Source organism: Pseudopodoces humilis, chromosome 18 (genome assembly GCF_049639895.1).
Source record: "Pseudopodoces humilis isolate 2021_Gansu_Grassland_sample_001 chromosome 18, ASM4963989v1, whole genome shotgun sequence".
NCBI classification, from domain to species: Eukaryota; Metazoa; Chordata; class Aves; order Passeriformes; family Paridae; genus Pseudopodoces; species Pseudopodoces humilis.
In genome coordinates, this window is record NC_142217.1 from 11,989,715 (window position 1) to 12,133,893 (window position 144,179).

The 144,179-nt window shown below is 43.6% G+C and overlaps 2 protein-coding genes and 1 long non-coding RNA gene across 5 annotated transcripts; 2 read left to right on the forward strand and 1 right to left on the reverse strand.

Moving 5' to 3' along the window:
- Positions 1 to 4,169: 4,169 nt before the first annotated feature.
- LOC148182934 (uncharacterized) lies at positions 4,170 to 6,104 on the reverse strand. Its single transcript, XR_015774062.1, has 2 exons — positions 6,029 to 6,104; positions 4,170 to 4,437 (listed from the first exon to the last, which is right to left on the reverse strand). It is a non-coding gene; the product is annotated as an uncharacterized LOC148182934 (long non-coding RNA).
- A 45,737-nt stretch (positions 6,105 to 51,841) lies between these two features.
- Positions 51,842 to 109,549, forward strand: FAM20C (FAM20C golgi associated secretory pathway kinase). 3 transcript variants are annotated; one of them, XM_088064121.1, is made up of 11 exons: positions 51,842 to 52,604; positions 52,899 to 53,629; positions 55,361 to 55,536; positions 64,066 to 64,144; positions 96,261 to 96,353; positions 98,070 to 98,185; positions 105,029 to 105,209; positions 105,743 to 105,852; positions 107,359 to 107,440; positions 107,539 to 107,598; positions 108,383 to 109,549. In XM_088064121.1, the coding sequence occupies exons 2-11, from the start codon at positions 53,115 to 53,117 to the stop codon at positions 108,633 to 108,635; spliced, it is 1,665 nt and encodes a 554-aa protein (XP_087920247.1). In that variant the 5' UTR covers positions 51,842 to 52,604; positions 52,899 to 53,114; the 3' UTR covers positions 108,636 to 109,549. The 3 variants fall into 3 exon arrangements, with proteins under 3 accessions (XP_087920247.1, XP_087920248.1, XP_014107915.2); XM_088064122.1 differs by having other exon boundaries at positions 51,842 to 52,033; positions 52,273 to 53,629; XM_014252440.2 differs by having other exon boundaries at positions 51,842 to 53,629.
- Positions 109,550 to 136,446: 26,897 nt separating this feature from the next.
- FOXL3 (forkhead box L3) lies at positions 136,447 to 138,577 on the forward strand. Its single transcript, XM_005523182.2, has 3 exons — positions 136,447 to 136,553; positions 137,265 to 137,433; positions 137,785 to 138,577. Exons 1-3 carry the CDS (start codon positions 136,447 to 136,449, stop codon positions 138,265 to 138,267), a joined length of 759 nt encoding a protein of 252 aa, XP_005523239.1. The 3' UTR covers positions 138,268 to 138,577.
- The last annotated feature ends 5,602 nt before the right edge of the window (positions 138,578 to 144,179 follow it).

The following is a 144,179-nucleotide window of genomic DNA, read 5'->3' on the forward strand; positions in this document are numbered from 1 at the left end:
AAAAGGGTATTTTGAGTATTTTGAGGATTTTTTTTTGTTGCAAAATATTACATCTGTGCCTGCAGCAGTTCACTTTGGAAGCCCTCAGAAGCCCCGAGTGTTCACTAGCAGCACAAGCCAAATGCTCAGCAAGGGAATTGACAGTGTGACTCTGATCCCACCTCTTCAGCTAAATTGGCTTAGAGGGGGAAAATGTGAAAAAAGATGCAGATAGCATAAAAAAGATGCAGATAGCAACTTCACACCCTTCCTGCCCACCCAACTGAATATGTGCCCCTGTCCCTGTTTCAACTCTTCTCCAGTTAATGGCTGCTTTTTAATGAATGCTGACTGTTAGGATGGGAAGCACTGTCAGCATGGAATAAAGGGCATGATTAAGAGCACAGATTTTCTTCCAAACTATCTGCAAAAAACACTGGAGCATCATTACAAACCTCCAGGGGCTTTGGGCAATTCAATCTCCACCACCATATCCAGGCTGTTTTGCTACAGCTGCCCAAAGGATGACAGTGGCAGCAAGATGCGATGGCAAATTCTGCCCTGTGGGCACTCAGGGTGGGGTTCTTTGCCTCCACCTTTCCCCACCTGAGATGATGGAGAGTTTTGCTGCTGTGGATTTCATGCAGTCAAGAGCGCAAGAGAAAGGTGGAATGTGTCCTGCTTTGAAGGAGGAGGCAAAGTTTAGGCCTGGGCACATTCAGGAATTTTGGTTAGGTATTTCAAAGTGCCAAATAGTCCATGAAACAAGTCTGCTGTGAAGCAGAGCAGTTCTGTGGCCTTGCAGAGACATCTATGCCTGATGTAACTCATACCTGCACTTTCCAACAGACCTGTGGATTGGTATTGTGTATGTTTAAATGTTTTGCTTGTTCTCCTTCCCTCCAAGAGAATAATTATGGCCTTACCCTCTCTCATTCATTAAATCAAGCCTTGAGTGGAGAGCATTCCCCACTGGATACACTCACTCTTGTGCTGAGGCCTTGTCAGCTCAGTTACAGCCTAAAGCAAAAATTTTCTGGCTGGCCTTATGAGCTTTTCTGTACAAAGGGATTATAATGGAAATTGCAATTTTTCCACTACTCTGAGAACCTGCCTGCCCTGTGATGGGACTCTCAGTACCCACCAGCCTCTCACACATGTCCTGGGGCAGTGTGAAGTGACCACTGCCCTGTGTGACAGCCAGGCCTCATCACTCAGTACAACTGTGTGCTGTGTTGCTCCACTGATTTGTTTTTATAGAAGAATAATTAATTCACAGTGACTGACATTGTTTTATTTCCAGCCCATCACTGACATCTTGTCTGAGTTACATCATATCCCTCAAATTGCCTACCTTTTTTGTCTGCTAGTGCTCTTTATTCCCTCTTCTTTAGTATGATACTCATTATAATCTACTCTCTTATACTAAGGCCAAGACTCCTGCTGTGATTCCAGGTAATGTATTCTTTTACTGAGTGATTCATTGGGGAGGAGAGAGGAAAGAGAGAAGGAAAAGACTTGAGATGAAAAATATCCAAGTTTCATGATTTCTGAGTCTCTGAAACAGTTCCAAAGTTCCTTGGTGTTCTGGAGGCCTTTCCCTGCACGATGAAAGCACTGAGCTTTTGTATTGTTTGCTTTATTTTGCAATATTTTATAATTCTCATATATTCTGAATTGTGTTGATTTGTGACTAGTTTTTCATCATTACCCCAGGAGGAAATTTCTTGGGAAACACAAGCAAGAAACGCCCTGAAGTGAGACACTGCAAATGAGCAGCTGCCATCAGACGATGGATTCTGTAATTTACCCTGTTCTTGCAGAATACTGCAGCATCTGATCACCTCCTGAAATGATAAAGGGAAAACAAAAACATCCTTCTCCTCCTCCTTCCCCTTCCCATTTACCTCCTGCAGGCTACTACACAGTGAGGAAGAGCCACAGTCTTCTCCAGCCAGGGAAGTAGGTTCTGTGATTAAAGAGGTAACCATGAATGCAAAACATGTCAGCTCAATTCCATCCTTCAACATATATTTTCTGGGGAAAAAACCTGCCCAGTACAGAGCATCTAAAGTCCCTTGATTAGTAGTGAAACCAGTAGAAGTTCTATATTTAAATCTTGTTAGGGAACTAGTCTCCAGTCTCTATCTCAGATGCAGTCTGCAATGAGGATATTAGCATCTCCCCAGCCCACAGGCAGTAATTGATCCACGTAGATATAGAAACACTCAGATCCTGAGGCCATGGGAGCTGTTGAAATATCTAAGAATGATGACTCCATCTCCTCACTCTGCAGTTATTCTTGATTTACAGAAATATAAATGAGACCAATTTCTCACCATTCATGTTTGAGAGCACCTCCACAAAAAACAGCTATTTCGTTGAGCACTGAAATTCAGGGACCTAATTTCCTGAGGATTTGCATCTGTATGCTGGGAGTCCCTCTGGATCCTCTAATAAGAACTGAATTCATGATGCAGCCATTCTCTTAACTGGGCACTAATAGGATTTCTCTTCCTTGCCCAGACGCCTGCACTCATGAAATGTGTTGAGCTTATTCTCCCTACCTGTCTGTCTAAGCAGCCACCAAGGCTCATTTCCACTAAGAAACTGCCTTCACTAATTTAAAACATTCATATCCTCAGCTGCTCTAGCAGAAAGGGTATAAAGCCTAATACAATTAGTTTCAAGCCAGCTTTACTTACATTGGAAAAAAAAAATTACACTGCTTTCAGTTCTGATCTCCCAAAGGGCTTTCATCATTTCAAATTCTGTTTGTATATCCCTGGAACTACACTGACATCAAGTCAGCATAAGTTAAGTGAGAATCAGTTAATGGAAATTTAATCTATATCATTTAAATTTTGTTTATCAAAATCTTGGCTTCACTCCAGCATGAGGGGTAGATGCTGAATATTCTCCTTACAGCTGGTAGAACTACTCCCCACGTACTCATGTGACTAAAAGCAAATCTGCAAATGCATCCATATCTAGGGAAAGTGGGCAAAAGCCTGATGTCAACACCGTGGTTGAATGCACAGAGCAAAATTTCCACCTTGGCTTTTCTCTGGAACAAGAAAGAAGGATTCCACCAGCTCAGAGGGCTTTCATGAGCCACATGTTCCATTAAGGAAAATGAAACCAGCAAAAGCTAATGTTCATGGAATTGGTTTGACTGGGTTTATAAAGGCTTTTAATAAAGAAGCACCGACTTCCAAGCCCACATACAAGCCCACCCCTGACCAAGTGTCTGGTGCACTCTGCATTTTTTACCCGTTCTTTTGCTTCAAAAGCAAATGGGCCTTTTTTGGAGTATATAAGGAGTAATGTCTTTTGGACAGCTTTCACATTAGGTGTCATTTTATGAAGCTGAGTTTCTTATTCTTGGCTACTCACACTGAAGCTGCAGTTCTTATGAGCACATTTTAATGCAGCAATTTATATTCAGAACAAAGAACCTATGGTTATCCCATCATCAGAAATCCTTATGAGCTTGATTTTTTGCTGTTTCCATCATGTGGGATTTTGGCTTCCACAGAAAAATAAAAGTTTTCCTTTCTTTTATTTTCTCTCTTTTTTTTTTTTTTCCTTTTCTTTCCTCACACAATTTATTTTTGCAACAACAAATCTTTATATTTTGTGGTCTGTTTTTTTTTTTTAAAACCAACAAGCATTAGTAGTGTATTATAAATTGGAATGGAACGTGCCTTTTCCCACAAATGAGTTGACCTGCTGGCCAGATGTGAACTTTGGCACACTGAGTGCTGGATCTTTCATGTAAAGATCGACAGATCAGACACTTTGGGTCTGATCCCTGTTATCCAGTAGGGAAAAAAATCTTGCAGTATCAAAAAGTACCAGATAAGGGTACTTATCCTTACCCCTTTAGTTTTTTTCAAAGCATTGAGAAAACCCTTTAAACTCTAAATGATTCATGTGAAAGCACTGAAATGCCTCTTAAAGATGCTCAAGTAGGGGCATTTTATCTAGTGTGAGGTAGCCAAAAAAGAATAATCTGATTCTTCTCACCAATACTCAGAGATCTGCTACTTACCCACAAGGAAATGGACACGTCAGTGTTGTTCCATTTGCAAGAATATATTTGTGTTTTTCAAGGCAACACGAGCCTGTAACTCCCAAGGCAAGTTTTTTTCCAATTAAAACTGCAAAAAGGCACCATCTCCCCCGCCTTCAGAAACTGTATTTTATTGAGAAAAAGCATCTTGATGGAAAATTCCAGCTGAGCTCTCCTGAGCTGATAGGAGCAGAAAGAGCAGCGTGAATTCCGTCACGGTGGGTGAAAACATCCCTGGAGGGCAGAACCTCTCTGCAGCATCTCCTGCACAGAGCTGCAGAAAGCCCTGGGGACTGCACACCAGCACACAGCTCCATGTGTGTCATCTCTCTGCAGAATCAAGGCTCCACCTGGTATTTCTGAGTTTTCATCTACATCAGCATCTGTGAAAGAACGTGATCAAAGTATTTTGCTCCATTTAGACCCATAACCTCAACGGAGGAAAGAGGAGCAGGGAGAATTTATGCCAAGACAGAAGGGAAGTGGTTTGACAACTGTCTCTGCCCATCAACTTAAATTTGTTTGTCTTTTTGTTGCCTTCTATACTATAATTCCTTTGCACAGCAAACTCCTTGGGCAACACCTTCGGACTGTAAGCATTTGGATGTAGTGAGCACTCTGAATTTTTACAGGGTGTTCCACCTCTTTCCTGGATTCTTGCCGTGGCTTTGCAAGTTTAAAGAGATGGGAATGGACCTGGGAGTCAATCCAGATGCATATTTGGCATCAGATAATGCTGGAGAGACTTCACCCTGAGCCTATACTCTTCAGTGATTCTGCTCAGGAAAGAGAGTATTTGCTGTATCTGTGGGGAGAAAATGCATCTACAGAAAGCTCTAGGGCAGAGAAAGATTCCTGAACCCCACCCATAACCCCTTTTAAGAGAAATAGCACCCCAGCTCTTAAAAAAACACAACCCAAACTACTCCAAGGTATTTAAGATCCTCAAGTCTTCTTTCCAAAGTAAGTTTGCTTTGGCTGCTTTGAAATCCCAGGGCTTGCTTTCCTCGCTGTGTCTCACTCTGTTAATCCTTTAGTCTCTTAAACTGAGACAGAGTTTGCAAGAAGCTTCTTGAATGATGCCACCTAGAAAAATCCTTGAAAAAGTCTTGAAGCAGTTGATTGGGAATTTATCCTGATAGCAGAACTAGACACAGCATTCATCCCAAGCATGTGACACTGCAGGAGAGAGCAATGGATGTTGAGTATTTGTATTTATGAGGAGATGAAAGTGGAGAAAAGCCGGGCTTTTGGCCTCACTTTACTTTTCTTCACTTCAAATGTCTGCCCAGGCTTTGCTCTCCCTCTGCATATTGTATTAGCCTGGACTTACAGAGCTCTGTTTTCAGAATTAACCTACAGAGGAATTACTGGAAGGCCCTGGTGTGCTGTGTATCACATAAACCCTCACAGGGCTGCCATGGCAATAGGCTGGACACCAGCATTCATTTTGAAATGCTCTGGGGAATGGACTGGTACTTTCAGAGAGACTAAATAAGTTGTCCCAAACAAAGTTACTTAGAGCTCAATATAATTACATTTTTCCCTGCAGAGGTGGCAGCAAGAGTCTAAACTGTATTCTGGGCTTCACATTCAGTAATATCCACTTTTCTGCAAAAAATAAAGTCAACTTTATGGTTTATCCTCATTTAGGATTACAAAATATGTTCAGGGTCCTGTGCAAGATGATTAATGTCTTCAGCTGGCAAATGGGAGCTGGAGATGCTCAGGTTCTCACTTTGGTTAAATGGATTTCTGCCTGGACACGTCCTCTGGGCTGTAATATCCATTCCTGGGGGACACCAGTGGCTGAGGCTGCTGCACAATTAAGGAAAAGCTCCTGAAAAGAGCCAGACTGCACCAGAACAGCTCAGGAGTACTTGTTTCCAGCAATGCTCATCAAAAGATGCTCAGTAAAAAGCTAAAAATGAGGATCTGCACAGACCCACCCTTCTCAGATACACATTTACTGACCTCCAGAGCTCTGTTTCTGCTTCGTGAAGGTGATGCTGTTCCCCCAAATTTCCAGTCGTGGGACAACAGCATCTCCCTGCAGACAAAAGATAATACTAATGTGTTATTATTTTGTAATTTGTTAGAGTTTTCTCTCTAGCCTGCACTGCCATTTGGATCTTGTCCCACACACTCTGAAACCTGTCCCTAGCACCAGCAGCACAAATAGCATTTCCAGCCTTGCAAGAGAAAGGGAATGAGGGACAAAAACATCCCTCCATTTTACTTTTGCATGCTGGGCCTTACTGTAGATTTATTAATGTCTGGGCACAATCATTAGCATTCTTTAAGAAGTCTAACTCTCCAGCCAAAACTAAAATTAATTTGATAAATTCTCCTTGACTCTCAGTTATTAGGTGAGTGCAGAAAATGTTCATAAACATGAAGGACCTTGACATTGCATTCTGAAAATTGCCCTCATAATAAATTAAAGATTACTAATATAATATCTCATTGCACATTTTGCCCTGCTCCTTCTACCAAAGAAGGCTTTTGTATATATTTCAAGCTCCCTCACTTTGTCACAGTTGCAAGAACTTTTATGTGACTGAGCTGTGTATTTTGAAACCTTATCTTTGCCAAATAGTTCTGACAGCAAATGTGAAATAACAACGTGAGAAGAACTGCTCAGAATCACTTCAAGGCTTCACAGTGTGCTACAGTTTGGTTCAGATGTTCACAAAGATATTCTAATTAAAAATCCCAGTGGATTTGCTTTCTAAGGAAACTACCATTTACATGATAATGTTTTATGTCTCAGCAAGAAACTGCAAATAGGCACTGAAAAGAGAAAGAAAAAATGCCAGTGCTGCAAGGACATTTATATATGAAAACTGGGTCAGAAATCATTTACAAAGATTACAACTATTATAAATACTGTGTTTTCAGCTGGAAAATTTGGTTTATCAAACTGCTTTTTAATTTTGATGATCTGATTGGAAATCTGACATTGTGACCTGAGAATGACATCCCTCAGTCCTTCCATTTCCATGCAAATGAGAAGAGAATTGAGCACCACGAGAGTGATGTGAGTTTGTCTTAACAAGAAATGGAAGTTGTTGTCTAACATGAGACAGATCTGAGGGGGGAAAAGCAGCATCTTGTGGGCACAGGTAGGAGATCTTGTCACTAATGTCATCCTGAGAGGTATTTTCCTAAATTTAAAACATGAGAACCAAATTGTAGCCATGTGCATTTTACTAGATTATGCCAAAAACCCTATAAGTGGTATTTTTTGTTTGTTTGTCTCTCTCTCTCTATATTATCCTTGGTGATAGCATCCACATGTCTCAATTGTAAGATAATTTTGCATACATGATTTTGTCTTTCTATAAATATTTACGTTCTCTCATTGTGTTGTTTCTTTTGTTTAAGTAACACGGTCTCTGTCTCACTGTTGATCACACTTTCACTGCTTGTAAATCTCTACATTTTCACACATCAGGTGAAAGTGATAAAATGTCTCTTTTGCTGGTGTGGAGCACATTAATTCTTTTTTTTTTTTTTCAGATTTTAACAGCTAATAGATATCCATTTTTCTTTAGAGGAAATAAAGATGTTACTTTCTCTGACAGTGCTGAGGCTCAGTGCCACCCTTGATTACCACAAACCACCTGAGATCCGCTGACTTAGGTGGAGATACACCATCCTAACAACAGAAGACCTGCTCTCTAACATGCTGTAAAAATCAAGATTTCCTAGAAAAGCAGTACAAAGAACTTAAAAACTAAAAAGGGAAAAAGTGTTCTTTCACTGCCTTTTTTATTGCACAGACCTTGCATCCCAAATAATCACAATGACCCACAGTCTTCATGTGGCTTACTTAGCAGCTGACAAAGACACTCCAGGAAAAAGGCTTAAACTTTCAACTGGGACATCTATCATAGAGTTTTATTACATTTTCAATGTTTTTTCCACATTGAGGGCTCATACTAAAATGCTTTTCGTTTTAGCACAACCAGTCTAATGCAAAATTGAAAAACGTATAATAATCTGGTGATGAATTGTATGATTAATTGTTCTGTAATCGTGATCACAGGGCTTTCATCTCAGGTAACAGCAATTAGGATTTTCATTCTTCTGCACCAATTTGTGATACCAGAACAAATTCACTGCAGCAGCACTGGAGAGACCACATCCTCTCTATCATCACCAAGCTAGCCTTCAAATCAGTAATCAAATTCATGCTTTACTGAAATAAGACACTGCCTCAGTTCATGCAGAGGAGCCCCAACAAGACTGGGCTGGGTCTTCTGCCTGCACAGCCAAAGGTCTGGAGAGCACAGGTTGCCCCAGTCCTGTGTATCAGACTACTAATGCAGGAAAACAAGAAGGGAGGAGAGTGAAGAAAAGCATGGGAAAGGACAGGGGAGAAAATAAAAAATTGAACCAGACTATAACTGCTTCGTAAACATATTTTTTTCTCACCCTGGGAAAACCCTGCTTTTCTGGATGTATTCTACATCATAATGGCACATGGAACAAATTAACTTGCAGTCATGACCTACATTAGGATCAGGAAAAGACTTTTCTAAAACAAAGTTGTGAGTTGATGTTGTCAAAATACGGAGCTGTTGTTTTTCCTTAGGAAGATCCCCTGCAGCAAAAGGCTTCAATGTATTCAACAGCAAGTCTCTTAATAGCTTTCAACCATTTAAGTCCTCAAATCCCTGGGAAGCATGGCTATCCCTCAGTCATTAGCCTCATTTGATCTAAGGACAAGCACAAACAAGAGCAAAACCCAGGAACTGCAGGAGTGGAAACAACATTTCCCAGAAACATTCGGTAGGTGTGAAATGTTTGGAGTCCCCAGCACAACCACATCAAACCAGTGAGATGTATGTGTGCTTGGCACACCCCTACTAGCTTTGAAATTGCTTCAGCCCTTTTGGATCATATCCAAAGTGGGGGAAAGCCAGTAGAGCCTACTCTTCTGCAGAAGAGGAAGAGCAGTGTGTGCTTGTTCAAGCAGCCCGTGCTCATAATGAGAGAAGCACGCAGAATTTTCTGGCAGAAGGGCCAGATTCTGCCTTTGAAACCATATCTTTTGTGACCTAAAGAAGGCAGAAATGGGTTTCAACTGAGATGTTGAATTCCAAGCCCACAAGCAAGCGCAGAATCTTCCCCTTCCCTCTGGCTGGTTTTAGTCTCTGTTTTCAGCAGTCTGGCTCCTGCCTTCGCTCACATTCCCCGTGTCCCAAATTCAGGCTACACCCTCAGTGTGGAAAGGAGCTCCTTGTGAAAGGCTCTGCAGAGCTCTCCCCTGACAGAAAGCTGCAGTGTGCTCTCCCTGTCACTCCACTCTCCCAGGCTCTGGGAGCACAGGCTGACCCACAAGCAACCCTTGCCAACAAACTCAAATATCAAGTTGCAACAGGGAGGCTGCAGTTGACGACGCATGACAAGACTGACAAGGCTGAAGGAGAGCCACAAAATGTCACCAGACATTGTCAACCCCCGTGGGGCCTGGAGCTTTCCTGGGGAAGGCTGCCAAGGAGGCAAGAGAGCACCACGGCAGCAACTCGGTGGCAAGTGGCCTCAGACAGCGTAAGAGACCCAGAGCTGTCGTGTATAAATCTCTGAAGGGTGGTGGAAAACAGCTCATGAAAGCAAGGGAAGCAGCAGGGAGAGAACTCTGGAGGCAAATGTTGGAGCATCACCGAACCATATGCAACCCTACAAAGATAATGGCCCTAAATTACCCCTCGCTAGCCTTGGTTCATTAAGAATTTGATAGAGCTCTACTGGTGGCACTGGAAGCCTGCTCAGGGAGCCAAGCAGACTCTGGATCAGGCCCTAGGACTGGAAAATATATTAGGTCATAAAGTACTGTTACATATTTTATAAGGGAACAGCTATCAATGTCTGCTCCACCCGGAGAATACACAAAAACCAGCTGGAAGCACAAACAGCTGTGCATATCCCAGCCTCTCTTCAGCTGCAGCTTCTTTCAGATGCTCCTAAACTCGTGTTAGAAAGACATTTCCACATCTCCCTGTCTCTAAAAGGACTCTTAAAACACTGAGAAAACAATTATGTTTGGTGACATATGTGAGTAAAGATAATTATAGCATAAATAAGATATGCTTGACATTATTGTCAGTTATTTGAGCTAACCTCTGGGTATGCAAAATGGGGATGATGAGAGATATGTTTGCAGGCAGCTTTAACAAGTGCTTCTGATATCACAACTTTTCAGTCAAGATTTTGGCATTTGTTAGCCAGATTTAAAACGATTCTCTGAATACAGCCCAAATCAGAGCACCCATTGCTTGTGCATAAGATTCAACAGGCAACAGGGATATGTTGTGATTGGATGTACTGCTAATGAGACTACTAATTATTCCTGAGACAGATTTTTAAACCTGCTCTAAATTACCAGATTCTTTGACAAAATTCTTCGCTCTCAGTGACAAATTTGGTTTTGATCACACATTCTGTGCTATAGATCCATTTGCAATTCTACCACAGCATCACTGGCACTTCCAAGAAGGAAGAGAATCTGTAGATGGATGGTTCCATGGTGAATATGGACAATTTAGCATTTAATTTATTTTTTTCTTGGGCCCAAATTGTTCTTCTGGCATGATTTTTCTTCTCCTTTAGCTGTGTAAACTAGAATATAGGTTTCATTGAACTGTCTTCTTGATCACTGAATCTAAATACCCAAAAACTGATGAAAAGATTGGTTTACTTTTCTGGCATTATACCCCTGGCTTCCTGAGAGTAACAGATGGGTATTTAATTGTTATAAGGACTTCTATTTATTTTCCTAGAGATAAATGACAAAAAAAGAATGCTGTACTTCACAGAGTGCCCTTAAAATAAAATGTCTCTGAGTGGAAAGCTTGCCCAGAGTTTTCCATAACACACCAAATTAAATAGAAGCTCTGTTTGAAAGACTCACAGAGTGCCTGAGGCTGTTTTTAGTGCTGCTCACATGGAAACGTCACAGCACAAGTCTCCAGTGCAGCCCACGCGAGGCCGATATTGCTCCCCAGGAACGCAGCCGTGGCCTGTGCTGCTGCAGAAATGGACGTGAGTCTGCATGGATGATTGGGAGATTCCTGGTGGCTGAGCTCTCTGGAGTAATGCTGGCCTCAGTACAGGACAGACTGGAGTGATTCACTGCCTCTGACTGTGGCTGAACTGCAGAAATCTGCACAAGGGACAGGACTTTTGGAGACCGGTGGTTGCTAAAGCTCATATATCTCACATATCTGTCCTGGAATTTAGGTGAAATGCTTCTACCATCTGATTTCATCCACACAATGAGTAGAAGTAAAACAATCTCTCAGTAATGACAGAAGAGCCCAAAGGTGATAACATCTGCCAATTTAACATGAAAGTTGCCATGACTAGAGCAATTCCTGGGTGACAGTGCTGTGATGACAGTTCCCCCTCCCAAACTTATTAGGAAAGCTGTTGCCTCTGGAGAGGAAGGGCACAGAGAATAGCAGTGACGTGAAGTGTCTGAGCCACAAAGATCCAGCCTGCTGAAATTAGTTTTAATAAATATGCTAACATGGAGGAAATTCCTGAAAAGTGGACGACAGCTCATGTGGTGCCAAGAGTCAAGTGGAGCTCAAGTCTGAGCCAGCTGGCCAGCATCGATGCCAGCCAAGGCAAAGCTGATAAAAACACCGATTAATAAAGATAATTAATTAAAATAATCTAGTATAGAAATATAATTAACGCCAGTAATCATGGCTTTATGGTAAACAGGCCTCATCATATAAATCTGATGTCACTCTCTGATGAGATTACAAATTTGCTTGATGAAGACAACCACAGAGCTGCAACACACGGAGTTTGGTGAGTCACAGGACTCAGCAGAACACAACATGCTGGTTATAAAAACATTATGAAACATCTGTAGAAGAAAGGTTGTTTGTAGCATGACGTGGTTGCAAGGCAACCACAGCCGGTGGTTGCAAAGCCCCAGCAATCTGACATGCAGGACCAACACCAGAAAATAAGGGGTTAATCATGGAGCTCAGAATGCATTATTTACCAGTTCTGGTCACTGAAAACAAGGTATGTTTAATTCAAGCAAATCCAAAGTTTCACAGTTGTCAGTGAGGAATGTAGGTCATGATTCAGGCAGCAAGGAGGACTACATGAAGCAGAGGGTTGGGAGAGGGTTAAGCAACTGAATGTGAGCCCTCATTCTAGAAAAGAGAAAAAAAAAAAAGGCAAATAAGTAAATTTGACCTTTGGATATTCTAAAAGAAGAGAATTGGGGGTGGATTCTTACCTCTGCACACAGCACCAGCAAAACTGTCCTGTTTTAGCACTTGCATTTTTCAAGGCTGCTGAAAACTTGAATAAGGAACAGGTCTAAAGTAATTTAGTAAAATGTCATATACTTTTTATGGAATTCAATCAATCTGGCTAAGCAGCACAACAATGGAAAGGTGATTGCAGTGTGTTTATACACCCAAAAGGAGAAAAAAACAGAGGACCCTTTCATCTAAAGCAGAAAAACATGACAAGAAGCAAGGTCTGAAATGTGAAGACAATTTTAAGGGAGCAATCAAAGCACATTTTAATTGGGAAAGTTATAAATTCCTCATAGAAAATACAGAGGAAATGGTGGATTCTGCACTTTTCAGTCTATGCAAGTCAAAACTAGACACTATTTGCATTTCTGGAAAAAAAACTTAACCAAATACAAGTTTTCAGGCTAAATATAGGGGTAACTGGCCTTCATTAAACAAAATGCCAGAGTAAATGATCTGAAGGTCCTTTCTGGCCTTAAGCCAAATGAATCTGAAGTAACAGAGACTGCCTTTTCTTTAAAAAAATCACATGATGACTTCTGGTTTTCAGCCAGTTGAGAGCATGCTCTAAATTTTTCAGAGTTTTGACTGTTTTTTCCATTCTGCCTTTAGTATTTCAAGCAGAGCAACATAAATATTGATAAAACATTTCCCACCTAAAAGGAGACTGTTCAGTCAATAATTTCCATTGGCATTCATACATTATATGTTTATGACTGGCTTTACAAAGTGCTGGATTCCTCTCAGCATTTCTTAGTGCAAAACGGAACATTCTGTCATTTAAACATGAACACAATTTTGGTTTGTACTCTTTCTCTTACCTACTAGCTATTATTCATACAATATTCTATTAGTATTCTCTTATTCTTTTATTATTATACCTGTTTTATATCACTTATTTGATTATTAGTATTATTCATATATTCTCTTTATCTTTCTAGCACTGCAGTAACAAAGTAAAAAAAAAATTAATATTTTTTGAGTAATCAACAGAGTGAATGAACTTGACATATGAAGTTGATGTTTATTCCTATCTTTGCAGCAGAGTTACATCAGTGCCATCTGCTAAAGTTTTTAATTTCTGTAGCACATGACAGGATCATGTTAAAGTGGAGCAGTTTCTCTCTGCAGTCCTGTGTGTGGTGCACCATTATTTGCACACCTCCATTGCTGCAAGAAACATTGGATTAACAGAAAACCACATGGATTTGTGCAAACTTTGCATCCAAAAATAACAGAAAATATAGAAATTTAATTGACCTAATGGGATGTGACCTTCAGAGCCAGTTTTTCCCAGCATTTCTCATGGTGTGTCCTAATCTTTCCCACTGTTTTCCCACTATGCTGGGAAGTCCCTCCCGTGCTGCTGGACTTCGTGGTGCTGATTCACTTGGTCCAAAGGGCTCAGCATAGCTCACACCCACACAGCAAAAAGCTGAAGAAACAAAGCCCTTTTGTCTCACCAGCAAGATCAAAGGTGGTTATTTTTATTTTTTTATTCTTTTTTTGAGTGATACGGCCAAATATGAGTTGGTTTATCTCACTGGAGAATTCCACTTTGGGAAAACAAAAGATGAAGTGGCACATTCTAATGAAAAGCATACACTGCTGCAACCTACAGGCCACAGCCAGAATGCATCTGCCAAGAAACACCTTCCTTTGGGTGGGAAGATATTTTTCACTCCGTTTTCCCCTCAGTGTTGTACTGACTGCCGTGGAGTTATCTCTAAATTTTACAATATCAATGAAAGGAGAATTAGAACTCTGTTTCCAAAATTGGTTTCTAACAAGTACCAACATGTCTTCCACCCATCTCCAACCCATGCCAGATGTATTCCCTTTATCTTTCTAGCACTACAGTCATGGAGTAAAAAAACTTAATCCTGCTCCACACATTTGTTTAAGGTATATTTGAAGCAAGCACATGGCAGAGTCCCAGTCAGAGCTGCAAACTGCACACCAGCCTCCCTCCAAGTGAAATTAAGGACTCAGGGGGACTCAGTTTGGAGTAAATTTGGGCACCTGCCCTAGATTTTCCCCATCTACCAACTGTGAGATCATAGTTTGTCGAGCAGCTACACCTAATTCCACTCCTTTACTACAGACATGTGAAGAAGCAGTGAAAACACATGGAAATATCTCCTTGTGCACCCATGGGGAGCTCACGGCCCCTTGGTTCTGCTGCTGACAGTCAAAACTCCTTCCACATTCCTGACCAAAGCATGTTGTAATTTTGGGGAAAATCATTCTGGGAGCAAGTTGCAGGCTTTGCCTGGCTGGTGGTGGTCGGACTCAGCATCTGCTCTTCACATCATTTTCCTGCTGTAACCATCAAATCACAAAGTCAAAACCAAGGTGGCTGATTATACTCCACAAATAGTAAATAACCACATCCCCTAAAAAGCTGCACATATAGGACAGGGGAGCTGAGCTTTTCCAGTCTTTCTGTGCTTTTTTGTCACTCAGGCAGCACCTCTGTGCTTCAGAACATCTCCTTTTGTACAGGAACACTTCGTGTGCTGTCAATGATTTGCTTGAATTATACACATTTCCAAATAACTACACGGTCCAGAAACTAATGGTAAGCTCAGAAAGCAGCAGCAGTTTGTAAATCATTCACAGATCAACCAGGGAACAGAGCTGTGAAAGTACTATTCAAACAGCTATAATGTATTTAATAATATTGCAATAAAATTTTGACACTTGGAAATCAATAGGTCTGACAGACTAAGTATAACTCTGTGGTCACAAATAGGAGTTTAACTAACTTCAGAAATATTGTCTAGGCTGGATGAAGACGAAAATTGGTCTTTCCCTTTACTGAGGGAAGAAAACAAGGCTTGCCTGCGTTGTGGTCATGTAGAGATTTCAACTCCCTGCTGCCGTGCCGCTCTCCTGATAAGAAGCTTTTTAATCTCCCTGACCCAGCGAACACCAATTCTGCTGATTCTCCAAAGGAAGTCAAGACATACAACATGCCTTCATCTCCTCTCAGACATGTCTGGGACCCCAAATGAGCAGCGTGACAGGACATGCAGCAGAGCTGCAGCGAGCCATGAGCCAGCCTCCTCCAGCCGCACACCCGAGTCATTGCAAAACTCCCATTTCTTCCACCTGATCCTCTCCCTGACTCATTTTGCAATGGCACACTTCTAAAAAAACAGTTATTTTCCCTCAAGAAGGTACAGAGTCTCTGGGGAGTCTTGGAGTGGTGTTGCCAATTCACATGATTTTTGTCTTGAGTCTTATGGTTTCTGAGTGTTCTCCAGCCTTGGCTGCCAGAAGCGTGCAATGACATGAGAAACTCCGCGAGCTCCTCTCTTAATTCTTATTAACAGTAATTTTCTAGACTTTATGGTTATACCCTAAAGACCCAGAAATCAGAACACAAAACAAAAAAGGGACCAATTTAGCCATTTTAACTGTCATTTTTAAGATTACTCTGTAATTCATGAAAACCTGACTCAATATATTTTTCTATTGAAGTTGGCAGCACTATTTGCTTTTCATCCTTGCTAAACTGCCCTTTAATATTATTCTAATTTAACTGTCTAGATTATTAAAGAAATTGGGAATACCAACTCTTTATCTGGAGGCAGAACAGCAACCTGAGTAATTTTTTCTGGTGAAAAGGCCTTGTTGGCACTGGATAAGAAGCAGTCATGGGGATGGTGGGGAGGAGAAGGGAAGGATAGGTCTTAACTGGAAAGGCAGAGAAGAGAAAGAGGAGTTTTCTTCCCTTAAGGAAATGCCCCTCCACAGAGCCTTCCAGAGGAAGAACAGCTTTTTTTGGCTGAGATGGGCTGGCAAGAAAAAAAGACATCTTCTGCAAAGCCGGTCCCCAAGCACATGGCTCATCTGCTTCTCCTCTGGTTTCCAGTGCAGCCAGAGCCAGTTCTGAGCCAAGGAAATGCTGTTCTTGGGGCAAAGAGCATATTTAACCAGCCTTGAACCCAGAGGAGCAAAATATACACATACATGATGCAATTCTTGCAGTTACCCTGCTCCAAGCTGGACTTCTTTGCCTGTGCAGGTGCCAGGGGCTGTGCACGCAGTGGCTGCCTCCACAATGGCACTGCTCTTCAACACATCCGGCCTTGCGAACGAACAGAGCGCTCCAGTTCTCTCCTCCAGCATTCAGAAAGGGTTTGCTGGAGTCTGCTGCGGCCAAGTGATGCTGCTGACAGTGCCAAAACCTCTCTGCTGCTAACAGAGCAGCCAGGCTCCCATAAAGGGGAGCTTTGTTGGGGACAACTGTTGTGATGGCGAGGAGGCACATGACCATCAGAGCTGCTGTGTTTCAGGGGGTAGGCAGGAGGTTGTGCACAAGTTGTCTTTGCCTCTCTAAGAAGAGCTGCTTTGACAGCAGCCAGACAATGGCTATCATTGCTCCTGGAGGAAGGGCCTCTGCCCAAGAGCACGGTGGCAGGCACTCTGTGGCTGTGTGTGCCCTCACTGAGCTGTGGCGTGGTCACTTGCTGGTGCCCACAACACTCCTCCTGTGATGCTTGGCATCTTTATGAAAGTGTTACCTACTGGAAGCATTTAATTAGCTGATAATTTTAACCATCAAAACAAACAAAACCAAACATAACTGTTTTGCTCTGATGACTTTGGAGAAAACCTCAGAAACATAACCCAGGCATTCCCTGTAGGCACCAGAGGCAAGTGGAAAGGTTGCCAGACTTTGTATTTTGCTTTCAGAGACTGTGGTTGTAAAGTCAATCTCCTACTTTTAGAGAACCTGACATAATTTTTGCATGGGAGGAGGCAGTAACAGCTTCTCTGGGCATTATCTTTGAGAGAAAAATCATTTAGCAGATATTAACTATCTCTGGATAGTAATGGGCCAGTGAAGAAAAATGTGTTTTGCTTAAGTGTTCATTACCACCGCAAGTTTCACTTGCTTTGAAACAACTTGCATATTAAGTAGCAATAATGTAAGCCTCATTAGGGGCTTCCCATATGTCTGGCAGTGAAAGGATACATAGCCCTGGTACTGTGAAAAAATTCAAAGCTGTTCCCAGCCTCTGGCAATCCCACCCTGCCACACTCCTGGGCTGACCTGCAGTCATTCCTCCTCCCATTTATGAACAGCTAGTCACACATCTCCCCATCTGTTAAGAACTGCATTCCTCTCTAAGTGCAAAATAGGTGACTGGTGTGTCCATTACTCGACTGGACTGCTGGTGAAATAATGGGAGATTCAAGGGAGATGAGTAAATGTATCAAAATGCAGCACTAAGGAAGCATTCATCCCACCACAAATGGAGAATTATGCTCAGCTGCACTGAGCTTTGCCCCAGAGAGAGGAGGGAAGAGACCTGAAGCACTGAGCCTGATAATATATATGTTAATATAAATGGGAGAAGGGTTTTGACAAATTGAACATTTAAATATGCAAATATGCGTTTGTATATTTGCAAATGTAAATTTGCACACAAAGATGTAGATTTTGAAGTGTACTGAATATTTTGGAAATGTGGAGATTTGACTCTCTCTGAGGAAAAAGAAAAATTAAATAAGAATCAGGATTTCGTGTATCAATAGCCAGACCCAACCAATAATGGCAGAATTTCACCCAAAACTGTAAGATGTCTTGTATTTTCAATCTATAACACAAAATAACTTTAATTTCTTTGAAGCATGCATTTTTACGAAGTTAAAGGAATAAAGATTCTGACCCTGAAACAGAATCACATTTGTAATAACAAATGACAAAATACGTACAATTCAGTTTATCATTAAGCCTCAGTTAGAAGAGATTAGCTAATCAGGCAGTTTATTTTCCAAACACCTATATGCTGCTATTTGTTTGTTTGCAGTTCTGGCAGACAGGCTTTACAAGGATGCACAACATGATTAAGGATTTATTTACATTTTCTTTAACTATCAGCAGCATTATATTATAAATAACACTTCTAATCATCAACCCAATTCTGTGTTTATAATGCCCATAAATTCAGAGCACTGATTTGGTTTTTTTGACAAAACTTTGGTGCTTTTATGTACAGACCTCTGGAGCCTGATCTAACCCTCATTAAAGAATCAATGTCTCTCACAGACATCTGGGCATTGAACCAGGTCCCATCAGTACTTTTTCAATCACTGGCAATAACACAAGAGCAACAGAGAATTTGCAGCTTCACCTCAAAATATAAAGTCTGTGGTTTTAAAGCCAGTCCTTGGAGAGGCAGAGGTGAATGCACTCGCTTTTACAAAGAGCAGATCTCCTCTTGTGGGTGGCTTTAGAGCAGTAGCTCTGGAATCCATGCACATTTTATCCCCTGTTTGCAGATGGGCAAACAGTGTGTGAAGTTACTTGGTGCACCTGAGCAGATCCCAGAGCCTTGCTCCCTCCTCAGCCCCTGCTCCAACTCCTCCCTGCACAGCCTGGCCCTTGTGGGACATCCCACTGAGCCAGTTCCACCCCAAATACAGCAGCAAACTCCCCACATTCCCCCCTCAGTTAGCAATTTTACCACGGTTACCTTAAACCCACGCCTCTGCAGCCCCAAAGCCAACTTACTGCCAAGGACTGCCACGATATCACCACAGCATTAGGTGAAACTATCAGCATCAAATGCCTCGAGCCTCATCTTAACCCCACACAAATCAAAAAGAACACTGGAGCACAAAAGAGCCATAAGTGAGGGGGGATTAAAGGGTTCAGCATCCCTGGGTACCCCAAATTGCTCCTGCCTTTGTGGGTTGTGCCCAGGCTGTCCTCAGCACCTTGGATGCTGCCTCTGAGAGGGGAGGGAAAAGAATCACAGGCTCAGAACAAAGAAGGTCATTCAGCAGCTGTTTCAATCCTATATTTTAACCACAGCTGCCAAAAACAAAGAGCTGGAAAGACTGAATAGGTCACCCTAGTCAACACTGCGTAGTATTTCCTTGAAGGCTTTTATCCAGTTTATATTTAAATTATTCAAGAAATGGGGATTCTACAATTGACCAGACTTTGCTGGTTGGAACAAAACAAACTGCCAGCCAGCTTACGTTTCCTTCTGCTCATTTTTCATGCCATTCCCACTTGCTGTGCCTCCTTCTACCAACAAACACAATTTTTCCTGTGCTTGACCTGTCCCTGCCATGCTACTCTCAGAATGGGAGGAAGTAAAGGGAAAGGTTGAGTTGTGTAAAATGCAGCTTGAAGCACAATTTTTTCCTCAAGATCTTGGGAATATTTGCTCCTTGTCTGCTGGCACAAAGCACAGGGATATCCTGAGATATTTAAGGCACAAACTGGTGATCTTAACTAACCAGATACCCTGGCCTGCTGGCTGCCTCCAGTGTCACTATTGATATCTGAATTACACTCCTCCCCTGAGCTTTCATTTAAGTATTCAGGGTTCTTTTGAGCATCCCTCTGTGTAAAGCCCTCCCACCCCCTGACATCCTTCCAATCTGTCCAAGGGACCCTTTGTTCTCCCAACCCACTCCAGAGAAACAAGGCCCTTTACAAATTGCAGACCATCCCTTCAATCATATTTCTATAGTAATGCTGGCACATTAGTTCAACTTATCCTTGGTTAATAGTTCAGCTTATATTCAAAAAGCCATTAATGTAAAATCAACACAGCAATTTTGCATGAATTCTCATATCATTAATCCATTTAAAGTGGATACACAGTTCACACTCCAAATTCACTTAATTATTGACTTAATAACATTCAAAGAGACCATGGTCTTGGCTCCACTGGAATGCAATATAGTTTTTATTCCTCTCTCCCTGCTTTTCCTGCAGAAGTTAGTTCTGTAAGGTTTGGGTAATGCTTGGAGGTGCCTCACCTCACCTCACCTTTCTGTGAGAGCTCCTCCTGCAACCACAGATAGTTTCAATCTCATGAGAAAGAGCCTGCTGGCTGGTTTGCTGGGGGAAAGAGGGAAAATGTCCATGATGGGCTGCACAAAATGGGCCCCATTTGCCCAAACCCCTCTCAGGTGGCAGCCCTGGGCATCCCAGCCCAGAGCAGCCTGGGGAAACTCCTTCCAACCTTCTCTATTGGCATGAACTGCATGAAACCCTCAGGTTTCCCTGCTCCAGTGGCAGCCACAAGCCCTGCTGAGGAAGGGAAGAGAATTCCTCCTTCCTCAGTATTTGATATAAGAAACTTTCTAGCTCTGGCATGGGCAGTGAATATATCATGATAATTTCTAAGCATACACGTGAAATTAATATTTTTATCAAAACTGTCTATAAAGAAGCTGTTTTTCCTCCATAATTTGATTCAATACCTTTTTTTCTCACTTCTTCCCCATTCCTCTTTTCTCTCCTTGTCATCATCCATGGCAAATGATGTTGTTTGTGCTTCAGCTGCTGTTGCAGGCCAAAAGCAATCAGCGAGTGGCAGGTCCTGCATTTCACTTTGAAAAACGTCAGGTTAGGACTTGTTTGAATCCTCACATAATTTGTGTCACTGTTGGAGGCCTTTCCCTGAGACTTGTTTTCCTCCAGTGGCTCTGGCAGGATTTTGGAGCATGAGCAAACTTCTGGGGAGGATCAGACAAACATCTGAGAGCTGTGAGGAAAACAAGCTCATGGCAGGCACAGGCCATTGTCCCTTCCAGCCTATCCATGTGGGATTGCAGAGGAAGCTCCCAGCACCGCAGTGTGCTCCAGCTGGAATTCACCTTGCTGTCACACAGGGCAGGAATATCAGTCTCAAGCCATAGGTGAGGAAGTCCATGCTGGACATGCTGTTTGCCAAAAGTCCTTGAAAACTCCTTTGAGCCATCCCTGTGGGTACAGCGACTCATTGGATCACCTTAAAGCCACTTCTGCTTGCCCTGGCCATGTGGGAAGGGCATCCCACAGCACAGACACATCCGCATTGCTCATAGTACATGCACAGCACAATATTGGCAGGAAAATTCCACTATAACAGACTCAAGTAGAGCCTAATTGCATCAGGTTTTGTGCTGGAAATGGTCACTGGAGCCTACAAGGCTACTCTGCTTCTCCCTGCCTTTCACAGAGAAGTGAATACTTGGAAGATCACACCGAAGGAAAGGAGCCAAATTTTACTAATGTATTCTTGCCACAGACATCAGCAAGAGCAGAATCAGATGCACAGTGCAGCAGGTCATAAGCAAACATTTTAATCTGGATAGTGTAGTAAAAAAAGAGCAGAACCTCCCAGCACAGACAATAACCATAGTGTGTGGTTTCTCCTTCTCAACTGAGCCTTAGGGTGTTTCCCACATCTTCACCATACTTAACACTGTTTCCTCTTAATTCAGGCACATGGGAATTCCCAGGTAGCATTTGCTTGGGATTGCCTTTAAAAGACTGCATTGGTACTTGATAAAACTAAGTGCAACTTTGCCCCCATAGTGCTTGCTTGGTTATAGCTCTGAGAATGGATATTGTTTCCTGCTTGAGATCCAAAACATATCTGCACCCATAAAAACAGTCCTTTGTTTAATATCTACTGATCCACTCTATCTATTTCATAAACTAACACTATAGCCCTGCTTTTACTATAAAATGCAATAAAAACATTGAAAGGAATCATGAAACTGCCCCTGAAACTCTGTGAGGTTTCACAAACCCTGGCAGACATCTCCACAATGCCCTTCCTAAATTTGCCACAGATATTCTGAACACTGTGTTTAGCAAACACAGCCCTCAAAAACTCCTCTGAACAAGATCCAGAGCCTGGTTCTGGGCATTGTGCAGATCAGTGCTCTCACTGCAGGCACCAGCATGTTCTTTGGGATCACGGCTGCCCCAGGATTGCTGGGGAGATGAAGTAACCCAGCCCTTGCCTGTCCCTACCTGTGCAGCCAGCAGCCATCACCACTCCTGGCAGTTTGAAGGGTATGACAGGACTGGAGGGAACTCCTAGCACAGCTCTGAAACAGCTGGATTCAGGTTGGAATATCTGCCAGGTGTGACTACAGCAGGGGCTGGCCCCTGCAGCAGCCTCAAGCTCAGCTGAGCCGACTGCCTGTGGCACCTGGGGCACCTGGGAGGGCCACGGGTTCTGGAAGCCCTGTTTTAATGAGAGAAAAAACACCCTAAAGTGCTTGGGTACAGCACATGTGCGGGTCAGGGTGCAGAGGGCACCCACAACCTGCACCTGGCCCATCTGTGGTGTGACAAGGGTCGGTGCTGCTGGCACAGGCAGGTCCTGGCAGGCTGCCCTACCAGCACTGATGGTCCCCCTGTGCTGCTGCTCACCTCAAACACCCAGCCTGGGACGTGTCTGGACTAACAGGGCTGCTGAGCTCTCGCCCTGAGCCAGCACGGGCTCAGCAGCAGGAGTGGAAAAATACCTCTTTTCTGTGTGTACCCATCCATGCTGCCCCCCTGCCCCGCTCCAGGGGACACAGCAGTTAATCCAAACCTCCTTGGATTAACTCCCTGCTCTGGAGATGCACATCATGCTTCCTGTTGGGCGCCTCGCCACCCTCATAAATACAGACTGAAACGATGGTCCTTGTTCCCAGCACAGATCACATCATAATCAAATCTGGAACAACGTGGTTAAACATTATCTCTGGCTTACTAGGCCCAGATATTTGCTGTGGAAAATCACAACTGGAAGGGACGATTAAGGTGAAGCCATCACAGATTTTAACACACACACACACACCTTTCCATGAAGAAACTTCAGAGAAAGAAAGGAACTGAGTCACTGCTGGGGCACGTGCCAGCAATCCTCAGCCAGAGGGATGTACCTGCGGATGTCTCAGCTGGAACCAGCTCCCAGACACAGCTTCCCTCTTCCAAGGAGAACTGAGAAGCTCAAAAACACATTTCAGAGAGAAAGCAGATTTCCAGATGTCTACATTCCCATTGACTTTGTGGGGATGAAGGCTCAGAGCCCAGCTGTGGGCCTGGAGATCATACACAGCTCTAAATCAGGGACTAAACACCAAGAATTGCCTTTACCTGTGGAAGTGATGCAGACACATTCATACACCTGCCAGGAGCATGGCAGGCACTACACAGATCTTACAGCAGGATCTGCTTTCTCTAGCTTGCTGAAACAGGACAAAGAAGAGCAATACTTTGTTTAATTTCCATCCTTGTATGAAAACAACATAATCCTGATTACTGCATATTCTTGTTGAAGGGTAGGATGCATCTATGCTTACATCTTTTTTCAATACAGATGAAAGAAAAATAAGAAAACATGTTCATTCCAATCATCAAGGCAGATTAAGATTTTATTCAGTGTATGTTTTAGACAGATGGGCTTTTCTTAATGCCTGCACTTTCCCTCTCCACAACTTTTGCAGTTAAGACTCCCAGAAAACTAGTGAGTATTTTTCTATCTGTGCTGAGCCCTGCCCACTCCACAGAAGAAAATATCACCCAAAATCCCATGTCCAGCCCTGCTTCCCAGAGCAGAGAATTCACCCTACTTTTTGTAGAATTATGTTTCTTTGATAACTCAGCTCTACCTGAAATCTTTAGATCCTCTCATGATTTTCATATACAGCTCCATGATCTGCAGAGTCCTGATAATTTCTGCATAGATAAGAGGTGCAGAAAGACTGAACTATTTAAATATGACAAAGTCTATGATAATGAAAGGATTTAAGGCCACATTCACCAAATCCTTGATGGTGCTCAGAGCACTGGAATTTTATAGTTAAGAGCATTTTATTGCAGCCCTGGGTCACAACTGGACATCTTGTTTCATGGACAATATGTTCAGATGAATTTCTCTTCCGCATTAGAACAGACCAACATTTCAAAATTCCTGGCAAAAGAAATTTTTTGAGGAAATAGTTGCTTTGCATTTATTAAAACATTTGGTTTCTGCATGAAATATTTCTTATTTTTTGACAGTTTCTATGACAGTAGGAAAAATATAATTTGAAATTCCCCAAGGGGAAATTGAAGTTTCTTGTTTTGTTAATGGAGACATGGACCATACCCATACTGCTGTGATTTCCTTGTCTTTTTTTTTTTTCTTCTTTTCTTGTTTATTTTACAACAACAGCAACAACAAAATGACTAAACAACATGATTTCATGAACAATTTTGGTTCTGGCAGAATTCAGTCCCCAACAAAGACTCGATGAACATCCCCATGAGCAGTTCATTTGTGTTGTCAAAGGTACCAATCAACACCTGCAGCTGAACAAGCAGGTTTTGCTCTGTCTTTTTTGCTGGCAGAAGTGCCTGTAGTGCTCCAGCACTCTTTCTCACGCTTTTTTCCCCCTCCAAACTTTGCTCCATCAACACAACCTTTCTGCAGCAGGGTGTGATGTAAAGTTTGAGTTGGCCAAGCTGCAGCTCACCACAGGACTCCACGAGTTCTGGGATTCTCTGATCCTGAGCAAGGGTTTCAAATGAAAGATATTTGCTGTCATGTGAGGCAGCTATAGTTTAAATTGACTTTTTGGAGATGAGCAGGAACTTTTGCACCTCTTCAGGAAAAAAGGCCCATCTAAATTGTTACATCAGCTGTGCAAGGGGGATTCACAGAACTCATGAACTACCTTGGGGAGGGTGGGGTTTATTTTTTTGCTCTGCATCAAGTACAAATTGCTGTTCATGTGGGGTTTTGCTTTAGGCTGCTACAGATTTTGCTATTGTCTCTTCCTTCCCCCAAAGACATTGAGAATTCCTCTGCCTCATGTTTTATTTACAAGTTTTTGTGGTTTTTCTGCTCTATCAGCTTAAGTGGGTGGGAGAAACTCAGTTTTATGGATTTTTAATAGAAAAGCAGAGAATAGCTCACCTCAAAATCTTACACTAATGGTTTGTGATGTGTCAGGAGCTATCTTACTTTCTGGAAGATAGAATATATATTTCTCTAGTTTGGGTCCTGAACTGAAACAAACTTTCCTCTGAGGAGGCTCAAGTCTGAACACCACACAAAACAAAGGAGCACTGCAGTCCTGGTCCCACTGTAATTTGAGGCTGACAGCTTTTTTTCCACTGTTGGTTTTGCTGTATTTACTGGATCAGAGTAAAGCTCCTCCAGTCTTACTCAGGCATCAAAGATGAGAGGCAGATTTCCACCCTCAGAGGATCAGGATCCAAGGAAACAACAACAATGTGAAAAAATATTGCACATGAAGGACTTAGAAAAAGCAAGAATGTGCAGAACTCTTCCCTTTTTCTGGAGTAAAAGTTGTATATCTGATGATTATTTCCTTTCTTGGTCCAATCCCTTTTATCAGAGACCATGGCTCCACCTTGACACCAGGTGAATCTCCGAGTGATTCTCCCAAGGCCCAGGCATGGAACAGCCCTGCCTGGCCAATACATGGAAAAAAAGCATCTCTGTGCCCCCTCAGGGGCTGGGAGCAAGCAACACTCAGGGCAGAGACATTCACCTCTTGGAGATAACAAGGGGAAGGGGTCTGCATGAAATAGTGTTTGTGCAGGTGAAAACAAAAGCGCCTTGCTCTAGCTGAGAAACCACCCGTATTTTTTCAGCTGCATTCAATACAGTTTTATAATTGCATTTAAATCAGCACCCTTGGAGCAGGGTGGAGCCTAGGTTTGGAAGCCAAGAGTAATTTGGAAACATCTTTCTCTGTGAGCCAAAAACTTCTCTTATTTGATATGGCCAGAAGGATGGGAAAAGCTTTAAAGGGGCCTTGGGATGGTGCTGGCTGTGAAGTGTCCTGCGAGCCAGAGTTCACACAAAGCCACCCCTGCTCAACACCCCCTGCCCCTCTGGGTGTCCCCAGCAGCAGAAGGGTCCCTGTCCCTGTGCCCCAAGCCTGGGACTGGCTTGCATTAGCAAGGATGTGCTGGTACAACTTGACTACACACACCCCTAAGGGAAATCCAGCTCGCACCCATGAAAGAATTCATTTGTCAGTATAGCCTGGGCTGGCTCTGAGCAAACCAGCTCTTACAGAAAAGGGATGGTGTTGCTGTGTAAGCATGTCTCCAAGAAGGCTTTTCTCCAAAAATTAAAACAAAATGATATGTAGAAAAATCATGTTTCTTTGAAGTGAGGATCAGCATTTGGGAAAAAAAACAAACACAAAAAGACTGGTTTTGAAAAAGCAAAGCTCTATAATCCTGATCATTTTTCATTTCATTGAAAGAAATCATGGGTGTATATCCTTATGAAACAGGTTTAAAGAGAGGTCACAAAAGGTGATGGAAATTGGCTATTTAGAATTAGAGACAAAACTCATGGGTTTAAGTATGGTATGATTTTACTCGAGCAACTAAGATGGGTGATAAATATTAAATAAAACATAACATTTTATTATTTATAATGCTTACTGCAAACATAAGGTTTTGAATTAGAAAATTGAGCCAATTTTATAATTACTAGTGATAAAATGCTTTAACCTCTGCATTAGCTGCTACACATACTGTACCTTTGATTCTAGTAATCGATCTTAATTGATTAAATGAAAGCACTTCATCTTTGGATTTTATTACCAGCATATTCTGCCACTTTCTACTACAATCCATTTTGGAAGGTACCTGATGATCCTACTCTTTTCTTCACACTTTCATCCTCTCATTAATTATCTGCTGCCAGCCCAGCTTTCTTGCAGCAAGGGATTCCAGCACACAGACACACCTAAAATGCAGCACATCCAACACAACCAAGAGCAAATAATTTTTTATACTCAAGTCTCTGCCTTGGTCAAGCACTGCCTAACACAGAAGACCCCTTTGGTTCATGTGTTCCTTTCCCTTGAAGGTTCTTTTGGGCATTTTTTAACAAGGACTCAATGAAGAGCTGCTTAATAAAGAGTTTTGTATGTGCACCAACATTCTGTTTAAATCTAGTTAATATTAAGATGTTTTTCCCCTGAAATTTACCCCGGGTTTCAGGGTACAATTCTCCTCTAGAGAACCTGCAGTGTACCTAAATGAAGGTGAGGGTATTGGAGAAAACCCTACAAACCTGGATAACATGAAAATTGTAACTGCATTTTTCAAGCAAGGAATTTATCCACCTAGAAGGGAAATATTCCCTGAGCAAGCAGACAGTGGAACACCTAAATTATATTTTGCATGTCTTTAATCATGAAAGGAGAGGTACTCAAGCACTCACATAATGAGTAGTGTACTACAACCAAGTTACTAGAGGAACACAGGCTTGTATTCGGGTTATTTGTCCCTAGGTGCTTCAGTCAGAGCTCATCATGCAAACTCAGAATGTAATATATAATCTGACCCATATATGCTATTAGAGCATGCACAGAGCACTGGGAAAGCGCAGAGCAAGGGGAAATGTGTGAGCACAATCCCTGGGATCTTTATTCATGAGGGCCAGTGAGGTAGATAATGTGCTGCTGTGGTTTAACCCCCGACAGAAACTCATCCCCAAGCAGCTACACGCTCACTCTCCCCTCGTGGGATGGGGAGAGAAGCAGAAGGGTAAAACCAAAAAACCAAGCTCAGACAGTTAATAGATAAAGCAAATTCCACACCCATGAGAAAAGTAAAACAAGGAATTCATTCCCCACTTGCCATGGGCAGGCAGGTTCAGCCACCCCAGGGAAGCAGAGCTCCATCACATGTAACAGTGACTTGGGAAAGCAAACACCATCATTCTGACTATGTCTTCTCTTCTCTTCTCTTCTTTTCTTTTCTCTTCTTTTCTCTTCTTCTCTTTCCCCAGCTTTAAACATGGAGCATCATCCACATGGCCTGGAATATCCCTTGGGTCAGCTGGGGTCACCTGTCCTGGCCATGTCCCTTCCCAGCCCCATCCTCCTGTGTGGGCTGAGGAGCAGGAAAAAGGCCTTGACTCTGTGTGAGCTCTGCAACAGCTGAAACATCCCTGCCTTACCAACAAATCCAAAACACAGCCTCAGACCAGCTACTGTGATGAATATTAACTCTACCCCAGCCAAACCCAGCGCAGAGGCAGAAACCAGTGGTGCAGATAATTAAGAGAAAATGGAAATAAGTTCTTCACGGGAAAAAAAAATGGACAATTCCTCCTGCTCTGCCACTGCTTTGAAAAGGCAGTGCTCCCAGAAAATAAATAAAAAAAAAACCCCCTGCTTGGTTTTGAGCTCTCCTAACGACTGGGAATGCTGCCACCACAGTGACTAGGTAAGGCTGAGGAATGATAAACCTGTAAAAGGTCTTTTTCACCTCACTATAAGAAGGAAATTCAAATGTGGATGGAAATATTCGTCCACATAAGACACAAGCCTTGCAGCCCACTGCAAGGTCAGCAGTTTTTGCAAATGATTGCCACACATGTTAATATGGCATGAAGGCTGTCCCAGAGCAAACTGAACTTCCCCAGCTCCAAAAGCTCCAGAGGGGAGAATTACAACCTGCAGATGATGCCTTGGTTACAATCCAGTCTCCAACAGAAAATACAGGGAGCCAACAATGGGGCTTTGCTTTTACTAGAACACACTACAAATCCATGCCTATTTTATTTTTTATAAACTGATGCCTGCTAAGCTTTTTCTCCTGGAAAATGGCTCTTCCAAGTTCCTGCTGCACTTAAGTTTTATCTCATATATAGATATTTATCTTATCTACTGCATGAGTCAAGTAAGGGAGGAGGCTTTCTTATCTATCTTAGCCAACAGGGAAGAGCTTAATGAAAAAACCCTATTGTTCTTCAGTAGCAATCTGCTGCCAGCTCCCAGGCAGGCACTGATCCCTGATGGAGATACCCTGATCCCATCACACTGCTACCAACATTCCTTTGGATCAAACCACACATCTCAGTTATTCTACAAGGGCCCAGACAGCATTTCACCATATTTTCCCTCTCTTCTACTGCACTTCTGAGCATGCAGGTGTTACTGAGGACTCCTCAGCTGGAAGCTTGCTTCATAAATGTTAAAGATTAAGTGTGATAAAGTTCACCATGTTCACACACAAAAGGTGGTTTGGATTAAAATACCAGTCTCTGATGGTTGTTTCTCACTAACTCCTTGTGTAGACAGCTGTCATTCCAAAACTTCATCACCAGGGCAGACCTTTATTTGGGACATGCATTTATTCAGAAATTAAGATCTCTGCCGTTTCAGGAGAACTTGGAGACCACTTAATATTTCTAAAGAGTGTAAATTAATGAGTGTAACACCTAAAGGAGAACCAACAAAAGTCTCTTCTGCTGAAGCATCAGGAAGTATTTTGAATTTGCTAAGTTATTCCTACAAGGGAAGGCAAGTAAACTAACCCAGCAGATGCTAGTTTTTATGTTTTTAGAAGTTTCACACAGACATTAATACAGATATAAGATTCTCTTACCCTAAGAACACCAGAGACTTAATTCATCAGGTGTACAAAGGGCCAAAGCCCTGACTGGTTTTGTTTTTCCTTACCAAAATGCAATTAAAATACAAATTCCATCTTCTCCTTCTTCAAATCTGTGAAAAAAGAGATATTTTCTTGCAATAAGTTCCTCAATATTTTGTTACATGAGCAGCAGAACCTAGTAAAAGTGCATAATAAATCTGTCCAAATTCTAGCTGTGTCTAAAAGGTTTATAGAAAGCTCTCTATCCGTTTTTCACACTCCAAAATCTGAATTATAATTAATTTCAAGAATCAACCAACCAACCCCTTACTCTAAAAACGTCAGGCTAAGGAGTGCATTATGTGAGATTACAATTAATCAGAAGTGGAGACACACACAACACACACACACACATCTTCCCACTTAAATTCTTTGGCCAAAAAAATATTACAGCAGCCTTGACAGACACTAAATGATCTTTTCAAATAATCCTCCCTGGTGATGAATGTTGCAGTTCCTCAGCCTTGTGCTAATACAGGCATCATTTGACAACTCCTGCATTAGCTGTAATGACATGCTGATGGCCCTGACACTCCTCGCTCTCTGGGATGCACTTCCCCATCTGGGAAGAACTCCAGGGATGGAAGAGCCCAGCATGCTAAATTATATAAAAAGAATTATCAACGTTCACAAAACATTAATGAAACGTTAAACAGAACTGTTTTGTGGGACAATGTTGTTATTTACTCATTTTCTTGCACAGATTAAAGGAGTTATTTATAGCTGCTGCCTTTGGCCCTGATAGCGCCTTCTAGTCTAATATTGCCCTGCTGAAAGGCAATGGGGCTTTCTCTGCCTGATCCTCTGTAAAATACTGTGTAGCCTGGGCTGCAGTCACAATGTGCTCTAGAAACCCAACTTCACACTGAGAGCAGGGCACTGGTGTCTCTACATCTGTGGCCAGAGCAGGAGGGGCTGTGCAGGCACCCCCTGTCTGGGCAGGCTCCTGCCCATGCCCTGTGTGTGCCCTGCAGAGCTTGGCCACCCTCGTGCTGGGACACAGCTCATCCAGGCCATCAACACCACCCAGAGGTAAAGCAAACCAAAATATCAGCTCTGCCTCCCCTCCTCTGCAGCACCACCTGACCTTCCCTCCTCTCCTGCCCGACAATTCCACCAAGGGAAGGCAGCTCCTGTCCTGCCTCGGCTCCTGAGGTGCTAATGAAAAGGCTGGACAGAACCTGTACAAGGCAATATCCCAAAAATATCATTTTGCTTCACTGTCAGCTGCAAGAGGTGAGGAACAAAAATAACAGCTCCCTAATTTAATGTGGACTTCGAATAAAAGCACTTCCCCTTTCATTTCCCTACCTGTGGAGCTATTTTTGTCCAGTTGTTCACTGGGAGAATTGCTACATGCTGTTATGCCTAAAATATTTTGCTTCTTTAATCACTGCACAGGGTTCCCACCTGCAGTAAGTGGACTGAGCTGACAAGAGAAATTTATTACAGCCACCAGCCAGAGATCAAATTCATCTCTCATCAGTTATTTGGGACACTATTGTTTCCAGCAGTTTCTCCTCTTAATAAAACTGATCACAGCTGAATGTTTGGCTGCTTCTGTAGAAAATGCCAAGACTTGTTATTTCATTATACATGTATTCTTCTTACCTGCATATTCTCTGGAAGGATTTTATATATAAGTGATGAGCATTGTCTGGTTGACAAAGTGTGACTAAAGTACAAGCCAAAGAGCTGGAAGATAAATTCATCCTTGCAGTGCTGCAGCTGATTTTCTATGCAAAAATTAATAGGAAGTGCTTTTCCTTTGCCCCTCTATCAGAGACAGAGCTGGCAGTTTGATGTGTTGGGGGAATAATAATAATAATAATAGTAATAATAATAATGATAATAATGATAATTATAATAATAATAATAATAATACAGAAAAAATCTGGGCAAAGCCACCCCCTAATCCAGCCCTGAAAGGACAACACAACATTTGTACAGCCCTCAGGGAAGGGCTGACAGAGCACAGGATGGCCTTGTCCCTAAGGAAGCTCTTCCATCCACAAAATGCAGCCAGCAAATGGTACAGGCTTAGGGACTACATTGCTTTTTTGTCCCTTGTAGGGCATGGGATATGGTCTCTTCCAAAAAAATAAAAATAAAAAGAATCCCTTTGCAAATCCCAGCCCACCTCTACAACATCTCCAGCGAATGGGAAAGCAGAGCCAGACATTGCAGAGTCAAGGAGCAAAGAGGAGAGACCAAGAGTGATACAAAACCAGCCTGGGAAGGACTGGAAACATGGCAGGATGTTCTGTCAGCTCCAGAGGGGCAGCAAACCTCATCAGGAGCCACAGCTCTGCAGTGACCTGAGCCACATGGGCTGGGGAGGAGCAAACTGCAGGCAAAGGCTCCCCAGCCCTGCAGGGAATATCTGCAGAGAATCCATCTTCTTTGGAAAGCAAGAATAAATAAATTTTGCTACTTGAATTATCTGAATTATCTTTGAGTTCTCCCAGCTCACCTTTGAGGCCTCCTGGGAATTGCCAGGCTGTGTTATTACAGCCAGAGGAGTCTAAAACCAGCACTGGCAAAGCACAACAGAAGACCTCAGCCTTGGATGTCTAATTAGAGCTCAAGGTTCTAGTGGGAACACGGTGCTTACTCTAGAATATGAAAAAATTGTCTTGATTCTAGTAAAAAAATGACAAAAGAGGTAGATGAAAAATTAAAAGGCATAATTGCAAGGGTTAACAAACTCGAGGGAATCATTAGACAAACTGTGAGATCCTCAGTTTTAAAAAAGAGCTGAATCAAAGATAATGGAATTCAACTGTTTCAACCAGTTTTTCTCATTTTCCTCAGCTGAGAAAACAGCATAAACCCATGTCAAACACAAGTGTTAAATGGTAATTTCTACAGCATTTCTCCTTGTGCATTAGGCTTAAATGAGGCTTTATAAGGTAAAGGCTGGTGACTATTTAACCTGCTGTAGTGGAAAAGTATTTAAGGTATTAAACATGATTTAAAATTATTGTTATAACCCATCATTTTCTAATCCCTTAACTCTTCAGGAGGATTTAAAATAAATTATATAAGCTTTAGTAAACAAATAAATATACCATATAAGAAACAAAAACTGAAAAAGATTGCCTGGGAAGGAGACAGACACACTGAAAGTGTGGTTTAAGAGAGTTTTCCAAAGTATCTCAACGAATTAAGAACCTAATTCTTATTTATGGAAACACTTAGGAGCTATGATAAAGGACAGACCTTCTTCAGCAAAATTTTTAACTAAAAATACATGACAGAAGTATTACTTTATGATTTTTATGACAACAAAAATACACAGTGCCAAAAGGCTCCTGGAGCTCCTGATGCTTTCATTTCATTTCTCACCACAAAAGTGAAACGAGAGAACGAAGGGGAGATTATATTGCCAGATTTCTCATTATTAATGGCGAAGGAAATAGCTGCCTTAATGCATTTGATTACATCTTAATAATCACAGTCACCCAGCTCCTTTTTAAACACGCCAGATTCTGTAACAGAAAAATATCTTTACACCGACCACAAACCGTTCAGCCCCGACCACTGACAAGTTGTGACAACTGCAGTGAGCCTGCTGGGAGAGTGTAAATATAACTGGTTTGCACCCCTGTGAGTATCATCTGTCACCAGGGGAGCATTATCAGGGCTCAGGGAGGGCTGGGTGCTGCACAGTTTCCCAGAGGTGCTTTGGGAATCCTAAAAAGAGCAGCGCACCAGCACATGGAAGGAAGGGCTGCTCTGTAAGCATGGTCAGTGCAAGAGCTGCCCTCTGAATTCCTGATGTTTACAGGCCGTCCTCAGGGATGTTCCTGGGGGGACAAAATGCTTAATACTGGTAAGGCAGTGTGAGGAAAAAAATTCTGCACCTAAAGTGTGCCCAAATGCTGAGATAGGGTTATCAAGTGTGCCAAGCTGTTAAGAAAACCTGATCTTTAGCAGAGAAATAAAAATCAATCACTGGAATGTAACTGAAACCTCCCAAGCCTGAAATAGTCTTTCTTGGGTTTGAGCTAAAAAAGTGCAGAAGGCTTTCAGGAATTGCTTGACTTCTTTTTTCCTGTTTCACACCCCCCCACAAGGTCTTGGTCTCTTTCTAAAAAAGCTTGCAGAAATTGCAGTGTGGCTCATAAACTGCACCAGCCTTGGCCTTTTGTCTGGTGCCCAAGAGAACCAAAAGTCAGAACTGAGCCTCTTTTGTGAGGAACAAGTCAGCAGTCACCCAGAAAGAGCAGGAATGCAAATCCACCACCCAGGGAAAACCCTCTCAGTGACAGCTGTCTCTGACCACAGCTTTGTGTTCTCTTTCACTTGCTGTGAAGTAAAAGAAATTAGAAGTTTGATAATTAGATGTTTCTCTAATAAAAAAAAATATAAAAACCAAAACATCTAAATAAAGTCACATGCACCAGCTCATACAGTGGGACTCTGCACTTGGATAGGCTGGTGAGATCCAGCAAGGCAGAGATGCATAAGTTTTTTTACCACCAGACTTTGCTGTTGCCTAAAACCCCAGGAGAACAGTCTCAGCTCCTTTCTTAGTCCCTCACAGGTGGTTGTCCAGAGAGAGATCCTAGAGGGATGGAAATGAGAGAAGTGTGAAAATGGAAAAAAATAAAGCAATCAGGAAGGATCACAGGAGGAACAGTAGCTCAGCACTGCCCTGAGACTGCTGTAAAAGGATGCTGCATATGGGAAGGGAATAATCTATTCTTCATGTGTGTGGTAGGTTAGACAAGAAATAATGAGATAAAATTACAGCTAGAGAAATTAAATTCAGATGTATATTCAGGAAATACTTTCTGAAGGTAAAGGCTGTTATGTCCTGAAACAGATAGCTTAGGGACACAGGGGAATCGAGGATGCTGGTGCTTTAAACAGGCAGATGAACTAATTGAACTCCTCAGGTCTCTTCCAAGCCCATTTTCTTTAATTTAGGGTAAATCAGCTCAAATTTCTCCATACAATATAGCACCTTTATGACTTCTAAGTTTGCAGACATGGTGGATGTGCTTAATTCTGAATTAACAGTGCCTAGGGATTTTTTTTTTAAGAACAGCATATAAACCTCATGGTTATAATCATAGTATTTTATGATATAGTTTTATCACAATTATACACAGACCATAGCTCCATTTAATCCAAGAATGTCATTAGACATCTGGCTACGTGGCCTTCACTCTGTCAAGAACATCAGCCATTTCAAATAATGGTTTTCAACTGCTCCAAAAAAAACCATTCACTGGTTACAATGGATCATGGCTCTGGGTTTAACCACCTCAAACTCTTCAGTGTTGTTCACTGGAATGGCTCAGTTTAGCAGTACTCTGGCTGGACAGTTTCTGATAGAGTGCATTGTAAAAATTCTGTCAGAGAAGCACTTTTTTGGGGGTGATTTATTTAGTGTTGCCACTTATTTTTATCAAAATCACAAGCTAGATAACCAACCTAAAGAGGCAATAAAGGAAACCTTGCAGTTCCCCTGCATGCAAAATCTAAAGAAAGACTGTGGTGGTGGTCAGTAAAAATCTGCTCTTGCCACCCATTGCTCACACTGGCATCAACCCAGCAAAGCACTTAAGTGAGTGCTTAATTTTAAGCATACAGGTAGAGCCATTTAAACTAATGGAATCATTTAAGTGCTTTGCTGGATCAGAGCCAGCCTCCTCAGCATCTTGCAGTGTCAAGTACACAGAGCAAGGGCTTCATCTAATTGCATCAAGCTTTAATTGACAAAAATCAAAGTAATGCAGCATTCAGACTGAGCCCATCTCAGTCAGGCTGCTATTCTAATCACAGTGAGCAGCACAGGGTTTGTTCATGCTGTCCCAGTGCCTCAAGTGTCCTGTTGGATTTGATCCACCATGCCTCATCTCTGGCAGAAGCTCTTTCCCAGCAACTCTTGTCTAAGTTTTCCATCCAGCACGCTCTCATCAGAGCACCCGATTTGTTCACCTGCCCCAGTGATCACACTACATAATTATGTAGTCTTTCATACCAAGTGTGTTCTATCACCTGCTGTTTTCTCCTCCTGACATACACTCTTAGGCTGTGAACTCTTTTAGAAAGTGATTTTACTTGCTTTTTGCAATTTTTCATGCATCTGTGGAAGTACAAAAAAATAAATTAATTGGGTGAAATGTTTTGATGCTGCAGTAACTGAAGAGAGAAGATCACACAATGGACAATCCTAAAACCTCCATAACCTGAATTGTCCCCCTCCTTACATCTATAACTTATTATTCAACTGCCAAGCAAAGGAATACTGTGCCCACAATGACACAATAGTCTCATCTCTATTTAAGCTCTTACTTTGCAATTCTGAAACAGAACATTTGAGGGGGGAAGAAAAAGCGAACCAACAGAACTAATTTAGCGTGGATGTAGAATTAACTTCTCACCACAGTGTGTTCCTTTAAACATAGTTAGGAAAGGGGAAAAAAAATGACACGTCTGGGAATTTGTCAGACTGCTGCACTGAGTTAATGCAATTACTGAAAAGGGGTGATTGAGAGCTGTGAGAGGAGTGTGGGCAGAGTACGGTGACAGTGAACTGGGAGTGCTCTGCATCTGCACAGCCCCACTCACATGAGCGAGGCCTTTGCCTTAACTGCTTTTATCCAAGCATGAAACAAGTGCAGGGCTGAGCCACAAGCCAGAAACAGGAGATACATCAAACAAAATAGCAAGTAGAAAGGATGGGAAAAAGTTTCCAGAAATGTAACACCTTTCGTCGTTATATTTTCACACAGTCACCATTAGGAAATAATCATCTTTAATCTACAGTTTATGAACTGACCTAGGTCTGAAAGGAAAATTTCTCTAGCAAATAGGAAAATAGTAAGAAACACTAGAGAAATATTAAGAGGGAGGTGGGAAGGGTCATGTAGTTGAACTTTGCAATGGCAATATTTCTGTAGTAGCTCTCTGAAGTGTAACTGTGCCTTCAGAAATGCAACCACATTTTCCTGTGCCTTCTGCAGGAAGCAAAATTCTGCAGTTAATTGCTCAGGAAACAGCTTTTCACAACATCTAGAAACAGAATGCCACTGAACAGTGACCAACCTCCCAGCAGCTGAAGGAGGCAAAATCCCCCCCAGTCTGTTTGTCTCATCTCTTTGTGCTCCAGTAAAACCTGTGCTGAAACCATCCCATAGCACAGGCAGGGAGGCAGGAAAAATTCAAACACAGATAGTATTTAACATGTCAACACATTTTAGCTTGCAAACAGGATTCATCATCTTGCAGTCTGAAGAAAAATAAGTATGGCAGAAGTTGTGTTGAGTTTCTAAGCTCCTACTCTCAAGAGGAGGCAGGAGTGTGTAAGTCACGTGCAGCAACCTGAAGGATTCAAAATTTCAAAACCAACTTGAAATGGATCTTTCAGAAGAAAGACTGTCAGCAGCTCTAATTCTTTGACTTCTGTGATGCCCTTTAAGGATCTGAGCCTTTGTACACACTTATAAAACAGGTCAAAATTAGTGAGCCTCAATGCAGACGCTGAGCTGGACATGAATTTGGATACAGCAGCAATTTTGAAACTCCAGATTGCAGGTACACCTTCACATCTCACTGATAACACAAAGTCATCAGCACACTTCTGGATTGGGTTATCCCTGGGGGTGAACCCTGAACGAACACATGAGGTTTCCAATTGCCCTTTGCACCTACCTCACATGTAAGGCTCACTTTCTAAAATTATGAATATGAAGACATAAAAAATCAATTCAAGGGAAAACTAATTTTAAAATGTCAACAAGACCATCTCTTAGCATTTACTCAGATCTCATATCAAGCCCTACAACTCCACAGTGCTGTCTCTACCAGGGTGTTTTCCCTAAAAACCCCACATTTTACCTGAAAAAGAAATCAAACATCTTTTTCTCCTTTTTTTTATTTTTTTATGACTGTCCCACAGAAAAGGACTTTTCATTATTAACTCAAAATTTAGCCTTTAATCATATCTGCTCAGAACAGGGCTGTGATGCAACACACAGCTTTCCTGCACAGCATATGGTATTTGAAAAGTGAGTAGAAGGGAAAAACGAGACAGGAAAAGGTTCAGACTTCTGTAGCCTTGGTTTTGCACTGTGTGGTAATTATACTGAAGAATTCATGACTCACTTTGGTGCACTACTGTGCACTGCTAAATTAGAAGTTTGGCAAGGACAGCAGACAAATGATGAAATATATAATATTGGTTTCTCTAGCATAGCTCATCACTATAGTCTCATGGTGTTTCAAAGGGCTTTTTTTAGCACTCTGGGAAAACAAGGTCTTTTTTAAACAAGAAAAACATATTGAATCAAAAATGTGCTGTACAGAAGTCAGCAGAAATAGATAAAATTCCTCTTTAAAAAATCAGGCTTTCAGGTAGTTTGAGTAATTACTCTCTAAGACTTATTTCTGAGTCTACACAGAGCATCTGACATGGAGACTACTAAAAGCTGTTGTGAATTAAAGCATAAGTGTGATGTGGAGATGAAGCCCTTCCACTATATAACATTCATAAGAAAATGTTTTCGTTACACCAGCTTCCAAATGTGTATTATCAAAATTATTTACATAAAGGCTCCCTGGTCATTTGACAACAACAACGAGGCCAAGCACACTGCAAGATGTACACACTGGGACAGCACTTAAGTTAACTCTTAAAGGCAAATCCCTCTCTCCCAAGGACTGCAGTCAGTCTGGAGTTATGCAGCACGTTGGAATTAATCCAGTTTTGCCAGGTGCAGCCAATCCCCCATGTAATGCTGCACTAGTTATTCTGATTTGTAATGAGAAAGAAGTGGCACCAGTCGTAAAAAGAGGCACCCGCATTAAAAATATTTTGCTGCGTGACCCAGAATTAACATCTCGATTTATCCAGATAAAAACCAAATAAAAATACCCAGCTCCCCACTAGGGTAGGGATGGCACCAACTTCTATTGGGCCTTCCATATCTTGTCACAAATTTACTGCAACGTGCAAGTGGTCGTAAAGAGTTTCACAGCAGCCAGAGGGTTTGACCACGGAGAGAGTTAAGTTGTTAGCAGAAATCCTGTCTGTGAGACTTGCCATTAACTCCAAGACCTCCCTGCACAAACCTGGCAAACTCTCAGAAATATTGGAGGTTAAAGCCTCCATATGCTGAACCACCACTGCTCTATACCATGTATTTTGTTTAAAGGCAAGCACAGAGATCGCAATCAGCTATTTTTAACTCTTTTCAGTGTACAGTACATCTGTTGTGTTTCTGATTTCCATTAAAAATGAGAGTCATTTACTGATCTGGCCGTCATCCAGATTTCTACATGAAACACATGGACTAAGCACAAAATAACACTGTTTTATGTGCATGGGTGCATCTATTGTATTTATTATCTACTACAGTGATCAGAAGTACAGTTAAAAATGCTGTGAGGACTTTGAAGGAACAGACTATTGCACTTATCTTATTTCCTCAAAGTCTCTGGACTCAAAACCGTCAATAACAAGGCCGTGGAACCTTTCTTTATGCTTGCATACTGCTGCTAGGACAAAAAGAAATCCATTGACTTTGCTCACTGGAGAAGAGGATCCTGAGGCTGGGGACACAGCTCGGGGTGTAGCAGATACCTTCAGCACAGCTGCAGAGAACACCCATGGAGAAAAGCCTCCAACAATAACGAGCTACTGAAGGATCTGCCAGCATGGACCTCAGCCAGTAAGTCAAGCAAATTAAAAGCTGCAATCACTTCTCTGACAATTCTCCAGCAAAACTTGTCCCAAGCTTTGCTTCCCTGGTGAAAAACAGAAGATGATCAGCATGCACCAGAGGTCAGTAGGTTCACACTATCTGAGACCAGCAAAGGGAGGAAATTAAAACACTGCGAGGGCATCACTGCCAGCAGCCTGTTACGAGCCCACTCCAAAGCCTGCTGAAGTCAACTGGACTCTCTTTGTGGATGCCACCAGCTTTAGGTCACATCTCATTGCAGGGCTCCACTGCCCTTCTCTCTGCTGATTTCAAAGGCAGCAACGCAGCATTAGAGAAAAGAGAGATGCTTTTAAATAAGCAGAGTTAGGGTTAGACAGGTCACACACCACAGCACTGCTCTTTGGAAACTTTGAGTGGAGAAAATATAAAGGTATTTGTTGAAACCCTGGGAACAGGGACATTCTAGAGATATTCAGTTGAATTTGAAAATTAATTCCAAGGTCACTGTCTGGGCAACCTTTCAGCATTTGTTTTCCATGCTTGCATGCACAGAAAACCTTTTTCTAACCAGCATCCCCATGAAATCAGCAGGCCCAAAACGTGAACAGCCAGATGTTCAGAAAAAGGTGAAATCCACATTGTATATTTGATTTCTGATGCGATTACATAACCTGTTCTGGAGAAGAGGAGCCCATACCCCGAGCTTACACAAGTGACCCAGATGGAGCTTTGCTCGTAGGGCAATTCCTGTTATTATTAGCAGAGGCACATCTGGCTGGCCAGGCCAGCCCCCAGCACTCCCAGGTCCCAGACCATCACCATGAGGGAACTGTCAGCAGCTGGGGGGGCTACAGGGCTCATCTACCTTCTGTGGCAGATCACCATAGAGATGCCACTGGCTTCCCTCACCTCAAGCAGGGCAAGCACTCGCCACGTGCCCACTCGCCCATCTGGCAAGTGGCAAAGTCGCTTCAGATGTGCACATTCCCAAAGTTCTCCTCTCTAAGGACATGATCCTCTCTCACTGTGATTTATTTCCCTGGCCCCTATGTGCTGGCTACATATGGTACTAATTTCACAGCCATTTTCAGATGATGCAATGAGATTAAATGACATGGCCCTAGTCACAAAGGGATGGCAACATTAATGCAGACTCTGGGAAAAGCTCCTTGTTTTTAGCTCTAAATACGGGTGTACCATTTCTTTCATATTGTGTTACTCCTCCATGGCTGCCAGACTTGCCAGACTGACAATAGCATCTTATGTTACAAAACCTGCAGTTTAATTTAACTTCGGTGTCCTTCAGAGGTTAAATTTCCATGGGAAATTACTTCTAGAGAAATATGGCTTGCATATGTTTGTGCCAAAAAGCCATTTCTGCTGCTTTTCTTCACAACTGTGATCCATGCATATTTTATCTTTTGAATCATGACTCAGACTAAATAAAAGTTCAGCTTGGGTTTCAAGAATGCAAATGTGGATATTCAACATCCAGGGTAAGTTTTCCCACTGTTGGCATTAGCCTGCCCAAGCTGAAAGAATGGCACCTCTGGAGGATGCAGCTGGCAGCAGAGTTGCCCCTGGCCTCTGAACGCTGGGGTGTGGAGAGCAAAGAGAAGGGGAAAATGATTTTCTATTAAGAGACTTCAGAAGTGACTGCCACTGCTGTGTCTCTCACCTCTTTAAGGCTCAGTCCTTTTTTCTCTCCTCACTCTCCTTTACTGCAGTTTGCTCCTCAGCCCTTCTTGGCTGCCAGGTGCCATCAAGTGAAGAACAAAATTCCTTCAGATGTCCCTTCCTGTGGGGTACAACCAGGAGCACATTTGCTGACTTCTCCCATTTCCTGCTGCCACGGCAGGAGCAGATGAGCCGCTGCGCCACAGCACAGCCTCGATAAATTCAGGGGTGGAAAAGAGGCTCCAGGGCATAGAAACTGCCAACATTTCCCTCTGGGGTAGGGTTAGATATTCATTTTGCATGGTGGGGATTGGGTAGACGGGGGCCTACAGGGGTGGCTTCAGTGAGAAGCTGCCAGAAGCTTCCTCTGTGCCCAGTGGAGCCAGTGGCAGCCAGCTCCAAGAGGGACCTGCCACTGAGCCCAGCAGCAGCAGGGATACTGGATACCTGCTCAAAAAGGGGAATAACACCACAAAACTTCACTACTGCAGCCAGGAGAGAAGAGGCTGCACAAGAGCAGCAGCCCTGCAGACCCAGATCGGTGAGAGAGGGGTAAGGGATGCTCCAAATGTCAGAGCACAGACTTCCCTGCAGGCTGTGGGGAAGGACCCATTCCCTGTCCCCTGTGCCACTTTGGGGGCAGCAGGTAGAGAAAACACAAGTGAAGTTGAGCCTGGGAAGAAAGGAACCTAAAGAAGGCATTTCTAAGATTTGATTGCATTTCTCATTATCCTCCTCTGATTTGACTGGCAAAAAATTAAACTTGTTTACCCAAGTCAAGACTACTTTGCCTGTAAGAGTAATTGTTGATTAATCTCTCCCTGCCCTTATCTCAACCCTCAAGCCTTTTGTTATATTTTGCCACCCCTAGAGGGGTAGATATAGTAGGATAGAGCAGTTTTGGTGGGTACCTGGTGTCCATCTAGGGTCAATTCACCTCAGACTGTTTGTATTCTAGCACAAATAAAACTGAACTCTGAACTGTTCTGCACTAATGTCAACATCTCCCTCCTGAGGATAAACCGAAATACCACATTAAGTGTGGAGGGGAAGGTTCCTCTACAAGGGAAATGGTTTTGGTCTAGCTGGACCCATGAGATACAACAGCCACTTCACTCCCATTTTGGCAAAGGTTTGCAATACCAAACAGGTGGAAAATAGAGTGATTAAGCTCTGTAACTTTTGTGCTGCCTCTGTAATGAGATCACCCTGGAGTGTGCTTGGGCATCTGCTACACCCCCAGAGCAGCCTCAGCCCTCACCCAGGGCTGCTGTGCCCTGAGCACCAGGGCAGGGGAGCACATGGGCACCTTTTGACCCTCATTTATATGCTGATCTCTGCATTCAGTTCCCAGCTAACAGCCACATGACAAGACTCTGGAAAATGGGATAAAGTAAATTGTGCATGAAGTACCCCGTGGACTGCAGAAGTACTGCATGTTCCTGTGCACCACTCCATAGGCAGCAGATGGGACCAGTCACACATTGTCAGACCTCCATCAAAGACTCCTCCCCACCCTCCACAAGCCTTCACCCGACTGTCAGGAACACCCCCAAGTCCTACCCAAACTCCAGCACTTTCCAGTGCTCTGCCCTTTGCCATCTGCAACCCCCACCCACTCCTGCCAGGGGTACACAGCAAAGCATCCAAGCAGGTCCTGACTACCCACAGCGCTATTTCTGTGAGATCCTAGATGCAGAAGGCACAGCCTACCTGTAATTATTATTAGAAGGAACTTATAATTATCTTTTCAGGGTTGAGAAACAATTAAAAAAGAGAAAATCAAAATTACAAAGGAGGTGTTCGTATTGCACTACGAACACCTATGCAAATGATACTCAAAGCTGCATCTCACCATTTGTTATTCCTTTGTTTCATTCTTTTTCTGTGTCCTTCATTTTCAGTCCTTCTGTATAAGACATTTTGCTCTTTCACTTCATAATTTTGTTCTTTAATTTATTTGTCCTTATTTCCTTTTGTTCTTCCTTTGATCTTTATCCTTTTAACTTTGGAGTTTTTTCAAAAGGTTTTTTTGCAAGCTCCAACAGTTTCAATGTGCTGTCTTTGATGCATTTTTGAATTTGCTGCTACTTTGCTCTTCATGCAATTTTTATTTTTCTTTCTGGCTTATTTATCTGTGGGACAGAAGCAATCAGATGCCAGGAGCCTTATTACATCACTGCACACTGCAACTACTAGATTTAATTTCCACTTTATTACCCCTAGAACTAATTGCCCACCTCAACTTCACTTGTACACTGGAATTCTGAAGTGGGCCCTATGGATAACAAGCAAAGCACATCTGTGGCCTCCAAGGTCTCCAATATCATTGAGTCTTGCAGAACTTAGTGCAGCAAAGTGGTGATCACTAGTGAGTTGGGAAGGAGCTCTGCCCACATTTATGGTGCCATTCACCATGAGCTGAGCAGGACCTCTGCTCCTGGTGATGGAATTACGTGCAAGGGCTTCACCAGCCTCTCACTTCAATCTGTTCAGTCCTTGAATATCAAACTTCTGTTCATTCCAGTGAGCAAACGAGGAGGCCAGGCAAGTTTTTCTTTCTCACCTCAAGCTGAGGGAATCAGATCCAACTGAGAAAGCCTTTTCCTGTCACATCAAGGTGAAGAGCTTTGAACCATGGCACTGCCCCTTCAGGGATCTCAAGCATTAACCCCTTCTCAGAGCTACACCAGTGCTGAATGGAATAAAACCTATGCAAAATGCAAAGAAAAGTCCCATCCCTGTGGCTAACCTGCCAGAAGGGCACAGCCTATATTTGAAAAGAGCTGGAGGAGAGAAGGGGAGCTGCACACCTTTGCACCACGAAATATGAGCACAGCAGAGCTTTGCAGCCACTGTACGACAAAGCCCATGTGCTCTTGGAATGGTTAGCTCCAGTACCAACAGCAGGAACGCCTCCTGAAGGAGGATTCAGAAATATGAGTCAACACATCAGCATTTGTACGTATGGCAGTCATGTCTGAAGGGTTCCAGATGAGATCTGGGCCATCCTAGCCCTGCTCTAGCTGGCTGTGCTAGGGTGCCTTGTAAAATATTTCAGAAAACAGACATTGCATTGGCTTCTACCTCTTCTGCATGTTTTCCTATGAGAAAGGACAGAAATCAGAGCAGACAGCCATGTACAGAGCATTAATCCAAAAGATAATGGGAAGAAACTTTGCAAGGAGAGAATTCAATTCACTTTATAACAAGAAAATGTTCATTTCTCACAGTGACATCCAGAATGCGCAGTGCTGGGTTCCTGCCGGCTCAGCTCTTTGTATAAAGGTTGTGATATTTTGTCAGCAAGGAAAACAAAGGTGCTGAGATGGGCTGGTCAATAATTGACTGAGCCTTGTTACTCACTGCAATCACTATCTTGTCACCACATCTCTGTCTCAAAGTTTCAGTTAAAACTAGTGAATCACCACACTGAAAAAGACTTCTTTTTTGGAAAAAAAAGGAAATTACCATCACTGACAACAACAACAAAGACTTCCTATCTGGCTTTGTCAAAGGTCACTCAGCAGTTAAGTCCATTTACACTGTGACTTCTATCAGCTGTGAAGAACACAGAACAAAGAGAACACCAATATTCACTCCTCTGGCTTCAAAAATTTCCATGGAAACCCTTTTTTTCCCCCCTTCTTTTTAAGTTACCTCAATCTTCATAGAACCAGTAAAGGACAAAGCCTGCACTCAAAACCACTTTCACTTTGCATGTCTGACATTCCTATTTCCAGCCCACCTGAGAGTTATAACCTTGACACATTTCTTGGCAACTGCCTGGAGTTTTATCTTCCAGCAGTGAAGGTAAGTGAGCAACTCCTTTCACCACTGGATTACAGGTTCTGTGTATGGCCATCAGTCCCACCCTCCCTCCAACCTGGGTTTCACCTGAGGACACAGCTCTCCTGCAGTAGGCTCAGCACTAACTCAGAAGACACCCTGTCCCAAAGCACCCCTCTCTGAAGAGACAGAGCAGATAAATCAAATCTTTTCCCTCCAACCTATACGTGGAAAACCGTGTTGGTCTCTCAACTAAATGACAAACCCAAAGGCAATTAGGTCTGATTTACAAGGGAGTCTATGGCAATTATGCCTCCAGCTCAGGCACCTAAATTGTCTCAATTGTTTTTGAGCCCATGCCTTAGAGAAGCCCAAGGGCTGACAAGAAAAAATGGAGACAGAAAAGAAACGTGCCCCCAGCACCCTGACACATTCCCAAACTCATAGATCATCCCTCCTCCATAACAGCACAGCTGCTTTACCACAAGGGCTGCACACCTCCAACCTTCACCAGCAAATGCAAAATAGCCACATCTAACCACTAACATTCACTATTGCAACATATCAAAAAGAACAATCCAGAAAGTGAGACAGTATCAAAAAAAGCCCTTAGGGAAACAAAACCAAATTAGCACAAGAAGAGCAGAAGTCACTGACAACCAAACAGTTCCAGGAAAAGTCCATCCTGCTGATGGGAAGGGAGGGAGAGAGATCCCAAGACATCACCACCTCCCCTGGCAAAATAACAGCAGACTCCCCACATCTTCATCAAGGCCAAGCCAGCCCTAATCCAGGCTAGAATGGGTTAATTCCGAGCTCAGGGCTGTGTAGCAGGAGCTGCACAGGCTGGGATGGAGCAGCTGCCTCAGCAGGGTGACAGCAGTGCCCTGGCAGGAGGGGAGAGCAGAGACCCGAGCCACAGGGCAAGGAGCAATCCATCAGAAAGGAAGCCCCCACCAAGCCAAGAAATAAGAACACTGCCAAGATAAAGGGTTTCACAACTCAGGGACTTACCCCAAGTCCCAGTGTTTCAGACCTTCCTACAAAGAATATTTTCAGGATTCCGAATTTCTCCTGGGGTTAAAGTCAAGAGTATGAATTATTCTCCAAAGAAGCAAGACCTAAAACACCACCACTTCCCTCCTGCTTTTATTAATAGATCTCAAAATGCTCCAGAGTATCCTTCCCACCAGACAAGGAGACAGAACTGAAGCAACTTCTCAGCATCACATTGGCAGAGGAGCATCCAAGCTGGGGAGAATCCTGGTGTCTCCCAAGGGTAGAGTAATTCACAGCCTATTAGGATACACTGCCTAGTATCCTAGGTTCCCATGAGGGTTTCTATTAGTATTTTAATTTCTATTTCAGGCTGTCACATGCTTAAAATGTCTTGTGGTTTGCTCTCACTTTCTCAGGTGTTTTTTTTTTAATAATCTGATTGAAAAATTAGCCATCCAAGAGGAAAAAAGCTCAAGCTGAGATGTCAAAACATCCATACAAATCAAAATTAGAATAAAAAATTAAAAATAATTCCCAGAAGAGATTCTTCAGTATACAATTAGGCTGTTCATAGTTTTGTATGCACTCAGATGGGTCTGTGTGTGACTGCACACCGCAGTAGGCAGAAGCTTTCTCTGTGCATGTGTAGCTACACCTTGTTTTAGTATCAGGATGCATTTTTTTCCTGCCATAAATCAGGTAGCCTCATCAATTTCACTGAAACTGCAACATTATTTTATGTGTAATTTAGCAAGCCATGTTTTCTATGCTTTACAAAGATTCATGCACTTACTCAGAAAGCCCACAAGGAACACAGGCTATTTGATCACAATTATTTTTAGAGGAATTAGTTGCTGTAAGAAGATGAAATTACGATAGCTCAAGCAGTGCATGCTCTTATGTCATGCACATCAAGATAATTTGTTTTGACTTGGTCTCAGGGATAATTTTTAGATAAGAACACAACCTCCTAACAACTAATTTTCTTTATAACATCCTACCACTTAGGAAGGTAATTTCTCAGCCCCTCTGTAATGTAGCTATATGAAAGATCACAACTCCACTTGAATGCCTCCAGCAAATGTGATCCCTCCACAGGCCCAACCCCATCACTACAGCAACAACAAGAATTTTGTTCTTGCATGGCCTGGCAGCTCTTTGTTCCAAACAGTGGAAGAATTAAGCATTGTGGCCCAGATCCTCAGCTGATATAATTAGATGGCATTTCATTGAAACCATGGCTAGCTGATACCAGCTGAGGAGCCAACGCTTGATCTGCAGCAGCAGCAACAGAGGAGTAACAAACAGGCAGGGGAAAAAAACCCTCCTGTTCCACTGCCTTAATAGAATAACCAGCTCAGCCCTTCCAACAGGTTGATGAAGAAATCCCTGGGGGTTTAGATCATCCAGAATATTGCATCCCAAATTAATGTATGGGAACACTCAAAACCAAAAGGCTGGAGTTGGAAGCTTTGGCTTTCTGAATTCAGTTGAGGCTGGTGATGTGTTTCCACACAGATCTCCCCTTTTCCCAGCCCTGATGTTCTGACAGGAGCAGTCCCCCCCTCACAGCACTATTTATCTCCAGCCTGCAGCTCAGTGCTCCTTCAGACAACCTTAGGAAAGCCCCCATGGGAAGGAGCAGGTGACCACACTGCCTTTATGATTTGGGTGTGGAGATTTGGTCAAGATTCCTTCCAAAAAATACCAAATACCTAACAAAACCCTGGGCCAGGAGGCAGCCAAAAGAACACTAATATGCATTATTGAAAACAATACCAGCACACCACTTGAAACTTGTGTTGCTGATTCTTCATACACAGAAAAAGCTGAAAGTGAAATCAAACTTATGGAATCACCTCCTGTTCAGTACCAAGTGTATTCCTCAGCAATAAAAGTGATTTTGGCAGTGTGGGAGGTTAATGTGCAGCACCCATTAGAGGGCCAGCGTGATCTGTGTTTATAAGGCAAAGCACCAGTAAATTAGGTCAGCACATGGATCTTCAGAGGGAGGAAGGAGAGCAGGAAGAGGACCTTGAGCAGCACGGCCACAGGGGCCAGGCAAGGCATGTGATGCCCTCAGGACTCCCAGCATCATAGACAGAGGTTCTCAGAGAGGAAAATCCATTTTTCCATTAGAAATAACAATAAAAATATTACACTGATTCAAAATGTGCAATCAGGCCTGACTTACAGCTTGCCCTGCTGCATTGAGGCTTTACAGCAGAAGGCTGTAAACCGTTATAACAGAAAATAATAGCTGGGTATGTTTACTCACCCAAAACCATGCTTCATTTATTTACCTGAATACACTATCACGTACACTGACCATTGTCACTGCTCAGTGAGGCAGGCAGACAAAAATGGGGAAAATAAACATCTACACAGATTTCAGCAGCAGATAAGCTATTAATTCATGCACAAAACAATGAAGAAATGCCAGGACATACGACAATAACCCCTCCTGAATTCTTGATTGTATTATTAAACAAAAGCAAAGGTAGAACATGCAAAGAAGTGCTGAGTGCCAATTTGTAATACCAAATTAAAAAGCCTGTTAGATCCAAGGCAATCCTGGCTTGCAATTGTGATTGTAGCAATCCAGTGTGAAATTCCAAATAACATTCAAGTACTTCAATAGAAGAGAGGAAAGATTTTAATTAAATGACCAAAAATAAAATAAAGAGTTGATGTAAGGGACTTGATTTCATTTATATTATTGAAATGAGCTGTATGCAACAACCTATTGATGTCATAATATTCCATTAAGAACTTATTATTTTCTTGTTTACATAATGCCAGGAATTATAGAGCTAATGCTGGTCCAACACACAGCACAGCAGAAATAAAAAGTTCTTTGCCACATACCCTATGAAAGCATCAAGTTTAGTTAAGGAGAAATATTTAAATATTCCTTACTAAGAACAAGTTAACTTGGAAAGTTAAATAACAAACTATCTTCTACTTCTAACAACTGCCCAAATCGGGCATGATAACAAAGACACCGTGGCTCTGCACACAAATTTGGTACTTAAAAGCCTGCTTGAACAATAGTCAGCAGTTACCAAAATTTTTGAGATTTTTATCAAGTCATGAAGGCAAACGTTTGGAGCCAGAGGAGGTAACTTGCATGCAAACATTGCACTTGCACTGAAAGGGAAGGGGCCAGGGCCTCACAGTACATGGACAGGGAGGTAGGGCTGAAATCCAGCTGGCTGGACAAAAATCCCCATTTCCTCCCTTACAGCAGCAAAAGGGAACCCTTCCCTAGCAGGGGTGGATCACACAACCCACAGATCCCAGCACAAGCACAAACTCTCTTGCACCAAGCTCCCCCTTGCCCAGGGCCAGCAATGAGGTTGTCTTGGGAAGCTGCACCAGCCTTGGGATACCTCAGACCCCATCCCTGAGCCTGCCTGCCAGCTGCCACCCAATTCCCAGGCTGTCCTGACCTGCAGCTCAGCTCCTGACTTCTTCCAGTGTTTTCACACATCAACAATCTGTGGCTTCCTGACCACAGGCCACCTCAGCCCTCCAACCCAGCAGATCCTTCAGTTCCCATCTCCCTGGCCAGAACACCAGGCTCCCTGCCAGCCCCACGGGGTGGCCAGAAGGAATGCAAATGTGAGATTGGCACTAATTTTGTGCTCCCAAACAGATAATTAGGGAGGTGAGAAGGGCTCCTTCACTCACACCCAAGGCACAGTGACTCCAGGACAAGAGCAGGGCTTTTACTCATGGGAAAGGACCAAGGAAAAGAGGTAGGCTGGTATCCTCCTTGTGTAATGGGCCACAGCCCAGAGGGGCTTGGGAAGAGCCAGCTGAGATCTGGCTTCATTCTCTTGGCTTCACCAATCACCACAGCTTAGAGGCACCGAGGGGCTGTGACACACTGCTGGTGCTGATCATAACCAGCCTTCAGGACAGAGGAAGAAAGACTCAAGAAACAAGGAATTATGCATTTCCTGTAGTCTGAAGCAAAGCTACAAGCACTCTCTGCCAGAGTTCACTAACTGGCCTGTGCATCTTATTTCACAGATGACCAGTCAGTGGCTAAAGGCATTTGTGGATACTGAAGTTGAGAAACAAATGCAGAGACAGCTCTCTTTTATTCACATCTCTGGGGCACTTTGGTCTAGGCAAAACTTGCCCACAAAGGTCAGTTACAGAAGAGAAAATAGTACATCTACCAATCTCACATCCTTAGATAAAACTCAAATATTTCAAAAGCTCAAGGAATAAAAAGCTTGTGGAAGACTGGGAGATTCAGTTTAAAGGCAGACAAAATTTAGATGAAACCATACTTAATAGCCAATATGCACTAAAGGTCACACTGTTGAAAACAAAAACATGTCGTTTCAAGGAATTAGTTACTTTTTCACAATATTGTCATTTTCACCTCTTGAAAGTCATGCGATTAACTGCATCTAGTTGCTTGCATTATATTTCAAAGCCAGTCTCCCTTTCATTATGTAACTCTTACACATGGAGTTTGACACAATGTTCTTTTACTGTAAACTAAATTCAAACAACTTTAAGTTAAAGAACTCACTTAAGTGATTTGCAACTTCCTCCTCAGACCTGTTCAGTTTCACCCCCATCTAACACCACAGACCTCAGCTTTAGTAGGACAAACACTAAGGAGAAAAAAAAACCCTCCATGTAGCTAAAATTTGCAACCTACAAATTCCATTGTGCCTTGCTAAAGGAGATAATGTGTCATATTATCTATCCTCTCTTGACGTGCTACAAACAGCTCCCCCAGAACTCCTTAAAAAACCGCAGCACAGTGTAACATAAATGATATACAGGGAACCATGCACCCCTCACTGGCTTCTGCTGCTCTTCTCCATCAGCTGTCCAGACAGCATTTGTCCAAGCTGAGCTTGGCAAAAAAAAAAGTGGGAATAGACAGAAAGCCTTGCTTCTGGCTCCGCAGCAAAATGTATTTCTGAGACTAAGTACACTGTACTTGAAGGATCCATCTGTACCTCTGAACCCTGGGACTACAAGGTTGCCTTAGGACAGCAAGTTTTGTCTCTCCACAAAGGTACAGAGCAGTCCATAGGATCATGGTCCTGTTAGGCTGTTTTGTTTTGGTTTCGTTGATCAATCTTTTTTTTTTTTTCCTGCTGGAAATTCAGTGATTTCCCTTGTGCAAAACACGGTGACACTGTAAAACTGTATGGATGTGCTTCAGAGGAGTGCAAGGGACAGGGCTCTGCAGAAGTGCCAGTGTTCCAGAAGTGTTCCAGAAGTGTTCCAGGAGTGTTCCAGAAGTGTTCCAGAAGGAACAGTGCTGGATGGAACCTGGTGGGTGGGGGAAGACTTTTTGAGGAAAAGAAATGTGACTCAATGCAGGGAAAAAATGGACCACCCCATTCAGCATTGAGATGATTCTGTGGGAAGGTGGCGGTGGGTCAGAGTAAGCACTTTACCTTTCTCACTCCTCCTACTGCCCAACTCAACAACTGCTGGAGCCCTGCTACGGACCAAAGGATCCAGGGAAACTGCCCAGAGACAGAAATCTGAGTTCCTGCCTGATTCTGCCAGTTCTGAGCACCCCTGCGCGATCACCTGAAGAACCAGGAACAGCTCGTTCCTTCCTCCAGAGTGCCCTCGCTCTCAGCCAGCCGCCAGCAGCGCTCTCCGGGCTGCGCTGGCCCCAAGGCCACCGCTCCCACCAGCCCAGCGGGCCACCCAGCCCCGGAGCCCGCTGCGAGGGGAAGGCAGCAGGACCAGGGCAGCAGCATCCCGGCTCAGCACAGCCCGGGGGATCCCGGATTAACGAGCACGGCTGGTCCCGGGGGAAGCGGAGCCACGGCTCCCCGGGCTGACCTTGCCGGGCCGGGGGCGAGGGCAGCGGGCAAAGCGCCGCTTGCAGCCCGGGCAGCGGCGGAGCAGGATCGCTGATCCAGCCCGGGCACACACCGCGCTGCTGCTTCGCAATGCTGGGAGCGCAGATTCCTCTCTCCTCTGACGCTTCTTTTTTTTTTTTTTTTTCCCCTTTATGTATTTTTTTTTTTTTCCCCAAACCTTTGTGGAACAGACGCCCTCTCCTTGCCCCAGTTGGAGCTGCAGTAGAATGAAAAGGGGGGGTGGGAAGGAGGGAGGAGAGGAGGGAAAAAAAACCTCTTTTGGTTGAGGTTTTCCTGTTACTATCACTGTAGCGTTTATTTAGCCAATCTCCTAACTATGACGTGAGGAAGGCAGGAATCATGGCTCGCTCATAATATTTAACACACCCACTGAAAGCTGGAGCCGCAGAGCTACTAGTCCAACCAGTCTCCAGAATTCAGTGTAGCTGAAAGAGGTTTTCACTCTGCACCTGCCAAAGATCTCTCCCCGCTTTTCCCTTCTCTCCCCCTTCTCTCTTCCTTTCTCTCTCTCTCTTTAAAAGAAAGATCTGTAAGACCCAGCAGAGATCAAAGACCTCTTCGCTAAAAAGAACCTCTACTGATTAATATTAGTTTCTTTCTTCTAATCCTTCCTTCTCCCCCCTCTTTTTTTTTTTTTTTTTCCCCTGTGCCATATTTAACCTTTATGTTGCAGTTGTGCCATCAGACAGTTTTGCAGCCAAAAAAAAACAACCCAAGCCAAAGCACAAGCCCAGCTCGGATACAGCAGCCACCCAGACTCGATCTCAGTTGAACATACTAATCTCTCCCAAGCACTGGACGCGATGGATGAAGAAACTGGAACCGCTCTAAGAAAATGATTTTCCAGCCAATGTTCTTAAAGAGTCTGAGAGAAGAGAGGGAACAAGAGCGAGCGGGGAGCGCTTCTGCTGCATCACTGCTCAAATCCAAGGGAAGGGAGTCAGCGTTTCCAGCACAGCCAAATATTATGGATGATTTTTTTTCTTCTGTCGCCTTTCCACACAGGTTTTCTTAATATTTTTCCTTCCCCCGTTCTCTTCCCCATAATTTTTTTTAAATTTTATTTAATCAGCGCCTGTGTCTGATGCCGGTTTCTCTCCAAGAACCAGTTTTCCCCGTTTGTTGTGATCCCTGTAATAAAAAGAGGGAGAAATCGTGAACAGATGGCTTTCTATATTACCATGCCGCTGGCATTGTTTTCCTGTTGATTTTAAAGGCTCGGTCCGGAGCTCTTTTTCTTTTTATTTTTTTTTTAATATTTTTTCCCCTTTTATTTTTTTTTTCCCTCCCCCTCCCAAGTTCTTGATGATACTGAGACATGAGGACCTATCGGGTTTAGCCTGTTTATTTCTCGGCGCCTATGGAGGTAACTTTATTGACTTGATCGCTCGCTTCCCGACCCGAGAGGAGCACGCCGGAGCCCCGGGGGGGGCCCGGCAGCCCCGCGCCCGCCCGGGCTCCGTCCGCCGCCTCCCCTCCCTCCCCCTCCGCCGCTAATTCATCATCGCCCCGGCCATGAAAATGCTCCTGGTCCGCAAGTTCCGGGTGCTGATCCTGATGGTGTTCCTCGTCGCCTGCACCATGCACATCATGATCGACCTGCTGCCGCGCCTGGAGCGCCGGGGCCCCGAGGGCCGCCCGGGCTGCTCCTGCCCGCCGCCCGCCGCCGCGCCGCCCCGCGCCGCCGCTCCGCGCTGGCCCAGCAAGCACACGCTGCGGATCCTGCAGGACTTCAGCGCCGAGCCGGCCTCCAACCTCTCGTCGCAGTCGCGGGAGGCGGCGGAGCGGGCGGCGGAGCGGGCGGCGGGCGGCGGGGGCGCGGCGGAGCGGGCGGCGGGGGGGGGGCGGCGCCTGGTCGGCCCCGGGGCGCCGCGGCCCCCGCCCCCCGCCGGCAACGCCGCCCCGCTGGCCGCGCTCTTCCAGCACCCGCTGTACCGCGCCGCCCTGCCCCCGCTGGCCGACGGGGACCTCCTCTTCAATGTCAACAGCGACATCAGGTTCAACCCGCGGGCGGCCGAGCAGCTCGAGTGGTGAGTGGCCGCGGGGGGGTGCGGACGTGGCGCGGCCCCCGGGTCGCTGCCCTTCGCTGGGTAGCGCGGCTTTAGGGTGTCGTGGCTGGGTGGAAGTGGGGCACGGGCTTGAGCCGAGCGTTTCGGGGTCACCGGGGAAAAAGAGAAACCGTTCACAGGCTCGCCCGGTCGCGTTCCTTCGGAAAATAAATGCCCTGAAATACGGAATAAACGCAGGAGCACGGGAAGGCTGGAGCCTTGGAGCTTCCCCTTGGAGCTGAGACCGAGGGGTCGGTCTGCCCCATCTCCAGCTGCAGCCGAGGAAGATGCTGCCAGAAGAACGGTGTGAGGAAGAGCGTGAGCTCACAGCGAGCCTTCCTCTCCAGCACCTTCCCTGTCTCCCACCCAGCGGTGAAAGGGCTGAGCAGTGAGGCCGGGCAGTAATACAATAACTTTTCTCAAAAGCAAGGTCTAGTACCATAAAAGCATTCATCCTGGCAGGTTTTTCCGCTTTCAGGATCTGATCTGTGCTACATTTTTTATCCTCAATTAATTCCCAGTGCCCTGCACCTCCGCAGCTCTCCAGCCTTCAAAGCAGTCAGTTGCCTCTGTGAATCGTATGCCCTGTTGGCTCCTAAGAAATGCTGAGAAATTCAATGACTGAAAAATCAAAAGGGTTGTCTAATACAACAGCACCCTCTTCCAAACACACTGACATTGTAATGTTTAAACAGCTGCATTGTACCGTGCAAAAGCTCTGTCAAGCTGCAGAGCAGCCAGCATGATCTAAACCTTTAGAAAGAGAGGATAAATAATTCCAATTTCCGCCCCATGAGTACGTGAATTGTCCAGGCCCCTTCCATCTAATAATCCTAACTGATTGTGAAGGGAAATAATCTGGAAAGTTTTGGGTTCCCTGAAAGGAAGAAGGAAAAAAAAAAATGTCACAAATGCTTAAACATCTGGAGATGTCTGTAAACACAGAGAACTCTGCATCAAAAATATGGGTTAGTCTGTTCAGTAGGTGAAGAGTGAAATCAGCACTGATATCCACAATGCAGCTGCCTATTGTACATATTTTCCTTAGTGGCTGCAGCCAAAGTTCACAGAACTAAAGTGAAATTCAGAAGGCAGTGATCATTTCAATTAATTCTTTGCTGTAATAGGCTCCTACTGCTCAGGAAGGGGCAGGACCAGTTCTTCTTTAGCAACAAGTTCAGAGTGATGCAGTTTCTCTCATTCTCCCTCTTTAAGAAGGAGGAGGGTGTGGGAACATTGGGCACCACAGGTCAGGTTCTGCTGCCTTGGTTTCCTGCCCCACATCCCTGTTAAATAAAGGTTCAGGATGATGCTGTTGTTCGAGTCAGACCTGTAAAAGCTGTGTACAACATAAAGCCACCTAAACACAAGGTAAAACTTGACCTCTGTGTTTCTACCATAGAGGGGCCTCTGCCAACGCTCAGTGATGCCGCTCTGAGTTTTGCTCCTGACTTTCATGGGTGTTAAATCAGGCAGCACGAGGGGAAGTGAGAATCCATCTCCCCATTAGTCCCAGATGGGAGAAGGCTTCTGGTGCAGGGAGGAACCTGGGACCTCTCTCCCTTCTGTAGCTCTTTCCCTTTCCAAGTTGTCAAAGTTTGAAGCCCTGTTTCTTGACGTGTGTTACAAACTGTAACATTATTTCTTTCTCCTCAACTTTGGGTTTTTGTTGTTTTGTTCTTTTTTTTTTTTTTTTTTCTTTTTTGGTGGTAGGCAAAATGAAGATCATCATGAAGAATTTTTGCCAACTGGAGAAACCTCCATAGACTCCTACCCAAACTGGTTAAAATTCCACATTGGCATTAATCGGTATGAGTTGTATTCCAGACATAATCCTGCAATTGAGGCTTTACTACAAGACCTTGTCTCCCAAAAGATAACCAGTGTTGGTATGTTTGGATATATGTTATTTTTTTATCATTATTTGCACTTTGTTCAGGATCTCACTGTTGTTTGAGTATTAATATTTTGCATGGCTTCTCTCCAGCTTTTCTGCAACTTTGCTTTCCGACTTCCCTGCTCATTTTCCCTGCTAAATATAACGAGATATTGCCAGCTCTGTATTACCTGAATAATTGCCAAGTCTGCCAGCAAGGCAAACCCCATTTGTGTCAGAGATCCTTTAGTCACAATCAGGCTGAAAGCGCCCTTTTTGGTTATTTAAAATAAAGACATTGACCAAAAAAAGGGATGGCAGGAAGCAGACAGCATCTTGCACGAGCTAGATTTGTATCACTGGCTGATTATTATTTAAAAGGCTGTGCCTGGCAGCGCCTGCCTTGCCAAGGAAGGAGAGGCTGCCCTGCAGCCCTGCTGCGGTGGCTGCGGGAGCATCCGGCACCGCGGGCCCTGAGGCTGCAGGAGCTGCAGCTTCCCCAGGCATGGCAGGGAGCTCCAGGCAAGCCAGCCTGAGCCAGAGCTCAGCTCTCTTTACTCTGCCTGTAAATCCACACCAGGGATGTGCCCGTGTCAGCCTTTGGCTCTGGTTAAACAAGGTGCCACTGTTCGGGGCTTTTCTCCATCCAGGGATGTTTTCTCCAGGGCAGTGTGTGTCTTCTTGAATTTAGCTGCGTAGCTGCACAGGGAAAGAAATGTCACAAGCTTAGGTGAAAGCCCTGGGATGCTAAACAAGTGTGCACCCCGTGGTTTCCAGAGGTAGGGAGTTGCAGAACAGGCAGTGGTTTCCATCCACCAGGCAGAAAATGGAGTTACTTGTGCTGACCACAAAGTTGCGACGTCCCTTTCAGAGGGATGAAATAGCAGGAGCTCTGTGAAAGTGCTGATGGTGTGTTGGCACTGTGGGATGAGGTCAGCAGGTCTTTAACCCTGCAAGGCAAAAATTCCCCTGGCTTCAGCAGGAAATGGCCTGGGCAAGAATAGCTCAAGCAGCCCTAAGGTTTACATTTTCCATTGTGTGAATCACAGCGGCTGCTGAGCAGGAATAAAGGAGATCCTTGGTCATCAGGAGTGGGCTGATTTAGCTGCTTGGGATGGAGTAGGTGTAAAGTGCAGGGTGCCACAGGAGAGCTTCAGCTCAGTGAATCTTGCCGAGCATTGGCTGTGCTCAGTGCACTGCTCTGCTGGAGCAGCATTTTGTGTAGAGCAGTTTGTGGTACCCAGGTGCTGTCCCACATGTTGGACTCAAGGGTCCAGTGGACTTGCAGCTCAGGAAAGATGACAAACATGGGCTTGTTTATTAACCTGTGATGGGTTTCCTGTTCCCAAAAGTCTGTATCAGGGTGAGTCATTAAGGGGTCATGTTTGCCCATTAAGCCACGTGTTTTCCATTCCCCAGCTCAGAGGTGATGCTGCAGGTAGCAGCAGACTGCCCACACTCCTCTGGTTTGCACTGGAGGGTGATGAGGGCATTGTATGGACACAACCTGGGTGATTTTCTCCCTGATACAGCCCTTGCCTTTCCTGACCTCGCCCCTCAATATCCACCAATTTTTGGAATGTTAGTGGCACATGCAAATGGGGATTGAGCCAGCACTTTGTAATTCGTGCCTTGGGCACATCCACTGAGGAGGGACAGATGCAGTCTGTGCCCATCCCTGTCCCCACAGAGAGCAGCAGTGCCCAGGCAGTGGCCAGGCTGTCCCCAGAGGAGCAGAGGTGATGCCCAATGGAGCCACGTCCTGCCCATCTCTTGAGGTTTGCACTAAGTGCAGTGGCTGTAGCAGTTTGTACTGCATGGCTGCTGAGTGCTGATCTTTACTCACCTCCCCAACACTCCAGAGCTCAGACACGAGGAGAGCAGCAAACTCAGCAGTGCTCGAGCCATGAAGTCTGTCCCTTCTGCAGAGCAGGGGGATGGCTGAGGTGGATTGGGGACATAGAAACCGGTGGGAGAAAAAGGGAGGCAGGAGCAAGAAATAGGAATCTAGCCCTCACTCTTCACTTGATCTTCTGGGCTTGGTGTTCACTTGTGCTTCTGGGCATGTGGCTTCACCTCTCTCTGCTTCAGTTGGCCTAGCATAAAAAAATTACTATCATAAAAAATGGGAGTGAAATCCTGACCCTGGTGACGTAAGTAGAAGTTTTTGCCACTTACTTCCCCGGGGCCATGATTTCACCTAATGTGTCATACAGATGTGTCATGGGGTTTCCATTAATTCTGGTTTTGATAGAGCTTTCAGATCAATGGGGGGAAAGGGCCATGGGACCACAGAGGAAGATTTATGGTTGCTATTAGTGATTCCCTTTGGGATTGTCTCTGTTAATGTTTGAACAAGGCTCTTAAGAGCATGGCAGGGCCTCTTATGCCTCTAACAAAAACACAGAGCCATGGTTTCTAGCAATGAATCAGGATAATTTCCATAAATTAAACCATGAGGTGTATTTGGTGTTGTTGTTGGCCACTATGGGAACTGACAGGGAATGATTCCTACACATAAATCCCAGTCTAAAATCAAGTATATGGAAATGGAAGGGGACTTTTGCCAATATAGAGATGCCAGGGTCTGAATTTTGGTGTTAGCATTCACTGCCTGACCCTGTGGGGATTCAAGAGCTTTGTCAGCTTGCAAAGAAAGAAAGAGCATATTGCTAATGTACTTTTAAAAATCATTTTTTGCACAATGCAACTTCTCTTATTTTAGGTTGCAAATTCTTTGGATGTTTAAAAATACATGCTTTAAAGTAATTCCTGCCAGTTTTCAGCTTTACTGCAGAGCAGCAGAGGGATTCAAAAGCATGTAAGCTGATTAATAAAGAGTAATATATTTGACCAAAGGACATTTATAGGGCTGTTACATTCTTTGCATATTCCTGCTTATCTTCTAATTAGCCTTGTTTCTTTTCCTTATGCTCAAATTCTGCTGGGTTGGTTTTTTGCTCTTTTTTTTATTTTTAAGGCAGCTGAAAAGATGTCAGGTTAAGAGTATAAAATAAATTGGAACCTTGATAATGCCTGGTCTTCAGGCTTCTTTTAGCAAGCAGGACAATTAAATATACACGGTAACGTGCATTAGATGAAATGGGATATGGCTTTATCCAGTTCCTTCCCAGTGCTCAGATTTACTTTGGCTCTAATAGAATTAGATGGTTTGCCTGATACCTACAGTAATTAGATCCAAACTGCAGCAAAGCAGCATTCTTGGCCACACTGTGATTTCTCTGCTCACCCTGCATTTATTTGTGGGTGAGTGGGGACCAGACTGATCCCCCACATCTGCTAGAGCCGCTCACATGACTCTGTAATGTGCAGTGGTATTTTAAAATGAAAACGGTGACAGAAGCAATTCCCAAGAGCAGGGAGCACCAAGGTGACATTTTCTTGATGTTGAAGTTTAAATGGAACAAATCCATGGATGGGAAGGAGCATCCCATCCAGCTCCCACAGTGACACCTAGAGCTGGCCTGGAAAAGGACAGGGTTACCCAGGCTCGGGCTGAGGATGTTTCTGTGCCCTGCATCTCTCTATATATACATATTTCCTATTCATTTTGTTCAGCATAAAGGGATAGCTCTTAATTTGATTTAATTCACTGAAAATTTCCTCTTGCCATAAATAGGAGCCTAGAGAGAATTGTTTTTCCACTGAGCACTGAAGCCTGGTTTTCAGAAGCACATGCACAGGCAATTGCACATTTCCTTTGCCTTTCATAGATGCTTATTGCATGCATAAATAACCACAGTTAGCTATTTTCTTGCATATTTACAAGATGTCTGTGCATAATTGTGGCAGCACTATCAGCAGTTTAACACCAGCTCTGGCATGGTGTGTTGGAGGGGCACTGTGGGCTTGGTCTTGCTGTCCAGGGAGATTCCCTGTAAACAGAATAGATTTTGTAATTCTTCTGAGTAGCTGGGACTTATTTTTTTGATTCTTTAAGTTCTCTGGTTGTAAAGGCTTGGAAACATTACCTGGCTGAGGTAATTTGTGAATCTGTGATGCCTTCAGTTTGTACAGGCAGTGATTAGAAAGCGAGTGTGCGAGGTTACTCACACCGGGAATAAAAGATGCAATTACCTGAGGTGGACTCTGCTTCAAGGCAAGGAAAGAAAAGAGAAAAGGGAAAGACAAGATGTTAAATGCTGAACATAAATTCTGGCTCTAAAGAAAATCATGAAAATTTCATCCAAAGGAAAGGAAGAAGTGCTTTTGAGAACTTGTGAAAAACAATGAAATGTTGCATCTTTGATTTACTGCGCAAGGAAACAATGAATCTGCCAAGAGTCAACAGATTGATTTAATGTACAGCTCCAGATGAAATGAGGGGACTTAAAATGTACAACAAAGCCTTAGAATAATTTCACAGATCTCTTCCCCTGCAGAAATCTTTTACTTTCTTGACTAAGCCAAAAAGTCCTTTAAAAAACCTAGCAGAATTGGCTGAACAAGGACAAACCAAGAGATGATGAGGGCTTGAATTTATTTTTAAATATGTTTTTTACAGCTTTTACAGGGCTGTGTCCCCAGCCTGGGGCAGAGCATTACGTGTTAGAGCCAATCAACATGTTTATGTTAGATTTAAGCTTGATCTATAAATAGGAATCGAAAATGGATCTGAGCATCCTCTGTTTCAGATGTTAACTGCATCCCAGGCTGTGTCTGTATCTCACTTCTCAGGCACTAGCACTGCATAATTAAGTACATTTTAAAATGTTTGTTGGATTATGACCAAAAGAACCAGAAAAAGTTCAGAGATCCTGTTGAGAGTCTCTCTCTCCATCAGAAAACCATATGGTTTAGACAGGCTGGTAGGATCAGGGCTATCATGGAGCAAAACAGAAGAGCTGGAAAGCCAGCCCAGTTGGAATTCCAAATCCCTCTGGGTCAAATCCCTCTGGGCAGCACTGCCAGTACCAGAGGGTCGCCAGGAACCCTGCACAACTTGAAAAGATGAGTGAGAGATGATAGCTGGGACATCTTTTGTGTTGGTTGGGGTCTGTGGCTCAGGGTGGGGATTCAGGACTGGTTTTGGTGAGGTGACAAGGTGGGGAGGTAGCAGACGTGGCAGGTGGCCATGACAGCAGGCTCAGGGATGTGAGTGCAGAGGGGATTTCTGCAGGCTTGATCCAAAGTCTGTCAGAAAAAACAGAAGGAATCCCACCAATTTCACTAATCTTTGGACAAGACTCTAATCCCAAACATTCAAGCAAAAAGATATCTCAGGGAATTTTTTGCAAAGCCTCCTGAAGTTGGGAAGATTTCTGATCACACCCCAGAGCCCTTACACTGGGTTAACAGGAAAGGTTAATGCTGCTTTCCATCTCCTTCTACTTTGGAGGGAAAAGAGGGGCTTTGAATTGCCTGAAGATGAAAAGTAATGATGACATTGGGATTTGTTTTTAGCAGTGTGCCAGTACACCCAGGAGCTGTGTGAGACTTGATTTGAAGCACCTGCTGTGAGCTAGCGGGTTTATAAAGCCTTTACAGAGCTGTTTGTGACCTGTGGTCACAGTATATTAAAATACTTCAAAAAAATAGAAGCTGAATTTAGAGTGTGACTAGTGGTTCCTTTGGAGTCAGCACAGCCTTGTGTTGCAAGGCTTTTGTAAAAGTCCCTGAAGCTGCTGATCACAGATGTGACAGATTGCAATGGGGCAGCACCCTCCAGTTCACTGGATGTGCTGTGCATTCTTCAGGAATGCGCCTGTGGGCTGCAGATGGAGGTGTGAGGATGTCTCCAGATGTTTGTTTGGGACAAACCCCTGGAAGATGACAGGCCACAATGGCCAGAGGGACATGTTTAACTGAGGCTGAGCAGGAAAGGGAGTTCCTGGAGGAGCACAGCTCAGAAAGTGAGAGGGGAGCCAGAGTGCTGATGTGACGCTAAGTTATTACAGGGGAAATGGTCTGACCTAGAGTGGATCATCTCCAGTGAGATCTGCTCTTCCCAAAATTTGGGCACCCTGGACTGCTCCAAGGCTGCTTGCAGGTACAGCAAGGTCTTGTTGAGCTGAAAAGAACAGTCCAAGCTTAGGTGTCTCCATCTCTGTGGGGATTAATGTTGAGCTCTAGCCAGCCTGGATTTGGAGGGTGGCCTTGCATCACCCCCAGCCTGGCCAACACATCTGTGGCACTGGAGGAGGAGACAAAGTGGGAATAGCTGCATGTGAGTCTGGATAATGGGGAAAGCCAAGGTGGAGCTCTGGCATTGGGTTGTTTTCCATGATCCATGTGGGTTCCACCTTGCCCTGCCATGAAGCACAATGGGACACAATTCCCACCAGTGTCCCCCTCTGGCTTTCAGAGTTCCAAAGTTTTCTCCCAGCAGCCGTGGAGAAACAACTTGTGCCAGCAAAACTTGTGTTGGGGTGAGGCTACTGGTGCAACCAATTAAGGCAATACAATAAGATGGATCTAAAAACACAAGGGAGATGCTTTTGTCTTGTTCAGCTCAGTTCCTTCTGACAAGAAACCAGGCTTTTGTGTCTCATGGAAGAATTATTCTGAATTGTTAATCTTCTTCATACATTTCCCTGCTTGGTGATGACATCCTCGCTGTTGAGTTTGGCTGCTAACAAAATCATTATCTGTGTGGCTTCAATTAGCTGAGTAACCAGTCCTTTTAGTATCTGAAACCCTGTGCTTAGAGAAGGGAGTGCTGAAACTTCATTTTTTTTCTTCTTTGCATTGCTGTGATGGCAGGGGGGCTAGATTAGTGGATCTTTAAGGTCCCTTCCAACCCAGACCATTCTGTGATATCATGTTTCTTTGAAATCCCAGGCCTGTGGTGGTGGCTGGGCAGTGAAGGTGGTGGGGACTGCCCTGTGCCTGGCCCTGTGGCCCTGTGGCCCTGTGGCCATGGGGCAAGGGCAGCTCCAGCTGCCCACACTGGCCAGGGCTGCTTCCAGAGTGGTCCCAGGGCACCACAGGTAGGGTTTGGACTGGAAGCTTCTCTACTTCTCATTGTCCTCAGGCTCTGAGCTGGGCATGAAAAAGCCTTGTGCTCCTCCTGCCCCCAGGTGCAGATAAAATGACCTGTCCTGCACAAGGGAGAGAGTTTAATCCAGGAAAGCCCTCTGCTTCTGCTCTACCTGGTCAGTGCAAATTGCTTAATGCCCTTTAATTTCTAATTATTTATTTGTTCCTTTGGGATAAAATGGAAAGACAAGAGAAGGCTGGGATCAGCAAAACAGCAGGGCAGGAGGGATTTTATTCTAGGAGAACTGTAATTACACTGACCAGATTTGCATAGCATTTTGTTGCAAAAATATAGGTTACAAGTGCTGAAAGAGAGATGATGACCTGTCAGTGATAAGGCACAGAGATAATTAAAAAGATGTGTAGCTAATGGCATTGGTTAGAGAAAAAACATGTACAAGCTGTATAGGTGGAACAAGAGCAACTCTCAGGCAGAATTTACAGAGCAAGATAACTTGACATTTTGTAGTTCTCCAGTTGACTTGGCTTTTGTCAGAACTGCAAAGAGAGGGATTGATTATCTGATGATTCCTAGAAAGCATCTTTAAAAGACTGACTCATCCACACAGCCCTGCTGGCCATGGCCTGCCTTCCCAACACAGAGGTGCATTCAGGAGTCAGGCTATAGGTCATTTCATTTAGTAGGATGCTTTTGATTGAGGCAGCAGAAAAGCAGCTGTTTTCTGAAGTATATTTTTTTAAGTAGCCTTGTCATCAAGTAAAATGCATTTTTATGAATTCTTATATGTATATTTTAAAAAATCCTAATTTTAAAACCACTATAACCTGGCTGTTACTGTGACATTGTCCAAGTTTTTCAGAATGGTATGAGTGAGTATCAGTCTTAAATTCGCATTAGCTCCCAGCTGGGAGATGAGCAGAGCCACTGTCCTTGTCACCTTCACTGTCCTCTTCAGCCAGACTGCTCTGCACAGCTCTGCTCTCATGTATGAGCCACCTCGGGATCCCTGGAAGTTAACAGCTGGGCTTGGATACATCTCCATTGTGCACAGAGGAGGTGAATTTACATATCTCTACTGCTCAGAAACAGTTATTAAAATCACAGCAGAGATCAGAGATTGCTACAGTGTCTGCTCATACTTTTAATTAAGGTGCTGTCTGCTGTGCACTGGGCTGTACATCCCAGCTGCAGCTGCCTTTGAAAGCACCCCCATCTCCTTCCCCAGTGTCAGCCCCTGGTTAAAAGGGACTCCAAGAGCAATGAGAGATGGAGAAAACAAGACTCCAGAGGTCTGCTCCTATAGGTGCTGCTTATCTGGGGTGCTTGTGGAGCCCATGGTGGCCAGAAAAAGGCAAAAAAGTGTCAGGAAATACAATCCATGTTAGTCCTGGTCAGCAGCTCAAAGCCCTTCTCTGTACTCTGCTGAATAATCTGTTGTCCAGTTCATCATCCTGCTTGATGCTCTGATACCACAGTGCTGAACTGATGCAGAAAAACAGATATGATTTGGTTTCAAGGAAGCTGAGTGTAAGCACATCTGCATGTCTCATTTTAAAGCTGTTTTGTGTTTTGCCCCCACAGCAATGAAATCAGGAGGCACCCAGCTGAAGCTGATCATGACATTCCAGAACTATGGACAAGCATTGTTTAAACCAATGAAGTAAGTAAAAAAAGTCTGTGATTTAAAGTGGAATTGTGGTGGAGTGGCCATTTTCTAAGCTGTTAAAGGTTTGCTGTAGGATCTCCTGAGGTTAATGTGTCTGGTTCCTGAGCCTTGCTGCTGAGCCTCAACCTTCAGGGTCTGTTGACCTCTTGTCCTGCTAGGGGAGGACATGAGGAGATGCTGAGGAGGCTTCAGAGACATTGCAGTCTTCTCAGGAATGTTATTCACTCTGATCTCTGTGAAATCTCCCATCATAAATACAGGATGTTTTCAACATTTCTATCTCATGTAAACTTACTCCACAGGTCTGAGCTTTATCTAGTGTCAGTGCTCCTCTGGAACATGGCCAGACAAGAGAGATGATTCAACACAGCTTTGGGAAGAGCTAAAGAGTATTTGTCTGATAAATTAGAATTTAATCAGTTGATTTATTGTTGTTTGTATTAAAGAGTTGTATTAGTCATTTGGTTAGGTCTATGCTGAGTCTGTGAAAATGAGTTTATCCGAGAGTGGTACTGCAAGGGAAAGACTCTGGAGAGAAAGGAAATAACTAGGATTATGCAGCCTTGATTTCTGCCTGCCTGGATCCCATTGAGATGAGGGAAGTTATTCAGGTACAAAAAAGGCTCTTGAATCCTGACCTGTATGTTTATGTTGTAAGAAGGAAAATTACTCTGTGCTCATTGTAGAGGGTTTAGCAAAGACACTAGGGGCTGCGAAAAGTTTAATGGAGCTATTCAGTGTCTTTGTCAAGGGTGCCACTGGAATCATAAATTCATTTCCTTATTTCATTCCCACTGTAGGGAAGTTCAGTTCATTTCCTCTAAGATGGTCCATGGAAGACTAAAGTAGCAGGGAATGGTTTGGAATGTGTGTTGGCACTGTGCTAGAGCTGTAGCAGGGAGTGCAGCTCAGGGGGGAAGCTGCTGGCTGGAGACTGACAGATTCCCTCTTTCACTACAGATTTTGCTGTAGATTGACTTCAGACAAGTACAGATTTGACTTGATTTTATTTGACTGCCACAAGGGTCAAAAAATTGATCTGACCTTCCTTCAACCCAAGTTTGAGCAGGGACCCTCCCTATGTGCCTCTATCCTGGGAATCACAAGAAAATCCTATGAGCTTCCAGAGAGCACAAGGCATCTGTGCAAAGGCCAAATGCCTCTGTGTCATTTCCCAAATTGCACACAAATTTCTCCACGTTTCTAGTGGATCACTGGCTGCCTGGGAGTGGTTGGAGGAAGCACAGACAATACTGGCAACTCAGACAGCATCTATTCCAGCACCTGTCCTTCCTCTCCCTGAGGGTTTAATCACCAGTGCATGAGCCTGTCCCCTTTATCTGCAGGTTTGATGCACATAGGCACAACTCCTAATCGTGACTTGTCCCACATGCAAAATCAAGAACCAGGGGGATTCAGGCTGCCTTTGAGCATTTGGCAGAGTCGTGGTTGCACTGTTGGCTTTTCAGTGTGTGATGTGCTCCTTCTGCATTCCCTCAGATGCAGATAATCTCAGCCTTTATCATTGGTATGACATTGTAATTCTGGGAATGCTAATGAGGTCAGATCGAAATACTGTACAATGCACAGCCTCAGCAAGATGATGGATGACAATAGAGGTGTAGCCACGTTCCTGTGTAGGAGCAATTCCTACCACCCGCTGGAACAATAACAGATGATGTCTTAATCATTCCCTTGGCTTGGTTTGAGGGGCAGCAACACCCTCTTTTCTCACTGCTCTTTGTACTGCCTAAACCCGTGGAAGAAGCATTCAGCAGCTGCTTTTCCAGGCAGCACACCTTCCAGGAGCAGCGCTGCTGCTGTTGTGCTGAGTGTGGCTGAACGCATTAGTGCTTTGGAATAAGGCTGTTTGCAAGCATTTGTCTTCACTCTGATAACAGGGAACAGGGAGCCAGATGCTCAGCTAGCATAAATCTTCCTACCTCCTTTGGCATCTGGTCCCACTGGCCTCTTTCTCCACCTTATGGACTGTGGTTGATGAAGTTCTTGGTGAGGTTTGCAGAATAATTTCTTTATACAGAAATAAGCAGCCTAGAATGAAATAAAAATTAAAAAAAAACCAAACAACACACACACACACAAAAAAGCCCCCAGGCCTTAAATCTATGAGACTTATGTTTGTAGGATCTTCTTAAGACCCTTGACAGCCTTCAGACATGGCAATCCTTAAGACATCCTAGACATGGAAGCCCTTAACAGCTGCCATGATGTTTCTTGTGCTTCCCCTTTTCTATAGGGTACCCTTTTTATCCAGGCCTCACAAAGCTGGATCTTCCTTCCCAGGACAGGAGGCTGTAGGTAGCTCAGGGACATTTCTGCTCATCAGGGCTGGCAGGCAATTTTTTTCTAGGTAGTTTAATTTGAGAGCCATAAAATGTCATCCTGGTGGCTACATCTGAGATGAGTTCATTGAAGGAAGTCGTCAGTGGGTAGTCAGGTTGTCTCCACCTGGTGCATCCCATGTATTCCACTTGTTTCTGTGTTATCAGCCCTGGGGCCTTTCAATGCAGCAGGAATTACACTTTTTTTTCCTTATGACTTGATAAGCCTCTTCAGACAAGTAATCTCCTTCATGAAGCCCAGGTAACACTATTAGATAGGTGTAGGATTTCAAGCCTGATCCCAAGGAATATCCCAAGGTAATCCAGAGTTTCCTGTCCTGTCTGAGATCTTGAATACTGAAAGCTGCATGGTGTGAGGTACATGAAGGGTATTATGTAGACATGAGGCCAGTCCCAGGCTCTGCTTGCATTTGATTCTCTGGAATTGCCTGGAAAGCTATTTTTGCCACACATCACTGTACTCAGCGTCTTCCAAACTGAATTAATACCTGTTTGAGTGGGATGGCAGCAGACAGCAGAGGCCATGCCAGCCCTTCCCTGACACAGCTGGGCATCTGCTCATGGGAGGGGAGCTCTCCAGACCTTTGGCAGTGACTTCTACAGGGCAGCCACAGCAAAATGTGCTCCCTGGAAAAGTGCTGAGCACACTGCAGAACTCATCTGACTGACTCTGCCCTTTCCCGGCCTCCCAGTTCCACACTGAATTTATCCAGGGAGCAAGCCAGCTCCAGAAAATCACAGGCAGAATTTGGAAATGGGGAAATTAGAATCAGCCTTTGGCATCTTTTTTTCTCTGTGTTTGACATTAACTGACAGCTCTTCATCTGGTCATTGATTCAGGCTAGTGGATCAAATGAGGGAAGTGTAGCAGTCAGGGAAATGTGATAGCAGTAAATAAAGCCTGATCAGCTGCAATTATTTTATTTATCCATGGCTCTGCATCTTCATTTCTGAAATAATTGCCCATAAAGTATTGCAGAGGAAGCCAAATCTATTTATAAATCCTATGGCCCAGTGTAGATTCCTTTACTAATTCCAAATGCATGATAGAAAAAGCACGTATTTGCTAAACTCCAGGGAAGATTTAATGTATTTGCAATGTATCTTAGAGCTAATGTGTACTTTTATTTAGATCATAACAGTTCAATCATACAAAATTATTACCATATGGGACAGGAAAAAAATAGCAACCTCCCCTCCTCCCATGATTAGTGTAGCTAACTGTACTAGTATTGTACATACAACATAATAAAATTTATTTACGTGATTGCTGATATCTGCAGTTGCAGCTTTCTGTATGACTTATCAGGTAGGGATGTGTAGAGCCATAAATGTCAAAAGAGTTTTGGCTCATTTGTCCAAAAGGAGCATTTCTAGCTTTGTAGTTTTATTTGGTTTCCCTTTGTTTCTGCTGGCTCGTGGAGTTAAATAGCTGGCTCAGCCACAAAACCAACACACTATTTCTTTCCTCCCAAGGCTTTATTCTTGAAGAGGGAAATTCTGCTCCAGCAGAGGCAGCATTAGGATTCCTATTGCACACATTGGTGCCAGGATTTTGAGAGAGGTTTTTACAGTTCCTTATGGAAAAGCCAAATAGGATCAGATAGAAAATTATACCTTGTTATTGGAGTTGTGAGAAAAGTGTCCTGTGGTCTGTGTTTAGAAACTACATCTCTCATTCCCATTTTTATAGGCTGCATTGTACAAATGTGTGCAAGGGGTATTCATTATAAAATCTTTGAGGCTTATTTTTTTCCATTCAAAGAAATACTACTGTATCTAGTGAATTCAGTTTTGAATGAACAGATAAAAGCCAGTTCTGCTCCAGCTTTAGATTTTACTCAATATTTTTAATGTCTTTCTTTTCTTCTGATTTTACAAGTCACAGTACAGGATTAGAAACAGCCACATGACTGTTTCTTCCAGTAGATGAAGACTACTAAGAGTTTAACTTGCAGTTAAAGTCTTTATCAAAGTAGAGCCAATTAGTATCAGGGGGATACCAGGCCAGAAGAGGATTTTGGGGTTGTGGAATCAGTCCCCTTGAATCATGGGCATTCATTAACTGATCAAACACTGCTGACTGTGTTATTTGTAACTTTGGCTCTCACTGTCCCTCCTGAAACTTGCTGCTGTGGAAATAATGCTGCCCATGGGAGCATCTCCATGTTCCTGCAGCCTTCAGAGCCATCCAGTGCCAGCCACAAAACTGGCTGGTAGTCACAGCCTGGGGCAAGCTGCTTTTCTACAGGACAGAAACAAGCACACCCACCTTTCTCTCCTGTTCCTGTAGCTGTCTCATGGCTCAAAGGCGCAGGTGCTGTTAACTTGGCTGAGATCAAGCAGCCAGGGTCATAGGAAAGCCAATACTGGCCCTCAGGGGTGTGGATGTGACACCTGGGGATGTGGTTTAGTGGTCAACACCGTGTGCTGGGTGTTGAGCTGGGAGTTGGGCTTGGCAGTGCTTATTAGTGCTTGGACTCAATGATCTCAGGGGTCTTTCCCAATTTAAATGAATACATGATTCTGTGATTTTAGTTTCAGTTGGCAAAGCACAGCTTTTCACTGGCTTTTAGATGTCACACAGTGGCAAAGGATAGCAGTGTTCTTCAGGTTTCTCTTTGATTTTCTTTTAGGACTGTTCAACAAGTAATGCATCTTTTGATAGGGATATTAAATAGTCCAAACAATCCCTGTAATAAAAACAACCATTAATTGCTTTCATTTCCTATATTCCCTTTCTGAGGTGGTGGCTGTTGTACCTGGGAAGTGCAGCCTCCAGGCTTGATTATCATATCAATTAGGGTGGTGTAATCCTTCTGCACTGGTGGCATTGCTTCCAAGTCAGAGGAGTTGAAATGAACTCCAGAATGGAGGCTGCTGAAAGATTGCTTTCCTTATTACATCGCATCTCACGCTGTTTTGAGGAAATACATTTTGCCAACCTGTTACATGTGAGCTGGCAGGCATCCAGTGTAAACATACTGTTATAAGTCAACATAGCAATTAAATCAAATTGCAATGTTTCCTCTGAGCAGCTAGAGAAGTGAGATGTGCATCCAGTAGCTGCTGTGCTCGGAACCTTCCAGGATTAGCGCTTTGGCACTCTGGAATGTGCTGTGTGAAATCCAACTGAGCAGTCGCTGGTCAAAGTACAACCCAACCACTGAGGTTGGTCCCTCAGTCTGAGCAGTGTTACTGTGCCACTCACTGGTTCTGTGCAGGGTGGGTTACTGGAGACCTAAGGTTGAATAAACTGGTTGGAAAGGTTAAAACTGGCAATCCCAGCATTTGGTTTATGTAGGAGTATTTTAAAGTTGCAAGGAATGCTCTTGTTATATCGCGAAGAAGAAGTGCTTTCATTGCTGCTGGAAGGAATAATCAGTAATCAGATATTCTATGGACCTCATCTATGAGCTTTGAGGCTTTTTAAGGGCATTCAAATCCTTGCCAACCAAATCCCTACTGAAATGTTTACCTGAATGAGACTGATAGGTACATTTGATTGTACTTAAATCAGGAATAAATCTGGAATTAACTGGATGAATTATATCCTTTGATATTTAAAGTGCATGAGATCTGAATGTGGTCCTAAATAAGGACAGTGGGGGATGCTGTGTAGTATTTTAGCTCTTTAACTTTTGGTATATTATGCATGAACTGTTTTTCTCTTTTATAACTAATCCTGTTCATCAGATCAGACTTCTTCAGTATTTCAGTGCAAATTGTGTTTCAGGACTCAGCAGTGCCTCTGGTCCAAATCTCATTTATGCAGATTGGAAAATTTGTGGTGACTTCAAGGGGAGCTGGATCAGGATTGAGGCTGACTGATGGCCTTGGACAGCAGTGAAATCTTGTCTCTGTCCACCACCATGCTCTGTATTTCCCCTTGCCACAGCTCAGCCACTGCTGGTTGGAATATCGATCAATCTCATCCAGCTCAGGAGCAATTTGTTCTCAAATTCTGTAAACATGTATATGGAATGACCCCAGAGTCAATGTCTGCAAGTCCAGGTAGCTCAAAGGTTGTCCATTCAGATTAGGATCTGTGACAGCAGATTTCACTGTGCCAGCAGCCAGGAGGGGAAGATAAACCTCCTTCCCTCTCTGGGCAGCAGCTCCTTTGTGCTGTCCCAAGCTGAGCTGCCCTGGATTATCCCCTCCTGGAGCAGGGCAGGATCTGCTCTAAGCCAGGACTGGACAATGTGAGTCCCACTGGTGGAAGGGACCAGACTTTATTCCAACAAACCAGAGCTGTTTTGCTGGATATCAGCATCTCTGTGGGGTTCAGCTCCATTCCACTTCCCAGCACTGGGAAGCTGCCATCCACCACTGCTGGTGAATCACCCCCAAAATCCCTCTCTCCTGACATTCCCATGGCATCTTCAGCTCCTGACAGAGAAGACTTTGCTCTACATCTCATAGAAATGCCAGCCCCCCAGTCTCTGTCACTGGGGGTTTTTGCACAGCCTTCCACCCTTGCATTTTTCCTCAGCTCATTTATTGGGCTGTTTTTGGCAGATGATAACAGGATGCTCAATATCTATTTTTGTTCTTGTCTTACACCAACACAAATGGGCACAGGTGCTGCCTGTACCTGCCCCTTGTCACTGTTAAAAGGCAGACCTGAGTCTCTGAGTCTGCAGCCACATTTTACAGTACAGAATTGTCTCTGCTTGATTAGCTGTCTTCTAGGTACTTAGAGAATCTTGCTAATTAGTCTTTGGGAACAAAGACATGCTGGTGTTTATTTTTTCTTTAAAAGCCATTTATTGCAGCAGCTAACTTTTTTTTTTTTTTTTAACATTACCACAGTATATTAGGAAAGAACCATCTTCAGCATCTGATTTTAATCAAGCCACTTCTTCACTTTAATTTTCTGCATACCAAGAAGCGCAGTCCTGTGGCTTTGTCTTTTAATCAGAGAGGCACTTTAGCTCCTCAGTTCCTTATTTCACACAGTTCACCATGTATCAATGGTGCAGAGAACTGAAGAGCTGGCATGAAATACATAGCCTGTAATTTACTGCTGAGTAACAGGGCTTGGCACACAGGGGACTGGTGGAGCACTGAGGTAAGATGTCCTAGTAAATCTAAGAAAAAAAAATGTGTCCGCAGTGTTTTCAGTGGGATATGCAGATACTGCTACCCTGAAACATTCCATGGGAATTTGTCTCTGTTTCTCTACAATTTATAATCCTTAAACTAGGCTCCAGGGGCTGAAATTCAGGGGGGAGGAAAATGATTTGTGCAAGACTTGTGGTGTAAACCACAGGCTGAGGCTGTTTTCTCTCTGGAGCAGCACATGCAGCTTTGTCCTGAGGATGAGTTGCACCACACTCATCTCACCCCTTGGGATGAGTTATTTTTGGATGTTTCATGGAGCTAAATTGCTCTTTCTCTGTCCCTGGTCTTTATGTCACACAGAGATAGCTCTGGGGATCACCACCACTTTGGAGGAGGCAGATGGGGATTTGGCCTCTTGTGCCAAGATTTGTTTGAAGTTTGTCGGCTCATTTAAACTCTCAGCATTTCTACAGGTTTTTGAGTTAGGGCTGCTGGCCATCCAAAGTGGCAGGAGATAAGCAGCAGTGAAGTGGATCTGATGAAACAGCAAGTGTAGGACTGAGGAACCGTGCCCAGCTTCTCCAGAGGTCACCAGTTCAGGCAGCACAGTTCTGTGGTCAGTGACAATGCAAAACTGGTGTGGCATTTAGGACAGACCCACAGCCAAAGTATCAGTGCCTTGCAGGTCGAGACAGGAAGGTTTTGGCAAAGCTGAGGAGAGAGGGCACAGCACAAATCCAAATTATGCCCTTGGCATGGTGCTGTGGGTGACTCACTGGTGTAAACCAACAAAAAGGGTGTTTCAAATAGCCATAGTAGCTGTTAATAACACAGATTTAGGGCAGGCTGAACTGAATTGGGTTTTTTTCCCCTGAATTTTTATTTTTTTAAATTTTCTGTGTCTAGTTCAATAGTACTAGTACTTTTCTTCTTAATTTTTAATTTTTCACCCTGCTGTAGTTCTGCATATGGGTAAATAAAAGTGAGAAAGCCTAAAAGACTCATTTGCATGTGAAGAAGTAGCAGAAACACAGAGTAAGTAGCATCTGCAAATGTGTGGGAGACAGAGAGTAGCAGGGGGACAGCAAAACTGTTGTAAATAGAAGCAGCTTAAAGTGCAGGATTATGTGCTATGGATAATAAAACACCCCAAGCCAGCACATAAGCCAGATACTGTTCTCAGCAGCAGCATCCAACTGATCCTGTTAGCACTTCAAGGCCCTTTTGTAAACCTTGCTAATTGGTAGTCCAAATTCTTTGCGCCAGGGTGTTCACCTGGCCAGAGGACACATATGGCTGGCCATGGAGACCTATAATAGCAGAAATATTGCACACAGATCTCAGCTACACACAGGTTGTATATGGATTTGAAACTGCTTTGATTAGCTGGCAGCAGGCAGCAAAAGAAATGGAGGTGTTAAATAAATTTGTAGGTTTAATGGGAAATCTGGCAATAATTGATTTAATTTTCTTTGATTCCCAGTATGACTGACTTGTATTTAGTTTGAGTCTATCTTGTGATACACAAGAAGGGAACTTTGACCCAGCATATTTGTGTTTCCCTGTATTCCGTGGCTGTTTGAATCACCACTCTAAGATAACCCAGTCAAAATTTTCAAACAAACCTCTTTTGCATCTGATTCTTTAGGGGGTTTATTAAGCAGAAAATCTGATTCCCAGGGCATAAGACCCAGAGATTTTTCAGCCTTTCATGTTGCAAACCCAGGGTTTGTGTCAGGGCTCTGAGTGAGCCCCAGCCAAGAGGAGGGAGAGAGCAGTGCTGTAGTTCCAGCGCCAGCTCTGCCTTCTGGGCTGACAGTGGCAGACAACTGGCAGCAAAATCCTGGTTTTCTCCATAGGACTGAAGTAGAAGGATAGGGTGCAGAAAGAAGTATTTGTGCCAGCCCTGGAAAAGGTGGGGACAGCAGCTGTCCCTTCATCTTGACCCAGTGCCATCAGGAGGGCAGAGTCTGCTTTTCCCATTGCCTGCCTAATTTTCCTATTCCCAGAGCCAGCTCCAATATTTTTTTTGCAGCCTCTCAGGTGCAGGAGCTGGGAAACTGGGATTTTAGCCCAAAACATGCCCTTTTATGCTCTGCCTGACCTACTTGTCACTGCCCATGGGGAGCTGCGGGGGTTTCTGCTCCGCTTGTGCTTTGCTTCCAAGAGTCAGGCTTTTGTGCCCAATGGTATCATGGTGCCTTGAAGTTATCTTGGCATGCACTGGGTATTTTGGTAGAGAAGCTGGTTTTTCTGTGCTTCGGTAGCGCTCAGGGCACTGATGCTTTGCCCGAAGCGTGGCAGAGCTTTCCTGCTGTGGCGTGGAGGGGCAGTGCCAGTCCACAGCGAGCCCGTGAGCACAGACAGGCCCTGCTCTGTTAGCAGTCAGAGAGAGGAGATGATTTTGCAGCATATCCAGGCCACCTATTCAAGTCCAGGTTCTTTTGGCACCCGTGAAATTGTCTGACAACTTGTGAGCGGGCAGCGTGCCATGTGAGCAGATGGGCTGGCTGTCCTGGCAGCCAAGAGCCTGGGATGCTCAGCTGGCAGAGGGGAACGGGAGCAGAGCTCCTCGGTGCTCCTGTCCAAATGCCTGTCCCTCCTGAAATTACCCAGGGAAGAGCAGGCCTGGGGGATGTCTGGCATGGGCACAGGGTGTTTCACAGCAGAGATGATACCCCCACATTCTGCCCTGGGCTCCTGCTCCTCCATCACCCAGGGCAAGGCAGTTTCTGAGATGCTTTCAGCCTGAGCTCCACCCTGGGGCCAGCTGGCACCTGCCACCATCCTGTGTCCTCCAGAGACTCACCTTGAAGGCAGCAGCACAGCAATTATTTTTTTAACCACCTCTGCTAGGTGGTTTCCTATGAGAAGTGGATCCTGAGATAAAGGGATTAAAATATCCTCTTTGAGGCTTCAGAAATTGTCACAAGGACTTTCTCCAGGGAAGGCCTTAATGCTCATCACCCTGAGGGGCAGCTTTCCTCACACAGGCTTGCACTGCGTGATGATTGACACATCATTAATTAACTCTTATTAATTAACCCCATAATCTGAAGGGATGAGGAAGGAATTCCTCACAGGGCTGGATCCTGTCATTTCTTTGAACACTGGAGTCCCCTGTTCTGCTGCATTCCCACACCCATCTGGCTTTGGGACTGAAGAAGCTCATAAAGAAGGCAGGACTAATGAACAGCCTTTTACAGGCCCCCATCAACTGCCTTCATTTCCTGGCAGCTACAGTTCAAACAAGTTTTGCAGGAGAGCAACTATTTGTATCTATTACTTGCAGTTTAGAGGAAGAGGAAAATGGAAAAAAAAACAAAAAAACAAAGTTATGTTTGTTGCCTTTCAGGCTTCCCTTGTTCCCTGCTGTGTAGGGTATGATGCTGTGAAAGATAAAGGATCTGTCTCTGATGTGACACAGGTTCCACCTGTCTCATCCCTCCTATTGGAATGGTCATGCTACATAAGCCCAAAATTAGGACAGGAATTCAGTCCTGCCTCTCTCTCCTTGTTTACTCCATCATGATTTCCTCCCTCCCCACGGCTCTCCAGCCCCGTACTGTGCTGAAGGGCTGAGCTGCACGCAGAACAGCAGCACAAGGGGCAGTGCTTCTCCTGCTGACATCAGCTGGGCTTTGCTGGTGTCCTTGGAGACTTTATTTTGCTCTCATCGTCTTGAGCCAGCCCATATCCTGTGCCACTTCTATGTAGTGACCACTAACAATCTCCCATGTCAGGCAGCAGCATGATTATAGCTTTCTTTCACTAATTCTGGCTGCATTTGCTGTTCAAGTAGCAACAATGCAGCGATTCTGTAGTCGAAATGTGGCCTAAGGACAGAAATTTCCCTGTTTGCCCACAAACACAGATTCTTGGGGTGATGCCAGTGCCAGTAAGACATCAGTGGTGCTGATAAGCCAATAGTCATAATCACTGATCAGTGCTTTGCTGATGTTCTGGCAAGGTTCTGGACAATTCTGTGCCCAATATTGTCAACCCTACACTTTTGCTATTATGTGCTGCATCCTTTGGCAGGAGAAAGACCTTCTCAGTGATCAGAATGGTACCTGGGCTGCAGGAGGTGCCCAGCCCCCCATTATTCTTGGCGTGGCTGGCTCCTTTTATTTGGGGTTGTAAATCAGTGCTCATCCCTCCAACACAATTCCAGACCCAGCAGTATTAATCCTGCCATTTTGTGTCTCTGCAATTGGGAACGGCCTCCTGTTGCTGACATCTGAATTACATTCTTAACAACAATTTCCTTTGTTATACAGAATGATGCCAAAGCAAACACTGCTGTTGGAGGCTCACTATCTGGTTTAAATAACACAGACCTTTAAATGGATGAGGACTATGAATAATTTTTATGTAGATCCTGGGTTTGTGTTGTTTACTTGCTTGTTTTTGAAGGAGTTAGTTTTTGTTTTTTTTTAATCTTTTTATTTTAATTTGTTTATGTATTTATGTATTTATTTATTATTTTTATTTTCCCTGGCAGTATAAGCCTGTCACTTTTGCAGTAGGACAGTTTGGAAAAGCTCCCTGATCCCTCTTAGCTAATTGTACTCTTATTATGTTATTGGATTCTCTCGTCCTTCCTTTCTCCTAAAAAATGCATTGAATTGCCTGATATTGCACCAATTCTTTATGGCAATATCTTCTAGATTTAAAAGCTACATGTATTGAAACTATTTTGGTGTTACCAAAGCTATCTAGTGTCTGTGAAATTAAGGAATATATTTTCTGGCGCTCAGCAGTGACTCCAAAGCCCCAAAGAATTGCACTCAACAACCCTGAATTTCAAAGCCTGACATCACTGTGAGCAAGGAATACAAATCCATCAACAGAAGTAGGATTTTAATTGCTTTTGAATGATTCTATAGAAATCTAAAATTGCTTTGTGGGATGAAAAAAAAAAAATCCCCACTTTTGTCTGTGAAGGAGGTTTTAATTCTGGTGAATAAAATAAGTGGTTGCTGGAATAATACAAGATTTTTTCCCCTCTGACTGTGTAGCTGTTCCTACAGCCACTGCCTGCTGGGATTTTATCCCTGAGCAGTGAGACATCAGAGTTCATCAGATATTATATGTGGCAATTGCCAAGCCAGGAGAGGCTGTTTGGTGGCTGGAAGATTTGTGCATTCACTGTTAAAAAATGAGACCACCTGCATTCTTTTGCAATGTGACCTTCTCTAGTTAGTCATATGCTGTGTTTTCTTTGTGATCTGATCTGATTTTAAGGGCAATCAAAAGACCAACAGTTCTTTAAAACCCAGTAATACCTTGACTTTTCTTTTACAGTTTTCCTTTTTTTTTTTCCTCTCTTTTTTTAAATGAAAGGAATGAAAACCTTTGCAGGCATTTCTACATCTGGCTTAGCTTCTAGTTAAATGATCTTCAGGGAGGGCTGGAAAATATTACTTCTCCTGTTTAGAAGAGAAGCAAATGAGTCATATTTTCCAAAATAGTTTTCAAGGAAGGGAATATCAGAAGTTGTTTGTATTTTCCTGTTTAATAGATTTAGTGAATACTTAAAATCTGGTCTGCATCACGAGAGGAGCAACACCAGGGTGTGAGTGGTTCCTTTGCCAAGGCAAATGGCAGAAGCCTGCCCAGCTGGCAGGTGCCAGGGCAGGATCCACATCTGAGCCCCCCAGGGATGGTGCAACCTGAGGGTCCCTTCCCTGTCCCACCCCTTTCATGTGTGGGGGTCAAATGCTGCAGCCTTCCTGGCCTGCAGAGGAAATAAAATGTGGTCTCTTGTCTCATCCCAGCATTTCTGCCTGTGAATCAGCTGGAGGAATCCCCTTCCCCTACCTAAAATATTGAGGATGTCCAAAGATATGCAGGGCAGCCAAACTGGAGAGAACACAGTGGAGGCTGGGAGCCTGTCCCATCTTCTGCCTCTCTACGTGGCTCCTTGGCAGAGAAGCCTTTGCTGAGACCCTGAACAAGCCTCAGCCCAGGCCAGGACACAAAATAGTTGCCATATCCCCCATGTCCACCCAAATCAAATCACCAATGAGCTAAACCTTCTCAAAGGTGTTCAAGGACATCAACAGACATCACTCAAGTGGGGCCATAACAACATCTAATACAGCAATAACATTTCCTTCACCAGGTATGGAAAATATTGCTGAGCTTGTTTCAGGAAAAACAAAACATGACAAGAAAACCCAGTATTTTATATCTTATTTAGCATTACACTTACATAAAGGTGTTTGGTTGCAGCATCTGACATTCCTCCCTGCTATTTTCCTGGAATTCAAAGCATGTTGATGCTGACATGTATTAGAGTACAGAAAACCTTCCTATTGAGGGCCTTTAAATATTTTTAATTCTTTTCAGAAACAAAACCAGCCATTATTGTATTTTTGAAACACAGTCATTTTGTCCTTTCTTGCCTAACCTCATATCCTAAAAATTCTTTTGAAACAATTATTTTTGAATCGTTTTTCCTTTAAATTGACCATAACAAACCAGACAGATCTCTTCAGGATTAATTTTCCACCTAGCTGAAGAAATTAGCTCTTGCTTTCTCCCTCCCACCTTGAAGCCGTGCTAGGATGGTTACCTGGATACCCTGCCTGTAAAGGATGTATGTGCTGAGGCAATTTAAATAGCCTTAGATTTGTCATCTAACTGCAGACATCATTAGCAAAGCATTATTTGGCTGGAACACTGTAGGCTGAACATGGATAACTCCTCTGTGTTGAGGAAAGATTTAATTTAACCACCTGGTGACCAAATATTGTCAGTCCTCAATGCAGAGCTGCAGCAAGGCTGGTGTGAGGAATACAAGTGGTATCTGGGCTGGAAGTTATTTTCCTGTGGTGTATAACTCTTGGGAATTCATTCTGAACCAGGAGGAGGACAGCTGCTTTTAAATTTGTTCGTTCAGAATCTGCTGGTTAGTTTATTTTGGGGCAAGGAAATATTTCTTGTGTCAAGGAGAAGAGGAAGGGAAGAAAATATGAGCCTGGCTTTTCCTTTTTGCTGTGTAACTTTTCTCCTTGTCACAGTCCCCATTTCAATTTATTTCTCTGGTTATCATCTCTGGTTTTAAAATAGCAATCCCATCAGGATCGAAGGATCCTTATAAGCAGGTTTTTAAAAACTTTTAAAAGCTGGTGAAGTTACAGTGATGTTTTCAAATATGTGACAGAGTGTAAAGCAGGAAATAATGGCCTCCTTTGTTAAGACCTACATGTCAAAAGGCAGAAATTGGCATTTCCTTGGAATCTGACTGGGGAGTGTGGTCAGGCTTGTAGTCTGGGCATAACAATAAGGAACATGTGAAAACAAATCTGAGTTTTAGGAAAAGGGTTTTTTTTTAATTTTCAGATCACTTTTTAGTTTAGGATTGAATGTAACATAACCATCTTAAGGCTGTAGCCAAAATCAGATCATTTATTATTGAATCCAGTATGATTTGGACAACTCAGCTGGAGTCTGGTGATCTGTCAGGTTCCACAGACCTGCAGCCTCCCATTGAAGGTAATTCTGCAGCTACAGCTGAATTGCAGAAACACCACTGTTGCAGAGCTGCCAATTACATATCCCTGAACATTCTTCTTGGCAAATCAGCTCCCAAATCATGTTCAGAAATCAGTCTTAAATGAAGCACGGCTGCAAAATATTCTGCTGATCTGTGGTGCAAGTCCTTTTCCTTTAGTCATAATTGATGTTACAAAATATTTTATGGCTTCTGTCATTAGTATTCCCAGTTGGCTCAATCTACAATTTATCTCATGCTGTAAAAATACTAAGAATTTTCTACTGATTAGCAGCAACAGTAGGGCATGTTTCTACATTAATCAACATGGGGTATTTTTGGGTGGGTAAGGAGTCTTTTGTCTTTGAATTATAATGTGTCTAGATTTGTTACAAATCTAGCAAAATGAAGATGCTTTTCAGGTAGTAATTAAATTCTTTCAGTGACATAAAGTCGACTGTGCACAAGGCTTCGGGATAATGAATATATTTATTTCCAGGAAATCTGCAGTATTTTCCTTGCCATTTGTAGGACTCAGCATATAAATAATGCAGGCCATGCTGTGCTGATTTTCAGTTCATCCCAGGAAATTATGCCATTAAAAATGCCACAGTTCTTTCAGGCACACACATACACAGCAGGTAAAGGGAATATTCATGTGATGAACAGTGACAGAAGCAGCATTAGCTAATGCATAACCTTGCAAAGCACCCCTTAGACGATGAAATTGTTTGCAGTAATTATTGTGTGGAATGAGACTGTTGTTTGACTTAACATCGTGGCAGCCAATCTGTGATCCATCAAAGTGGCTCTGAATTTGTAACCCAGGGTTAGGATTTGGAAATGCAAAATAAGGTGAAGGAAAATGAGAGCTCTGGAGCCTCCCCACCACCCCAAACACACACAGTTGATGAGTGCGGTGAAAATGGAACTTCTTTTAAGCAGTTCGAGGAATGTAAGGTCCCCACAAATTCCTCCCAGCCTTGCTTTTGTCTGTGAGCATATGTTGCTTTTTGAAATCTGCAATTCTGGTGTTAAGATCTCCCCTCTAGAAAGCCAGCAGTGGCTCTCGTGGTGCTCAGACAGCAAAGATCACAGGGTGTGTGAAAGCAGCACCGTGTCCCTGCTCTGTAAGGTGAGAGCGCTTTGTGTGTTTAACAAGGAAAATTTACCATCTCCTGTTCGTAGGCATTACTTATGCATAAGCAGAGCTTTAGTACGTGTTGCAAATGGAAATCAAGTACATGATGTGCCTGGAAGGAGTTTATCCGACTATTTATGGGCTGATCACATTTGGAGCTAGAACTGGCTTGGTTATTTTTAGTTGAATAACGTTACAGTAGTAGTCGCGTTTATAAAGGAGCGAGAAGATTCTCCTGCAATTCACAGACTCTTCCCGCTGGATCTCCTTTCAAACCTCAGCGTCCCCACGCTCTGTGCCCCAGAGGAGAGGCTGAAATCCACCTGCCAGGGGCTGCCTGTGTGACTGCAGGTCAAGGAGTCACAGCCCAGACGCAGATTTAAACTCCCACAAAGCAGCTTTGTGGGTCTCTGTGCCTTTCCTCCTTCCCTCCCAGCTCTGTGCAGCGCGCTCAGACGGGCTTTGCCTGCTTGAAGCCACTTGCTCTGCTCTGGAAGTGGACCATGACTGTTCTTTGGCAACCCAGGACAGGTTTTCCCATCCCTCCAAGGTGGTACCTGTGTGGAGTGCATGTGTTTGCCAGGTGGTGTTGGAAAAGATCATTTATCAGAGCTGGAGTTGGGTGGAACTGGCAGAAAGGAGCTTTGTGCAGGAGGGAATTCAGCTGGGCACGAGGCTTGCTGTGAAAAGTTCTGGCTGCATCTCTCAAAAATCTCAAAAATCTCGCTGTCCTTTGGGGAAAAAAAAACCAAAAAAAAAAGCCTCAATCTTATTTCTCATCTTTATTTTCATGATAAAAATCAACAATTTCAAGCTAACGGTCTTTGATACGCCTCAAGAAGAAAATTCCAATCATTTTAAAGATGCAGATGTGATACATAGGTACTTCATTAGCATGAGTCATTGTTCCTTCTTTCTTACAAAGAAAAGGAATTGAAAACCATTAAAAATCATGAAATAATAAGGCAGGAGCATATAATTTAATATGGTCATCTATTAAAAATGCACATTGTGCATAAATAATCAGACATATCAGCAGGGAATCCACAACCATCTAACAACTAAGTTGCTTTGCAATTGCCATCTGACCTGTAGATAAGTGGAAACAATGTCTTCATTAAGCTTACAGAACTGAATATTAATCATGAGCAAAACCAGCGCTGCAAGATGAAGTGGAGGTCTTGCTATGTCCCTGGGAGCTGTGTGCATGTACCTAATGGCAGGATTTAACTATTAAGGTCATATCAAAAATAGATCTGCTATTTGTCCACGGGGCTTACTGGTCTGCTACAAAGGCAATCGGATTTAGGATGTCATTTAAAGACTTACTGCATGTTCTGGGAAGAAAAGGTATAGCTGGAAATATACCCTAAAAGACTTGACTTCACTTGACTTGTCCTCTTATTTCCTCCTCTGGGTGAAAAGGATTAAGAACAACCGAGTGTTTAATTTTTATAGGATTTTATGAAAACAGTGAGGTTTTTTTGTTTGTTTTTATTGTCCCCACTGCTCTGGCTTCTGCCCCTGCCAGAGCTGGGTGGTGGGAGCTGGAGGTGATTCCCTGACATTCCTGGGACACCTCATCCCCTGTTCTCAGACTGCACTGTGGGTGTGTAGGTGAAATCCCTAATTTGGAGAATGGGACAGTGCACCATCGTAGCATCAGTGTATGTGATGCTGGAAATCAAAGAGTAGAGCCAATATTTTTAAAGATGTGACTAAAAAGATCTGTATATGTATGAAAAAATGGGATTTCAAATTTAATCTTCTTTGTAGTTTTGGGTCATTTTCCTCCTTTTCCTGGAGGTGAGCAAGGACCACACGTTATTTTATTTCTTTTGGTTTCCTCTTCCACCTATTTGAACCAGTAAGCTGGTTCAGTCTGGAGGTGCTCTGGCTTTCTGTAACTAATCCTGTAATACTTTCTTGACATTCATATTGATGTTGAGTAGTTCTGTCAATACAATCACTGCCTGTGAGCTGCATGGAAAACAGTGCACAGGGGAAAAAAAAGAAAAAAAAAAAACAGGTTTAATTCTTGCCAATATTTGTGATGAAATGAAGATCTTCACTCAATGTTATTGGAATTTACTCAGGCATTTGGTAATAGCAGCCTACTGGAGATTGCTTAAGGAGGGAACTCAAGGGACCTGTAATAAAACATAAAAAGATGGCTTGTGTATTCTTTGCTATCTGAGATCTCAGGTCCTGAAAGTGCCATACACACAGTGTGCTGTAGACAAAGTTGAAATTCCAATATTAATTTAAGATTCTTCAGCTCCTGCTCTTGCTTAATCCTGCATTATCCACCTTGATATTGGCAGGAGCCACGGAGGATATCATGGATGTATTCAAACTAAACGCTAAAACCAGAGGTTATGTCTCCTGTCCCCCATGCCCAGGCACAGATGGGAGCAGGGTGTTTGCTGTCAAAGGCGGCTCGTTTAGTTGTTTGGTTGAGCCTGCATCGGTTCCACAATCCTCTGGAGTCCTCAAGGAGATTTTCCCATGAATTCACTGCCCTTTAAGTTTGAGTACAGGCAGGTCAGGCCCCAGTTTATGAGCTGGCTCTGTCTTTCCTGATCTCGTTCACCTTGAACTCATGGGGAACCTTCCACTGAGTAGAAGGAAAGTTGGAACAAATGCAGAGGAAAAACAGTAAGTGCTGCAAGAATGGGACAATGAAGTGCAATGATTAAAGCACACAATTGCTTTGCTCTGCCATTTACTTATCCCCACAGTAGGAAAACTGAAATACAAGTGTCCTTGGCTTTGGGAAAAACATCATTCTGTCTTTGAAACCAGACTGCTGTGGGCTGTGCACACACAGCTATCACACTGTACATACAGTAGATAAGTTTCACATTTTGTAGACATTTAAACACAGCTAAAATTTCAAGGAGAGGTAACCAGACATTCACTGTTAGAGAAAAGCAGCTGAACATCATAACTCAGCTCCACAAAAAAAAAAAAAAATAAAAAGTCTGGCAACAATATAATTTCACTAAAACTTTTACTGTACATCTTTTGCATAATTTTCCTCCCCTCTCTTGTCCTCTACTCTTGCCTCTTTTTTTAACATGTTGTTTTTTCTAAGCTCTGCTTTTTCTCTCAGCCTTCTCACACTTTATTGAATTCTCTCCTTATCTTACCAAACATCCTCAACATAGACAGGCTTTAAATTAGCTGAAACGAGTGTCTGAGAGTGGGGCAGGGGAGCACACCTGTTGCACACAGAGCCACAGGAAAGCATTCCCTGCCTGTACACACACAGATCCCTTCCTTTATCTCCACTCCAGCTCTGAGTGGGTGCATTTTTGCAACCCACCAAGCGTGAATATTCCTCTGCACCTCGAGCGTGGGAGTTCACCGAACGATTGCACTTGATGGGAGATGTTTATATTAAACAGTGATCGCCCTGAGCAGCCAAGCCAGCCACAGCCTTCCTTCCCTTGCACTGCCAGGGAGTTCTTCCTAACATCCTTTTGCTCTTTGTCTTTTCATATGGAATATTTTTCAGAGATTTCAATAGGTCTTTTTCTATATTTTTAAAATTATTTTTATTTTATTTAAGAGGTGCAGTTTAGGCCAATACTGAGTCCTTTTGAAATCTTGCATCCACTGTCATTTTAAGTGATTCTCCTCTAAGCCTGCACTTCCATTTTTTCCCTGAGATGCTGTGTCTATAACTGGGATAAAAGGAGCAGAGGGATGATGCTCTGTGGCAGGCAGGGTCTGTGTTTGCAGTTCCCCAGCAGCAGAGCTCACATGGAGGCCAGGACATTAAAATCTTCCTTCTCAGTGAAGGTGCAGAAGAGGGAAAAGATGCTAATATGGCTTGATTTTCCCCTGGGAATAACCCAGTGGGCTGCAGAGCATGAACCCACACTTCATGCACATGGCTGTAAGCTTAAAGGACCCTGATGTGTAATTTCCAGTGTAATTTGTGATTTATGTGGTGCCCTTAATATAAAGTGTGGATTAGCAGGGAATGTTTCCAGCCTGGAAAAGCAGAAGTTTAAAGGAAAAGGAAAGGGTTTTTTTTATAGGTTTGTAAAACAGCATGATTATTCTGTGAAATGGCTACTAAAAAAGCTTCCAACCCAGTACACTCTTCCTCATGCAATAAATGAACAACCAAGGCTGAGGAAGATAGAGTTAACAAACTCAAATTTAGCCAGGAAATGAAACATTTGGGTTAATACTGAGATGATCCAGGGCTGTGTTCTACTTGAGAAGTTAAAGCATCTTCTAACCGAGGCTGAGGAATGTTGAAGTTGTTGAGAGGTTTAGGAACACCCAGGAATATTTGCACTTGTAAGTCACCTTGGCAGCCTCCAGGCAGTAACTCCCTGAGAAATGCTCAAAGTGGTGATATCAGCACATTCCCAAACATGTAACCCTCTGCAGATGGAAATAGTCCAGGTGGGAGATGTGTGAGTGAGGGGAAATCAGCCTCAGAGGTGTACTGATCACCTGCAGGGCTTTGCAGAGGGATGGGGCCAGTGCCAGAGCTCAGCTGGGGAATGGCGAGCAACAACATGCTGCTCCATATTCCTTGTTTAGGCAAAATTCTGGTTGGGAAGAAAACACATGAGAAAATGAGGGGCTACCCATGAACTGCAGAACCAGCTTAGGGCAAAGAATAAGTTGGGCACTCTTCACAGAGATTGTGTTGCTGACAGGAGTGGTAATGAGGCAGGAGTTAAAATAAAATAAATGAGGAAACAGAGAGGTTGCATAGTTTGCTTTAGTAGAGCAATGAAATAACCACACCATATCAAAGCAGTTCCCTTTCCTTTTGTAACTATGAAGCAGTCAGAGGCAGGCTATTATTCCTCCTTTCCAGCTCAGAAAGGCACATCACCCTTTGCCACCAGTTAAGGAACGTTAACAGCAGCAGGAAGGCAAGTTCAGGGGTGTGTGTGCTTTACTGGAGAATGACACCTCCGAGGAGTTAGAAACACGCAGTCCTGAGGAGCAGTTACCTCACAGTAACCACATGCCTGCTGTCCTCAGTGGCATAATTATGGAAGATTTTTAGGATGTGGGATTGAAGCAAGCTTGAAAAGCAAAACTTTTGGTTCTTTGGGTGAAAGTCCCCTCTGATGGGCAGAAGGATGGGACACCAGTGCATCCTCTGGCCCCTCTGTGGGGCATTCTCAGGGAAAATGATGTATGGGGCTGGGGCTGGCACTCAGAAGGTCTGGGGTTTGCAAAGGAGCTTGCACAAGATGCTCTGATCCCCTATTTCTTATTTTGTACTGAAACTTTGATATGCATAGCTGGTAAAGCAGCTCTAAAATAAGAATTTCATGCTCCTTTTTTTAAATATTGGTCCACACACTATGTAGGCTCTGTCCCATTAATGATTTTGGTGGTAGTTATTTGTCTGCAGTCTTGGGCACTTAGTGCAGTTCAGTATCCAGTAGTTCTTGAATGTTAATCTGGAAATACAAAAGTGTTTGAACTTCTGCATGGGCACGTGGGAAGGGAGGAGGGAGCTTGCTCTTAGCGTGGTTTTGGGTCCTTGGGAAAGCACAGCTCTCCTATATAAATGCAGATACATAGGTAAACACAGTGAAATCTCAAAGGATTTTTCACTTTCATAGCCTGTGCATCCTTTTATTTATTCTTCTGAGCCATAGGTTTTATCCCTGTTACATGATCTTAAGAGCTAAGAACTGCAACACTTCATGAGTGAGAGAGAGGGAGACACGGGGTGCAGAAATTCAAACTCTCAACTACTAATTGGAAGAGGGAGCCTGGGCTAAATGTGCTGAACAGGGACTGAAAACCCTGTGGTGCCTTTAGTGGTGTCAATACGAAGTTCAGACAAATTTTGGCCCGGAGAGGAGAACGTTGGGTCTGTACATTGTGCTCATACACGTTGTTTGTACTGCCCTGTGGCCCCTCAGCACATTCCTCTACCTGGCACAGCTCAAAAGGCATTTTGAGAGCACAAGAGCTCTCAAAAGTTGTCTGAGCCTTTCTAGATCTCTTTGTATTTGTGTGGGGCAGGAGACACACTGGAAGGCAGGATTTGAGCCTCGTTTCACTCACCAGGAGTCTTGTTCACAGTAAGGGACTGCAGGCCTCAGGCTCAGCCTGAAAGGCGACATTTGGGGCCTACCAAAGCCTGTGGCCAAACTGACCTGTGCTTTTGGCAGAATGCTTTTTGGAAAATGATTTTTTCCCAAAGAATTTGTTGCCATGGGCGGAAAGAAGAAGAAGAAGAAGAAGGAGAAGGAGAAGGAGAAAGAGCAGTTCTGAGTCTGGCAGTGGGCAGGCTGAATGGCCAGAGATGCTGTGGGGATCTGGTGCTGATCACTGGCTCGCTCTTGCAAAGTGCTGAGCACAAAACAGCTCGGAGGAAGGATTAAATCTGTGCTTGACTGTCAAGGACACACACAGTTCACTGGCTATATGTGTGCCCAAAGTTAAGCATGTGCTTAATGAGGCTCGAGTGCTTTGCTCAGGGCAGAGCTGAATCCTTAATAGCTCCATGTTTTTGCAGTTTTTGCTGAAAAACTGGGCTAATATTTTCCTGCTTCCTGGAAGATTTTGAGGACAAACTTAGTAGTATTCATGGTTCTTGTAACGACAGCAAGGAAATTCATGAATAAAAAGGAAGAAATTATGTATCAATACATCAGACTCAGAGTAATTACTTTTCCAACCTATAAACCTATTGTGAACCCAGGAATTTCAATGGGCACATACATCACGTAGAGTGAGAAGAAAAAAATCCAAAAAGCTGAAAGAAATTTGAGCTCTGCTATGCTTCTAATATGTTTAATGTTATTGTTCCATTAAATCCCTACCCTTAATGACCCCAGACATATTAAATAACATTCTCAGGGCTGAAGAAATGCTTCAGACTTCTAATTTTACACATATTTTTTCCTCCTGTGCTCTCAGACCTCTAGAAGTGTTGTATATTGAAAAACCTCTGTTTAAAATACTCTGCAGCCTTTTTCTTGAAGGGATGCTGCAGGTAGCTGGGCTCACATGGAGCTCTGTTTGCTCTTGATAGTTTTTCAAAAATAGTTTTTGCAGCTGTATCATTTTTCATGTTTGCAGTTTGTGGCGAGCAGACAATGTTACAGTGGAGCCTCAAAGGGATAAATAAAGGGGAAAGATGACAGATATCATGGGCTTGGCATGGCAAAAATGCTCACACCTCTTGCTTAAGAGCACAAAGGAATCTAGACCATGCAGGGACAGAAAATATTCATGGTGATATAATTTCTTAATGAAGATGTCTTTAAAAAGACACAAAATATCACTGCAACACCTCATTAATGACATCTCCTGCTTTTTTAATTGCTGTGAGGTTTTTTTCTCCCTGCTGTGACAACAGCATTGACCATGTTAACATTGGCGCTGGGAACTCTTTTGTTGTGCTGTCAAGTACCTTTTAATCTTTCAATTCGTGTATGTCAAGTCAGGTTTCTATCTCAAGGATGAACCAAACCTTATTTCTGGGTCAAGAATTTTTTTTATCTGCAGAGTAAATTAGTGACAGGAGCTTCCCAGAGCTTGCCTTTCTTTTCATACCGTGACTCATTTGTTTTTCTGTGCAAGCCCTGCTCGTTCTGGATGACAGAAAAACATTTCTACCCAACAAGCACTGCCACTTAGCCATTGTGGCATCAGTGTTCATCTTCTCTCTACATTCCCTCTTCCCATTAGCATCTCAAGGAGGGAGACAAAGATGAGTTTGCAGCCAGAGTCCCACCTTTGCACCCCTGTAATTTCTGGGTGTGTGTGCTGCCTTCTGTGCAATCAGTGCTCCAGTATGAATTGTAACCTTCCTGCTGAGCTCCCTGGGCAGGGAAGGCTTCTCTAAATCAGGGTATCAAGACCTGAGCTTCTGATTTTGGAAATATACACTTGAGCTGGCCATAAAGCAGCTGTGTGTGTCATTGCCTACAGCAGAAGCAGCCCTGGACAGAGCTCCCTGCAGTGGTTGTGAGAATCTTTATTTCCCTTATCCCAGCATCCAGGGGGGCTGCTTTCCAAAATAACTGAGATCAGTCCCATAATGTAGGAAAAACTCATCTTACCTCAAATGTTTCTTAAACTTGTGTGCTTTCTAACACTGTGCCTGCCTTTTAAATGTAAAAATTCCTTAAAGAAAGGCAAAAGATATCACTGTAGCACCTCACTGGTGTTTGCAGGGTGCTGGGGAAATACAGGCAAATGTTACAAAGAGTGATCTTGCTTGTCCGGTCACATCATGTCCAAACCACAGCAGACAGTGTTAGATATTGCTGTATGTGCTGGATTATACAGTAAATTACTCTGTACATCCATCTGGAGCTGGGTAGCGTTGGAGCTCAACTCTCTGGAGCTCACCTGCTCTGTAGCAGCATTTCTTTTGGCTTTCTTTACAGCCACCTCCTAAATAGTAATAACAAGAACAGGAATAAGAACAGGAATAAGAAAATAAGAATAAGAATAAGAATAAGAATAAGAATAAGAATAAGAATAAGAATAAGAATAAGAATAAGAATAAGAATAAGAATCACAACAGCCTGTGAATCTGAGCTCTGATCAGGCTGAGAGCTCAGCACCCAGCACACCCCATCTCCTCAGCCACATTCCCAGGGGACAGGAAGGGTACCAGTGGCTGTCACACCAAAAAGCATAGGTGGGGAACACATCCTGACAAATGTGCTTACACTATTAGATTTTTTTTCCATTTGCCTTTCCTGTGGTGACAGACAGCTACTTACTGGGCAGAGCTAGAAGTAATATTCTGAATTGCTGAAGGAAATTTTCCCAGTTGATCAAACTCTTATGTGTTTTGTGCTGATCAGAGATTCTCTTCATGTCTTATGCATTTGAAAGCACAAAAGAATGAATGAAAAAAAGAGCTATTCTTCTGAGCTGGTAGACAATGAAATGATGATTGGTGAGATTATGCCTTGACTTGACTGTCAGCACAATGTCAGTAAAGGCAACAGTATAGAGAAGGTGCATTTTGAGATATTAATACCGCTAAAAGAAACAGAAAAGTCCCCAAAAAGAGGAAAATGTCTGGATGTATTATTATTTTTATAGTTTAGTGGAGAATAAAAAGAATTCTTCATATTCTTGGATCATATTATTTGCCCTGATTATTCATCCCTTCATATCATATCTGCTTGTGTAGGCAGGAATGGTAACTCAATGTTTTGCTCAGGTGAAAAATCTGCTGTTATATACATATATATATATATATTTATATATGTAGACATCTAGTGCATGGGATGGCAGGAAGCTTCCACTGGTGCTGCTCTAAGCAAGGGACTGACTTTTCACAACCTTTTCACAAATGCCCTGAGCTGTGTAGAGGAATTAGAGGTTGCTTCTTTGTCTTCTAGCAACAATGCTGGTTTTAATGGCAAAGCCTAAAATAGGCTTTCTTGTCTCTGGGTTGGTTGGATGTTTAATGAGTTAAAAATAAATTAATTGTGCTTAGTAAAGAAGGGGCTTCTGAGCTGAGGAATCTGTGGTCTCAAGGCATTAAGGCTTCGTTACCAGGTCGTGGCTTGGGGATGCTCTTTTCAGGAATGGAAGCCAGTTGTTGTAGTGTGTTTGTCACATGTGGCCCCCCTCAGAAAGGCACTCACATCAACTGCAGCAGGTGTCTCTGGGATGGTTCTACCCTGATCATGGAAGGAGAAGAAAGAGCAAGGCTGGAAATAAGCAGGGGAGGAAGGCCAGCATGAGAGGGCTGTAGCTGTGGGATCACAAAAGTACATTTTGAGGATCAACGTTAGAGCAACGTCTGTCAAGAATGGTTTAGTTCTAGCTGATCTCACCCTGGGGCCAGGGAATGGGCTAGGTGACCTCCCGAGCCTCCTTTTGCTTTTCCACTGGAAACAGAAAGAAAACCCACCTCAATATGTTGTTTCCCTGGGGATTTTCTCTCTGTCTTCCCCCCACTGTCCTTCTGTGCCAGGTAACAAGATATTTATATATACAAATGTGCTTTCAGAAGCTTACTGTCATTCTCTGCATAGGAAGTTTATGATTTATATTAAGCTAACTGGTCCTTGAGCATGTGCTGTTGTCAAGCTCTCTCCGTCTGCTCAGGAGAAAAGCACTCCAGGGCTGGCACGCAAGAGCATGATCTGGGTATTTATCCTTTTGGCAGTTTGCTAATTATTCCTATTGCTATCACATCCCTGAGCGAATTTCTGTCTCTCTGCCACAGTAAATACTCTCTCATTTTTTCGAGCTGCAGAGCTGCTACTTAAACTGGAGGAGCCTGAATATCCTGCAGGGGCCCATATTGTCATTTGGTTGATAGTGGTGGAACGGGCCAAACATCCTTTCTGTACCACTCAAACTGCATGTCTTTGCATTCCTGCGTTGGCCACTCATTTTCTGGCCCATATTCTGCTCTTGTAAACAGCTCCTATTGTCCCTGGGAGTGCTCTTTGTAGCACAATGCTTTGATAAAGCCAGAGCCATCAGCTGCCAAGGCTCCATAAGGAGTCAGAAACAGGCACCAGATATCTCTGCTACTGTAGATGTAGCTGCATTAGCAGTATCATTTCTCATCCTAAGGACTTACTAAGCCATTAAAATGTATTATAAAATTAAATGGCGTTTTTTTCCACCTGTTCTAAGTGGTGCCAAGTGCATTGAAAACCCTCCCAGATGATGCAACTCTGCGTGCAAAATCTCAGTACCCTCCTAAGGACTGCAGCTGCCTCAGAGAGACCTTTTTTTTCCCATGGGCTGCCTCCTTCACTTAGAATAATAAGCTTTAGATGATCTCAGGGCACTCTAGATCCTCCTGCTGCACAATCCAATTTGGCATAAATGTATGGAGGGGAGGGAGGGAGGGAGAAAATCTTGCAAGCAGACACCGGACTTTCAGTCTGAGTTTTCCATTAGTACAAAGAAGTTCATCAGTGGGGGCTTGGGAGATTTCATGCTTGTCTGTGTTGGAAGAAAGGCTCTCTGGAATCGATGGAGCATCTGTGCTTCAGTGGTGTGCTGGATCAAGGGGCTGCCTATGGAGCTTCCAAATGCAAAAAATTCCCAAGTCCATTCCAGGCCATAAAATCATTGAAACAGCAGCAAACTGCTGAGTGGCCACCTTTTGGTCTCGCATTAACTATCCTTTTAGTCCTGTATTAGCTATATTTTATCATTTAGCTAACACTGTGTATGAACTGTTGAGCCTGCAACTGGGCTTCAGGACAGGTATTTAAGTGCTCCACAGGAAAAGAAAGCTGCTTTCCAAAGGAGAAAAATAGCAACCTCTAGCTGTGGGTAGACCCCGTTAATCTCCTGTTATCTGTTCCAATAGCCAAATTATGCTCTTATCAGTGTTAGTCCTGTCCCTGCCAATGCAATTACAAAGCCTCTCTGCTTTATATCTCTTTCTGAATTTGCTGCTGCCCAATTCCCCTGGCTGGGTCAGGCAGGGACTCTGTCTGCAGAATGGCCTGACCCAAGCAAACCTGGTCCCTGCTGCAGTAAAGCTCCTTGTTGTGCTCCCTAATCATGCCTAATCCCAGTGGCTGATTCCACTGATTATGTGTCAGAACACGAGGGTAACCTGTTTAAAAGGAGCTGTTTTCCAAGCAGCAGCACATCCTCTCATTAGTTCAGGGACGTGGGTCTGACACCAGAGGTGTCTTGGAGACGTCTCTGGGCTTGCAGAGAGCATGTGTCTGTCAGGATAACACTTAGCTCACCTTGGGCTCTCTGCCCTATTTTCTATCCTTCTGGCTGCTGTACAGATAATAGAGACCCTCCAGAGCAGAGGAAGTCTGGCACTGAGCAGGATTCTTTCGAGTAATGCACAGCCCTGGTGGGTATTAATCCTGGTAGTTTAGGCAGGTGTATGCTAGTGATCCTGGAAACTAAATACAGATTTCCATGGTAAGGGTTTAGTTTTTATAATGCTGTTTTCTGAAATACCAGAGAGTCTGCAGAGCCTGCAGTCGCCCTGTGGTGATTTGGTTCATGAACAGCAAAAAAAATCCTGAGATATTATTAATGTTGAGGCTGCGAGACCAAGCAATTGAAAAAAAAAATAAAAAATTTACAGAAACATTGAAGAGAAGTTTAAGACTTTATAATTATTTCTGAACACAAATCACTATGTTGATTTATCCAAATATTACTCAAGCAAACCAGGTCCAAACTAGAGCTAGAATGGAGCACTCACCAGATTTATTCATGACTGTTCATTTATCAGAGCAGCTTTCTCTCTTCTGTTTGTTAGCATGACTCACTTTTATAGCCACTGGAACAGATCACAGTAGCATCTTGTCTTGTGTCAACACAATTGTGTCCCTGTCCTGTTTAAAATCATTCTTTGCTTCCTATGTTTTTTCTGAGTTGTGCCATGGTGGGAAAATCTTCATGGGCTTTGATTTCCCCTTAGTTCTGATTTCTTCCCTACACGTGTTATGGTGCTGATTTGTCTTTTCCTCATGCTGTAATTGGGCTGGTGCCACAGTGTAATTTTTAACTGTGTGCTGTATCAACAGATCTCCATCTGTCTCTCCTCCAGAGCTTCCCAGCCTGCCTTTATAAATATCTGCCAAATCCTTCTCCAAAGAGAGGATCACCAGATTCCAACTGTTTGCAAAATAGGAGCTGCTGCCAGAAATTCTCTCCCACCGTCTGCAACCTGTGCAGAACCTGTCCCTGCCCGGTGTGGGATGGCACTGCTGGCACTGAGGAGCTCACACTGGAATTCAGGGTCCCTCAGAAGTGTGTGCTGCTGCAGAGGGCTCAGCATGTCGGTGTCTGCTCGAGGGTCTCGTTGTATGTGTCATTTTATTAGACAATAACCTCCAGGTGATAAAACCAAACTGATTTATAGGTGGGGGTGGATTTTTTTTTCCCCCTTTTAAAATGGAATTCTGATTTAAAACATGCTGTGGGGTGGATCAGTTTCAGTGTTGTTTTAAAAGATGTTTTACTTGACCTGGAAGGGTCTGGGAGTTCATTCCCCTTTCCCAGCCTGTCGCTTAGTGACTGAAGACCAGTCACCATGATCCAAAGCTGGAGTAACTGATTGGACTTGCTGAGAGCAGTTTGATCTTCCACCTCTCTGATTTTCACATCAGAATAGATCATTAGAAGAATTAGCAACAAACAGACTTGATTAGATTGTGGACAGTTAAAAAAAAAAAAAAAGGCCATTTTTAACATGGATAAAATAAAATTATATATCAATGCAGTTGTCTCATATCAGTCTGTTAATGGCATTGGTTCAGAGCTCTGTTAGACTCACGTGGCTTTATAAGTTCAGTTGTGTATCTTGGGCTACAATCCACACACGTGCTAGTGTTTGCTGCTGGGATGGCAGCTTGCTCTGGCTGGGGAATTCCCAAGGAACCTCTTCAGGTACTGCTGCAGACATCAAATTAAAAATAAATGTCTGCTTGAATAAAAATCTGTCTAGTTAATGTCAGATCCAAGGAATTAGGTTTCTTTTATATCTGTGGAAGATTGGAGAAAGTCAGCACAAAGGCTATTTCAAGGTTTTTTCAGGAGAGGGCTTCATGTTTGTATCTGCTACATGTTTGTTCTGGAGAGCTCTGCAGAGGAATATAAGGGATGTAAAGCATCATGGGGGGTTGGTAAATCCTCCTTCCAGTCTACTTTCTGAATAACAGGGCGTTTTCAAGAGGCAGAGAAGTGGGTATGATGTGCTGGACATGTGCATGGACCATATGGAAAGTGGCTGTAGAGTGTTTCTTGTAGAAGGAAGCACCTTAAGCACTGAAGAAACTTGGGAGTTTGTTTCATGATGTATCATCTGGTTAAAAAAATACTGGTATTTCCATTGTCTAGATTGCGCTGTGGATTTGGTGTCCATTTTTGAAGGTTTTGGGGCAATCAGTTTCATTGTTTTCTTAGGACGGTGTGCTACCACTTAATAATACATTATGACAGCAAGAAGATATGTACAAACAAGCCTGAGCCTGCAGGACAGCTGTGCTTACTCCCAAATGAAAAATATCCACAGCCATTGCCGGGGGTGGCAGGGAGCGCAGGGAGCAGTGGAAGGGAGCTGGGCTGGGGCAGGGCTGTGCTTGCAAGGCTGAGATCCAGCCCTCAGTTAAGTCTGATTTTCTGGAGCAAAGTTTTCTCATAAAGGAAGAGCCGTGGTTTCTTTTAAAGTGCCCGGGAGATAAAAAGCAGATGGCATTGATTAGCTAATTAGTAATATTTTCTGCACCTTATCAGCTGTGCTTGATGTGCGTAGAGTTTGTGAAATCTTGGGGTGAGGATTTGTTGAAGAAATCAACTCTTAAAAATCTGGAGAGGAGGGAAGGCTACATGCCAATATGTGATTTTTTGTCCAGCAGAAACAGGTTTATCTTTTTTCCTTTGAATTTATATTCAGGGCTCATTCCTTCATTTTTTAGGAGAATATGCAGGATGAGGTTGCAGCTCTCCTAACTCTTGACTGCGAAGTGCATTGTGTGACGTGCCAGAGGTTCTGCTCTCCCCTGTTCCTCTTTGTGGGTGTACTCCTTGCCCTTTTGAATTGCTTATGGAGACAAAGCAAAATATTACTTTTTATTTAATGCCAGGTTCACTTTTAGCTTGTGTCCTCATGAACCCTTTGTGGCCAGAGCAGCTCCCTAGCAGGATTTCTGCCAAGTGTTGGCCACTTCCATGACCTCTGCTGTGACAGTGGTCAGTGCTGTTTTCCCACAGCATCACTGGGCTGGTTAAGGCCTCTCTGACCTTGAGTTCTACAGGACACAAACACCTTGATGTTGCTCATCATTTAGGGCAAGATAGAGTACCTTGCCAAGATGTTAATATAAAAAAGAATGTCTGAGAAGGGATATCAGGCATGCTGTTGGGTGCACAGCAAAGTCCTCATGAAGTCAAAGCCCACAAGACTCATCTGGTTTCTCCAGCAACTTGGAGAGCCCCTGGGTGGATTTGTGGGCAGACACCAGCTCTGGTAGTCACAGTGGTGGGTGGACACAGCTCCAGTCCTCAACAAACCCAAAATTAGGACTTCAGTGGAGGTTTGATCTCTGCACCAGCACCACCCCAAAGCCTCTCATGCACCAAGGTCCCCATGCAGAAGCTGTATTTTAATTGCCAGCAGGCAGCACGAGTGACACATGAGCTGTCAGCTGGGCCACCTGCGACAGCGGGGAGTGAGAAAGAGCTTTGTTTTCCTCTTCTGGAGAGTTGTCCTCCCTTGCAGATGCTCTGCAGGCAGCTTTGCTGTGCTTATCTCCCTCTGAGGACTTCAAAACAGGTTGAGGTGGGACCCAAATGTTGCACTGGTCAGCTGCTTGAGTTGTGCTCCATCCAAAAGGACTGGAACCTGCCTCGAGTGAGACAGGATTTGCTTTTCTCTTACACAGAGCTTTGTATTTTCCATGTACTGTAGTGTGGAAGCTTTAGCCTTCCTATTTCCAGCCTTCCTATCAGAATAACATTTTTTATTGGTTCTTAAACTGAAGAAACAACAAACTCTGCATCCTCTCTCAAGCACAGTCTTGCTAATGTTCTTTGAAACATGACAAGTGTCATGGCCATCAAACTGCAATGATCCTGTTCCTTCTGAAATGAGAAAAACATGTCACTTTTGGCTCTAAGTAATGCAAAGGGAGAGGCATATTCTAGATGGGAGCTGCATGACTGCCAAAGATGAAAGAAAAATGTTATTACTTTTGGAAATTTCATAATTACAGTTAATGATAATTTAATGAAATGACATTGTCTTCACCGCTATCGCTAATGAAATGTTTGAGAGTGATAAAACAGATCTTGTTAAATAGAGCGAGAATTTTGAGTGGAACACCTTTGTGACAGCACACTGCCTGCACAAGTCTTGAATTCCTATTTTTTTGTTAGAGTAGCTTAAAAAAGAAGATAAAATGAAGGCTGCATGGCAAATAATGCACAAATGAGGTATTTAAAGGTCTTCCATTAAGCAAACAATACAGATCTCCTGAACAGCATGCTGATGGCTGAGCACTGCTCCTTAGCAATGCTAACCCTTCATTAAAACACTTCCCTTGTTGTCCTTTGCAGGCAAACCAGAGAACAAGAAACCCCGCCTGACTTTTTTTACTTCTCGGACTATGAGAGACATAATGCAGAAATAGCAGCATTTCATCTGGACAGGCAAGTAGAACGGATTTGAATTAAAAGGGGAAATACTGTGATGAGTTGCACTTGGCCATTCCTGTTACTGAATTATTTTTCAAAGGGGAAACTGGAACAAAGGTGGGCAAATGCCATGAATAAATGAAATGGCAGATGATGAAAGACTAAGTTAATAATTAGGAAATGAGACTTACTCTGGAAATGAGAAACCTGTAATAAGTAATTCTCAAAAAGAAAGAGAAGTTATATTGAAGAGAAGCTGAAAAATTAATTTCCCCTGTGATCTTGAAGTAGATATGAAGAGGACCCATCTCCCAGGGAAAGTGTCACGTTAGTGTGACGGGAATCTGGCTCACCCCAATTAGCTCAGGGCATGGAGATCCAAACGAGACTCAGGGAATGGTGTGAGCATTCAGAGAGGAGTAATGGAGATGGAAGTTCTGGTTTCACAGCAAAAAGCTGGAACTGTCCTACATCAGGAGCATATTTAGTGGGAAGGAGAGGGCAGTGGTGGTCATCTCATGCTCCTGTTGCTGAAAGTGTCCCCCCTCCAGAGTTAGTGCAGAGGATGGTGGATACCCCAAGACTGCAGCCTGCCCTGCCTGCCCAGATTAGGGGTGGGGACTACTAATTAGTGATTTACAGTAAATCTGGAAACAAGAGTATTTCACTGAAGCATCTTTCACACTGGGAAAGGCCAAGAAACATCCTTTCAAAAGTGCAAAGCTTTGGGGAATCAAATTATTTGGGGGTTTGTGTAGCATTTCTGCCTTCTGGGATGACGGCTGGGATATGAGGATGTGTCAGTGGGTGGCACAGGGTAGATTTGCCAGTTAGAGCCAATCCTGATCAGATCCTTCAAGGATCTTCTCCATTTTATTTTTGTTGACCTTGGTGTTGATCCCTTCTGCTTTATGTTTTATATTGCCGTTTTAAGCAGATGGTGCTGTAGAAAAAAGCATCAGTGGAGTTCCTACAGGGGGTATGTTAAATATCCACACACTGAGCAGGAAAAGCAGTTGCTACCCAATGTAGAAAATCTGAACAGCAGACAGTGGATATAAAAATCCTGCCTATGGGGAGACCTTGCACGGCGTCTTTGCTCTTTTACTGTATCTAACAGCAGTGCTTCTTGGGGAAGTTTTTATGATCTGTGAAGACAGGGGAGTTTGGGGTAGGGAGAGGCTCTTCTCCCAGCCTTTGCCCATGGGAAGATTTTTGGTCTCAGGGAGATTGTTTAGGTTAGTATAAGGGTATTAAAACAGAGAGAAGCAGAAGGAAATAAATCAAACACATACTAAGGCTGTCAGAAAAAGAATTACATGGTGTTTATGGGAGAGAGAGGCTGAAATCCCATTCCCCAAGTCACTTAAAAAACTGGTGAGCAAATGTATGTCATAACAACCATAAAGTAGCACGAAGTAAAAAAATAAGTTTTTGTTGTCTCTGGTTTTTGGAATCATATGTATCTTCGTTTTTATCATGGAACAATACCCTCCATACTTTTCTTGTATTTTACTCCATACTACATCAGCAATGCAGAGCTCGTCATATTCAGGACATATTTTGTAATACATTATATGAGGAATTATCCAGTTTAAAGTTGATGGTCTTTATATTCCTTAAAGACCACAGATAAATGTGCCTTCAGAGTGTAATGAAGCTTCTTAAAACCTATAACTATCATTACATTTTAATCCCTTACATAAACTATGTCTTTTCTCCCTCTTGCAGGATCCTGGATTTCCGGCGCGTGCCCCCCGTTGCAGGTAGACTGGTTAACATGACGAGAGAGATACGAGATGTTACTCGTGACAAGAAGCTGTGGAGAACATTTTTCATCTCACCAGGTAGTCCTGGAAATAACACTCTATTCTCTCTATCCTGCTGAACACATACTTAAGGAAACGATGTGCAGATTGCTTAATTGCTCCGATATTTCTAATAAAACTGTCTTCTAGACCTTTGAATAAAAATAAATGTGGAGACATAGCTTACAAAGAGGACTTTATTGTTTTGAGTTGAGTGCCTTTTCCCCTTGACAAATTATCTGCAGAGAGAGGCTTTTATGTTCGCCAAAGCAATGTATTCAACAAATGTTTTATGTAGAACAATTTCTAAGGCAATTTTTTCTGGTGCTCTCAGTTTACCCAAAACCTTATTACCCAGCCCATTAGTTATCCAGGGGTTTTCTCCTGCTGCAATGTGATCTGTCACTTCTGTCGGTTAGATGCATTTATTTCTGGGTTTGACTGGAGGACCAAACCTAATTTCTCAGAGCCATTCAGGTTTTATTACAAGAGTTTGGACAAAAAATCAGAAAATAGATGTGCAATATATCCTGCTTCCAGCTCAAATTCTCTGTTGGGCTAGAAGTGACCTGAATTGTTCCCAGTCCTCACTCTGTCTTCGAGGCCTGACCCAGAAGCTGATACCACTCCCTCTTCAGTCTTTCATAACGTTTTGACTGGACCTAGTCAAGGATGGAGCTCCACAGGGTGGGAATTTTACGAACACAGGGTAAAACCCTATCCTGCTCACCGTAGTATACAACTGGAATAGGGAAAAATGAGCAAAAGCTGGGAAAAAGAGGCAGCATCTCTGTTCAACATCTGGGATGCTGAGATGGAGAAATTAGGGCTCTGAGTTAAGGCACAGAAATAATGTTTAAGTTTGCTCTTGCATATGGAATTTATAGGTTATAGGTTCAAATGAAAGCAGTGCCATGTTCCAGTAGCTTAACTCTTATTGTTTCAGCTGAGTGCAAGTGTGCTTTGCTGAACTGAGGGTGACTTGTGTAAGAGGCAATCTGGAGCAGAAACCTCTGGAGATCTCTCCCTTGCTCTGAGTATGATTGGCCAGAAGCTGTTTATCCCAGATCCCTAAAGTCGAGATCCAAAGACTTAATTACAGTTTCTCCCAATGTAACTGTAATTTATTGCTGTTAGCTAGAAACCAGAACCCTGTCATTGCCGAGCTTTTGCTCTTAAAATGTTTATCACACTTTTCTGATCCCCAGTAAAGTCATTATTACAGCTGTTATTTTTAGCTTCATCTTTATGTTTAGCTCTGGAGGACACAGTTGAGCAGACAGTTATTTATTCCAGGAACCTCACTTGTAAAATGCGTTACATAATTGCAGAAGGTTTCATTTTACCCAGTATTATCACTCCAGTTTTACATGTACAGTTATGCTGACAATACATGTTCACCAAACCTGGTGGACACACATTTCTGTATTTGCCTTACTGGTTTCTCTCCCTCTTTGTCTCCCTATACTTGGTTTTTGGCTTGAATTTTGTAGGTAAAAATGTGCAAAAAACGGCAAAAAAATATTTTGACTGTGCACAAGATGCTTTGGCTCACTTTAAACATGAGCCATTTTATTCCCACTTTGGCAAGTAAGATGTGCATTAGTTGGTTTGCTGGATTTTTAGTCTTCCTAGGTTATATTTCAAGACTTAGGGGTGAACTTGAATGATTTCTGAGAATTACGACACTGTTCTCAAGTACTGAGCAGCTTACAGCAGCCAGAGCAGGGTAATACAGAGTTAAGGCTGCCAGTTTGGATGAAGATCTTTATCTTGCCATTATGAAATTCCAGACATCCAAGCATAATCCTTTATTCAAATTTATTTAGAGGTCTCAGATAAATTCAATTAAAATATTTGATTAACTATGAATCAGGTTTTTCTGGAGAATAAAATGCTTAAGCAATTAATTTTTCTTTCCATTTTACATTTCCTGAATCAATATACTTCGGTTAAATCACGTTGGTTACTTGTCAGAGTTCTTCCCTACAAGTCCCCAGTTTAATTAGTCAGATTTTCATTAACATATGGCCAACCTCCGTCTTGTATTTCACACTGACCTTAAAAGGCAGACATTAATTAATGCTTAATGAAAAAATAACAAAGATCCTAAATTAAGCTTTTAGAAACAGCTTCCACAAGCCCAGCAGGCAGCTCAGGCAGCAGATTGAGGGCAGAGAAGGAAGAGCAGGGTGCTGGGGTGAGACTCGTGCTCTGGAGGGTGAGGATGAGGAGGGAACAGGGAGCCTGGGGAAGGCTGACTTGCCCCTCTGGCAGAGGAAGGGCAGCTGAGTCAGTTGGTTTTGAGGGAGAGCTGACTCCAAAGGTGAGGGATTGAGGTGTGACCTCTTGGTATGTGCACAAGCCAGGCTGTGCCTGTAGAGGCTCCTCTGGGCTCCCTTTCAGGTGGCTCTGTCACTGCATCTCCATCCCCAGTGGTGCTCAGGGACAATTAATGGTCCTGGGAATGCTTGGTGCCTGCTGGCAAAATATCCCTCTCCATGCACACACACACACACACAGAGCTCTTAAAACCAAACAAGCACTAAGTGAAATTGATTTTATAGGAAGATGTTCCCCTCGGGCTGGGAGCCCGTGGTTTGCACCCTCAGAGGGTGGTTTTTGATGATACTCATCAGTCACCAGGCTGATCAAGTCCAGCTCCCAGCCCTGCACAGGACAACCCCAAGGATCCCACCAGGAGCATTGTCCAAGCACGTGTTATCTCCTAGAGCAGTGTGGGGAGGTGTTAGAAGAAACCTCACTGCATTTCCACTCCTGGGCCACCTCCCTTGTCCCATCAGGTGTGGAAATCCAGGGAGCCACAGGCAGCTTCAGAGTGCAGTGCCAAGCAGCATCCCTGCTCCCATGGAAAAGTGGCAATGGCTCAAGCAGGCAGGTCAGTGGATGCATTAGGCTGCACTCAGAGAGAAAACAGATTGCAGAAAAGTGCACTTGCAGGCAGTTTGGACTTAAACATGAGAAATGGAATTAGGTCAGTAATTATTTAAATTAATTTTACGTTCTTTGCAGCAGGGCAGACTGCAGTAGCCCTGCTACTCTTACAAATGAATGGTAATTTGCTAGGAAAAAAGAGACATATTAATGATGTCAGCCTTCATTTTGGAAGTAATAGAGGCAGCAGCTTAAAGAAATCAATGTTACACAGCTAGTAAGCACTATGTTTTTGTTCATATTAACCAATTCCAAGGGATTATGGATTTTTTTCCCCTCTCAGCATACAATAGCAGCTCTGAATTACCTATTATTTTGAGCAGGTAAATGAAAGATCTTTTCATGCATTGCTGTAGTAAATATTCAGGATTCTTTCCAGTACTCCAGTTGCACAGGCTTGCTAAATGTCCTCTATTAACAGTCATGCAAAGCTGAATAAAAGAATTACTCTGCCAAGCAATTTGCTTTAAGGTATCCCCCCTTGTTCCTTTTCTTCCTGAGAAGAATTATTGTTCAGCTATCAGGAGGATGCACAGAGAATGTGCAGATGAGTACACAGGCACTCTGGCTCTTAACTGTTGTAATTAGTTGGAGTTTCAATCACCAGACCATGATTTTTGCCTGTATTTCATTATGAATCACATCCATTTCTCCTCAGATAATGAAAATCAGACACTGCAACATGGGGTTCTCTTGTCTTTATGGTGCTTTGGGGAAACAATTTTGGTTTATAGGGAAGAAGGCTTTTTCATGTTGGAAATTCACAGCATTTGGACATTCCAGCATGTATAAACATCCCTCCTTGTCTGGTTTGCCAGCACTGCTGCTGTTGCCATTCCTGCCCACCCTGCAGGAGCACAAATTCCTGGCTGTTGCTCCTTTTGCAGGTGTAGTTATGCAGAAACACCTTTATCTGGTGAGAGGAACATATGGTTTGGGCAATTTTAATGAGAGGAGAAGTGTGAGCAGCTCCCTGCTCCAGTAGGGAGCTCATCTCCCCTTTCTCTCTTATTTTTGCTTTGGAAAGCCAAACCCTGCTCTCAGCGTGGGATTGCCATGAAGCTCTGGGCTTGTGTCTCTAGCTGGAATTTCACCCTCAGCCTGCTGTGCAGAATGTGGGTCACCTACTTAGGTTTCAAAGAGCCTTGCTACAGCACCTTGAAGTATTAAATGAGAACTGTGGTTTTCTATATTTGGTTCCTCTTTTTTCTTCCTACATTTTTAAGAAACCTTAAAAATGAATGTTTCCCCAGATAATTCAGGCTGCTTCATCTTACTGCCAGTATGTAAGGACTAGGGCAGACATAATAAGATGTCTATTCTGTATCAATCAAGGCTGTTAATTTTTTTTAGCAGTAGCTTGAGATCCAGGATCCTTTCATTTCCACTATCCCCAGAAATCGAACGGGAGCTGTGGGGAGTAGATACCACAGGTCTGAGCCCATGGGGGAATAACTGCCTGCAGATGAAGATTTGATATTGAATATAACTTGTCAGTGAGAAATATCCTTGTGGTTTTACTGCAAGCTCACTGCCTTAGTGCCAGGACACATCTTGCCATTGCTGAGGGCACTGGGTGCTGCAGCAGGGAATGGGCTCGTGGAGGATCGGTAGCTGGAGGATCCTGGCAGGGATGAGTGGGATGAGTGGCTGGCGTGGTGCAGGCAGCACAGGTGCTCACTGCACAGCCCTGCAGCAGCAAACACCAGCACTGCCAGAGCCCCCAGCTCTCCTCAAGCTTTACCTGGGTACCAGTGTGTGATTACTGTCAAGTGATTAGCCCCAGTTGCATTCATTGACAATACAGAGCAGGGTTTCATTGTTCCCAAAGATGAATACAGAAGCAAACTATTAAACAGAGTATTTATCTTCCCACTGAGTAAAATGCTGTGTTTAATACAACTCCTTTTTCTTGAAAGGTCAGATTTACATAGTGAGCAGCAGAGGCTGTGATGGCGTGGGGGGCATTTGCTGGCCCTTTTGCTCTTTACAAAACCGATCCGGCAGGAGATAAACGAGCACTGGCTTCCTGCTGCCAGGTGGAAGTCAGGTCACAGAAACCCTGGACGATAAGTTATCTCAGGCAGTCAAGATAAATCTGCATGCTTCTCTCCCTCCACAGATGAGGAGGTGATGCTGAGACAGCTCAATTGAAGCCCAAGCCCCACTGCCGCTTCAAATCAGCAGAAACACAATTTTTAAAAGAGAATATTCTGCTTGGTAAAACACTTAAATTGAAAACTCAGAAGTACACATATGTTGAAAGATCCCTTCCTTCCTTTCGTAATTTCTGTTCTTCCTTTTCTCTTCCCTGAAGTACTTTTCTTTTCCTTGAGTAATTGTCAACAAGCTTTTTGGCCACAGAGTAAATATTTCTGGATTAGCCAGGATATATTTAACTGCTATGATCCAGCCCTGTGAATATAAATATACAGTTTGAGCATGGATGGATGTGTGGCTCTTGTGAGTCAGTCACAGCAGAGTGTTGCAAAAAGGCTGTCTTAGAGTAATCACAGCTTCATGGACAAATCAGGTGTCCACCAGCAGAGAAAGCTGGGGCATCAGTGGGAAGCTGGGACAGATTGTCAAGTAGCAACACATCAGCCTTACACTGTGGTTATTTGGTATAATTCCATGGTTTAACAGCCAGCCCCAGATAATGCAGCTAATTAATCAAAAGCATCGCAAGATCTTTTTGCTGTTGCATGTTCCCCTGCTTCTCCTTCCTCAAACACAGGTCCTTGCTCTGTTCCTCCTTCCCTCCTGTCACCCCCAGAGCTGTCCCTGGCCTCCTGACTCACCATCTCCCACTGGCAGTGCCCCACCTGCCCTGGGCACTCTGCTGGATGCAGGTTTGGGCTGGGGCATGTCACAGTGACATGTAGGGCATCACTGCCATGCAAAGCCACCACTCACCTTCCTGTGGCAGGCAGAAAATCACCTCCCGCTACTCCCAGCCCTTCCTGCCTCATTTACACTGAGCCTGCCCAGAGGGAGAGGAGCTTGGAAACAATATTTGAATTTAGAGGCCTTGTGGGGAATTAGGAAGCAATGTGACTTCTCAGCTTCATGCATTACCATGAGGAAAGGGCACAGTCTTCCTCTAATGACATTTTATGTCATAAAGCAATGTCACAAGAGTTGTAGCACGCTGGCAAGAGCAGCAGTGTGCTCCTATCCCTGTTCCCAGCCCGGCGTTGGTGGGCTTTGGGGATGAGCTGCTCTCTCTCACCTGCAGAGAATTCCCGTGGGCAGGGTGTTCCTGTACAGAGGTGGGTGTTCCTGTTGGTGCAGAAATATGTGGTGGCAGTTTTGGGGAGGTTTTAAGGTAACACATGGTCCAAAACCTGCTGCAGATTCTTTTTCTGTGGTTGTTGGAGTAACGTGAGGGCTGGAGGAAGGAATTTGTGTTTGAGATGTGTGCTGGCAGCGTTACGTCCGTGCTATTTCCACCTTCCACACACACCCCCTCGGGACTCTTGATGGTAAATAATTCTCCTTGCAAAAACTGCCAGTTCTTCTCATTCCAGCAAGGAAATGAATGAAATGTTCTCTGTTCTTAAAGAAATGAGCCAAGATTTTGAGAAGTGACTTAATTTTGGGCACATGCCACTTGTTCCAGCCTGGGGTAGCAAATAGGTCCCAAGGAATGTATCAGTCTGGGAAAATGAAAGGAGAAAGGACAGGATTAAAAGAAAAAAATGGTTTGGAGAATATAAATAGACTGGATATAGTCACAGAGAGCTTAGCACAGGGCGTGATCCCAGCCACTGAAATCAATGTCTTTCTGGTGGTTTCAGTGGAGGAAAACTACGTGTGGTAACAGGGGTTTGGATTTATTTCTGCCTCTACATACATCAGTGCTTTTATAAATTCTCAGTACTAATTTAAGTGTAGGCTTTAAAGCTCTTTTCCTTTCTTTGCCAGCCAACAACATCTGCTTCTATGGGGAATGCTCCTACTACTGCTCAACAGAGCACGCCCTGTGTGGGAAACCAGATCAGATCGAAGGGTCTCTGGCTGCTTTCCTGCCTGATTTGTCTTTAGCAAAAAGGAAAACCTGGAGAAACCCTTGGAGGCGTTCCTACCACAAGCGCAAGAAAGCAGAGTGAGTAGTGGTGAGCAAAGCTGCACAGGGTGACGGGGAAATAACCCAGTCCCTGGCCTTGGCAGAGCAGCTGGGTTTTCCCTGGGAAGGGACAGGGCACGTGCCAGGAGCTCCAGTCCATGGTCCTGAACCCAAAAGGACTTTCAGTGGCACAATTCCCTCACGGGGCAGATACCTGCAGTGGTGTAGACAGGATGCAACAGGACCTCTCTAAGTCCTATCAGAGGGAGAAAGATTCCCTGCTCTCAGCAGCCCTAAAGAAGTCTCAGATGCTTGCACCATATGACTGATGGTGCAGCTAGTCTCCTAAATCCTGAACCTACTGGCTGGATAGTTTTCAGTCTTGTGTTTTTCTTTTTTTTCCATCAGTCACAACCTTCCTTGCTTGCCTGCATTGCTGGAATTTGCTGCCTCTACCCAAGCCTGCCCTCAGTTGAACATGACACAAGTAGATCCTTGCAAAATAACATTTTTTTGTTATTTTCAGTAAGCTTTGTATGTCACATAAAATATCAAAATACTGCCTTTTCCAGATGGGAAGTTGATCCAGATTATTGTGAAGAGGTTAAACAAACACCCCCATACGACAGTGGGACCAGAATTCTGGATATAATGGATATGACAGTTTTTGATTTCCTAATGGGTATGTTTCATCTCTTTCAAAAATTAAATGCAACATTTAATTAGAATAAAAACCATTTCTTTCTGCACTGCTCTGCATAGCTCAGCAGTTTGCTAAAGCGTGGTTGAAGCTGCATTTACTGTATATGCTGTTCTAGATGATGATGAGAAAATGCAGATTTACATGGTTATGTATTCCCATCAGTGCAGATTAAAGGAACAAAGATGTTCAGAAATGCAGAGGGGTGATGAATGCAGGTCAGGCCAGTCTCCTTCACAGCAGTGAAGGGCTTCACAGTTTGCTTTAGTGAGTGCTTTACCCCTGTAATATATGGCTCCTGGATGCACATGCAAGGACTGCTCATTACTGGTGCTTTGTTTTCATCCTGCAGGAGTGTTCTCTGCTGCTTCTCTATAAAATGTCAGGGTGTGGGGGGGAGGGACATTGTTTTGTCACAAAGGCAGCTGTGGATTGTATCAGGAATTTTTCTGTTTATGTAACCTGATCTCAATAAAATAATTATTTGCAACCAGGTAATAGTGACCCATTCCAAGCCTAATTCTCATTCTCATTCTCATATGAAACCTTTCCTGCTGCAGCCAACACACCTTTAAGTTGCCAACCTGCATCCTAGATCCTTGGGCACGTGCCAGCATGGATACATCCTGTGCCATTGCCCCCACTGAGATTCCTGAATAGGCTGCAGCAGGAGAGGCCAGGTGACAGCTCAGGAGCCATATGTGACATCTATAAGTGGCTCAAGACCCCTGCCACAGAGACAAAATCCATAGCTTGGCAGCAGTGCTCTGCACATTGACCTTAAAAAGCAGATCAGTCAGGGAGAGCTGTGCAGATCAGCACCGTCCTGATCCATCTCTTCCAGCCATGGTACTGTTCTGGCTTCCCAAGCAGTCAGCAACTGGGCCAAAGCTCTGGCCAGAGGAAAACCAGGATGTTTGGCTGGGGTTCAGAAAGCTGAATGCAGTATTAACAAAGTGATCAGGATTAACACCCCTGCCCAAAGCAGGCATTTTCTCCTCCCTGAGCAAAGCCCTGCACATGTCACATGTACCATGTGTGCTTCACACGCCCTACAGACCCCAGGCTGCAGCAGCAGGGCTCCTTGCCCCCAGGGAAGGGAGCTCTGCTGGCTTAGGACACAGCTACCCTACAGGAGATCCGCCCCCCCCAAACAGCTGAGGTGCTGTTGTGCTGGAGAGGGGTTTTTGCTGTACCACAGGAGGGGTTGCTGGAGGGTGGGAAGCTTGGCTTTGTCTCCTGATGGGTCCTTTAGAGATCAAGTCTGAAAGCCACAGAGAACTTGAGAAGCTGCCTGAGGTGTAACAGCCCTCCTGGTATCACGCACTTTAGGGTATCCACAGTAGGAGCAAATGAGCTCTGCAGGTTTGCTGCTTTCTCTGCTGTACCCAGACATTGTTTTTGGGGAGCACTGGGCTTTTGCATTGCCCTGACCTGCAGGCTCAAGCCAGAATGAGAATGGTCTTTTTTCTTCTCTTTGTTCCATAGGTAACATGGATCGACATCACTACGAAACCTTTGAGAAGTTTGGAAATGAAACTTTTATTATCCACTTGGATAATGGAAGAGGGTAAATATCTTTAATAATCTTTCTGGAGTTAAAGGAAAATGAAAAAAATCTGTCTTTAAAATAGCCTTTGTTACATTCTTGCTCTTATCTTTAAATAGGTTTGGAAAATATTCCCATGATGAACTTTCCATATTGGTGCCTTTAAACCAGTGCTGCAGGTATGTTATTCCTCTGGAGGCATTTTCTGGTTTGTACCATGGTTTCCACTAACAGGACTGAAAATGTTCAAGTGAAACTTTGATTGCACACTGTGGGGAGGAGGAGATGGTGTGATCCTGCCCAGCTAGCCCTGAGCATTGGCACTGCCACATTAAACGCTCTCTTGGGATCAGGACCTTGCAGGAGCACGGCTGTGAGCTGTTGGGAGAGAAGCTTTAAGGCAAAATACACATCCCATGGAAGTCAAGTGACAAAATCCCAGCTTGTTCTCATGCTTCTCAACGGCTTTCCTTGGAGCCCATGGCCAGGGTTTTCAGAGGGGCCAGGTACATTTGGAGTTTCAGCTTTGCAGGGTGAGCTCTGTGTCTGTGGGGGCTCTGGGCAGCCCTGCAGGGTGATCCTGAGGAGCCTCTGCTACTGTCACATATGTCCCTGCTCAGTGCCAGTGTCACATGTGTCATTGCCAAGATGGACATGGCCCTATGAATGCTGCACCAGCTCCACTTGGTGCTTCTCCAGGTGAGGGATGTGAGGGCTGCCTGCACTGCCCAGGGATCTGTGCTCCAAAACCTCTGCACCTCAAAGAGCCCCGAAAGACTGGTGGCCAGGTGACAATGCCAGCTGCTCATTAGGACTGTGACAGTGCCTGCTTCTCATCATTTCAGATCACAGAATAAGGCTCTTACACTACTGTTGTAATTAGCTATAAGCCTTTCAGCACTGTCCAGATCAACAGTAATGGAAATAACTGATTTGCATTTTTTTTTCTCCTTTTCCCCTTAGAATCAGGAAGTCTACCTATCTGCGATTACAGCTGTTAGCCAAGGAGGAATACAAACTCAGTCTCCTGATGAAAGAATCTTTGCTAAAAGATAAAATAGCTCCAATCCTCTACCAGCCTCACTTGGAGGCGATGGACAGGCGGCTGCGGATTGTCCTCAAGGCTGTCAGTGACTGCATAGAGAAGGATGGTTATGACAATGTGGTTGAAAATGACTTTAACACGGATGTTAACACTGTTACCACCGAGAGGTAGTGAAATGGCAAGACTACATTTTTACCAGCCGAGTCAAGAAGATTCAAAGAAGAAAAGGAAACAAAAAAACAACAAAAAAGTCTTGCAAAAGACTGTGTATGCCACTTTGTGAATTCAGTGAATTCAGAAATGAGATATAATTGTTCCCAGAGTAAGTAAAGTGTAGACTCTGCAAAGGATTAGTTCATTAAGAAAAATAAGTCTAATGTGTTGCTTTTCATTAGTTCCTGAAGAGAGATTCTGAAAAGATTCAGAAAATACTCAATCACTGACAGACAACAGTCTGATAGCAAAACACCTCCTGTCCTTTTTGTATAGAAAGGAGGCCTTTACTTAATATTTTGTATTTATATATGGTATATCTATGAAACCCCAGACCTACTTTCCAAATTTAACTAAGAGGAACAGCATAGTTTTGTGACTCACACTTTATTTGTGGTGACAGTCCACTTAGTATTTTGTGTTAACCCTTTAAGTGCTCTAATCCACTGTATCTTATTTAAATTGAATGCTTATTTTCCCCCCAGCTACTCAGCATTTAAAGGGTTAAGGCATTATGAACTTTTAAAGGCAAAAAATAATAATAATTATAATAATAATGATAATAAATACAGGGGTTACCAGAAGGGAATTTCACTAATTGTGCTTTGACAGGAATACTTGAATGTTGGTTTTACAAAGTGATGTAAAATGACAAGTTGTACTATTTGTCCATAAGGAGGTGGCAGCTCTTATCTTTCTAGACTATCATAGCTGAGCTGCTACTTTTCAATTTTGCTTTTGATAGTTTTGTGTAAATATATACATATATGGGTAAAAAGCTGCTTTCAGCAGCTCTAGGCTTACTTTTGCAGCATTTTTGTGGAATTGTTTGCAACGTGGTAAAAGTGCAATAAAGATATGCAAAATGTGTAGCCATCTTGTCTAAATGGATTCATTCATCTTGTTCAGAGCAAAGCTCTGTGTTCCAGCCAAGTGTCCCAGAAGTGGCTTTTTTAATTGTCATCCCCTTTTGTAGCAGCAGAATTGGAGCTGGAGCAGGGAATTGGTGATTAATACACACTGCAGTGCCAAAAAGGGTCTGGGTGTTGAAAAGGGTTAATCTTTCCTGTGAAAGCTTTGTTTTGACTGTCATTTCAATATCCCTTCCTCTTGCAATTATGGCTGTAGAAACAAGCTGTGGAGCAGCACCTCTCAAAGATTATGCCTTGACACACTGCCCAGAGAATTCAGAAACACCAGTGCCTCTGACTTGGGCTGCAAAAGCCCTTGCACAACCTCGAAAATCTCAGCCTAAATTAGCTGGAAACATGGTATTCTTATCCAAATAGCCTTGAATCGTGCTCAGCTGCATTCATTCAAGAACTGTGGAGACTTTCAGCCCAAAAGCAAGCTATAAATTGAACACGTGGCTGTATTTGACTTGTGAAAACATGGTGTGGTACAGCAGGAATCCCTCATCGCTCCTCTGGGTGAGGAGTGAATTTATTATGACAATGCTCATCACAACTATAATTCAAAGCTGCCATTTATTTCATTTGATGTCTTTTTTCCCAGGGATTCATAACCATATACTTTAAAAGCCAGGTAGACTAAAATGTAGGCATTTCAGCATATTAAAATTATGAATGAGAGAAAAAGCTGCTATATGGGCTCATTCACTTCTTAGGTTGATATATTATCACTAAAAATCACATGTCTCTTATGTTTTATTGCCCATTTTGAATTCCCATGGATCTCACATACATGGCATGCAAAGACAACAGAATATCTCAAATTATACAACTGTGCATGATCTTGGAAAATTTCTGGTTTATCCCATGGCTTTTTTTCACTTTTGAAGACCCACCTATGATGACAAGGATTCCTCTGCAACACAGCACTGGAACTGCAGTGTTCTCTCCCCATGAGCCAAAAAAAAACCCCAAAATAAAACATGGGACTATAAAAAGGTGAAATGGGTTGTGTTATCCTTGGTATATCTTCAATGCCTGGCTGTGGTTTTCCTGCAGGTGCAGCTTTTTCTCGCCATGAAATTGTGCCAGGACAGCAGAGGAGCTATAGAATCACCTTCCCAGGGCAGCTCTGCTTTCTGTTTCTGGGATCAGCTCAGCATACCTGGTTTGCTTTTGGAAAGTAGAACCTGGCAGCCTCTTTGTTCAAAGAGGATCAGATCAGTGAAGGTTTGGCTCTTTGGAGGCTGGGTGCAGCTCAGGAGCTCCTGGCAGAGTGGTTCAAGCTGAAGGTCTCTGCAGAAGGCTGCCTGGTGCTGTCAGGGATATGAACTTGCTGTTATGGAACTGGTTCTGAATTTCTATAAGCAAAATTCGTAGTGTTTTCATAGATTAAGTGTTGTTTTGTATGGAATAAGCAGTGTTTGTATGGGGTATAAAGAACTAAAGGTCATAAATCCTTGCCACATTGTAAAGAGTTCTGAAGGCCTCCAGTTTCCTTCTTCTCCTGGACTTTCATGCTTCCCCTTGTAAGCTCTGTGCTTCAGCTTTCTCGACTTATAAAAATTCTTCACATTTCTAGTCTCAAATTAAGCATACAGAAAAGCTGAAGGGGAAGCTTTTCTTTGGCATGAGTCATGCACGTGCCTTGGAAGGATGGAGACACTGGCTCACGTGCAAAGAGGTTTCCTTTCTTCGTGCCTCTGATGAGAAACTGGGGTGAATGAGCCCCAGGTGGGCAATGCAAGTCTAAACTCACTGCAGGGTGCTCAGGAGATGGGCAAGAGCTGAGTCCAGACCCCACCTGGGCTCAGGGTAGCTGAGGACACGGCTGGTCTGGGGGATACTGCAGGGCTGGAAGGGATGATTGATGGTACTGCAGGGCTGTGGAGTTACTTCTTGGTATCTACCAAGAAGCTCTGGTGTGTTTTCATTCCCGCTGCCAGGCAGCTGGAGCTTTGACTCATGCTCAGTTTCTAGGTTTTTGGGAAGGGAAAAGAATTATTGCCTTATTCTGCTATTCCTTTTATATGTGGGCAGGGGTGAGTGGGCACGAGACGGGAAACTGGAGGCAGGGAGTGAACTTTGGCTCTGCCTTTCAGTTCATGGGCTAACACATCCCTGAGGATGGCTCTGCACAGCCCAGGGAGGGCAAACCCCCACTTTTGGGGTGCATCTGCACTGTCCCAAGACACAGCTGGCCTGAATTCCTTCTGGAAACCTTGTGGGTTTGCCTTTAGGCAAAGGATGTTGCTATGTGAGCCCTTGGCTCTGAAAGGGCTGTTGCTGTGTGTTTGGTCAGTAACCCAGGAACTGAGGAGGATTACTGTGACTTGGTGTAAGATCTCTTTAGGAGCCCTACATATTTACCAGACAAAAATGTTCGTTCTAGGAAGATAAATAGATGTCAGAATTCAATTGGTTTGTCTCTGAATCTCAAAAGTGGGTGTAGCAGCAGGGCCCAGACAATTAACACACCGAGAAATCTGCGGTAGCCTGTCAGGGGCATAATGTGTTCAGCACAATAAATACAGTATGCACAGTAAATAACAGATAAAAGACATAATATATTTCTAAAAGCACCTAATTACAACGGTATCTGACAGCGCAGAATAGCTTACCGTATTCTCCTGAGTAATTCAGAGGAGAGCCTCATTTGTTTTTGTGGTTTTTCTGTTATTTAAGTATCAAAGGGAAATTGCAGGCAAAAAGCTCTCATTGTTTGAAGTAGGTATCACTGTTGTGATCAGCAGAGCCCGTGATGTATACACAAGCTGGAAGCCTGGAGCAGATTGCAGTGTAAGCAGCAGCGAGATGTGTTGTGTAGGAGGAGGGAAACTGGGATTTCAGCCTGACTGCTGCCCTTGGGCTCTGAACTGAAAATGAACTTGTCTCAAGTGGGAGTTACAGGGAGGAGCATCCAAAGGGAGTTCTGGTTCCATCTAGTGGGTCTGTAGTGGTGTGGGTGCAAGGGGGACACCCTGCAGTCCACTGCAGCAATGGCATTGTCCCCTTCGTCCCCTTGGCACGCCCAGGCCCCCCTCATGACTGCCAGCAAGGCTCTTGTGACCCAGCCTGAAAGTGCTGAGTGTCCAGCTCAGAGCTGGACACACACTGGAGCCCTGGTAATTTACATCCTGAGGGAGCAAACTTTTCTTCTAGCCCTGAGTGCATAACCACAAAGTTTATTTTTCAGAAATTACTCCAACTATCAGTTGTTCCTATGGAATTTCTTGCCCAGGGTTGTTTATTTGGGGCTCAATACACAGAAACAGTTGTGCACAAGGAAAATTCTTTTGAAACTAACTTGAGTGTTTGGAGGAAATTTTTAGTGTTGTGGGATGAGTTTTCACATGGAATTTCAAGTTACTACCAGTTGGAAGCTGCTGGATTTCTTGAGAATAATAGTTTTATGCTAAAAGTCTTCATAGGTAGCCTCCAGCCATAACTCTTTCTGACCAGATCAAACTCAATTATCTGCTCCCTTGTACATTTGCATCAGTAAAGTACCACTTCAATGCTTTTGGGGGCTGGCTAGAAAAAAATTAAAAGCAATTCAATTTGGTGGGTCAAAAGACTTGAGAATTGAGGTCAGACAAGTTCTGGCCATGGTTAAAAATGAAGCATCAGCAAAAAGGAGGCCGTTGATTTGGCAGTACCAATTCCTCTTCCTCCAATGGGCAAAGATTAGTGTCTAGAAGAGAGCTGCTGAAATACCTGCTGCTCCACCTTTTTAGACATATTAAACACTTTCCAAAGTTTTCCATTTATGTGACTGATGTAATTACGATGACCAGCTAAGGGGGTTTCGAGCTCACATTTGTATCCAATCTTTTCTATGAGGATTTAGGTGCTGGGAGATCAGCTCCTCTCTTTCAAATGACCTTCCCACACAAGCAGCCCCATCCCCTGTCACGAGTAACTCATGTTATGCCTTGGATCTTGCTCAGGTGTGGCCCCAAACCCAGCAGCTTGCAGATGGAATCTGCAGCTGGAACCAAAGTAGAACATCTCAGAATTGGAGATGTCAGATCAGAGCACTCTCCACTTCTGTGAATGTGGGAATCTGGGTCACGTTGTGCCTTGGCCACAGTAATGAATTGCATTAGGATCTCATCATAAATTCCTCTGACACTTCTGGAAAGATGCTGACTGACAGACACACGCACAAAACCACCTACAGCATCTGCTAGTTGACCTTGACACTACTTTAAAATACTTCCTAGGGTGACTTAGGACAGAGAATTTCAAATCTCAGCCCTGCAGCTGCTGGGGCTGTGCTGACAGCAGCCGTGTGTCGCTCCAGAGTGGGGCTGGAGCCTGCTGGAACGTGGTGATCCCCGAGCACCCGCCCTGCCCTGCTCCCAGGAGCACCTGGGTGCCTGCAGAAGGGGCCATAAATCAACCTGCCTGCATCCTCTGAATCCTCACACACACATAAATGAGAAATGAGAGCTAAAGCTGTAAGCAAAATGTAAGGAATGCAGCTGAGGATGTTGGGGGAAAGAAACAACTCAAAGATGACAGAGGCAAGCTGATGGTCAAATCCACTCTTGTAAACACCTGTACCTGAGCCAGGAGCAGTGCTTATTGCTCTGATCACAGGCTGAGCTTTGGAAATGGAGCACAAATCTGATTTGTAAACTAAGCAAATCAGGCTATCCAAAACTGCAGAGTGCTTTCCTTGTAGCTTTTCCTGGTAGCCATCTTCACCGTAACAATTTATGAGCCAGAAATCTTTGCCACAGACACCATTTATAAATAGCAATGATAAAAGGCATTTCTGGTTTGTCCATTGAGTGAAGTTTGTGTTGTTTTCTATATCAAATCAGAGCCCTTTCTGCTGATTTTTAAGCAACTCCTTCCTAATCAGTGAAGTCAGTGAGAGTTTTACAGATGCAGAATTTAGGTAGATTATCTTCTTCACTGCCCCATTTACAGATGAATGGTCTCTTTGACATTCCCATGGCTTTATTAGTTATAAGCTTTAATAATTTATTATTATTGTTTACCTTTTCTCTCTATTTCTAGATGTTTGCTTCACTGATTTGCACTGGATTTCCATTTTTAATGGTTGTGGTTTTTGCCTGAATAAACACCAACATTCATTATTTATGACTTGAGCCAACTCTTTGCATTGTAATTAGGACTTTTTTAAATGCTGGAAGTGAACTTTAGTCTCTAGTTTTGCAGCAAGTTTCCACACATTGGTTGTGCCTTCAGAGCCCTCACATTGTGACATGTCTGGTAGACTGAAAGAGGAGCTTGTGTGATAATCCCTGGAAGTGCTCCAGGCCAGGTTGGATGGGACTTTAGGAACCTGGTCTAGAGGAATGTGGTCTAGGGACGTTGGAATGGGATTGTCTTGGACATCCCTTCTGACCCAACCAATTCTAGGATTCTTTAGTTCCTGTGAAATCACTTGTTCCTTCTTAAATTTATCGTGAGGGATCGTAAATGTTATTGGCACAAGCAACCCCTGTGTCAGGTGTAAGAGATAACCCAACCTCATTGATTCAGCACCTACAGGTCCTCCCAGCTCCAGCTCTTGGCACTTGCACTGAACCTGGTGTTTTGAGCTTCCAGCACTGCTCCAACACCAGAGTGTTTGTGTGGGGTTTGTGCTCCCCCTGGTTCCTGGCTGTCCTGAAGGCTCAAGCAGCTCTTCAGAGCAGGGTAAGCAAGAGGAGCCTGCTGGCAGTCTTCAGGTTTGATGCAGGAAGTGGAAGGAAGCTCTTCTTTCAGGAGAAGCCCAGACAGGGTTAGAAAACGTGTGTCATGACTTGTGTTTCAGTGATAGTCAAGCACTGGAACAGGCTGTCCAGGGCAGTGGCTGAGTCTCCATCCCTGCAGGGATTTAATGATGTGGCTCTGAGGGACAGGACTTAGTGGTGGACTTGGCAGTGCTGGATTAGTGGCTGGGCTCAATGATCTTAGAGGTCTTTTCCAACCTAAACATTCCTATGATTCTATAGTTCTAGTGGAAAAATCAATTATGTCCAGGACGTGTGGTCCCCACAGTGCATTTTTTTCACCTCTTAAAGAGGCAATGGCAGAGCCATCCCATGAAGCCTGAAATTAGGAGTATTTTCCTGTTACAGGGCCCAGTCTAGTGAAGTTAATGGAAACCTTCCCAGCTGTTTCAATTTTCTTTGGATCCAGCCTACAGCAGCTGCAGAGATACAGAGCTGCTCACCTGAGCTTTTGAGAAACACCCTGGAAATGGGGATGTTAAAAATTACAGGTGTTTTATTTGACCTGGTGCTGATATATGTGGTTCCTGGTTAAAGAGAAGGGTCTTAGCTGCTTACACGGGTTTCATTTTTGCAGCAGGAGAAAACAGATATTCCCTACCAAGGAGGGAGGGCAAGAAGTCAAAAGAAAAATATACGGACTACACAATCCTGTGCAGTCTCCAGCTGTCAGGCTGCTGCATATTTATGACAACATCTCACACATCCTCACCCTTATTAGAGCTTCCTACCTCAAGCCTGTGATGGTTGATTAGCATTTTGAGAGGTTCAGACACTTTTTTTACCAGGTCTCCACACTTGGCACCCCAGACCGAACGATTCCAACGTGGAATGCTGGCAATTTGCAGGGTTGTTGCCTTTCTGACAGCATCCCACAGCAGCCTGAGAGTGCTTTCCAGTCCCCTCTGGTGCTAGGAATGGTGGTGAGCTGACTGGTTAGACACTGCTTCAGCCAGGCAAGAAGCTTTTTATTCACTCATCAGCCTTCAAGCCCCTTTGCAGCAATTCAACTAAACCAGCACAACATGGAGCTGTAGGTTGTCTGTGCTGCTTGGCCATCTGAGGCACCTTCAGAGCAAAGCTGTAGGGACAATGACGCTGCCACAAAGGCTATGGCAGCTGCCCAGGATAATTCAGAACCCAAATAAGTTTCAAAAGTTATATGAAACAAGGAAACATGCTTAAATAGGAACACTATTTAAATAAAATCAGCAATGCATGAATATCAGCGAGTTTTAAAGAGCAGCTCCTGCTTCCAGAGCTTCTGTGCTGCATCAGCACGCTTGGCACACCCTGCTCCCCTATTCCCAGGCACACGTGGGTGTCCAGCTTTGGCTGGAAGTGAAGTCAATAGAAGGACTACAGCAATTATTCTGGTTGTGAATCACACCTTCTTACGAACGTCACTTGGAGGAAAATATCGTCTCTGTCAACCTGTTAGCAGCACTGGTGGTACAAACACGTCAAAACCCAAGAGCTGGTGATATTTTTTTTCCTGGAAACCTCTTATTCACAGCATTCCTGCATTCACAGCGTGTCCTGCAGCTGTGGAGCAGCTCTGTGGGTCACTCACCATGGGCCTAAGTCCTGCTGTGGGAATATCCTGTGGGTGCTCTCCTGATGGGTTCCTAGCTTCTGAATTACTCTGGGAAATAGTATATTTTTAGAACTATCTGTTGAGTCATTAAAAGGGGAAAGAAAAGCTCATTATTTGGTTCACTTGAGCAAGAAAATTCGCTTACCTTTGAGGGAAGGATCATGCCTGGGCTCCGGAGGCTGGTGTAGGTTGCCCGTGTCTAGCACTGTGCTTTGGACTTTGCTCTGTCTGTGAAACCATGAATGGATAAACATATTTGGAAGTACAGCTCGTGGCCCCTTCCCTTGCTGCAGCTTGGCTCTGGGGGTGACTGGATAAACTCCCTCCCCTGCATTTCTCAATGTATCTGTCCAAAAGCGTTTTTTTCTCTCTCACTCTCTCTCTCTCTTTCAGGGATTGTACTACAGGGAGCTGCATTTTCTTCTTTCTCTGCAACATGTTCTAATTTATAGGATGAGATTTGTGATAATTGAGTTCAGAGCTGAATGCTGAGCCTTCTCCATATCCCCTGGGGTTTTCCTTGGAACAAGATGGATTGCCCAGTATGCTTCACACAAAAAAAAATAATGAATGAATAAATAAATACATGAATAACAGCATGCCTCATTTTGCCTATATCTTAGCAAGAGGGAAGCTAATTCTTTAAGTACCAGGAATGCTCTCATTATGCAAAAATGACAGAGCAGATGCACATATTCAAAATAAGTATATTAAAAATCCCATTTTAGCTCCTGGAGGACAAGTGCAACTGCAAAATTGGGTGCAATTATATTTCTCTTCCCACCTATGGTGTGTTCTCATTTGAATATGTATTTGTTTGAGCCAGTTGCATCTAGAAGCATGGAGTTTCCTGTGATTGAAAAAGCAAATTATTATCACTACCAGCTTGTGATACTTTACATGAGAGCCTGGCTCCAAGGTTGTCTGAAGTCACTACAAAGGCTCTTTTAGAGTCCAGCTGGCTTTGCATGCAGGCAAGGGCTGCTCTCTTGTGTAGCCAGTGCTGGGCATGTGTTAACAGCCACACAGAAGAGCAGAGGACACAATCCAAGTGGGGCTGTTCATCATAACTATCATTTAATCAAAATAAAGTGATGAACTGATAATTGGATGTCCTTGCAATGAGTGCCCAGAGCCAGAGCCCCGGGAAGGGTCCCTTTCATACACACAAATAAATCAGACAAGGAGTCTGCTGTGGGCAAAGAGATTAATCTTTGGCATGAGAGTGAACAATAATGGAAATAAGCCTTGCTCATGAGACCATTGCTCTGTATCTGACTGCAGAAATATGTTTGGTGCTTGCCAATGAAAGGAGCTAGCCTTTCCTACCCCTACAGTAGCATTAAAGATTGTTGAAGTTCTGCATGCCCAGATTTATGAAAAGGCTCTGATGGGGAAAACCTGACTGTGTCTTCACAACATAAAACTTCAGCAACATAAAACAGAGCTGGAGGTATAAGACCAAGCCCAAACAAGGACAGGGACATTGGGAAGAGATCTGGAGAATGGATCCACCCAGGCAAGGAAGATGGACAGAATCTTCCATGGAAATTTAGCTGCAGGAGTTATCCTACAGTATTTTTTTTCAATTGACAGTAAAAGTAGGATTTATCTCCCCAAATGCCAATCTCTTTTTTTAAACTTCATGTAGGTACAAGAAACAGGGCTTCAAAGACCAAAAGGCAGATGAACAGTAAGGAAAAGAGTTTTTTTTTTCTCCAGGGGAAAAATTAATAAGAACAAGAAGGTGATGCTGAAAATGCTCATTAACAGACCTGTTTCCTAACACGTGGCCTTACAATATTTTAACTGAAAATTCTGCTCATTCCTGCCCATCCTGCTCAGCTGAGGTGCCCTGGCAGTGATGCTGCTGCCACTGTGGAGGTGTCTGAGCTCCCTCTGGTACTGCCCTGCAGAGGGACATCTGATCTCACATCCTGCCCTGTGCACTGAGCAAAGCGGGGATTTCACCTGCTGGATACCTTTTTTCCCCTTTAAACTCATCCCATTGCCCTGAGCCCACTGGAGCAGGCAGAGCCTCAGAAGCAGCCCTGCCCTGTCAGGATCAAAGCCACAAAGAGCCTGGTTTCCTTCTGTGGGAGCCCAGCGTGGCCTTGGAGAGCTCTGTCCCCTGCACAGAGCAGCTCTGCTCTCTCAGACAGCTATTTTACCAGGGGAAGGGAGCTGCTGCCTGCCTACTCAAGGTGCTGTGCAATTCATATCAGCTGAAAATCTGCTTTTCAAGCTTTGGTGAGCCAGGTTTAATTGCAGTTTGGCGTTGCAGGTTCCCACTTGGCTCCATTTTTTCAGTCCCATATTATGTGTGATCTGAAGCCAGTGATTTTTTTCTATTTCTTTTGCTTTACCAACAATAATTCTCTTACCTTTTCTCTCTCTCCCTCAAGCAAACAAGTTAATAACTACATTTGCTGTTAATTATCCCTAAAATAAGTGCAGCTCCATAATTTGAGAGTTGGGATGTCTTTAATTTAATAAGAAGTGCAAAGTTAAAAGAAAAAAGCAGACCAAACAAAATGTAGAGTTTTGAATGGTAGAATATTCAGCATCTGTGTCTCTAATTTTATATCTGAAATGAGAGTTGAAACCAGGGTGATGGGTACCAGTGAGACACTACAACAAGAATGCTGGTTAGTTATGTGAAGAGAAGAATCCCTGTCAGATTATTCTGGGGTTATCGTAAATATATCCAGAAATAACAGAAGACAAAATTAGCTGCAATTGTTAACAGAGAAACCTGTGTGGAATATGAAATAAAAGAAAGGAAAAAAAAAGAAAAAAAAACAAAGAAAGCTGTGCTTCTGGGACTATTTTTATTTCTATAAAGAGGACTTTTACAAGATCTTTCAACCTCACCATCATACAAGAGGAAGGTTGTCTGCTTTCCAAGGTTTAATGAGCAACACTTTTGAATACTGCTGTGGACTTAGAGACCTTCTAATGAATACAGTGCCAGTGGAAAGCTGCCGTCGTCCAAACTGAAAGAAAATATGGCTCAAATAATAGAAAACCTAATGTTCAAGACTCTCTGGAAAATGCAAGAGCCCAGCCCTGTCACAGGACCATGAGGCTGACACAGACTGCAACTTCAAGGTATTTAACTGGGGCTAGTTCTGCCCCATAAGGTGCCTGATGATTCGGGCCAGGCCAAATCATGTTTGGTGTTTGGCTCCTGGTGGGACTGCTGGGCCAAATCCTGCTCTGTCTTGATTTATTTGTACCTGGGCACAAATCCAGAGGGGATTTGTCAGAGGGGAGAGATCAAGGCGGCAGAAATCTGAAACAGTCCGCTCTCCTTCACAAAGGGTGAAAGGAGGATAAAAGAGTGCAGCTGAAATCAGTTTTCGAAAAGAAAATAAACCAAGATAGGCTTTTGGGTTTTTTTTTGCAATCTATTCTTGATTTCCCTAATTAGTTGGGACCAACGGCAGCAACACAAATAGAGAGTGTGGCATTTAGCTGGACAAAAAGCAAGAAGGACTAAACTTCTAATTAGACCTCCTGTATGAAGATAAAAAACATTTTCCAAAATTGCTAAATACTGTACTTTTATCCATAATTAGGGTAGGATATTGCCCCAGAGGATCATGAAGGTAAGAAGACATAGACAGGGAGAGAGGTTTTTTATAGCTGGGTTTTTTAAAGAGATTGTAAAATTGTCACTAGAAATTTACTGAAAAAGACAAGTTTGTGGGCAGAAGAACCACAGAATGAGGGAAAAAATGCCACAGGAAGGAAGAAGAGTAATTCTAGGAGTAAACAGCTACTTTTAGAAAATACCATCTGTCCTGAATATGAATTTGCCATATACTATGACTCAAAAGATTTTTCCATTGAATTCCCAGCTTGGCCTTTGTTCAAAGTTGAAAATCTTAACCTGACTTAGATAAGGTCACTTCCCATCATTAATGCATCCCTTCATCTGGAGCCAAGGGTTACTGGGGAGGAAAATCTCTATTTCCAGAGTTCATCTCAACTGCTCCTGTGACCTCATGGTGTCACTGGGTTTTTTCACCTCCATTTGTCCACCTCTGGAAACTGGCAGGAGCTGGGTATCCCTTGGGAAGGGTGTGGGTTATCCTGGTCACTTGTTAATGCACCTGGAGGATACAGCAGCACGTAAGCACCAGGAGTCATCTCACAGCAGTGCTAAAAATGCTATATTGCCTAAAGTCACAGCTGGCAGAACATGGACAACATGGCAAGGAGGGAGTGACATTTGCCTTCTGCATGGAAAAAGATGCTGGGATGTCCAAAATGCACAAGGAAATGGATTATTTTAGGTAATGGTAAGAAAAATACATTCATAAGCAGCTTCACAAGCCATTTATATTCAATCTTCTAATTATCCACAAACACTGGAGGTGGGAAGTTGTCGTCTGAAATATGTTATTCTCCATCAAAGATTGTTTTCTTCAGGGTTTTCTGTGATATCAGTAGGAAATCAGAAAATGAGAGGGAAAACAATTAATAGATATAAACATCAATCAGGTTGGAAAACAGGCCTAATGGATTTGATCCTTTGAGGGAACGAGGCGGGCTTTCATCCCTGAGTCCCAGGCAACTCTTAAAGGATGAAGAACAGAGAAGTGAAGAAAAAAAAAAAAAGCCAGACCCAGCTGAGGGTTGTATGGGAACAAGCTTAGACAGAGACTGTCCCCAAATGGCCTTCTTAGGGACAGAGACTTTTCCCCCTACATTTTCCCTGGAAAGAATTCCCTTTGACTGATAAAATTGACTTAGGGACAAAGCCAAGCAGGAACAAAGAGTTCTCTTGGGTCCAGTCAGAGGTAGCTCCCCACACCCTTCCAGAGGCAAGAAGGGGCTGCCACTGTTCCACCCCCAGGTCTGGAGGGGCCCAAACTGCTGATGGCTCTTGTCACCCACCCAAGCCAGCACCAGAGGGAAGGGCAAGAGTGCCTAAGAGGGGTGTGTCACATCAAAAGTCTCTTGCAGTTAATTCTGACTTAATGTGGTTTGTAATAGTGCCCTTTTTATGTGAATGTGATAGGGGACAAGGAATCCATCAGCACAAAATGAGAATGAGGGTGAAAATGCTGATTTGGGCTGGAAAGTAAAAAAAACAGCAGGTGCTGTTCCTCTGTGTTTGAGGTAGAAGTGACCTTGTCTGGAGACTGCTGAGTGTGGTGTAGCACATCTGGGACGTGGAGCCTGGCTGATTCCTTTTACTCTGGTTTCACTGTGCTGGAACTTCAGTGTTTTCCATGAATTTTCCACCTAATTTATCCAGACAGACTTTTGATTAGAGTTTTTTCTTCATTCCTTTGTGTCAACTCAGCAAGTCCTGCTCTGGAGCTTGGATGCTGAGCACCACTTTTCCCCACTGGTGGCTTTCTGGCTTTAATAGGATTATTACTGCAAAAAAAATCTCCTCTTTACATTGATGTAATGGGCATTGCAACACAGCCTTGCTGAGTTTTCCAGCACCAGCTACAAACACTTTTTATTCTGGTGGCCTCCAGTTTGGACATTCAAAGTCAGATGCCCATGGAAGTTCTCCAGTTGTTTCCTATCAGCCACAGCCTCTTCCCTCTTCCTGCAGAACTGGAATAGGGACACCTGGGACTCTCTGTGGTGTGGCTGTGGACAGGGACACTCAGCACACACACACATGGGCTGTGTTTTATACAAACACTGTCCCTCCTCAGCAGAGGAGTCCAACCACAACCTGCTCCTGAACACCAGCACAAAGAACAAATTATGTCTTCCAGCATGGACAGAAAGAGGGAGGGAACTTCAGGGAGCCACACTGCTCTTAATTAGCAGTTATCTCCAGCAACTTGTCTGATTAATGGCTGCACCTCACACTGTGCCTGTATAAAAGGTGCAGGGAAGGTGCCTGGAAAGTGCTTTGCCCCCCCATAATTACTCTGGAGACTGGAACAGTGGGGATCTCTTGTCAGAGTAAACATCTCAGTCCTTCCCCAGCTCAGCTCTGTGCAAGCAGCACAGAAATCAACAGCTCCTGGGAGCTGGTTTGGGTGTTGGGACCCTCTGCTGCAGCTTCCAGGCTGAGCTGGTTTCAGCAATGCAGGACTCTGGCACATCAGGGAGACGGGAGTTGAAAATTGTGTCCTCTCCACCACGGATCTTTGGGCATAAAGGTGCAGGTAGCAATAGTCACCAGCCACAGATTTGGAGATCTTGTCAGAAAAGTTGCTCCACCAGCCCCAAACATGGCATTACTCTGAACAGGAATGCAACATTTCCCAATCAAAGCTGAATTACATGAAAATTACAATCATTTCATGGCTATCAAGGCAACTCTATTCTAAACCTTGCTTCCCTCTCCTTTTCAGTAAGTTCACTTAATTGCACATTCACTGCAAAGTAAAGAAAGGTTTTAAAGTACATTTACCTTGTAAAAATATCAAATCTTCTTTAGAAACGAGCACTGGTGAATTATGAATGAAGGCATGCAGTGCTGAAAGTCCCTGCTTATACATTTTTAAATGTAGCCTTTCACTTCTGATAATACTTTTAAAAACCCACTGGGCTGGAGCTTACATTCTACTGCAAAAAACAGCCACATTCTTTGCCACCACATTCCCTGATCTGAAGGAGTCCCAGCTGCTCCAGTCCTGCTGTCCCCCTTGCAACCTGGAGAAGAGGCCAGCAGGCTGAGCAAAGGTCACTTCAAAGGGCAGGAGAGGGAGAATTCATTGGAAATAGCAATTGCAAACTGAGAAGGAAAAGTAAAGATTTCAAAATAAAAAATTAAAAGCCCACAAAAATTAATGCAGAAAAATGTTCAGCTTTCTCTTTTGGCTCATTGCTGGGTAGGGTGGTTGGTGGTGTGGACATGCACAACCCTTTCCAAGCTTGAGAAAAGAAGCAAGTAAATTCAAGTAACATGAACAAGGGACAGAAGAAAATTTCCAGCTTTTTCCTTTCCTCTTGTGCACTGCCTATCAATCTTTCTTCAGAGTGATTTTCATCTCTCCAGAGTTAAAGGCCAGGAGGGGACCTCAGACCAGCTCTAAACCTGATCTTCCTTCTGTCAACATTTCACCCAGTATCCCAGACTGACCCCATAATTACATGACCAGAGGAGTTACCTGAAAGGCTGCTGTGGTTGCTTTGAAACCACAAGGAAATGACAAAGTCATCTGCTCCCCGTGGCCCTTCTCCTAATGCTCTCCATTCACCGCCATCGCCTCCTCTCCAGCCTGAACATGTCACCCTTTTGCTGTGTCCCTTCTCACCATGTTTTATACATATCCTGCAGTCGTGGCCCCTTGCAGCTTTCCATTCAGCTCAGCTTCTCCAATTTGGCAGTGCCAGTCTCTGCTGAGCTCCTGTCAGCCCTCCCAAACCCCTCCATGCATGAACAGTTCCATCACAGGTGTTTATCAAAAGCAAACCTTCTCCTGTCTACCTCCTCTCCAGTCAGATCCCACCTAGGAAATTACCAATTCTGTAAATTTAGGCCTTATCTAGAAAATTTGTTTTCTAATTGCTTGGCATTAATTATAGTCCTGTCCATGCATTTTATCTTCACAGGATTTACTGTTCAACTCTTGGATGATAAGAAGTCCCACGAGCAGGAATGGCTGGTCTGATTCTAACACTGATGTAGCAGTAGCATCCTTGTAGTCCTGGACCTTACTGCATTCAAGCTACCAAAAAATGATTTTTCATGGGCCAGAGGCTTCCTTGAACACTTCCTCCAAAATGCTTAGTGGTGAGAATAATTAAATCTGATTTTTCCTCTAGCAGATGATGCCTCATGTTCTCCCTTTCTCAGGGCTTCAGTATCTCCACCTAATATTAGGCCAGAGATGTTGCTAGGATATGCTTTTGCTTGAAAACAAGTATCTTTTTTGCTTTTCTCAACCCTTCCTGCTCTAGATTTTTGGATATATATCTCCACCTCATTCATTTTCTGTACCAAATGGCATCCAGTTTGAGCTGGCTGCTGCCCATCCCTACACACCCATTTTCCCACGTGGTGGAGCTTGTTTTTTTCACTCCAGCTGGTGAATGCATTTCACCAATGGTTCAAAAGCAAGCTTGCACCTCAAATTACTGTCTTCTATCTTAGGTAGAGTTTTTGCATTTTAAGTATTGGCCTATTCCCATTTTCTTTAATTTTTCTTTTGGCTTTCCAATCAGTTCCACTTGACAGTGATCAGCTTAGTGAAATAGCTCCTTTGCAGCACAACATATGCACTGCTGTGTTTGTTCACTAAAAATTTGCAGTCAGCAACCTGTGCTTCCAAGATACAAATACCCAAGACAAATAAATCAGGGTCTGTGATTATTTCCCAGTCTGACCTCCAAAACACATTACATTTCCTTGTACAGACTCCTGGTCTAAAGGCAAAAAATATCATTTAAAAAATCATATAGAACAGTATAGGTAGAAACTTAAATTGCAAAATGTCTCAAGGCACAATACAGTACAGTGTACCAGTTTTTACAAAATATGCATAAACCAGGTGGATCAGGCTCCCATCCCTGCACTTAAGGGAATTACCAGCAGTGTGGTGTTCCAGTTCCCAGCCATTGGCAATATGCCCTCCTGTAAATGCAATTAAAAATCTCTGCCTAGCAAATAAAAAAAAAGAAATAAAAGTCAAAGCAAATTGCTGTCTTTTCTCAAATTTTTTATCGGACTGCACCATCTAGAGGGCGGCTGCAGCAGCATCACCCAGCTCAGGAGAGCACCAGTGATGGAGACATTGCTCCATCCCACTGCACAGAAAATACTCCCACATCCCTGCTATAATCAGGGCAGCTCTGCAGAAACACATGTTGCTGAAAATATTCTCCTGCCTTTGTGTGAGTTGCTGTCAAGGTGAGCAAGGGACATGACCCTGACCCTGGCCCACCACCTGCAGCCAGCAGCTGTGTTTGTGCTCTTTTTAAACCCACATTAAGCTTGGTAGTGAGCTCTTATTGGGCAATGGAGGTATTTCCTGTTTTGCAGTAAGACATCTGACATATCAAGCCATTAATCAGTTTATTATTGGGTTATTCACACATATGACTGTGGCTCAGTGCCAGGTCCTGCATTTGGGTCACAGTAACCTGCAGTGCTACAGGACTGGGGCAGAGTGGTTGCAAAGCTGCCCAGTGGGAAAGGACCTGGGGGTGCTGAACAGGGAATGAGCATGAGCCAGGGGTGTCCAGGTGGCCAAGAAGGCCAAAGGCTCCTGGTCTGGATCAATAGTGTGGCCAGCAGGACCAGGGCAGCCATGGTCCCTCTGTGCTGGGCACTGCTGAGGCCGCACCCCAAATCCTGAGTTTGGGGCCCCTCATGACAAGAAAGACATTGAAGTGCTGGAACATGTCCAGGAAAGTGAAGCTTGGCAAATCCACCAATCTCTGCCTCCAAAATGCAGGTCAGTGTGATGTGTCCAAATTCAACTTTCCCATCAGCTAATAAAGAAATCATCAATAATATTAATTCAATAACAGTCTTGAGTACTACAAGAGCTGTTTGAAATAAGCCTAAAGATTGAGGCTCTTCCCCAAAGGTGTTGTCTTTTCCTTACACAGCTCCAAGAAATTCAGGGGTTTCCCAATCTACCTCCCATCTGGTAGCAAATACACTGACAAGCTGCAGGATAGATGTTTGTAGGACCCAGACTGCTGCAAGATGGAGAGGTTTGTAAGACTCAGATGGCTCAAACAGCTTTACATTGTCCTAAGGAAAACTGGGGACATCCCTTCAAACTGGAGAGCTCTTCTTTGCTTCCAAATAAAGTTTAAGTTCTAAACTGCCCAAATCAGATATGAATGCCCTGGGGTTGGAGCCAGGCGACAAGCTTCAGATCCAGACTTCAGCAACCAAAAATAACCTTGGGAAACAATCTTCTAAACTCCCAGATTTAATTAAGAACATGTCCATCCCCACTCGTATTCCAGGGGAATGAATCTAAACACATCTCTGGCTCTCAGCTCGATGCTGTTCAGCCCTGTACCAAACAAACACAAAAAACTGAAATGCTTTCTTTTTTAGAAGATGGTTTACCCACAAAAGATCTCTATCTATAGGCCATTAACCACAAAAAACTGAGATGAATTCTGCATGCTCCAAATTTAGAGGGTTTTGGGATCCAAGATTTCTACTGAGTTCCATTTCAAAATGCAAATAAGAGTTCATGATTCAGATAGCCTTTCTACAGTCTTCTCATCCTGGTGCCTGATTTTTACTTATGGGATAAAATGAACAAAAAGATGTGTTCTCTCCCAAGCTCAGTTTGTGCAGAATAGCTCAAAGTACATTGTATGACCCATAAAACTCCCATGCTCCAGATTTCTCAGCTCCCAGGGCACAGTGATGCACTGCCAGCAGATCTCTCTGCAGCACATGCCAGAATAGGATTCTCTTCTTATTTTAACTGAAAAATATGCTTCTTTGCATCTTGCTTCCTAAAAACACTTTTCCCACCCTGGTGTCCTTTGTCAGCACCAATGCATCTGAGCAATTTTCAAGATTGTTTCTGTTTGTAGGCTGCTGCCACAGCATAAATGGCCTTTAGCAGCCCAGAACCCCATCTCAGGTAGCAAAGGGGCTGTTCCAGGTCTTTCCCAAACTTGCTGAATAAATCACACAAGAGCCACCAAGCTCAGGTAAGTCAGCCAAGAGCTCTGCTCTTGTCCTGCAGATCACTGCTCATCATTTTGGCATGGACAGTGTTGTTTGGGTGGAATAAAACAAGAGATATGAAGAAAAATAACCAAGGCTGTCTTGTACCATTGCTTCCTCTCAGTGGATGCAGCGTGTTGGGCAGTGGAGACGTGATTTGGAGAGTCATTGCATTCTCCATTAGTATCTGAGCATTTAAAATCCCTTTTTATGATTTTGACTGTCTTTTTGTTTTCCAAATTGACTGGTATTGAAGAACAACAACAAAAACAAAGGGGCAATTTGTCAAGACTCCCAAGAAGCTTTAAAAAAACAATGGTTGAAATAATCCCAGTGCCTCACCTCCACCCACTGATCACCCTGCTGAGGACCAGCCTACAAAAGGTAACCCCGGAGCTCCTCCTTCAGACTCATTAACAACAGGATCTGCAATTAAATATAGACACATTCCTTGTTATTTCCTGGCTCGTGTCACCACCCACTCAGCTGCCCCCATTCACCCCAGCACTGCCATGGTGTCCAGAGCATCCAGGTCTTCTGGGGCTCTTCCAAGTACAAGTTTGGGCTATTTGGGTGCCCCTGGGGTTGTGGCTGCAGTCTGTGCTGTGGGCAGCAGAAGGGGCACAAAATAGCTCTGTTGCTGGTGGAGCCTCATGCTGCAAAACACCTCGTAAAATACCAATTTCACCACAGAGCTGGGCTGCAGCTGTATGAAGAGATGCTGGGTTTTCTTTACTTTGGGGAATACTCACCACTACTGAGCAAGTGAGCACACAGGATGTTGGATTGAGGAATAACTTTCACATGGCTAAAGGGCTGACTTGGCTACCCTGTGATTTCCCAGATCCTATTTTTTTTTTAGTTTTGGATCATACACAGCTAAATACAGAGTCCCTGAATCCCTGAAGTTTTATAAATTGCTGTTTTCCTGGAAATTCACACCAGCAGTAAAATATTATAAATCATCTTCTGTTATTTCCCTAAAAGCATTCTATCCAGAGCTTAAGAATAAGGACTATAATTTCTAAAATTGGAAGTCCTGAGAATTATTCATAGGAATCGGGGAACAACTTGGAAAATCAGGAAGATACTAAAGAAAAATAAACTACTATCACCAATACTCATTAACAGAGAGATGTGCTTGTGAACAACCAGTCCTTCACTTGTATAGAGCCAAATGAACTGCTGCACAAACAGGTTAGTCAGAAAATACACAGGACTTGACTCTCAAATAACACAATCTACTCTTAATCAAGACATGTGGTTTCCTGGGAACTTGCCTATATATTCCTGAAAGCACCATACAGCAGATTAATGGGAAGAAGCTGAGCTCCCACTAAAATACTTGGTTTCTTGAAGGTCCCATTTTGTTAAATTCAGCTGCCTAAAAAACACTGAAAATTAGAAACTTTTAGTGCTATGAAGTTGGCTTCAGAACTTTTAAATCCTGAAGACATTTCAAACTGAATATCTGATGAAGAAAAATAATCTAAGGTCAAAACTTAATGAGAAGAAGCAGAAACAAAGCTGGTTTATATTTAAATGGAGAGTCTTTTTATTACACTTACCAGCTCAACCATAAACCACGACTTCACATACAAGCACACAGCAAAGCTCCCAACCTTGCTAAGGACAGCAGCACTGAGGACTGGCACTGCTCTGCAAACATTTTCACCTGAAACTACTAATGGTGAGGATGCACTTGAGGTGGCAGAGATCAAAGCTTATTTCTCTTTAGACTCTGCTGTGCGCATCAGAGAGCCTCTCATAAGATGAAAAGGATGGAAAAAGCAAGGAGGGAGTTTACACCTCTTTCAGGAGCCATCAGCAGTAACCTCAGAATACAATGTTAACTCTGGTTCTCTGCTGAGAGTGGCTTTCATGTGATGGAAAGCCAAATACTTGAAGGATGATAAATGATGAACTGTGAATGATAATTCTAATTCAGAGGAAGAGAAGGCAGTTTATGTCTGGCTTTGAGGAAAATGTAATCCCATGTCCCTGACACATTAACCATCAAGTGTTTATCCTGGAAGGAAGTTGAATAGTTTAACTGGTATTATCATTATTTATTTTTTTTTCCAGAATGAAGAAAACCATTGATAATTGCATTTAGTTACAGGATGAAATACATCAAATCAGAATTATGAGTGAGGAGGGTTGAGATATGCAAGAAAAGAAATCATATCGGTAATGGTGAAATATTATTATCTCTTGGTAATTAAGACTTGGCAATCAGATTACAAAGTGTGATCCTATTATAAAGATGGGTATTGTGGAAAACTGGACTATCCTAGGAGGTTTGAGCAGCCACAGGTTGCACCTTATGGAGAAATTTGAAGGGATTATAGCTGAGGACAAACCAGTACATTGAGAACCTGCAGCTCAGTTCTGAGGGAAGGTGGTCTCCCTGCCTGCCATCCCCTTCCTCTAAAGAAATAACAGCACTTGCTTGGGGGCCAATTTCCAGTTGCTTTTGCCCTGCCAGTTTGATCTGCATTGTTTTGGGATTGTTCATGCAGCTCCCAGAAACATTCTGCGTGGGAGAGAGCTGTGAGTAAGTGAACTGGAATGAATTACCGCTTTCAAAGGAAAATAAAATCAGAAAACACAAGAGTGCTGCCTCTCCCTATCCCTCCTGTTCCCGGAGGTGCAGGGTTTGCAGCAGTGAAGGTGTCAGCAGGGTGCAGAAGGAGGCAGTGAGTGCTCAGCCTGCCCTGCAGCCGGGGCTCCAGCACAAACCTGACCGTCCCAGGCTGGGCCAAGGCATCCATAGGGGATCCTTGGCTCGAAGTGACCACCCAGCCTTCCCTCAAACACTCCCTGCAGGGCCACAGCTGTCCCCAGGGCCCGTCTCTGGTGGCTGGGGACACAGACAGTGCTGTGCATGCCCTCCAGCTGCCCACAGCCCCCTCCCCAGCCATCCAGAAGCTGCTGAGCTGCAGCACCGTGGGGCAGCTCCCTCTGCACCTGCAGGGCCACCTGTGTCCAGCCAGCTCGGGCAAAGCTTGTGCTACTTGCATTTGTTTGCCTTCTATTTGCCCATTCTGTCCATACCAGATAATAAAAACTCCCAGATTCTCTGAAATGTGTGCAAGGCAGATGGGAGGAACAGTTTTGAATTAGCTCAAATTTGCTGTGTTTTGGATCTGTCAAGAGCTTGTGTGACCCTCAGAAAAATCCCTTTAACCAATGACCATGTGGCAGAGAGCTGACAAAACACCACAGACCCAAGACTGGCCCTCCAGCCCCTGAGTAGCTACCTAAATATTGCAATTTGTGTCTGAGCATCATTGAGCTTGATGGCCCCAGGAAAGACACACTGCCTGTGGGATAGCTGAAAGGAATCTCTGGGGGATGCTGGTACCACCACAATAGAACTTTGCTCAGCTGGGAATCTGTTCCTTTGCTCCAGTGTTGCTCCTCCACTCCTGGCTGACTCTTGCCCTTTCCTCTCTGGAATAATTATGATGGCTGAAAATGAATGTGTGGACAACTCGTGCCAGTTTCCACAATTTAACAGCACATGGACATTTGTGTGAAAGTGTGAGCCAGGATGTTTCTAATTCTCTTAATTCTCTTGACAAAATGGTTTTATAAATAATCAGGCCTTAATTGTGTGATTCCAGTTAATGCAGAGGGAGTTAATTAACATCTGGAACAAGTTTCCTGGCCCAAGTCATTAGCTGTGTCTGGTGCAGAATTCAAACATTGTATGAAGGGAGGCCTAATGCCAAATCATTCTGGACAGCTGGAATGAGAAATGACCAAAGAAGAACGAGGTGAGACAGCTGTGCCAGGGTCGTGTCCATTTCTGGTAAACAAAAGTACACTGAGTTGGGGTATGGATGTTGTGCCAGCCCAAAAGGTGCTCTGTGTGGCAAAGAATGGCATCATCTCTCAGCTTATTCTCATTCCAAACCCTCCAGCTCCTCCTTCTTGACTCCAAGAGCCCCATGGGTCAGGATTTCGGAGGCTTTTATAGCTGAGGCAGGAAAAATCTCAGTATCATAAAGGACAGACTACATATTAAGAAGAAATTCTTGGCTATGAGGGTGGTGAGGCCCTGGCACAGGGTGCCCAGAGAAGCTGTGGCTGCCCCATCCCTGTGGGTGTCCAAGGCTGGGCTGGAGGGGGCTTGGAGCACCCTGGGACAGGGGAAGGGGTGAAATGAGATGAGCTTTAATGTCCTTCCCAACCCAAACCACTCTGTGATTCCTCGGCAGGTCTCTGATGCAAGCTTGCACATCCCTCCTGTGTTTCCATCTGCAATCTCAGAGAGAAGGATTTAATTTTGTGCTTCAAAAATCACAAGCACACAAACTCTGAACCTCTGCCTCATGTATCCATAGCAAAGAGAGAAACAGGGATGTGTCCTTTTAACCACCAACATCCCTCCAGCAGAAAGGTGCTGGGCAAACCAAGGACAGAATATAAAATTTTGATTGTCCTTTTGGGTCAACCCAAACAATTTTGTCCAACCAAAAGTGATTATTTATTTATTTTCCAATTATTTATAAAGCTTTTAAAATATCTTTCCATTACATTTGGGATTAAGTAGAAAAAGTGTTAAAAAAAATTCCAGAATCTCACTTAATCTAAAAGCTAGAGACTCGTCCACATTCTCCCTCCACTGTCTCTGAAGCCACGAATTCATGAGAGCAACACGAGAGTAGGTAGGAGAGCTGACTTTTCACCCTAGAAATCCTCCTTTTCCTATTTTTCACTGCCAAAACACAAGTGAGAGTTTCCAGAACTGGATTTTCACATATGCTTTATGAATCTCCTTATCCAACCAGGGCAGGGATGATATATCTGAGTGTCTGTAGCTGCTCACTTATTTACTACCACCTCTGATGTGATGAATTGGCATTGAAGGTTTCTTGCCCATGTTCCTGTTTTGGTAGAAACACGTGCTGTGCTTTATACATGAGTTTTACACTGCTGCAGCTAGAAGGCATGCAGATGAGGAATGCTTCTCCAAATAACCCCCTAGCTAGGAAATATAAACAATTCTCACTGAACTCCAACAGAAAACCACAAATTGTGGTGGAAATTTTATTTCCATGAAGTTCTGCATGTGAACACAAAGGAGATGCAGAAGGGAAAGGAATTCAGCTGATGGATGTGGGTGAAGCAGACATAAATTTAGGATGAAATTCAGGCGGACAGTGCAGCTTTTTCCTTTTCCCAGGAAAAAGGGTCACCAAGTTGAATGCCTTGAGATCTCTCACAGGGAGAGCCAAGTACCCATCCAGGTTTGGGGAAGTCTCCTCGTCTTCATCCCATATCTAATTAACTAGGAGAAAATGTGCATGAGAACCTTCATTTCCCCATTCTCCTTTTTGCCAGAGAGACAGATCTTGTACAAAAAAGAGCTAAAAAAGATAGGAGTTTATTGGCGGTGTAGGTGGTTGTTGAGGGATTCAAAGCCTGCCGAAAAACACCACTGGTTTCCTCTGATTTAAACTGATAGAGAATAGATTTAGGTTGAATAGAAGAAAGAAACTCTTCCCTGTGAGGGTGATGAGGCCCTGGCAGAGGTGCCCAGGGAAGATGTGGCTGCCCCTGGATCCCTGGAAGTGTCCAAGACCAGGTTGGACAGGGCTTGGAGCAGGCTGGGATGGTGGAAGGTGTCCCTGCCATGGCAGGGGGTGGAATGAGATGATCTTAAAGTATTCCCCCCCATTCCAAATAATTCCATGATTATATGAGAAATTTAAAAGGTTTGGAATAAAGTCCTGAACTGCAACCAAGTCTGAGAAACAGCAGAAGTTGTGCTGCTGGGAGAGACCAGTCTGCCCCAGTAAGAAGATGGAAGGTCAGCTTTCAGTCCTAAACACTGAGGTGCTCCCTGTTATTCTATTATCCCATAATGAGCAGTAATTCAGCCCTGGTTGGATTTATGACTTGTCTGAATTTCATGTACAACTTTCATAATCTCTGTCATAATTACCAAAATTGCAAATAACTTTTTAATATCAATGTTAAAAAAATTAGTCAAATCTTTCGCGGCATTTTTATTGCCTATTTACTATCTCAAATCAAATGGTTTACAACTTTGTGTTCTGAAAATATACAGCATAAGAAAACACTAGCCTGGAAAAATTATGCTTTTATGATAATGACAGAGGTGAGTTATAATTGCTCTAGTTAAACTGTAATGGCTGCACAGATGCTGGGAAAAAGCTATTGTACAGCATGTTCTGCCACCATAAGCATGGCACCTGCTCGCTCCACCATGGTACATACAAGAGCATGTTAACATTTCTTTATGAATATTATTTTCAAGGATTATAATAGGACCATAAACACTCACTTGGGGATAAAATATCAGCATGCAGGCTTTAAAAATTACCTTGAGAAATATTCTGCCGGTTTTGCATATCTGGATTTCAGAAGCAAGTTTATGAGAGATCGTATATAATTTGTTTCTGATTTTGTATGACTCAGAAATGGTTTGTGTTCTTCTTAGGGTCTGTATGAATTTGCAGCAGGTGAATGTAGTGATATTTACAGAGCCAGAAACCAAATCCACCAGCTCTCAGGAAGTGACAGTGTCTATCCCCAGATGATGTGTGACACAAGTGGCAGTGGCAGGAGTTTCCTGTGTCCTGCACCACCCGCCCATGGTCCCACTCACTCCTGAGGTGATGCCCAGGGACACCGACCCATGATCCGACTCCTTCTGCTCAATCTGGCCTCCCATACAAACTGCTGAGATGGAAATTTAATCCAAGTGTATTTCCCACTGGAATGGGTGAGGAATACAGTGGCTCTGAGCTGTGATGCACATTGCAGATGTGCTGGAGATGGACAAGTGGGTTACACTCACCCCTGCAAGAAAATACAGAAGCAGAGATAATTAACATTACTACACACGTGACACTACAGTCATTTGCTCTAATTCCCATTATAGAAAACTTAATCTATTAAATACTGTCAGTAAATATAAGAGGACTTTGGTCAAAGTGTATTGTCTGACTTTTCATAAGCTAATTTTCATAAATAGAATACAAAGGACTGAAAAAAGGGTGCTTTGCTTACAGGTTGGGTAGAAGCAGTCAACCAACACAGTTCTGCTTTTCCACATTGTTATAAATCAGAAGCAGGATCTTTTTTAGTCTTTAGTCTGAGTTGCTGGAATTTCAGTGAGGTAAAACACCTCCAAAGAGAAGAACCACTGCTAAAAATCAAAGTGAACATCTAGTTTTGTCTCAAGGATCACGGGTTTTAGTAAAGGAGAATCTTCCCAAATCTGTGACAGGGCTTCTTCTTTACTCTAAACCTTCCAGTCCAGCTGGACAGAGTATGAATGAAGATCAGACTTTACATATTTCATTTCCCTCCACTGAATCTCCTCTATCTTACTCAGTATTAAAGCCCTGTTAATGCCTTAGGCACCAGCAGCTGACCCTTTGAATTAACACCTCCTCAGCAGTGGATGCCTTATGCATATGCCTATTGATGTATTTTAGAGTGGAGATAATTTTTATTTTGGCAATCTGCTCTGTTTTAATAATCCCAAGAAAACATCTATCTATATGTTTTCTCTCATCCCATGTATTTCCCCCTATGCCCTGCTATAATGTCTTGTTATGTTCCACAGGAAAAGCCTTCTTATGTCCATCTTTGTCAGAACTCTAGGAGCCACTAAAGCATCATTTTAAAGGGCTCTTTATCACTCAGATGAATTTTCCCCTAATTGTATCCTTTAACTCCAAAAGGGGTTTGGGGACATACTTTGTATGAAAGATTCCACAGAAAACAAAAGTTACATTGCTAGTGGTTCTGCTTTTATATTTCCATCCAGGGAAACTCTCTGCACACCAATTTGCCTTCTCTTTTCCAAAACCCATTTCCTCCTGGGGCTATTTCCTGGGACAGAGCTGTCTTCAAATAATTTAATTATCATGTGGCACACACCTTTTAAGTCCCCCCTGAAATGGTGCATGATGCCTTTGGTTTACATCACTTGTTGGAAAACACTCCAAAGCATTGAAAAACTATTAAATTGTTACAGTATTGGATGCCAACACACAGGGCTATTAGTCTAATTCATCCTTCAGATCAAAGCCCACACAGGCAGCTCTCCTGCCTACAGCTATTTTCCTTTTACTTTCCTGCTTGACAGTAGTCCCTCATATCCCTCTGTTCTACTTTCTTTGAACATACAGATTTTCCTTTAGTCATGGAAATACAATTTATGTCTATTATACTGTATTATAGATTGCAGATCAGGACAAGCGTGCGTTACTGCCCGGAAAGTCTGTTTATTGTACGTCTCTTTCCTAAAAAAATAAATAAATAAGAAAGCCACCCTGCTCCGCCGGGGAGAGAAAAAATACAGAGGGGGAGCACTCGGGGACTGTGGGGAGCTGCACTCCATTCTCAAAGTTTAATTTCCAAGTGGAGACCTTGAAGCATGATTTATTAACATCATGCCGCTTGCCTTTGTCACGTTGTGGATGCGGAGGGGGGAGCGCTGGCCCCTCTCCAGCCTGGACCACCCAGCGAGCTGAGCGCAGCTCCCGGCACCGCACACCCGCTCCAAGGGCTCACCCCAACTCACCCGCAGCCCCCAGCAGCCTGCCCGTGCCACCCCAGCCGGGAAACAGCGACAGCAGCAATAGCAACACCCCCCAAAAAATAATATCCCAACAGACGGGCTGTCTGGGACGAGAGAATTGCAAAAAACAATCCCCACCCCATCACGGAGAGTGTGTGTGCACGGAGGAGAGGGAGTGTGAGGAGGGGGGAGAGAGGGAATGAGACAGACAGAGGGGAGGGAAGAAGGGAGGAGGGAGCCCAAGCTCTGAGAAACATCACTCCATCTCTCTCACTCCACAGGAGCTGAGCAAGGAGCAGGACGATGTTTGACAACACGCAGTACCCCTATAACTGCTTCAATTATGATGGGGATGATTATCCTACCTGTAGTTCTGACGAGGAGAAAAAATTCACCAGACCAGCGTACAGGTAAGATGAAGTTTTTCCAAGTTCCCCCTGTCTCTGGTGAGGTGTCTGAGCTCTGGGCTGGTGGGATCACAGCTCTCAGGGGAGCAGGGGGCCAGGTGTGCGCAGTGGGTCTGGCCCTGGTGCAGGCACTGCAGTGGGCAGATTCCCCCCTTTCTGTGTGTGAAGTGTTCATTATTTGTTTCCTCCCATGAGGGGTCGCAGCAACTCTGGCTTGCCCTTAAGCCTCCAGATCTCAGACAGTCTCCGACCTCCAGGACCCCTGGGAGAAGGGAATTAAATGTTTCGATGTGCCAGCGGGTGAATTGGATGCAGAAAATCCCGGTGTGGTGGGAAGAGGCGCGGTGTAGATGTTCACAGGGACACCCAAGGTCCTTTCCATGAGCAGGCTTGGTCTCCAGTGACAGTGACTCTGAGCCTGGTCTGTCTCACTGCAGCCTTCCTGCTCAGGAAAACTTTTCAGACGGAGTTGGTGCAGTGTGTGACCCTGTCCTCTGCCCCGAGTGCCTGGCAGTGACCCCTCGGTGTCACCTGGGGCTCGTGGAGGACAGGCAGTGACCACACTCAGGACTTCTCCCTGGGACACCTCAGGTCAGGGCACAGATCCTCCGGGGGAATTTTGGAAGCAGGATATAGGCACACGTACCCATGTGTTCCTAAAAAGCGAGTCTGTGAGTAGGGCGATGGTGTAACAGCAAGTTTTCCTTTTTCCAGCTACATTGCCTTAATTGCAATGGCCATCCAGCAAAGCCCTTCAAATAAAGTCACCCTCTCTGGCATTTATGACTTTATAATGAAGAAATTTCCTTACTACAGATCAAATCAAAGAGCCTGGCAGAACTCCATCCGACATAACTTATCGCTTAACAGTTGTTTTGTGAAGGTAAGATCAGTTACTGTGTATTTACATACACACTGTGCATGGCTAAAAAATATAGGCAGCAGTAATCTCATCACTAGGAAAGAAGAGAAACAAACAGCTGAGCTGCAAATCACTTAAAATCTCTCTGAGTTGTCAATTACAGAGATAAGGAATATATCCTTGTCTGATGTATGCTAATAGATAACAAATTGAAGAGGATGGGGCTTACATCTTACTCATAGAATGACAGAGAATGGGCTTAAAAGTCTTGTCATATGTGTTTACACCATTCTTAAATGTAAATGAATGCAGATGCTAAACAGCAGCATCTGTAACACATACAAATACTGAACTGCCTTTAAATAAATACAGGTTCCCAGAACAGAAGGGAATGAGAAGGGGAAAGGAAACTATTGGAGCTTTGCAACGGGATGCGAATCCATGCTGGATCTCTTTGAAAATGGGAATTACAGGAGAAGACGGAGGAGGAGGAACGTGAAGAGGGAACATAAGGAGCAGAGACCAAGCAGAGTGAAAAGTCCTTCATCCCCCAATATCTCCTCTGTGGACTCTGCTTTGAACAACATTTCCTCTTCTGAAAGTAAACATGAAAGAATTGAACCAGGCCCAAAACTTCTGGAGCCTTGTGGGTTTGCTCCAAACAGCGTGACCAACAGGCAGAGCCTAAGCAATTCCTCCTTAGCAAAATCGGATTCTGAAATCAAATTTAGCATCGATTACATCCTTTCAGCCCCTGACCCTTTGCCTGTCCTCAGATCTCAATATAACATGCAAGAAAATAAATATCACCTACTGGAGGCCCCGCATATTAATCTCCAGTTCTGGACAATGTGATGTTATTTATTTGTGGTAACAAAGTCTGAGTCTCAGTGTGTTCAGCAGCCTCATGTCACTGAAAATCAGCTGCCTGCCTCCTCGTTCTCCTCCCAAGCAGTGCTCAGAAAGGGTTACAGACTCACCAGCTGATGCTCTGTCTGTACCCAAAGAACTTTGCTAAGATTAAAGCATAAATAACAGTTACCAATATCGGTTTTCACCATGCTGAAATTTATGAAATTCTAGCTTTATTTTCTAAACTGTCTTGGACATCATTTAGCACCACAAAGAATTTCCTTCCTCAAGCAGAATCTGACAGAGAAGAGACTTTCTTATCATCCACTGCTTTATTAAAGACAAAGTGAATTTGATCCCACTTTCAGTGGTGGAAATTAGGATTAACTCCACTGGGGTATATAGGTCAGAACTTAAGCTGATCTAAAACAGTGTAATTCTGTCGACTTACACTGGCTGGGAATGTAGGGGGGTGGAGGGGTGGAAATTTGTTTCTTAAAAAGAACTATAGAAAATCATCCTGTCTTCCCTTATTTTTTATTTTAACATCCTGTTTCAAACTGCTTTGCAGCTTTAATTCATTGTTCATTAGGAAACATAGCTGTTGATAAAGTATGTCAAGTATATTTTTGTTTATATTCGGGGCAGAATTGTTTAAATTGTTGAAGTGAAGTTGTATACAAAATAATTCCAATAGACAGAATTGCAAGGGTGCTGAACTCTGGTAGACTTTGATAGGTAATGTGACAGTCAAAGAGTCTCTTAACGCCTTGGTTAATGAAAACCCCAGCACTTCCTCCCCTGTACTATCAGAAATCTTCCTGAGATGCTGCAGAAAAGTCCTTGACCATATTTCATTTAACAAGTGTGAAGGGAAGCCCAGCACTGCAAAAAGCTCTGTTGACTGTTGAGCAAAACTTAAATTCCACCTACCTGCTCCTAGACAAGCTGTATATTCCCATTAAATAGATTTTTATTGATCCTTCTTGCAAGCAATTACCAAAGTGGTGCTTGATATGATTTCAGCTAAACTGGTGAGATTTATAATTTCCAGATATCAGTGTTAGCTCATGAGCTCCATTTCTGAGAAAGCCACTTCATTACCATTTACATGCAGTGGGAGATTTTGGAACAGAACCTGATGGACAATGATGAACTGTAATGAGCTTTTAAGAAGTTGCTTTTATACAACTTGTTCACAATAAATTGCTTCCCAGAACATACACAGTGGTAGCAAAGGCTCCACACAATCCTGGCTTTGACTTGGATACTACAGTCTTCACCTACTGCGGATTAAAAGGAAAAAGGACAAGAATTCTGATGGTTTTAAGCAATTAAATGCAGAGATAAAATTATCTTTGCAAGAGGAACTAAAGGTAAATGAAGGTATATGAGATAAGATTCAGCATAGAGGTATGCTCAGGCATGACTTGAATTTTTATGCAGAAGCTTTGACATTTCACTAAGTTATTTTACATTGTGTCTAATATATACTGTACATTTATACTATATATTCTTATATATTGTTATTGAGAAAGGGAGCAATATCACTGCACTTATATGTTGTAAAAATGCATGATGTATGTTGTCATGACGCTGAAACTCCTGCCATATACTTAAAATTTACCTTCAGTGGTATTTCACACTGATTGGTAATAAATGCCCATTTTTTGGAAAACGATAAAACTTGTTATCTTCAGGCATTTCTACAGCATGCAAAAGTCTTTGCTTCTTCTTCAGAAAAGAGAAAATGGAAAATCATGTCAACTACATCACTGCATGTCTTCCAAACTTTGAAGGGATGATTTCTTGAGACCAAATTCTGCCTTCAAATGGGAGCTTTCGACTCTCTGTGAATCAACAGTTATTCTGGGTGAAAATCTGAAAGCAAAATTTGGCTCTTCAGACCTGATTGGTCTGCTGTTTACACAATATTAGAGAAAGAAGAAAACCTCTGGGGGGACTGGACAGGTGGATTCTCATGTGAAGAGGGACGAGAATTTGCTCCTTTAGTGTTTATGCTCAGTAGTAATTAGGTGTGGGAAGAGCATGTCCTCATTTAGTGCTTCAGTGTTTGCATGCACTCATTGTGGGTGGGTACCTGTGCACCTCTGGGGTCCTGCCTACAGATAAATATTTGTGTTTTCTATGCAGATTCTTTTTCCTGGTTGTTTTAAACATGGCAATGCTGCTGTTGGGCTGATAGTGATGGTACACACCTGCAGTATATTTGAAATACATATTTTCTGCTGTGAAACATGCAAATATGATTGTTACTCTGTGTTCTTGGTTGATGCTGTTAACAAGAGATAATTCAGTGACAGCAAAAGTTCCTCCTGAGCAACACCTGTGTAAAGTGAACACTGTGGGCTGCTGAGACCAGTGGAGATACAGTTTATGGCTACTAATCAATGCATTAATAGAATAGAATAAATAGAATTAATGCATTAGGAAAGGCAAAAATACACCTAAGTGGATTTACAGCAGGGATCCAAAGCCATTTTCTGTAAGATGAATTAATATTCACAAATAGCCACGTCCTTTGCTCACAGTAAAGTGCCTGCTAGGAGAGACTGTCATACTTTAGTTTCCCTAACATATAATCAAAGAAATTTGTGTACAAATAGGTGTTAACATTTGTTTTGCAAAGGATATCAATCATATTCCGAAAAATGAAGGGACATATTTCAATTTACCCAGTATATTATATTCTGACGACTCCAGAAAGGTTTCCAGCAGTTAAAGTGAATGGCATTTAATATAGAACAACATAACAGGGGTGAGGGCTAGACGTGACCTTATTCAAATGTCGTAGCCATTACAAAGCCATTCCCAATGTAATTATAATTAAATACTTTATGCCTTTCTTGCAAATCCTCTGATCGATCATTGATATTAACATTAATATTGTATTACCCCCGAGCAAATGTCTCCCACACAAGTGTTATGGATCACCAGGTTTCCATTAACAAAGTTGTGAGCTATTGCTGTGTGCTGGTCGTGGATAAATTTACGTAAATTACTTTTTCTCAGGGAAGGGGGGAAAAACGTCCAGGTTTCTTTCTTCTCTGAATCCACAGCATTTCTTCAGCTCCATCAAAGCCTGCCAGGCACTTGTATAAAGAAAGGAAATAAAATCTCACAGGAGCATCCCTCTTTGCCCTGTGTCGAGGCAGGTGAATATTCCCCTGTTTAGTGCTGGTGTTCAAAGCTGAGCTGAAGCCCGAGATAAGCAGTGCAGGGCAAGGCTCTGCATCCTCCAAGACTATCAGTGGGCTGGGCAGGCTGGGAGAAGGTGTTTGGCTCAATTCCCCATCTCATGGCACCTTCCTGACTGCAGAGAGAGACCCAGAATGAGCCATGGATATCTTCAGCCCAGCAGAGGAGCCTCACGTGGGGGCTGACACTGTCCCCAGGCTGGGGTGGGGGACAGCAGCTCCTGCCTGCTGGGCTGGGGGCACAGTGAGGGGGAACAAGCCTTTAGACCTCTCCTTCCAGGATCATCAATACCTTTGCAAAGGAAAGATGAAAGGTTTCTTTCTGGGGAGAGGCAAGGCTTGGCCTCGCTGAGGGACCCTGGAGGGGGGTTGTTTGTCTGTCCTTCTCAAGGAAGGCTTCCCATGACAAAACAAAGATTTTGATGGAGCCACGCCAGGTTATTATGCAGCGATTTCACTTCTACTGATTTAATTTCTTAGGTTTTTGCCACTGGTGTCAAAGAAGTGGTTTTTTACACAGCAAGATGATGCTCAGCCTCAGAATGAAGGTCAAAGATGCAAGGATGCATCTTTTCTCCCCCAGTGAAGAGAGGCTACGTAACACCCAAGGCAGGCAAGCAGCTAACCTCACTTACAGGGACCTCTCCCTCAGCAGAACCTCCTGCAAATTATGGGAGCATTAATGCAGACCAGGATAGCTGAAAACAAACCTTTTCTTTGTCAGTAAAGCCAAGTTCCCCTATTTTTCTGTCAATCAGAAAGATCTTATTAGTCTCTCTTACCTGAGACCAAATAACTCCTCACATGAAGAGAAGCGGTGCTCAAGGAGCATTTGAAGGTTGGAGAGCTGGCTCTCCCCATGCCTTTGCTTTGTTGTGCTCCATCCCATGGCCTGAACAGCTCCTCAGCCACTCAGTAGGTTGGTTTCTCCCTCATAACCAAATCAGGATTTCTGCATGTATGGTCACAGAGGATTTCTCTTTTGGCTACAACTTGCCTGTTCCAGACCAAATCTTGTGAGCCTCTCCCACTCTCTAGCAATAGAGAGGACATGGTGAGAGGGGAAGGGGCTTGGAGGGACTAGCCTTGGGGAAAAACTTTGCTACACTTCTTCCAGTAGTACAGAGCTGATATCTCAAGGGCTCTTGGGGTTGTGTGTCAAGTCTCTGCTGCAAACTGAGGGCAGCAATACCCCAGGTCCAACTGCACTCAGCTCAGGGAGAAGAGGGAACCTCCACCACACAGCCCCAAGCACACAGGGACCTGAACCTTCAGCTCTTCAGATAACACAAATCACGGCCTGTGATCTTCAGATCCCAAAGTCAAGACATGGAAATCCTGTGCTCCTCATTCCAGCTGGCCTCTCCCATCTCTGTCTCTCCTGGGCCACCATCTCCTCCCTGCTGTGAGGATGTAAATCCTTGCAAATCCATTAAGTTTGGTATAATTACCTCTGGAATTGAAATAGCACATGTGAAACCGACCTTTGCATATTATACCCAACATCTCTCCTCACACAGTCTGCAAATCTGTGCCAGCACCTCCTCTCCTAGATAGAATTCTCAGAGCAACAAATGGTTCTAACCTCTTTATTTTGCCTCAGCATCAGCTTCTAATTGCTTTCTCCAGAACGTGGGTACCATCTGCGCTGCTCTGCACAAAGAACCTACTCTCTGTCTCTGTTTTACTGGGAATGTCTTTCTTTTTTGCACTTAGGGTCATTAAATTAAAGAACAGGGTAGGTCCTATGGAACTTGCGCTGGAATCTTTTTTACCCGGAGAGCAAACATAAAATAACAAAGTGAGTTGTGCTCCCTCCCACCCTTGCTACAGTGGTTGGAGGCAAATCCAACTGTGAGAATTTTTCCTGAGAAAGAACTGCCGGATTTCTCCCACTGTGAAATCCAGCTGTTAATTCAAACAGAAGGGATGGACCTGACCAGATAGGCCAACTGGCTTGTTTCCATCTTAAAGTCCATTGTGTTCCACAAGTTCCTAAATTTATGGTCATGAAGGTCTTCCAAGCCCTGTAATGAAGTATGGCATGCAATGTTTTTGTTATGGAATGTGGGCAGCAAAGGAAAAAAGAAGGTTTGAATTTATCTTTCAAATGAAGATCCTGGAATCTCTCAGGATAAACAAGCTAAATTAGGAATCAAAATACACCATGTTTCTCACCATAACTATGGAACTGAAAATAGCACTTGCAGAGCATTGACAGAAGAAAACTAGAAGTTGCAGTAAGCCCAAACCAAACTTCTTTTTGTCATGTTTCTCTGTGTGTTCACTGCCCTTTGTAGCAGCAGATGAACCCTGCTATGCCTGCAACAGGAGCCCCCTTCCATCTTTTGGGAGTGGCCCTTCTGACAGAGTGTCTCAGAAAAAAAACTTTGCACAACAAAACAGAGCTGCTGGTCTCCATCATCAGCATTTACACTGGGCGCACACCAGCTTGTCTTGCTCTGAGCAGGTTGAAAATAAGGTACAGAAATCTCTTTGACTTGTCAGCCTGAGAGGTGCAGCTCAGTGCAGGTCTCAGTGCTCCAACTCCTCAGACTAAATGTTCTGCCCAAAAGCTGCTCCCTCTTAGGTCTTTGTTGGAGACATGATAAAGAATTAATGACTTGAAAGTTTTTTCAGTTTCCATGCTGATATCTGTGGTTCTAAATAAAAAAAAAAACAACCAAAACCAAACGA

Excerpts from the sequence above, each read along its gene's own strand:
- FAM20C (XM_014252440.2), top strand. The coding sequence starts at position 53,115 with ATGAAAATGCTCCTGGTCCGCAAGTTCCGGGTGCTGATCCTGATGGTG. Across the intron at positions 96,354-98,069 it reads GCAGCATTTCATCTGGACAG|GATCCTGGATTTCCGGCGCG; the intron begins GCAAGTAGAACG and ends TCCCTCTTGCAG. Across the intron at positions 107,441-107,538 it reads CACTTGGATAATGGAAGAGG|GTTTGGAAAATATTCCCATG; the intron begins GTAAATATCTTT and ends ATCTTTAAATAG.
- FOXL3 (XM_005523182.2), top strand. The coding sequence starts at position 136,447 with ATGTTTGACAACACGCAGTACCCCTATAACTGCTTCAATTATGATGGG. Across the intron at positions 136,554-137,264 it reads TTCACCAGACCAGCGTACAG|CTACATTGCCTTAATTGCAA; the intron begins GTAAGATGAAGT and ends TCCTTTTTCCAG. Across the intron at positions 137,434-137,784 it reads TTAACAGTTGTTTTGTGAAG|GTTCCCAGAACAGAAGGGAA; the intron begins GTAAGATCAGTT and ends AAATAAATACAG.